The sequence below is a fragment of the Triturus cristatus genome, chromosome 7 (assembly GCF_964204655.1).
Source record: "Triturus cristatus chromosome 7, aTriCri1.1, whole genome shotgun sequence".
Classification (NCBI taxonomy): Eukaryota; Metazoa; Chordata; class Amphibia; order Caudata; family Salamandridae; genus Triturus; species Triturus cristatus.
The window spans coordinates 1248383760-1248527938 of NC_140590.1; the positions used below are offsets into that span (position 1 = coordinate 1248383760).

The 144179-nt window shown below is 43.4% G+C and overlaps 1 protein-coding gene across 1 annotated transcript; it reads left to right on the plus strand.

Moving 5' to 3' along the window:
• Positions 1 to 12068: 12068 nt before the first annotated feature.
• Positions 12069 to 96107, plus strand: LOC146811721 (perforin-1-like). Its single transcript, XM_085614526.1, has 3 exons — positions 12069 to 12185; positions 29343 to 29936; positions 94351 to 96107. The coding sequence occupies exons 2-3, from the start codon at positions 29374 to 29376 to the stop codon at positions 95432 to 95434; spliced, it is 1647 nt and encodes a 548-aa protein (XP_085470652.1). The 5' UTR covers positions 12069 to 12185; positions 29343 to 29373; the 3' UTR covers positions 95435 to 96107.
• The last annotated feature ends 48072 nt before the right edge of the window (positions 96108 to 144179 follow it).

Below are 144179 nucleotides of genomic sequence, written 5' to 3' on the forward strand. Positions count from 1 at the left end.
AATGGATATAGATTGCTGCCCACCTCGCTTTGGAGTAAAATGTCTGCCTACTTTTCTGTAGATTGCCTGCTCCAGTAGAGTGCAACCTGAACTACCAGTCCCGGTCCACTCCACAAGCAACCCCTGTCCTGTGTCCACCTACTTGGGCGTTATCAGTGACAGTCTGTGACACAGTTAACATGGTACCCCATCTGGGAATATCTGTTGCATTTAAGGTGTCTACAGCAGCAAACACAAAGTGATGGAAAGAATGTTTGTATTAATCTCAACACTGGTGATGCTTGGGACACATTCCATTACACTGTGACCTCTGATTTGACCTTGCATCTCATTACCATCTCTCCTTTCATTTAGTTGTCAAACTTCTGATCCTCTACTCAAATGATTCAGTTACATCCTTTTGGCCTTTTTCTTTGTTAATTTTTATTATGGGCCCACTTAATAAGTTGCCCATTGCTGTGCAAAAATGTCACCACTGTTCCTAAAATGTGATTTTCAGCTTGGCCTTGCTTTTTGCTGTTGCTGTCATGCTTTTTGCAATTTTTTTTTCAGATTGTTGGAGACCCGACAGCTTCCCTAACAGAAAAGTTTGGCAAAAATCATAACAAAACAAAACAGGTATTGGCAAAGCAAAAAGGCTGGCAACAAGTCCCAGACCTGTTGCCTTTTTTCCCCCTTATCGCTAAGCTTCCTTGTATGTTTTGGTCTGGCATTAGCCCAAACCCACTGATTTTAGTTAACTTTTATATAATATAGGAGCTTTCAACCAGCCATCTTCATCTGTTACTCTGTTGTTGTGCCCTTAACAATTTTCTTCCACTCATTGCATCAAACTGCATAGGGCAATTGGTCAGCCCACTTCAGCCATTGGCTAACTTCATGTTGAGTGTAGATATTCTGTACTTGCACAATGTGTGCTTACATAGAAAAAGTAATTCCCTTTAGTGCCAAGGACTATTGGCCCATAGTGTGCTTTTGGATGAAATACAAATGGCCAAGACTATTTGATGGGACAAGTATGCTGTGCTTGCGGAATCTCTTGTATGTAAAAAAACACAATCTTAAAAGGGGCTTAGAGCCCACGGATTACCTACCTTTACTTACTGTTGGTTGGCTCCCACATTGCTCTCATTTCCTTTCTTCTTATTGGACAGCGCCTCCTATTCTCCTCCAGCTTCCTCCTGGCGCTTCATGTGTGCTCATGCCGTGGAGCATGGACCAAGTACTGCTTCCAGTCTATGCTTGGGCACATAGAGAGGTCGTTTTTTTATTTTATAGTGTACCTCTTCATAAGAGTGCATCGTTTTGCAGGCTGTCTCTGTAACGACCCAGACATCGGCAACATGGCCTTAGTTTCTGTCCTATATTTAGGCTGTTCTCATACTCCACAACAACAACGTGCCCATCACAGTGACCGCAGTGTACAACATGGTGGAGCACGTTGAGGATCGTTCAGTTTTCAGTGCAGAATTATAAATCTAAAGATAAAATTAAATGTTCGGAGTGGTTTTCACTGGGATTGATACTATGGAGAGTCGCAAATGCGCAATCTGTCTGGGCTTCTCTTAATATGCTAGCAGTTCTTTTTTTCCACTTTCGAGCTGGGCGCTGTAGTGTTGTCTTGTGTTTCAGAAATGCTTAATGATAAACCCACCCGAAGATCCCATAAATTATTTACAAATTTGGTCCCCTTAAGTCCAGACATGAGTAGCTCCTCTAGTCATATAGCACCAACTCAACCCGGAGGTAGTGGAGCGCTTTAACAGGAGCACCAGTTGTCAGTAGCTCTGACTGTAAACCACATCCTCCTGTCCTGACCTTGTGTTGTATCCCCATCCAACCTCACCTGTTCGGCACAAAAAGAAATATACAAAGCCAAATAGTTCCCACATATGCGAGAGCTATTTGGTTTTGTTTTTGTGTTTTTTTAGACTTCCGGCTATGTGCAACATGGGTTAAATTAAAAAGAAAAAAAGCACTACGCCTCGGTGAATACTGGCCACGTCTTGGCGCTTTGTTTTTGTTTAAGCCATGTTATACAGCAGCCCGCGCTGCTGTGCAACAAGTCTAAAAACCATTGCTATTAAATATCGAGCTGCAGACAGGGTGCAGTCATGTCTTTTTCAAAAGTTTATTGGTGCAGAGTGGATATTAAACAGCCCTCGTCCTCTGTGCCACTGCACCTGCTGCACCAATGACAGCAATGCCCTCGAGCATTTACAAAATCAAAAATGTGCCAAACGGAAATTGTCTAGTTTATTCAAGCGCTCGCAACAGACCTGTGGAATGTTCAGTGGTTTGAATTTCAGCAGGGCCTACCTAACGCATCCAACTCCAGAGGTCGATAAACTGAGTGACAGTTCATTGGGTAATGGCATCAGTTGTTCTTTAAAGCACCTGAAAACGACAATGTGTAAAAAGAGCAATTTAAACAAAATTGTAATAAAAAAAAAACATAGCACATATAAATCGGTTGCTTGGCTGAATGTATAGTACATGCACACAGGATAGTTTGATGCCTTTCTGACTTAAGCCATTGTCAGTCTTTGTATTTGAAAAGTCCTGTGGATAAAACACCTTAAGAATGGTTACTGGAGGTTGGAGAGAGGTGACATGCGGAAAAATACTGAATGCACCAAACGAATGGAGACGTGAATGAAAGTGCACACGCCCCATTAACACAAATTGTCAAATAGGAGAGAGAATGAAATTGTACGCACTGATGGGTACACTGGCCAGGAAGTTCACAGGTATGTGGAGGAAGGTGGGATGCTTCCAGGCGCTGCATGGGCTGTGCAGGCTTCAGCCTTAAAAGCTGCCCAATGGGGTGGAACAGAATATTTGTAAGATGCATGAATGATTTACTGCCGTGGAGAAACAGTGCTCCTACGCAGGGCTTTAAGACCCAGTAGTATTTTAGAACGGACATGGAAATGTGCACATTTTGAACTCTATTTTCATGTCCTTAACTTTATTTGGAAAAACCCTGAGGATTTCTGAACAATTAACGCAATAAATGTTGAGGTAATCTAGGCCGGTAATTTTCTTCCCGTTAATATTTCACGTTTTACTGAATTTTGCGCAGCATTAGAGTTTTCGGTATTCCCAGGACGCGGTGTTTTTGTAGTTATTTTTGTGATGCACATTACTCTCCTATAGCGCATACTTTAAACCGAGTCGTCTCGAGGTGTTTATAACAGGCCACATTGCGGGTTCTGGAGTAGAGGCTGAAGGCAGTGCAAGTTTGTCACAGTGCCTGTCAGAGGTTCATACAGGTGGTAAGAGTAGATGCTCATCCAGTCCTTGGCTCCTCTGCAGAGCACACACAGGCAACCAGTGACAAAGCTAATAGTTGGGGCTGGTTTTAGGTGTATGTTAATTGTTGTGTTATTTATTTGGATGCAATAACAGAAAGCTCGGAGAGGCACCAAAATACTGGTCAGATGGCATAATATGGGAGTCACAGATATGTAGTTTTCATGTTTAAGCCATGCCTATAACTATACAGGCCACAGCCTTTTTAGGGACCCCCCACCCCCCCCCTTCTTTCCATCTCACTTTAAAGCGCTGCTCTGGGGTCGTGTTCAGGACCTGGAAATAAGGGAATATTTCAGATACTCCTTAAATGCCTAAAAACTTATTAAGGTTGCTCTAATTTTTAAACATATTACTTGGGGGAACAACCTTTACAACGCAACTTTTACAACGCACTACCATTACAACGAAACTGTTACAACGCGAGTGCATTGACAACGCAGGACATTACAACGCAAGTCTTTACATCGACTTGCACTAGATGGCGTGCTAACATTAAAAATAGTGTAGTTTACTATCCCAACACCTTCCCTACTGTTACGTGGACTGGAGTTGGAATAGTAAATTACACTTTTTAATGTTAGCACGCCATCTAGTGCAAGTCGATGTAAAGACTTGCGTTGTAATGTCCTGCGTTGTCAATGCACTCGCGTTGTAAAACTTTCGTTGTAACAGCATGCGTTGTAACAGCATGCGTTGTAACGTCAAACATCCTATTACTTGGAGGTTGCACACTCAAGCACTCCTGTTGGGATGCAGGGGGTGCAAAAGGTAAGTTATGTTAAAACATTTCCACGGCTCCTTTCAAATCCCAGCTCAGCCATTGCTTGTGTACTTGAAGCTTCGTACCATTTTTATAGCATAAATAATGTGTAACATATAGCCTTACCTGAACTGATTAGAGGTGCAAACATATAACTCGTCAATATTGAAATCAGGTGAATAGAAGACTCTGGTCCCCATCCATTAAGAAAGTCAGGAGATATTTTGAAATATTAAACATTTACAGGAGTACACCTGGAAATGTGGAAAATAGTTTTCTTTTTGGGGAAAGCCCTTAGCCTACAGCCCCACCAAATCTCGGGGTTGCGTTCCCCTTCCCATTGTAGAACGTGATTCACACCAGCCCTGTGCTCAGGTATAATTCTGATCCCTTGATGGAAAGGGAAGGGATTGGAGTTTGAGAATGCCCTCCAAAGAACAAGTTTGTGAGTGTTCCCCAACTTCCAAAGTAAACCCCACTTTTTATTTTCGTTGAAAGTTTTCTGAATATTTATAATTTGAAATAAAGTATTCCTTTATTGATCTAATAAACTATTTTTGACTAACTTGCAACAATCAAATAAACTATTTCTTGACTGAATTGCTATATTCTAATAAATGATTTCCATACATGGCATAATTTAATACATTTCTTGAATTGCTGTAATCTCGTGAAACACACCTTTATGTACCCCTACTAGAATATTTAGGTCCTCTGCTGGAGAGCTTTGAAATGGTAAAGTAGTTTCTTCAAAGAGTCTTGTTCACTGCTCACTAGTGAACATTTATAAAGCTACTTTGTACTCTCTGGAGATAGCGTGATTACCAGCTTGCTTGATAAAGAATGTATAGCAGACACTGCAAATGTTGCGAGCTACTTGCCCATCCCAGGGTTTGCACAAAACTTTAGAGTATATTGTAGGGGTGGGCGTAATTTGTGAAATTCACTTTCGCAAATTATCGCGAAAATGTTAAAAATCTCCGCAAACACGCGGAAATATCGCAAAGATGCAGAAGTTTTTTTCCCGCCCGTTCGCGGTATTTCCTGCATGGTCGCGGCTCGCCAACTTACCCATGTGGTTGCTCGCGGGCGCGGCCATCTTGTTTTCAGTTGTCTCGCGGTACATGATCGCGAGAAGAAAGACGTGATCGCGTGACAAATTACGTCACTGCGGGCGCGAACTGTCGCGAGACAGCGCAAATGGCTACCAACAATCCAACATCTAATGGAGAACGCGACCGGATCGGGAAAACTTGTCGGCGAACGCGGGGATTCAGGTAAGGCGATCGCGCGCACGCGAGAATGTATTATTTTATAGCGCGAGCAAGAAACAAATTATCGCTAAGCTGCGGAATGTGGAAATTTTGACATTTTCGCGCTTTCCGCGGACCGCGAAAATGTCAAATTATCGCAATTTCCGCGACCGGAACAAAATTTTTGCCCAGGAATAGTATATTGTAGCTTCTGCAAGATAGTTGTTGAAACAGAGTTTAGATATGACTCACATGTCTGATATAGATGCTCAGCTTTTGTATTAGAATTTTAAATTAGTCTGTCTCCCAATTAGGTGTTCTGTTCGACTTCATTTGGTATAGATTGACCCACTTCTAGGCGCTATACCTTGCTGTCCTTTACGTTAAAACTTTCTGTATTTGGACATACAGAGGCAGGAGACAACTGATGCAGCTGTAAAAAGATTGTTTTTGCCTTTTTAAGTTTAGAGATTTTATTGTTCAATGTATACATGTGGTTAATGTGTATTTAATTAGCAGTTATTTTGACGTCAATTCATCATCAAATGTATATGTTAGCAGCTTTTTGGTGGTGCTTGAGAGGCTGTGTGTTGGAACGTAGGTATTTCCAGAGAGTGAGGAGTGAGGACTACTCGGGTAGTTCCTGACTGGTTACTATCTGTCTCGGAGCCCCGTCCTGCCCCTTTTTCCGATTTTGCCTGCACAGCACTTGCATAAAACAGGCTTGGAGCCTGCCCATAACTTACCTTTACTTACTATTGATTGACTCCCACCTCTCTCCTATGTCCTTGCTTCCTATTGGTCAGCGCTGGGTCCTTGCCTCCGGCTTCCTCCTGCAAGTACTCTTTTAAAAAAATTACTTTTCTGCATGCACTGCGCAGTCTCTGTCCTTCATCCCTGCTGACCCCCTCTGTGGTGGCAAGCCTCCTGCCGTCTGACTTTTAAACCTACCGGCCATTCTTTTTGAAACATCCCTCTTGCCGTTCTCGTAAAACCACCCCACAGCTTTTGAGAGGCCTACAGTATATTATGTGAGGCACATGAGAGGTATAGGAACCTTTTTTAGGTCTCGCCTGACCCAGCGCATGCGCTGGTCTGGCGAGACATTTTGTAAGGGCTCAAAAAAGTGCTACCAGGCCAGCCTAGACCTACAGTGCATGTGCGAGGGCGCGCGTGTTGCGCTTTACCGCGATTACTTTCACTTTCGCGGCCGCACGGCCGCCTTGATGTTTGATCGCGATCACTTTCGTGGCCGCACGGCCGCTTTGATGTTCTCCGTGAGGCTTCAATAGATTGCAGCAGTTAAAACAAGCATTGGCATAGCCAATAGGTCTTGCTTTTGGGACCTTATAAGTGTTTAGTTATACAACTGTTGCATGGTTAAACACTTATAAGGTCCCACAGGCGAGACCTATTGGCTATGCCAATGCTTGTTTTATATTGCTTCACATTGGAAAAATCCCACTTTATAAGAACTAAGATGTCTTCAAGACTTTGGCTTGGTATAATGTAACATTTGTCTCCTCGCTCTATACCATTGATTTAGGCATTGGCTACTGGTTTTTTTTTACAAGATTTGACTTCAAGTCTGCTGAATCCTGCTCTGCCTCATGTGTGCTCTGAACACATCATTAATCTTTGGATGGCTTTTGGTTCTCCCACCCGGGTTGTACCGTCTTTATGCACACATGGTCACTTCATGTGACACTCAGGCGGACTCTGTTGCCTTTACACACGCACACACAGTCACTTAATATGACACCCAGTGGGCTCTGCCACCGTTATACACACACACACGTACATGGGCAGTTCATGTGGAGCCCTGCCGCTTTTACACACTGCTGTCTTTACACATACTCTTTCTCTCTCTCTCCCTCTCACTTCATGTGACACCCAGGCAAGCACCACCACGTTTACGCACACAGCCACTTCATGTGGCACCCTGGCTGAAAGTGATGGGAAAAAAGCGCTATGACGCCGCCAGCATTGACAAAGTTCAGGCGTTCTATTTTTTTTTTTTTTTTTTTTTACTTTAAGCTCTCTCTGCTGTGCAATATGTCTGAAAAACGTTGACAAAGCCAATACAACTCGCCAGGGCACAAGTCGGGGGTACACGCGGGTACACGGCGTCTACCTACTATTTTCACAGGGTGGACACCATCCACCCTGCTAAGAAGTTGGGCCCCACAGAAATATGTTGAACTTGTCCCAGTGTAATTTTGAGACACCAGACAGGTTTAGTAGCTTTTGCACATTGTCTGCTTTCCATTCCCAGCAGCAATGTGTAGGCAGAGAGGGGGCTTTTTTATCCACCTCCAGCAGGGCAACGATAAAGACAGAAGTTAAGGGGCCATTAGGCCTCCTTTTGATCGAGTATGGGACTGGAGGCGTCCTGGAACCTCAAAAATGCAAATGCACTGGCGAGAAAACAAAAGCACACAGCTTGTTATCTCTTCACAGGTACTTAAGAGATGCATGCTTTTTACTTTGCTGTATATAAGTGCATGCACTGTAAGAATGTCAGATGGGTTGGTTTGTCCCAGTATGTACACAAATAATTTAAATAACAATATTTTATTTCTTTTATAGCGCTACTCATCCCAATGTAGAATGTTAGAGCACTTTACATAATATACACGTTATCCAATCCAAATAAATCATGTAAGTGTATAAATCAATGTACAAGATGTTTTTACATGAGACCAGTGGTCGAAGTGGGCGGGATCGGCAGGGCATGACGTGCCCCTACTTACTTAATTCCAAAGATTCCGTTCCCCTACATTTCTATTTTGAAAATGCGCCCCAGGATGCAATAAATCACTATAGCCTATAGATAAAGCTCGTGGTTCGTAAGGGGCGGGGCGGCAGAGAAGTAACAGGACTCAAGGTCTTTTCCTTCTTTCCCAGAAAAGATAAAGACAGTGTCCACTTCTGCTCTGCTGCTTCAGCTGCCCCCCCCTCCACTCTTTGCTTCTTCCCGCTCTTTCTGTCTAGCAGTTCTTCTCTTACTGAAAACTGTGACTTCAAGAAAAAGCTTTCACTCTCTTTATCTCCTTTCGTTTATTTGCTCCCCTGTGAAATGGATCCAAAAAAGAAAAACACTTGCTGGAAATGTCCTAGCTTTCTGAAATTTTAATCCAAAGTGCAGCATCGGGAATAAAAGGTTAAAATGTTAAAAATAAAGAAATAACTAAATAAAGTAAGACAGTGGTAGCAAACTGGCCAGATTGATTTTATTCACACCCAAACACATTAGCCCCACTTTTACAGAGTTTGCCAGTGAAGCGCTATTTTTGTTTTCTGGTCTTTGTTTTCCCTGGGCTTGCAACTAGTGCTCCAATCCTGGAGGTATTGCAATGCGTGGATTGGAAAACAAAATGTGTACTGCGGCTCTGTGTTCAGGGATGTGGTCTTTTTACCATACTGCTTACGTTTTGTAAGGACATAAGCAATGGACATTGAAACGGGTCCCTTCCGGGCCCTGTAGTCATGCCCTTAACTTTTCAGGCAAAAGCGCTCACTGATTTCTGAATAGTGAGTGTAAAAGCGTTAAGGTAACCATGTTGTTCCTCCTTACATTTCACATGGTTTGCTAAATTTTGCATTACCTATGAGTGTTTGCTTTTTGCAGGATGTTGTTACTTTTTATTTGTAGGCCGCATATTGCTCTTGTCTAGTGCCTAATTTAAATTGAGCCGCATCCAGTTGGTTATAGCTGGCAACAATTGGGTTGTATTTGAAGGCAGTGTGAGTTTTTCTCAGTGGGGCAGTATGATGTTCAGTGGGGGAGAGGATGTGGCACTATGGCCAGAGCTGCTGAATTTGGAACTGTGGAACCAGGTTCTGCCTTAATAATCAGTCCACTAGAACACTCTCCGAGGGAGCACAATCCCATGCTAGACCTTAGAAGGCTTCGCAAGACCTTAGAAGCCCTGGTGTCTGATCACCAGCAGGTGGACCATAGCATGACAAGTGTAGTTTAACCTTCAAGGCTTGTCCACCACAATCCATACTGAAGTTCACCTCGTCTTGCGGGCAGGCCTATGAAGCAACACACCCTAGAACAACAGTGACTCTGTCACTGAGGTCACAGGACCCTTGATAAGAGCCATCTCTAGGGCGGTACAACCGGTGTGACCGCACAAGGTGCTGACTTTGGGTGGAGGCATTATGTTTGCAAGTATATTATGGTTTTAAAAGCGCTTGCTGCCCCCTTCCTGGCCTCCAGCAATTTTCGGCAACAATAAAAATGCCATGAGGACTCTGGTAATTAATGTTCTTCCTAGAGATAGATTGGAGTTTTGTCTAGTGGAAGTTTTGACTCGTGGAAAGGTAGCTCAGAGGGTTAATGTGCCTGCTGCAAAGAACATGTACCATGCAGATCACAAAGTGCACATAATGTAAATAGGTCAGTGGGCTACTGCTTTTGTCAGAGATCCTTTTGTTACTTGCAGTTTATATAAGTTAAAATTCGAACATAGAATGGTGAGCAATTAACTGTCATCTAAGAGCTGCATACAAACTGCATGGTATAAATTAGACCGTTATGTTTTTTTCCCAGTCTTTGAATAGTCTAATGTTGCAAAAAGTGTTCTTTTGGATAGAAATCAATTCTGATTATTAAAGAGAACCCCCAACCAAGGTATTACTTTTTAAATTCTGAGTTTGTGTTTCTCCAGACCAATCACCCTTAAACTATACGGCCTACTAGAACGGTTGTCATGTGACTCCTACACTTTGGAGTCCTTAGTCTTACGTAACATTTTCTATACAGTGATTTACACACATATTGATTGTCTCTGTGTTATGTGTGTGATGTAAAGTGCTCTGACACCCTACAATGGTATGAGTGGAGCTGTAAATCAAATTAAATGCATCTGAGAGAGAGTGTGGGTATAGAGACTTGAGGGTACTGTTAAAGGGTGGTAGTGAGGGAATCCATGGCAGAGGTGGTCATTGGGGGGGCACTAACAAACATTAATGCACCGGACGCCACCATTGCTAAGGCCGGCTCTGCCCTTGAGGCCAGTCTGCCTCACCCATAGGTACCTCCATTGGCCTTGTTTCAGCAGTAGAAGCTGCAACTCACCAGGGATTGGCAATGCAGGATTTTCACGCGCACCAAACTAAGCTCACAAACTTCACAGTGTCTCTGCTTCATGCACAAGCACTTTTAACATGTGCTGCTTGCTGTGGGGACACTGGAATTAATTATGCAGAAAAGGAGGACAAAATGATGCCGCAGTATTGACTACATTTTGCATTAAAAAAAGGCTGCAGCGTAATGCAGTATATTTTCTGATATTTTATTATTTTGAAATGTGTACACATGTTAACAGTCTCTGGAAAGATTTTGCCTTATTAGTACCAGTGTAACATACAAATGCGGCAGTGAGAAAGGTGATCAGTCCACCTTTGCAATAGGCTGTCCACTCCGCAGCAACACAAGTCACATTTTTTATTAACTTTTGATACTTTGAGCTACAAACAATTTATTAGTTTAAATGGTCAGATCATGCAGCAGATTTTGCATTATGAGGCAAATATTGCACAGCCATAATTATATAGAAAACATTTGCAAACTATGATATTTTGCCATTCATATTTGAACTGCTCTTGTGGAAAAAAGGTAGAAGTGCTGAGGACAGAAACTCCATGGCTCGGAGACAAATGGCTTGTGCTGCCACATTTTATCGTATTTGGGACAGTCTGGGATTAGAAGCACATTCCAATATGTGAATGTATTTTAATGTCAATAAGTCATTATAACCTTAAATAATCATGTGTATCCAGTGGTTGATTAAACTGGGCAGTGAAATGCCAAAGAAATACTAAAAATTGGGATGTTTGCACATTCTGGCCACACCTCTGGCTCCGCCCACTGATCCAATCCTTGGGTTATTCCTGCCCTCTGATTCCCCGCCCACAGTTCCCCAACTTTTTTTCCCCCACTTCGACCACAGCATGAGACAGTCAGGGTTACAAGGTGAAGGAGCCAAATACCCTTCATAGCTCACTGTGGTCTACTAGTAGGATTACAATTTATTAACTGCAAGTAACAAAAGGATCTCTGTGTTAAAAGCAGCAATCCACTTACCTATCTGAATAAAATACAAATTTCTGATCTACATGTTATATGATATGCTTTGCAGAAGCCAACTTTAAAAAAAAAACATGTTCACATATTTTATTGCATTTTCAGTTGGTACATGTTATAACATACACATCTCAGAGCATTTCTTCCAGTGAGGTCAGTTCCTGTGACACGTGAGGTCACGTGCTTTAATGGCACGCGTCATGATGTCACTTGCATACTGCCTAACTTGTCAGTCCCCTCACTTTTTTACGACTTGTGCCCTTCATCTAGCATAGGCGAAATCAATTGGCTTTGCCAATGCTTGTTTTCGCAAGGTGAACAATGAGCGTGAGAATAAATAAGTAGCCCTCGGAGCATCTTGCCGGGTCTTGGGTGGTTTTCCGGAAGCGTCTTGTGGTGAACAGTGCGTCCTTTAGTCACAGGTTAGTCAGACGAGTGTGAAACATCCCTCCTCCCACCAAGAACTGCCGCTCGGTGCCAAAGCGAGGCCTAGTCATCGGCGCCCACCACCAAAGGAAAGCCGAAGGCACGACCACGACCACAGGCAGTGACACGGACCAGAAGTGACGCAGCCCGTCACCAGGGCGACGGCGAGACCCGTGCAATGTGTGAACCACGCGCCCTCCTAGGCTCGTGGGCTATAGGCCAGGACAGGTGTCTGGTAGAACAAGCGGGTCCTGCTCAATGACGCGTACTGCGGCCTGGGTTGAACTGCATGCAGAGGGTAGCAGCATTCCTTCTAACTTGAGTCTCCAAGGTGAGTGAGTTGGAGTGGGTTTGGAGGGTTAGACTTTTGAAAATCGATGGAGCTGTACCCCCCCACACACACACACACGGGAAGAGAGACCACTGATGGGGAAGGGGGGGCAATGTTTTTAAGTTGAGCGTTCTTCTTGAAGTTTATGGAAAGCATTTACTTGTGTGTGTGTGGGGGGGGGGGGGTGAAGAGATGTCCATGGATGGTGAGTTAAGTAAGAGGTACGTTTGTCGTTTGACTTAGTTTTTTATTGGCTGTCAGCCGGATATGTGTGTGTTAATTTGTGACAAGGGCGTGCTGTACCGGAAATGAGCGTGGTGCATGCCAAAGACTGAGGAGTGGGGCCAGACAGTGCCGGACTGGCCTTTCATTCCATCCTGCATTTTCCTGGAGGGCTGAAGCCATTGGGCCGGCTGTGAAAGCCCGGTGCCGTTGCTGGCGCCCCCTTCTATCCCCAGCTCTAGGAGATTAAATGCATCAGTCAGAGAGAAAGAGAGGGGCAAGGGGTCGACAGCGAATGAGAGAGAAAGAACAGGTGGCACGCGATAGAGGGAGGAGAAGAAAGAAGCGGGGCTGGTTTGAGCTGCTTATGGTCCCCGGTCCAATCCTGCTGCCTGAGCAGTGTGTGCATAAAGGGCCACTAGTGAGTACGGTGCTGACACCCATGATTGAATTTGGTGAGACTGAGTGCAAAGAAGGAGAAACGAGCGCACCGATTCGAGAGGATCCCCCTAGCACAGGAGCGAGGAGAACAGGAAGAACTGAGGCGCGGAGGGCAGTATAGGGCACGTTGGGGAATCACGCATTACCTTTAACAGAAGAGTACTGGCACTTCTCAGGACAAACGGGTACATTAAATAGACAGTACCAGCACCTCTGTATTTCCATTTAAAGTGCTGCCTGTACGGTGCTGTAATGTTAGAGCTCCATCTTTGAGGATGAGGATGATGATGGTAGCCTTTCTGTGAGAGGACTGCACTCAGTGGCGTCACATGGATGCCATAGGCCCTCGAGCAAGCAAGGAGAATGCCCCCTTTGATGGCTTTTGGTATAGTAAAATACAGCAATGTACAGGGTTCAGTAGGCCCTGGTGCCACTGCCCCTGCTGCATTATTGACAGCTACATCCATGACTGCACTCAGCTTCCTGCATGAGGGTGGAAGAATCCAGTAGTGGTCTGATGATCAAGTTCCATGTTCGAGGTGAGATGTTTGCGCTGTATGCGAGAGCGAGATGCTAAGTGTGTGAGGGTGAGACGATGGAACTCCCTTAATGCTTATTTTGGTGCGTGTGGTGACACGTGGTAGGCACTCAGTTTTGAGGACCGGGACTCATTTTTCATCATCTGAGTGACCAGCAGCAAGGGAGAGAAAGGCAGGTTGAAATGGGAGAAGAAAAGAGGAAGATAAAGATGAAAAACAGTGACAATGAGAGAAAGAAGGGCTGAACAATAACCTTTAAAAGTGAGATAGAGAGAAAGGAAGTGTCGCCGGTGGAAAAAAGAAGCATAACTTGGCATTCAACTGGCCCTTAAGGAAGCATTGGGCCCCTGAACATCTATCTATCTATCTATCTATCTATCTATCTATCTATCTATCTATCTATCTATCTATCTATCTATCTATCTATCTATCTATCTATCTATCTATCTATCTATCTATCTATCTATCTATCTATCTATCTATCTATCTATCTATCTATCTATCTATCTATCTATCTATCTATCTAATCTATCTGTTTTTTTAAACAAAGGAATCAAAGAGCTTTCTGTGTCAAGCTGAGGTGGTCAGCTCTGCAGTAGAAGGTACTGTGGTACTTGAACTCCAGGTGAGAGAGTGATATGATTGGTTATCGGAGCAACAGGGCAGCATCCAAGCAGTCTGTGGGGTGAGATGATCAGGGTTTCTCTGTATGGTTTTACTGCTTCAGTGTGTATGGGTGTAATCAATGCTTAATTTGTAAAAAATAAAAAAAACATAAATGCTCTGTGTGGGTGCATCGATTGAGGGCTCAGGGTGCAAGGATGAGTTGCTTTCACCACCTTTGTGAGGTTGAAGTGCTGGCTCCCTGTGAGGTGAAGGACTAGACTTCCTGTGTGAGGTGGGAGACTGGGGGTTCATACTCTTAGGTTCAATGCCCAGGATTCTTGTGGGAGGCATGAAGCTCAGGAGCCCCTGTGGGACGTTTGCGCTTTTGGTGTAAGGGATTTGGGCTCCCTGTGCAAGAGTGCAGAACTCTGCTCCATGTTTATGAATGCTGTTGCTTGGGTCACCTGTGTGATCAGATACACAGGTTTCATGTGTGTGGTTTAAATGCTCGGCTTCCCTGTGGCTGTTGGGGTGCTCTTGCTGCTTGTGTGGGGTAGGGGAAGGGAGGAGATGTATTGGTGTTTCATGACACGATATTCTCAGCACCCCTGTGTGAGCTCAGGTGACATCTCCTTGCATGAGTAAGGCATTTATGAGAGGTGAGACAACATAAATCCATGTGTATTTTGAAATACTGAGTCTCTTTGGGTGATGTGAGATGCCTTGATTTCCTTTGTAAGAAATATTTGATATTTATTTGCCAGTAATAAAATTTTTATTGTGTATAGTTAGTTAAAACCATTACAATAATCAATTTGACAAACATTCCTATTTACTTTTTCAATATAAAAAAAATCTAAAAATCCAAGAGAAATGTAAGCTATGTACTGGTTGGTGCTGGATACTAATCATTCTCAATTTCATAATTAGAGTTCATGTACAAAAGTGCAAAAATGCGTATCGCTGTAAATGTGTAATTGTCCAATGTCAATTTAGCACTAACGGCATTTAGGTGTGGAGAAAAGTGTGCAGCGTGCCTATTAATACCAGATAAAGGCTGTACTTCTAAGCTGAGCCCTTTATAACGACCACCAAGATAAAAGTTCCGCAAATTTTACTGATATGATGTGGCGGCCATATAATAACACACACTAAAATCAGTGTTATATGTTTGATTTTTGTAATAATGTGCTGATTTGTTGCAATAATTTAGTTGCCCTACGTGAAGTCTGGCTGTTTAATAATGCCATTATGGCTGGTCAGCATGACGTAACTTGAAGAGAACGGAAAGCATGGAATAGAAAATACCATCTCAAATTGTTCACAGCTGGTCAAAAACACAAAAGGTCTATGAGTGTCTCTTCCGCCTGTTCGCATAGTCTGCACTGGGTGGTCGACCATGTTTGTTTCCATGTTGGGACCAGGTCTTTTGAGCAAAAGGCTCCCATTCGAATCAAAAGTAAAAAATGCTGAACAGATGGAGTTGTGTGTTGGACAAGGTACCGCTGTGGTGTCCGGATCTCGTATAAAGATAAAACCATCCAGCCATGTTTTTTCATTGTTAGGGCAGCTTTATCCATTAGCCAGACGTTTTTTTGTTTTGCAGCATTGTTTGGTATTTTTCTGAATGCTGAAAAGCTATAGTTTGTTTCCCAAGCTTCGTGCAGATTTATTATAGTTAGCGCGTGTTCCAGTGCTGTTGGCTAGTCTTTCTTCCCTTTTGGCAGGTTCTTCAGTTCCGTCCAGCAATGCCTAAGCTAGGACTCTTCTAGGGCTGTGCTTAGTTTCCAGCACAATTTTATTATTGCTGCTTGCCTTACCTGGATTTGGTTTGATAACCCAAATTCCAGACACACTTATGCTTGAGATATAAATTGCGGAATCCGAAAGACTAGTTTAAAGAGGCTTGATTGATGTAGATTTTGCATCTTGGCCCTTAAGTAATTAGGAGCCGTAAGTAAGAGTTGGAAGGAACTTGGCAGCCATAACTTTTAATAAATGGGAGTTTGATGGACACTTTTGTTTCTGCTTTAGAGTATTTAGTGCGAAACGTAATTTGTTTGCCTGTGCTCTTCTTTTAATTAGATGTTTTTTGAGTGTGAATCTTAAATCAACCACTACTCTCAGGTATTTGTAGGAACCACTTTGCTCTATGCTGTTCCCTGCTGCGTACCACTTGTACGTATTCCTATTGGGCCCATTATTTGATGAGAAACAGATGACCTTGGTCTTGTTGTAATTTAGTGATAGACCGAGCTCCTCTGTGTATTCCAACAGCTTCATGATCAGGCGCTTTAAGCCTACTGGAGTCTGGATACAAAGGACAATATCATCTGCGTACTGCAAGCTTCTAACTTTGCGGTTAGCTAGCTTCGGTGGGTCGCTTTGAACTTCTGTAAGCCTTTTGTCTAGATCTGTGGTAAATATATTGAAAAGGCTGGGAGCTAGCACTCATCCTTGTTTTAAACCGATGTGCGTTGGTATCCTTGCTGTAGTTCTTGCACCGTTTCCTAGTTTCATCTGGAACCAAGTCGGAGAGTACAGGTTGACTATGGCCCGTAGTAGTCGTGGTGGGATGCCCCATTTTGCCATCTTTTGCCACAGGAGTTCTCTGGGTACCGCGTCAAACACTGCTTTCAGATCAACAAAACATGTGTACAGTTTGATGGACTTTCACTGTGCTTTTTCGACAAGGAGGTTCAGGGCTAGAAGGTTACACATTGTACTCGTGCCAGGTCTAAAACCTGTTTGGGAAATTGGAAGAATCTTGCTAGAGGGGACCCAATCTTCAAGTTTAATCAGAAGATTTGACGCATATATTTTGGCTTCTACAACAATAAGCACGATTAATCTCTAGTTCGAAGGGTCAGATCTGGTTTCAGTTTTAAATATCGGGTGGAGAATGCTGCCTCTCCATGATGCGGGTATGATGTTTGATTGGAAAGCGTAATTTAACAGTGGTGTGAAGCATTCCGCCCAGTAAGTTTTATCTTGTTTGAAGAGCTCGTTTAGCAGGCCGTTTGGGCCTGGTGCTCCACTAGATCTAAGTTTTTTTTAGGACAGTTTCAACTTGTTTGATTCGAATCCAATTAACCCTCGGACACTGTTTCTGCATAGGCGTTTTCCGATTGGTGCAAGGTGAGCTGGTGTTTGTCCATGGCTACATGTTTAATACCCTTGCAATCTATTTTAGCAGGGTTATTTGTCGAGACGAGCTTGGCTTGCTGATAGGTTTCCATAACTGCATGCTTGTTGTTTTGCCTTAAACAGGCTATCCAATCTGCCTCTAGGATATTTGCATTATGATGGCAGAAGGAGCCATTTGCTATATTGTTTATTTCTGCCCAGAACTTCTTCTTGTTATTTGATTTGCTTGTCTGCAGCAGCTTTAGCCAAGTTTTTGTTTGTTGTGATCTCTTTGCAGTCCATACTTCCTGTTTGTATTTCTGCCTTAACTGATGGATTTGGTGATTTGCACCTTCGCTCTGTATTGTAGCATTTCCGTGTAGTTTCCTTATTTCCCGATTTAGTGCCCTTTTTTATTTCCTGCGAATGAGCTGACAGACTCTGGGGTTGTTATCCTGGGTTTATTTTCGTTATGCTTATTATGTGCTGAAAATTTGGAGATGAGCATCATAATCATGTTTTCCCAGTTTGTCCATGGTTGGTTCATAGTTTGTGCTTTTGTGTTCGCTGCTAGATTTTTGATGTAATTCAATAATTTACTGGCATTTTTGCCATTCCATGCAAGCCTTTTTAGATTGTACGGGCTAGGGACTTCCAGCAAGTCATTACTTTCCGTCGCTCTTGCGGTGTGGATGCGCAAGTCAATTGCCCGGGGGCTTTGATCGCTCTCCAATCAATGAATAATCTGGTAACTGAAGATCATTTGTAGTAGCTCTATTTGCCAGTAAACATTTCTAACAGAAACACTATACACTATACTTAAAACCATGACAGCATATACAATCGTAAGCAGAAAAAGGGTTGCCTCGCTCGGTGGTTGTGTTGTGAATGAGACAGTTATATGTGTATAACAAACAAAGGGGAGGGACTGGGGCGCTTATAGGTCCAGCATACATGCCCCTGGGTATATATCTAACATCTAGTATCTGCATACCTTTCTTCTTAGATAGTTATATGTATAATCAATCAGTTGGAGACCCGTGCTATAATCCTGTGGTGTGGTTTGGGGCGGTTGTTATCACAGACAAAGTCTGGAGTCAGAACGCACCTGTTAACAAACAATTACGTCACTAGTCACTTGTGATAGTTTATTATTAGAGCTTGTTCCAATAAAGAGGTTTTATCAATTCAGAGAACCTCACCTTACACCGGGGCTTAAGAATTGAGAGGTTGTTTGTAGGACCGGGGGTCACCAGTCCCTCTGAGGGTAACGTGACTCGAGCAGGTAGGCACCCAAAGGCTTACATGTAAAGTGACCATACAGCACACACACCCACTGAGACAAGGAACGCACGCAATAATTGACACCACGCCAGTAGGTTGATTAAAACCAAATAGCTTTATCTAGGTCCCCACTCTAACTATAGGACAAAAAAGGCGGGCTGGTGTTGCAACAATGTTGTAGGGTCCCAGCCAGCTCCTGGCAGCTAGGGTGCTACTAGAAAGGCCACTCCGCAGTAGTAGGGGCCTGTGGCAGCCATCTTGGGGGAAGAGAGCACCTGCACCTTAACATTGATTATTTGCATCTAACATGCATTCACATAACATGTGGTTTCCCATAAAAAAACGAAAAACATTCAGGGAAAAGGGCCAAGTCCAACACAACCCCCTTCCAGCCAAAAGCCAGGGTAGACCGATCAATGCCTTGATGGGCTTCCCTGCTTGGGGCGACAAAAGGTGGACGCAGGCCCGCAACTGCAGGAGCACCCGCAGGTTCTCCTCCACTCTGTAACACGATGGTTCCCTCTCAAACCTCCCTGGACCAACAAAACCACCCCACTGGGGCTCCCCAGCTGGTTGTGGCCAGGACCGGCCCATAGGCCATCCAGATGACCCTCACCCTTGTGGTCTCACAGAGTGGGGGGCAGTAGCCCCAGGCCCGCAGCACCCGTTGACCACTCTCCTCCTCCTCCTTGCAGTCCCAAACTGCCACTGGTCCTCCCACCTGGGGTCTGCACCCTCAGGCTGACCAGCCATCAGGGGCGAGGCTCTCCTCCCCCTACCTCTCCTTCTGGGGTTCCTCACCCTCCTCCCATGCGAGGCACCCTCAGACCACCACTCTCTCCCCAGTCCAGGGCCTTGACCCTGCAACTGGTTCCCCAACCTAGGGTCTAAACCCTTAGGCTGCACCGGTGCCAGGGGCAAGTCTTCCCTCCCCCTGCACCCCGTCCCAGAGTTCCGCACCCTCCCAACGGGAGTAGTACCCCTGGAAGATACTTCTGGGGGGACCCTGCTAATAGATGTCCCGCCCGCCAGGTCAGGCAGTACCTGTCCCTGGCCTCCCAACCCAGGATCTAAGCCCTGCGACTTGGCCGACCCCAGAACCTCAGGAGCTCTGATGACAGTCGCCCTGGGTTCTCCTGACACTAGGGGATCCCCTCCACTGGGTGGTACATCAGGACAGCCTAGGCTCCCAACCTGGGGCTCCCTTATGGAACTCTCCAGGCCCTGAGATTGCGGTTGGGGCACCTCGGGACACCTCCCCGTCTCACTCCTTCCTTTAGATAGGACGTGAGGCCCTACAACCCTCTCCCTTCCCTGGGACCTAGCTGGGCTATTCGCCACCTCGCTGGGTTGGAAGATCCCTGCACCACCCCCTTCAGGGTCACCCCCCAATGCCTCCTCAGACACCCTGGCGATATCATCCTTGGGTAGATAAACTTTTGGCTCCTGTTGAGCCTTTGGTACGCTGCCACCATTATCTTTACTGGACGCATTCAACTGTAGAGCTCGCAACTCCAATTCTTTAAGCTGAAGCTCGTGCGCCAGCTTCTTCTCTTCCATCGCTAATCTTTTATTTTCCCTTTCTTGTCCTAGTTTGGCCAGCTCCCACTTCAACTGCCTTTCCTCCCTCCTGTCCACATATTCTTCTGGAGACACCCTCCTCCTAGACCCTGCACTACTGCTTGCCCCGGAACGTCTCCCTGGTGGCAAGTTTTCAGACACATCAATGTTGAGCAGGTCTAGCTCCTCCGGCGCGCTCTCCTCCTGAGGTGCACCCGGCCCCTCCTGTCCCCCATCCCCTCTACCCTCTGGGTGGGCCTCTACCCATGCCCTCAAGGCTGCACGGAGTTCCGGTCCTTTGACTCTCCGTACCCCCGGCACCCCCATCCCCTGCCCGAATTCTCTCAGCTGCCTTACTGTATACCCCTCAAGGTCGGCTAACTGGAACTCCATTGTGACAGGTGGAGACCCAGACATCAAGGCAGAAAAAAAATACTAGGATGTGAGTAACAGCGTTAGGCTTACCAGGACTCTACACACTCAGTCTAGACAGTGGGGGTCAATTAATGCAGTAATAAAAGATGCAGAGCTAAAATACACCATAGGCGTCTAATTGCGGCGCCCTCCGTCTCACTGGAGGGTGCTGTATAGTCACAGGCCCTTATCCCACCGCTCGCCAACAATGTAGGACCGGGGGTCACCAGGCCCTCTGAGGGTAACGTGACTCGAGCAGGTAGGCACCCAAAGGCTTACGTGTAAAGTGACCATACAGCACACACACCCACTGAGACAAGAAACGCACGCAATAATTGACACCACGCCAGTAGGTTGATTAAAACCAAATAGCTTTATCTAGGTCAACCTTGGAATCAAAAGCATTTCATTAAGAGTACATTGGCATTTCATTAAGACATCAAAACCTGGCATTCAATCAAAGCGCGACACCTGGTGATCCTGGGGAGCATCAAACACAGCAGAGCATTTCAACATAGCGCTGCACATAGCAAATTATTAGCGCTTCAAAAAGAGCATTTCAACATAGCGCTGCACATAGCAAATTATTAGCGCTTCAAATAGAGCATTTCAACATAGCGCTGCACCTAGCAAAACAATAGCGCTTCAGAACTGGGCATTACAATGTAGCCTGAAACATGGCATTACCATGGCCCATTAAACATTGCAGGTTATGGCAGCACTAGCCTGGTAAATCACTGAAGCGCTAGCCAACTTAACACTGAGGCGCTAAACAGACGAGATCACCACAGTGCTAATCATTCTATGTTTGGAGCGCTAGACATCACAGTCACTGAGGCACCCACCGGGTAATCTCATTAGAGCTTTCAGCATGACAGCGCTCCACTTGCATGGGATTCAAGCGCTTCACCTGGTAGGAAGTCACAGCGCTACTCCTTCTACTAGGTAATCCCTTACCCCGTCATAGGGCGGGGGTTGAGGCTCCTCTGCCCGGGATGATAGGGGGCCAAAGACGTGACGGTGGGTCCCCCCTGGGGGAGGGGCGTGCTTCGGGCTCCACATGGGCCTCCCGCCCTCTTCCCCGGGTGGTTACCTTGGTCTACGATCCCTTGCGGGTCCCGGTGAAGGGCTCCTTCTGCTCGGGGCAGGGGAAGCGGGCACTCCTGGAATCCTCCCGGCGATGTCCGGGTCGAGGGGGATGGCGCGGGGCTCCCGGACGGGCCAGACGTGGCCGGGGAGCTCCGCGGGGACTTCCTGCAGGCTTCAGAGGCCCGCGCCCGCAGCCGCCAATGACAGCGCGGTCTGCGGGGGCGCGGCCCAACGAACGAATAGCACAGCGGCGGGGGCGGCGTTTAGCAGTCCGCCCCCGTCAGGTGACCGGAGTCCTTGGCTTCGGCTTCCAGGCCTAGCGAGGCCTTCTTTACCCTACGGCGGCACTCTTCTCGTTACGGGCGGCACTGCACGGACATCTGGGGTAGCGGCGGGGCCCCGGTCTTCCCCGCGGGCCCCTTGGAGGTCAGGGGTTAATCTACACGGCCAGGGCCGCAGCGGTGTGCTCTTCGTTTTGGTAACCCCGACGGGGGGGGCTAAAATTAAGGGGTGGCGTGTAGCTGGGGGAAAAGCGATTCGTCCAGCGCCCAGCGCCCCCTTTCTCTCACAGGGATGCCCCAGCTCAGGGCAGGACGGTGGAGAGGCGGCAGGCCACACGCCTGTGGCAGAACAAGCTAGGAAGGGGGGCCCCAGTTACGGCAGGGAGCGCATTAGTGACACAGCGCAGGTACCTGGTCGATCCCCCCGCAGTTCTGTGGTAAGTTCTTTGGTAAGTTCAGTGGTAAATTCTTTGGTAAGTTTCTTCGTCCTTTTGGCGCTTGTTGTATCTGGCGCCCTTAGTAGGTATGTTCCTTGGGGGGGGGGGGGTAGTAGGTTGAGTTGGTGACTAGATAGTTCCTAGTCAGGCTTGGTAGGTTGCCCCTGGGTTCCCTCCCGCTGGGCCAGATCAGTGGGCTAGTTCAGGATCCCTCACTCTACTTAAAAGGCAGCACCTAAGCCCTGTCACTTTCAGTGGCATAGGTCCCTGATTAGGCCCTACCGCCTAAAACTCCTGCGTAGGTTCCCCCAGGTCTGCGTCGCCCCAACTGACTAAAAAATGTTCCCTCCTTCCCTTAAGTAGCCCTAGGTCAGGTGACCACTCTCTAAGGCGGCAAAAGTAAAACCCCACCTTTCTTCAGGAAGGTTCCAGCAAGTTCCAGGAGCTTCCCCACTCTAACTATAGGACAAAAAAGGCGGGCTGGTGTCGCAACAATGTTGTAGGGTCCCAGCCAGCTCTGGCAGCTAGGGTGCTACTAGAAAGACCACTCCGCAGTAGCAGGGGCCTGTGGCAGCCATCTTGGGGGAAGAGAGCTCCTGCACCTTAACATTGATTATTTGCATCTAACATGCATTCACATAACATGTGGTTTCCCATAAAAAAATGAAAAAAATTCAGGGAAAAGGGCCAAGTCCAACATTGTTGATTCAAACTTACTCAGGATCATCTGGGCGTTCATCAGGGATTTTAGAGTTGAGGAAATAAAGATCTTTGTAAATCTTAAACATATTGGTCACTGGTGGCAGATGCACGTCGAGATACCTTGCTGACGGGGAGAGTCTGAGTTTGTCAAGATGGAAATATATCATGGAGTGTTAAATTAAGGTCAACAACATTGATTTACAAAACATTGCATCTGCTACAACACCACGATAAGTATATATGTACTATTAAGTCCACAGCTACTTATCTTGAAGCCGTAGTGGTAGTTGCTATGATATTTTTGTCATTCGGTGTATTGCATGAGACATATGGACCCCCAAGCTCCCAGCGTCATGGAGGTCAGAGTAGTTAGTGTGGAGGATGATGGTAAACAGATTACCTCAGCATTTTCAGTGTTAAATATCATGGGGGTGGAGGGCCATCCAGTGTCTGCTGGCCTCGAACTAGACGGACATTGGGAGGTGAAAGAATTGGAGGAAGAAGACCTTTGTTGTCTGAGATAAAGTGACATCCAATAGGCATCGGCGGCTCCTCCCATGCAGCAGAGAAACGTCACCGTCCTACTGAAAAAGCAGGAAAAATAAAATGATAATAAAACCAATTTATTATCATTTTATTTTTCTTTCCCCACTAGAGCCCACTAAGTTTGGACAGGGCTGGGCCATGATGACAGCAGGGGAGGAGTAGTGCAACACTGTAAGTGCGCATTATGGTTTGGCTGGCTGTCTTAGGTTTCTCCAAACTAGCTGTGTTGCACAGCCGGGCACGAGAAACAGCACAGCCTGCCAGGCACTGACTGAGCGGCAAACCGCTCAGACCTACTGTTAGAAATTGCCTTTTTTTGCAGGGTTATCCCCAGTTACTAGTGGGCTTGCAGCACTGATTGTGCCACCCACATGAGTAGCCCTAAAAGAAGTCTCAGGCCTGCCACCGCAGTGCCTGTGCACAGTTTGATAACTGACATGTTGACCTGGCCAGTGCACCCACTTGAAAAACAATTTAGGGCGACATACGCCCCAACCAAAGGCACAGTCCTCAATTTATGTTTCTCAATTTCTAATGCCATTGATGTGCCCATTAGAAATTTGGAAAATTTGCATGACACTGCGCTTGTGGATCAAACGGGAGTTAAGAGAGAAAAATGAGCAAGCAAATGATTACATGTCTTAAAAAATGATCAATTGGTCTAAACATAAATTGAGGATTCAAGGACTTCGTCGCTGTGCCTTTGGTTGGGGCGTATGTCGCCCTAAATTGTTTTTCATGTTATTTCAAGTGCCAATGGGCAAGGCACTTTTTCCCAAGGAGCACGCTACATTGCAACATGAGGATTACTAAAGGATTACTGTTTGAATAGGTGTGCATTCCCTTTTTTGAACAGTGCACCCACTTGCCAGGCCTTACCCTTCCCTTTTCTTACACATTGGACACCCCTATAGTAGGCCCAAGGTACCCCCCTGTGCAGGGTGCAGTGTATGTGAAAGGTAGGACATGTACTAGTGTGGGTAACATGTCCTGATAGTGAAATACTGCCAATTTCGTTTTTCACTATTGAAAGACTATCTTGCCCATAGGACAGAATGTGGAATGCTGTATAACATGTTTACCTGCATACCTTCCCATAGAAGCAGGATAGAAAATTGGAGTCTGGTATCCCTGAACTCAGAATTTAATAACACATCTTTTAGTAAGGATGGTTTTTAAATTCTGTGTTTGAAAATAGCCCTTTTAGAAAGTGGCTATTTTCTTGTTCAACCTGTCTGTGTGCCTCTGCCCGTTTGTGAATTGACTGTCTGGTTTGAGAGTGACAGGGGGTGGGGTGGATCCAGGAGTCTGGGTGAGTCAGCACTAGGCTGAATAGACCTATCTGCATTTGAAGTGGTGAAAGGAGTAGCACCTGGGCCTGAATAGGGCTGTGCCTGCCTTCCACAATGCTGGCTCCACCTCCAGCGGTGTGTCTGATGGCCCTGGCCCACACTCACAAAGGAAGAAGATGTGCACTGGTAGAGTACCCCCAGCACTGGTTTAAACTAGGTCCAGGACCCCTCACACATAGAAAACAAAGACTTTTGGGGTATAAATACTAGAGCTGAAACCCCTGAAAGTTAGACTACTTTGGAATTAAGGAGGAACCTTTGCTGAGGAGAAAATCTGAAGAGCTGAAGGAGAAGTACTGCCCTAGTGTGTCTGGGGTTGGCCTCAGTTGCTATTTCTGCCAAAGGAAGGAGAAGGACTTTGCTGTATGCTGTGTCCCCCCTGCTTGAAGAAAGTACTTTGCTGTGTGCGGTGTCCTGAAAAGAAAGTCTCCAAGGGCCTGAGAGGAGTTGGCCTCCTGTTGTGGAAACACAGGGATATAAAAGTTTCCAAGACTACTTCCTGGTCAAGAGGAATCCCTGCCAACGAAGATCAGCTGAAGAGAATGAGGAGAAGTACTGCCCAAGTGTGGTTAGGGCTGGCCTGCAGTTTGTTGTTTCTACTGAGGAGAGGACCAAGGGACTTTGCTGTGTGCTGTGTCCCCCTGCTTGAAGAAGGACTTTGCCGAGTGCTGTGTCCAGCTGAAGAGAAGTCTCCAAGGGCCTGAGAAGAGCTGACCTCCTGTTTCTGAAGTCCCAGGCACAAAAGGACTTCATACCCAACTCCTTGAACTCCCTTGTTGGGAGTTCCAGTCAGCCAGGAGGGCCTGTAACTGTGTGTGAGGCCTTTTTTCTGTTGGGAGCTGGAAGCGCGACGCAACGAGAGAGAAGCGCAATGCCACCCCAGCAGGCGCTGTCGCATCATCGAGGAAGCGTGTCACCGCTTCCGCTGTTCGCCGTTGCATCACCGAAGAAGCATGCCGCTTCCACAGTAGGTGCCGTCGCATCACCGGAGAAGCGTGTCTCAGGGCCGTCGCATTGCTGAGCAAGCGCACCGTCGCTGACTGAAGAGGGCTGTTAGTCTTAAACTGGTCCCAGGATGCTTGTTTCCAGTCCAGGGAAGACATGGCTTGGCAGTTCGGGCTGCACTGTTCCCATGAGGCACTGGGTCAATACTGATTTGCATATAGTTGTGTCTGAACTGGGGTGGCAAAGTGAGCTAAAGAATGATGATGGATTCAACCCAGATCTGTGACTGAGGGTCAGTGTTTGAAAAGTTTCAGCACTCCGTCCATCATCTCCTTGTGTTTGCTTTGTTCACCCTAAGTTGGCAGGGTATGCCCAGACGTGGGTCCCTTTCTCACTTTGCCACTGGATTTAAGCTAGCCTGGCTGAAGAGGGCTGTTAGCCCAAACCTGGTCCCAGGATGCTTGTCTCCGGTCCAGGGAAGATATGGCTTGGCAGTTCGGGCTGGACTGTTCCCATGAGGCACAGGGTCAAGACTGATTTGCATATAGCTGTGTCTGAACTGGGGTGGCAAAGTGAGCTAAAGAATGATGATAGATTCAACCCAGATCTGTGACTTGGGGTGAGTGTTTAAAAAGTTTCAGCTCTCCGTCCATCATCTCCTTGTGTTTGCTGTGTAACATGTTTACCTTCATACCTTCCCATAGGAGCAAGATGGAAAATTGGAGAATGGTATCCCTGAACTCAGAATTTAATAACACATCTTTTAGTAAGGGTAGTTTTTAAACTCTGTGTTTGAAAATAGCACCTTTAGAAAGTAGCTATTTTCTTGTTCAACCTGTTTGTGTGCCTCTGCCTGTTTGTGGATTGACTGTCTGGTTTGAGAGTGACAGGGGCTGGGGTGGCTCCAGGAGTCTAGGTGAGTCAGCGCTAGGCTGAAGAGACCTATCTGCATTTGGAGTGGTGGGAGGAGTAGCACCTGGGCCTGAATCGCATCGTAACTGGAGCGCAGGAAGAATCGACACATCGCCTTCTCTGCGACCCTTTTGTGTGTTTTGCGTTACGCATCCCAGGTACTTTGAGACTAAAGTGTTGCATTTATCATCCAAAGTTTATTTTTGCAACAACCCTTTTTAACCCCTTCCATGCTGCGCAGATTCCGCCGCTGTGCTGACGGAATCTTGCGCGGGCGTGGTCATGACGGAACGGTTCCGTCATGAGCACAGCTCAACCGTGGCTCATGACGGAACCGTTCCGTCATGAGCACCGAAGGGGTTAAAGACATTCTACTGAGTTTCTGTATGTTGGATTTTTGTCGTTTTGGTCTTGTTTAGTTTAGATAAAGATATTTTATTTTTCTAAACTGGTGTGGTGTCCATTTGTGGTGTTTTCACTGTGTTACTGTGAGTGTTGGTAGAAATACTTTACACATTGCCTTTGGGATAAGCCTGTCTGCTCGTGTCAAGTTACCAAGGGGGTGAGCAGTGGTTATCTAAAGTGTGTATCCCCCTTACCCTGACTAGAAGCAAGGGTCCCTATTTGGTCAAAGGTATCAACCTCTGCCAACTAGAGAACCCCATTTCTAAAACCAACTCTGGCGCTGCTCTCATGCTATTGAGAGTAGCTTTAGGATTGGGTGAGGAGACTGTGTTGATGTTCCAGGGACTGGTGGGTCACCATCAGGAGAGAAGAGGAGCACCAAAGTGGATGACAGCGTCTGAACAGGCAATTAAAAAAAAGTGTATTTCCCTAATTCCCCGCCATCCCCTCCCCCGCCACCCACTTGAGTTTTGTGGTAGCGGCCACCGTCCAAAGGAGAAGATGATGTCAGAAGGAAGTGGTGCATGAAGTAGAAAAGGAAAGGGCTCACAACCTAGGGACTTTTTTTTTGCTTCGGTGGATGTCCTATCCGATCTGCCAAACTCTATATAAGGCCTTTAGTCTTGAGTCATCTACTAGTAGTAGAGTGGACAGGCACTGCACGGATAGCTAAAACAAAAAAATAGTGATTGTAGCAGCAGAAGGAGAAGAATTCAGTCACTGGTTTAGTAAAAGATCGGCAGCCGAGAGCAACCAGTGTAATGAGATGGATGACCGGGCTGACTCTTGCCTAGCTGTCAATGCGAATAAAAATCAACACAATGTGTGAATGATGACCTGTAGTGAGGAAGCTGGCCGGTGGTCTATCACAATATAGCAGTGGAAATATCAGTCTACAAAAGTATTGCATTCACAATTATGTAAACATAGTACAATCTATATATTTACCTTGATGATGTACTTACTAATAATGCAACTTCATAGTGGGATTGCAGTGTAGTGACATACAACCAGTGGAATACTTGTGTGAGAGTGGTCCTGAGGGAGGCAGGTGATCGAAACGCAGAATCCAGATTGGAGAGTGTTGAATATGTTAAGGAAGATGAGATAAAGGATGAGTCTGTGTGGCAGGAGTGGAAGGGGGTCATTTAGAGAATGATGCAAAATACTGGTGCAAACACTTCCAGTGCAAACAACGTTTGCATTACGTGTTTATGAGTTTTGAAAAGCAGTCTCTCTTAAAACTCTGTGAAATGTACACAAACTGCAGTTCCACTCCTTTTCTGGGCATTCGTTCCCTCTTTCTCATAATGTGGGCTCACAGTTACAGTACCACCGAGTCCTGGCGCAAACTAAGAGCAAGTGTAATTTGCTGTTAGCTCTAAATTGGTGATACTGCTAACATGGACACATATATCTGTGCCTCCTTTACCACTCTTGCTGTGGTCTCAATTTCCCTATAATGGCTATAGGATTCTAGATAAGCAATGTAGAGGGTCACTAGGATGTTAGTTGGAGGTAAAAGAGGGTCATTGGAAAATTGCACAAGAGGACTGTGCAAGGGCCTAAATAACCTGTGTGCCAAAGGAGCCATAGTGGAGACAGAAGGAAGGGTTAGTGGACAGGAGTGTGGAAAGAACCTTGGCTGGCAAAGAAGATGGAAGGAGGCAAAAGGAACAGAGTGGGACCAACTGGTAGAGCAGGAGACTGGATGAGAAGCTGAAAGGTAAGATCTTAAAGTAACCATACCAGGGCAGGTTTGGGAAGACAAATGTGGGCAAAGTCGCTTACTGATGTGTTGGACTGGGTTAATGTGATGTGAATAGAGAGAAAGGAGGGCGACTGAGTTTGAAATAAAGTGCAGTGATAGGTTTTGGTAGTAAGTGCAAGGTTCCTATTCTTGTAGATGAGATGATCCCACTACCAACGAAAGGGTAAAACAATCCAACTACTTGTGAGAAGATGAAATGCATGAGCTCCTTGTTTGAGGTGAGGCCTTGGCATTTCATGCGAGGTGAGATGTTTTGGGTCCATGTACAAGGTGTAATGCTCAGCTCCCTGTTTGAGAGTGAGTGATGCTGGCCTTTCCGTCAGACAAGATGGTGTGGGTGCATGTCTGTTGACTGTCCTGGCCAGGTCCATGCTGGAGGCCAAGTTGGGCTGAGAGGGTCATCCCTACTCCCTGGAACAAGAAGTCTGGGCTTCTTAGCTGGGACAAGAGTCTTAAGGGACAGACATGTTACTAATGAAGCTTTGGGATGTGCTTAACCCATGTACTTACTTTCTTTTGTTTTAGGTCATTTTGCGGCTTTGTGTCTTGCTTAAGGATGGATAGTGACAAACGCGTCCCTTTCAAGACACTCACGACTCTTACACTTCACTGCGCCCTGCTCGCTTTCTATTCCACCAAGGTATGTGCCAGTTGCAGGACAGGCACTGCTTATGAATGCAAGAAACTAGGCTTCATCCCGGGCCACAACCTGGTGGGTGAGGGCATTGACATAGTTACATTGCGGAGGAAAGGGTCCTACCTGGTAAACACAGATAGATATAAGAGGGCAGATGGCACCTGCACCATCTGTGACAACTCCATGCTGGAGGGACAGCTACAGAAGCTGCCCCTCTCTGTGGTAGACTGGCGGGTTCACAATAAGTGCAGCCGCCACGTATCCAGCTCTGTCATGCACTCCAGCTTCCAGGTGATGGAGTCGGCAGCGTCCAGCGTGATGAACGACTGGAAAGTGGAGCTGGACATTGACGCCAACCCACAAGCCAGCATGAAGGCCGTTATGGCTGGATCACACTCCAGCCTCGCTGAGTTTGCCGGGGGCAAATCCAAGACTGACCGCTACAGCTATACAAGCCATGAGATCTCCTGCACCTATTACAGGTAACCAGTTTTTGTATTCTTCAGTGCCACCAGAATGTGGAATTTGATTGCAGAATTTATTGATCATGCCTCCCTGTTGTCCCAATTTCCCCAGTGTGCTTGACACTGCAGTCCTTCCTCAGTCTCTAGCTTTCACCTCTACCGCTCTCTGACTGTCGTAGACCTTTATAAATGTATTCCTTCTGTTGAACCACTTGTTCTAGAGCAGCAGCACTGGCAAAGTGAGCCCAGGGACTAAGCCTAGCATAATAACAGGCCTGTTTGTAGCGTCCCTACTCACCCTGTGCAGGTCTTTTGGCGCTGACAGATATCAGCAGTGTTAAGTGGCCATCCAGTGTAGATTTAAAAAACAGTTGTTTTTCCCCAATAATGCATCTCTAACAATCACCAACAATGCACATTTTCTGTGGGGCTGGAGCACTTTTCAAAGGGTGGGTGCTGGCATCAATATTGCATTCCTTAAGCCCTAGGGATTGTAAAAAATCCAAGCGGCACGCAAAGGACAAGGATAGCAAATGAATCACGCGCATTCAGGAGGAGAGTGGTAAGGGTGTCGTATGTAGCCTGCGATGCATTTTGGAGCACTCTGTTGCAAATGGTGTTGTAGCGTACTGTCATTTACAGACAACACAATTTCCATTAAAATGCCTCAAATTTTGCAGTGACATGCAATTTTTGCGATAAAACTATATAGCAAACAAACAAGAATACACAGAGTTCTTTTTTTCGACAGTATTTACCATATGCACATCACCAAGTAAAGTGACTTGTTTTGTTGTGATCCTACTAAAAAATCTTTGTTTCCGCTGCGCTTCAGAATCAGAAAAAAATGTACTTCTGATATATTTTGAATCATTTGTACAGTTATTTTACAGCTATTTAAATTTTCTCCTGTTAGAAAAAAAAGTGACATCCTACAGTCATTCTTTTCACGCTTCCTGTACCCCAGCAAGTTTGTCAGATAGTTCACTTTACAGAATCATCTAACTTTGCAGTCAGAGAAAGAAAAGGAAACACCAGTCTCCATGTTAAAAGAATAAGCAGTCATTTGTTAGAAGACATAGCCTGACATTTGACCTGTCTTTGAACCACAGCAAATATGACAAGATGGAAATAAAATTTAAAGACATCTTAGCAACTGAACTCCAGCATAGTTATTTTGGGGGTGCTGCAGCACACCCCACACCTTTAATTCCAGTGCCTATAGGCATTCTAATCTAGTATGATTATGACTGCTGGGGTATTGATGTGTGCTGTGACGTCATTCACCAGACTGATCCTTTAGCCTAGTGCTCTCCTAAAACAATCAGTGTGTGAGAAAAGCCTGCCTGGTACCCAGCAGGCCGGTCTACTTCCGAGTTTGAGGGGGCATATTTTAAGGAGGTGGTTGAAGACGGCGCAATTTCCAAAACTATCTTTCTTGTAGCATAACGTATTGTCAAATTCAGTTTGTTTGTCAGTAGAAAAGCCTAACAATAGTTGCTTGGAAAAAAATGAATACACACGAATACGCAATAAAAAGAAGATATTCTGGGTATTTCTCACACCTCTTTTTCCCCATTCTAACCCACCATGGCTCATGGGGCCGCACAGATAATTCCATTGATTCGGCGGAAATCAAATTGATATGTTCTTTAACCACGTCTTTTGTGCTCCAATATGTCTAGCAGTCTGATTCTGAGCACAGCATGAGAATCGTAAACAAAGACCGGCCATTTTAATCCCAGGTTGGATGACGTCACCTGAGAACGCGCTGGAGCGGGTTTGCTGCATTAGGCAATGTGCAAAAAGCACAGCTCCCTCGTCTGTTTTCACAGCATAAGGTATTCGAACACCAACCACTGTCTTCAGTAGGTCCAGATAAACAGCTTTGAAGCCAAACCTTTTAAAATATTTCTTATGCAGCTTGGAGGACACTTTTCAAAGTCCAGCAGTAAACCGAACAACCATCCTTTTCAAGCGAACCACGGCCACAGCTTTTAGTCACTACACTGTGCTTGGAAGCCCACCTTTTCATTGCTATAAATAGAGAATAAATCAGCAAGAACACAGGAACAGCATATTTCAGAACCTGTGGTAAGATTGATTACACAAAGTTAGCTTCTGGTTTTTGCTGGAAAGTTTTGGTTCCATGCCGTAGTAGTCTTGCAGGAATTGGACAGCACTGCAGAATAACTGACTGGAACATGCAAAATGCATGTAGTTCACAGAATGGTAGCGAGCATCGCATCGAGTAAAATGTATTGAGGTGGTAGAAACAAAGTCATCACTAAATGAAATAACATGAATGGTTGTGTATTTTATTGTTTGATTAAAATAAAATCATTACAATAACATTAATGTAATATTTCATGCTCCGCTGCTTGGTCGCAATCAAGAAAGATGTAACAATTGAGTGTTGGCATTTACAAGAGATAAAATTGTCCTTCTAAAAAGAGGTAACTGTCATTGTGCTACAGCATGTGCAAAGTGGCGCAAAAGTGCATAGGTGTTTGCAGTTCGGTACAAGATCAAGAAGCTGGTATGTTACGATAGTTGGTGCAGTAATAAATATTGGCATTAAATTCATCAATGAATACAGTCAATGGTAGCATGTTAGGCTGCGGGTTTGCCTGTCCCACGCTGTATTGTACTGTTTTATGTGGGATTCGGTGATACAGAAAGTCTGTAGCGGTCTGTTGACGTTGGTTATTTCCACTCGACCCGCACAGTTTGTTACTTCATATTCCGTGAAAAGAATTCCACAGTTCTTAAAGTTTGGCCAGTTTTGCCGAATGAGACTGGTGCTCGTCGTTACTTGTAAAGTAGCACTGAGATGATGTAAGGTCCGCCCTAAGATTAGCTGTAGGGTTTGTAAGAGTGCTGTCGAGACTTAGAAGTGTAATGAGGCATAGCGTTGCTCCAGGGTGGTATGGGTCATTTGCTGGTAGCATCTAGGGCAGATTTGACCGTGCACCTGTCTGTATTGTCTGCATTATCCTGGCTTTATCTCAATTCACTCTTCAGTTGTTTTTCAGTGCGTCTCATCAGTATGAGTTCCTTCATTTACCAACTGACCTGGGGTGTGGATCTTGTTGTATTTCTCTGTTTGCGGGGGGACTGGGAGTCAGCACAGGAGATGATCCAATTGTTAAAATTCTTGATGGGTTTGGGGAGGCTGTTTTGCTTTGTTTGGGTGGGTGTTGAGAGCGGTGTTCCAGTACTTGCATTGATGCTGTTTCAGTTTCAGCGGGCTGGTATGTCGGGGATGCTTTTGCATTGGACCTTGACAGAGTTGCTGAAGTTGATAAGGGTGTAGTCTGACCAGGGCACTGGTGTGAGCTAATCACCTTAAATATTATCTAAGTTGGTTAAAATAGGATCCAGGAGGTGTCTGGCAACGTACGCAGGTCCCTTCACTTGTTAGGTGAAGCCCAGGCATTCCAAGGTCTTCAATGAGTGCTCATGAGTTGGGGTCGGCAATGTCTTCCAAGTGGAAAGTCAGATCTCCAGTACGGTGTAATTGCTAGCATGGAGGGTGGGTGGTGGGATGTAGTCTTTAATGGTGCCTGTGAAGTTGATGTGCAGTCCAAGTGGTCTGTGGATGAGAGAGTCACTTAGGGTGAAGTGGGCTCTGAATTGGAGCTTAAACGACAGCTGTTCCATATTGGAGGATGACGTGTCCAAGGATGTGGTGCAGCTGATAGTGTTCTTGTGGATGATAGTGGATCTGCCTCTGGGCTTGTGAAGTCTGCCATGTCTGGCAAACAAGTAGCCAGAGGGAAGACTGTGGCGATGTCAGGTGTCAATGCAGTGTTTAGCAAAACACGCGAGATGATGGATGGAATGTTGCACATTGGCAAAACATTCACCCCCAGTCACAGATCTGGGTTTAATCCATTGTTATTTTGCTCACCACGCCACCCTAGTTCAGACATGGCCATATGCAAATCAGTCATGACCCTGTGCCTCATGAGAACAGTCCAGCCCGAACTGCCAAGCCATGTCTTCCCTGTACCGGAATCAAGCATCCTAGTACCGGTTTCGGGGTTTCACCCCTCTTCAGCCAGGATAGCTTGACTCCAGTGGTGTAGTGAGCACATGACCCACGTCTGGGTATACCCTTCCCACATAGGGCGAACAGCAAAACACACAAGATGATGGACGGAATGTTGCACACTGGCAAAACATTCACCCCCAGTCACAGATCTGGGTTTAATCCATCGTTATTTTGCTCACCACGCCACCCCAGTTCAGACACGGCCATAAGCAAATCAGTCTTGATCCTGTGCCTCATGGGAACAGTCCAGCCCGAACTGCCAAGCCATGTCTTCCCTGGACTGGAATCAAATGCAGTGTTTAACCTGTTCTTTTATGAGAAATGTAGGTTAGGGGCATTTTTGTGCAGCAGGTCCCAGATCTTTTTTCCGTGTTTGGTAAGTGAGCGGGTGTTGAGGAGTAGGCATTTAAGTGTGGATTGCTGTTTGGGTGGTTGCAGGACTTGTGAGTGTGAGAGAGTGGGGTGTTGGGTGCTGTTTGTGAGGTGAGTGTTGGGTGTAGGTAAGTGCATAAAAACTTGCAGGGAATGCTGGAGAATGCTGCATCATTGTGTAGTGCGGCGAGGCAGAAGTGTGTGAATATGGAGGGTCACAGAGTGAAATCGGCTGTAGGAGGAGGACCAGCGTTCCTGGCGCTATGCACGGTCACAATAACCCCATCACATTCCAAGTATGCAAGAGAGTTGAAGCAAAGCAGGGGCACAGCAAGGGTGCTATGGCTTGGGCCAAGTGCAAACAAGTTACCTGGGCTGCCCTACCTGTTGGGACATAGCATTGGCGGCTCTAAATATCATGCAGTGGTAAAAAAAAGCCCAGAGTCGGGAGCCACGGCACCTGCTGCACAAATGACACCTACATCCCTCATCAGAGATCCATCTACTCAATTAAATCATTCACTTTCTTTTGTTATTTTTTTTAATTTTTATTTGGAGAGAATATACAGAGTAGAAAAATATAAATTCACGAACAATTTTCTCATATAAATACAGCTAAAGTCTGATCAAGCAAGAGCATGTTATTCGATATTTCATATATATTTCCTATGCAAAAACAGACAAATTGAAAAATATTCAATCCCAAATCAATTGTTCCCTGTCACAAAATCTAAAATCCATGGTTCAACCGATCTCCTTACATAGCAGCTTGCCTTATAATCCATTTCTTCATGGGAACTCAAATTCCCCTACCTCTCCTGCTTGCATCATGGCCTTTACGTTTATATAATGATTTCTCAAGATGATATCTAGCCAGCAAGAGACCAAGCCAGGCTTGAAAGTGAGGAGGGTCCGCATATTTCCAGTGAGTAGCAATAAGAAGTCGGCTATTGCGATGAAGACAAATTTGCTCTTACGATGATCACATTGTACCTTCTCATCACATCCTAGCAGCATTAGGGTTGGGGTTATATTAATTATACTCTCTACAGCTGCTGTCAGAAATATCTCTATTTGTTTTATCAGAGGATCCAATTTATCACAGCCATAGAACATATGGATTATATCGGCTGGCCCTTGATCACACCTGGGACCTTTATCAACCTCTCTTTTCCCCCAGCGATGTAATTTTGCGGGAGTAAAGTAGAGGTCGTATATCGTATAATAGTGTTGGGCTTTTAGATTAGCTTCGAGAAATGTGCCTTTAGCTAAAGCTAAAGAGCTATACAAATCAATGCCAGGGTCTCCAATTTTTGTAGCCCATTTAGATTCTACTACCTTGAGGTCATCAGGGAGTGCATCTATTAAAATTTTATATATGTTTTTAATTTTTGTCCGGGGCTGACAGATAGTCTCTATTAAGGAATTCCTATGCACAGAGAGTCCCTTCCCCTTAATTTTATTTAAAAAACTGGTAAGCTGTCTTTATTTAAAATATGTTCCAGCAGCTATACCGTATCTTTTCTGTAGCTCAAGGACTTTGTTCAATTAACTAGAGGTCCCCCAGCCTCAAGATTCCCTTTTCCTCCCATTGCCTAGCCAATTTCTCAAACATTGATATAGGAAAGAGGGGAGATCGCCACAGTGGCTTGTATCTGTTATATATAGGTATTTTCACAAGGCCTACCATTCTTCTCCATATTTTCCAGATTGCAATTACCATCTTAAATTTAGTTTTTTGTAATAACTGGCCTCTATCTGTCGGAGAAGTACTCTCGTGCATGTATTCCTATTGCTAGCTCGTATATCGAGGTGAGGTCCCCATCTACATTGTGTTGTCTATTTCCCGTACCGGGTGAAATCACGAAAGCCATTTGCTGTAAGAAGATTGCATATTAATAGTATCTGAGATTAGGGGAGGACCATCCTCCTCGATCTTGTGGCAATGTTAAAAATTCAAGAGAGTGTCGAATTTTAGAATATTTCCAAACAAAATTTCTAAAAATACTATCTATTTTAAAAAAAAGTAAATCTTCAATTTCTAATGGGATGGACCTAAACATATATAGAATTTTGGGAAGCATAACCATTTTCAGTATACGCAAATCCGTACTGATCTTACTAATTTTGGGTAACAAATTTATTTTCCAAATGGTCTCGATATTACTACTGATCTTGATGCCCAAATTGATTACCTCAGTTAACCTTCGAGGGTCACTACAAGGGGTTTTAGAATTGCATAAAATCTGAGTTTTCCCTGCATTCAACAGGTAGCCAGATTTTCGACCATATTCACTGGCTAATTGTTGAATTTGAGAGATTGCTTTTTCTGGGTCCACAGTTACCACCTCCAAATCATCGGCATAGGCCATTATTTTTGTATCATGCCCATTGCATTTAACTGGGACAATGATCCGATCTTGAAGGATTTGCTCTATAAAGATACCAATATACAAAGCAAATAATATTGGAGAACAGGGACAATCCTGTCTCGTCCCCCTTGCAATGCCAATAGAGATTGATTCTTGACCCATTATATTTAGTCTCGCGTATAGCCTGTATAGCTGTCAAGAAACCTGGCCCAAATCCTCTCTGTATCATAGTTGTTCAAAGATACTGCCATGACACGCGATCAAACGCCTTCTCGGCGTCCAGGAGGATCATAGCCATCCTCTCACCGGTTGTCTCAGTAATATCAAACAGGGCTATAGCACGTCTGATGTGGTCTGTTGTGCCTCTCGTTGGTATAAAGCCATGTTGCCATGGTGAGACTAGATGGACTATGATCCCCCCTAACCGAGTCACTAAAATGTTTGAGTATAGCTTGGTGTCCACATTCATGAGGGATATGGGTCTGTATGATGCAGGATTCTGTGCGGGTTTCCCTTTTTTTTAAAAGACCACAATATCTGCTCCTTGCCAAAACTGTATTCCAAGAAACAGATCTAAAAGTATCAGAGCTATTTCCTCTTGAATTGCCTAATATAGCTCCAGTGGGATTCTATCAGGACCTGCCGCTTTTCCTGAAGCCATAGATTGCAAGGCTGATAGCACCTCTTCCATAGTGATTTCTTTATCCATCTTTTGCTGCATATCTTCACTAAGGCTACGCTGATTACCGAGGATTAGATCAGTTTCTTTGGAAGGCATAGGTTCGATGTTGTCCTGTTGATACAGTTCCTGATAAAATTTCTCAAAGGTCTTGATGATGTCCTTCATTTCTGTATAAAGCACTCCATCCTGACCCCTGATTTCAATTATATTATTTCTGGCTATTCTTTGTTTGGTCCGTAAGGCAAGAAACTTACTTACGGTCTCACTGTATTCATATCCCTCACATTTATGTGCCTGATAGATAGCTGCCCCCTTCTTGGTATAGTAGTTATTTATTTCAGCTTTTGTGATCATTATCTTTTGTCGTAATATTAATTCTTCTCTCTTGGTTTTGCCTAATTACTTTGGTGTGTTCTTTTTCTAATTCTCCCAATTTGGCTATCAATGTATTAATTTAACTCTTCTCTTGTTTTATAGCTTTCCCCACAAAACTGATTGTTTCTCCCCGGAGGCCTGCTTTGAAACTATCCCAAACTATATTTCGTGAGGAGCTATATCGGTTAATTTCGTAGTATTCTTTGGCCCATCGTTTGATGTGTTTAAGATATTTATCATTAAATAATAGTGATCTATCAAACGTCCACTTTGCCTGTAGATAATCAACAGTCTGAAGTACTAAATCCATGACTAAGGGATTGTGATCTGACAATAGTTTGGGGAGTTTCTTTATTCCTGCGGTTGAAATCAAGGGGGATGACACCAAAAAGTAATCAAGCCTGACAAACTTTCTTATGGCGATTTGAGAAATATGTATAGCCAGGGTCGGTAGGATGTTTCGCCCCCCACACATCTCTCAAGTCACAACTAGTCTGCAGGGCCGAGAGGGCTTGATGGACATGGGGTTTCCTCCCTTGGTATTTCTGGGTTCTACCGCAGCCCTTCTCATAATGAATATTCAGATCTCCACAGATTATGAATGGACCCGGCCATGATGCTAACTCGACTTCTAGGTCATTAAAATCTGTGGATCATCCTCATTTGATCCATAAATTGTGCATACGGTGAGACCCATGGGCAAATGTACAATGGCCCACCTCTCCCATTTATCCTCCAGGACCCGTGTAACTGGTCCAAAACAATTTCTTACATGAATCGCAACCCCTCTAATAGTTGATGTTTGTGTAAAACAGGCTACGAGATTGTATCCCCATATAGCTAAAATATCTTGCTTCCCCCAGGGGATATGTGTTTCTTGCTGACATATCCTTTTAGTCAAATGACAGCTGAAGCTAGTCTGGTTGAAATAACACACTGGCTCTCTTTTAATGTGGTTTGAAAGATAAAATGTAGGAAAAATTCACCTTTTGGAACCATTGTACTGCATTTTCTGAACTTATTGATAAGGTATTGTTTATTGAACATAGATTACAAGAGTGACGCAAGTAAAGAAGAGGTTTCTGTGGACCCAGGCTCTCAAGAAGAGCCTATGCAAGTAGGAGCTGTTGGGGGTCCTTTGACTGAAAATGAAAAGGAGCACCTGCCTAAGGCTGGGCTGTGTCTACATTGTGGTTTTCTGAACATGCAATTCAGGGCTGTGTTAAACAATCTCAAAGAATTGCTGGAAGAAGCCAATTATCTCCTGAGAAGTCTTCAGGTTTGCTTTGGCACCCATATATTGGATCATCTACGAATAATGCAGATAACAATTTGTTCCTTTGACAGATTGTCATGAGAATAGAAGAAGCAGATGTTAATACCGTTGCATTTCTGTAAAAGGGCACCTATGCAATGTTCGTTGATCAGCTCTGAGCTACAAAAAATGACATTCCTAGAAGTTAAGAAGGCTACTGAGGAGATTCTGTTGATGACTCACTATTCACCACAGGCCTCATGTGAGAGGGCTCTTCTCCATTGCAAGTCTCATTTTGGGTTGAGATAGAAGAGTTATATTTTGATATTATTGCCTCTTCAAATTATACTGTCATTTTTGGAATTCCTTGGTGAGGCATAATCCAGATGTCAATTAGTCTACTCGAACAATCTTTATCAGTTTTATCATGATTATTGTTAGGTTTCTGGAAGTTCTTTTTCTTCTTCAGTGCCACTGCAATGCCATGCTTTTCTTCAATTTGTGCTAAGTCTAAAGTTTGCTCACTCTCTCCTCACAGGGAATATGATTGTGCGATACCATTTGTACCTGGTCACTGTTTTTCCTTTAGAATGCATTTATTCCTTACCTTAGCAAGAGAAGGAGGGTATACAAGTTTATTTACAGGAGAATTTGAAAAATCATTTAATTGTGACATCTTCATTCCCTTCTGGGGCACCTTTGTTCTTTGTACCCAAGAAAGATAAAGATCTTCAGCCTGGTTTTGATTATAGAGGCTTAAATGAAATCCTAACCAAGGATAGATATTCTTTGGCTCTTATGAAAGACATTGTGAAGTCAGTAAACTAAGCTTGAGTTTTTACTATCATCGATTTATGAGGAGCTTACCGTCTGTTGTGCACAAAGGAATGCAATGAATTGAAAACTGCTTTCGGTTCTTCATTTGGGAATTTCAATATATTGTGAAATGCCATTTGGACTGTGCAATGCTCTTGCCATCTTTCAGTGCTATATGAATTCAATATTCTCTGATGTATTAAATACGTTTGCGTTGCTCATGTGGATGATAATTTTGTGTTTTCAAAGACCGTTGTTGTACATCAAGTACATGTGAGTATGGTGTTGTGAAGACTTCAGAAACAATATTTGTCATATAGTCATGGAAAGTGTGATTTTGAGAAGGAAGAAGTTGAGTATCTTGCATTCTGATGGAATGCCTCTATCCTTTCTGTGAAACCCAAGAAATTTTTAAATATTCTAGATTGGCCTAAGCTTCTAATGTTAAAGAGTCTCAGGTTCCCCAGACTTATGCACTTTCCCATCAATTCATTAAGAGATTTGCAGAGACAATTACGTAATATCTCTAGTGTTTTGAAAAAGGAAAATATGAAGAGAGGTTTTTGCTGGGACTATCAAGCTTAAAGAGTCTGCAGCACAATCTTTTTTTTTATTGGGTAGTTGTCAGAAAGTCATACAAAATTACAAATAGAAAAAGTACATGTATAATTATAACAATACATAGATAAATCATCCATAACACATGATTGATCTCCTACATAGAAAAGTTTATTCATAAAACAACAAATGTTGGCCATAAAAATATGTATAAGTACAAGTACTAAGTCTGTGGGACCTCATCTTGGGTGTTAAGTAAAGTGACTATGTGTAACCATAAAAATACATCTCTAATTGTGCCATATTCCATGATACATGTTTAATTGATTGTTCTTTTTTTGCATAAACATATTCGAATATTCCAACTTGATTCGTTCCTGTGTTCCAAACATAGAATGTACATTGATCTCCAACGGTGTACTATCAAAGAACGAGCTATAGATATAGAAATAAAGATAAACTTACATTCTTCACCAGAAAGCATAATCTAATTCCTAATATAACAAGACAAAATAGAGCGAACATTAGGAGAAAGAATAATATTCAGTCTACCACTCAAAGAGCAGAAAAGCTGATTCCAGAAAACCTTAAGATATGGACACGTAACTATAATGTGTCGCCAAGCAGCGACCTCACATTGCTGATGCCTGAAACAGGAATCAGAGGTAGATGGAAAATACTAGTTTATGAATTTTGAAGTGTATACAGTAACCATCTTGAGAAAACTACGATCTCCTTAGGTTTAGTACTCTAATCAGCTGATAACTATTTTGTGAGATCTCACTCCATTTAGATAAAGTCAGTCTCAGCCCTGTCTCCTCTCCACTTTGTCCGGATGACACGAGAGGAGAGCTGTTTGCCTAATAATACCAAGTAAGCATCCTATACCCGCACCCTCCGCCTCTCAAGTTATGTTTAAACAACCTTCTCAAGATGGCCTAAGACAGATTTTTTTTTATCTTTGCAGAGTGCTGGTAGACCATATGAATGATTTGGATGAAACTGAACCATAAACACCTCTCCTTTTCTCAGCAGTCAGCAGTAGTTGATCCCAGGTTTTCCAAGCGAACTTAACTTTGCAGTCATCAATCATTTTAAATTCCAAACGATTCTACTTCCTAATCTCTAGTCTGGAAGCCACCAGACCAAAACTTCTGCAGTATTTGAGACTGAATTTATCTTGGAAATCTGGTAATGTATATACTCCACAAACAATTAATTTTTTACTAAAGGAGAGATTGAAAATCAACTTATATTTTTAATTTTGGTAAGCTTAAGAAATGATGCAAATACGATCCTAAATTTAAAATTATTGGTTCAAGGAGAGATGAGTTCCAAAAATTGGAGAAATTGAGTGGTTATTGAATTGGAATATCATGTCTACAAGAGCTGCCTGATAATACACCCTTAAGTGCGGCAAAACCAGTCCACTATGTTCTTTATATAATAGTAGACAATCAAGATTTAGATGGTAATGCTGGTCATTCCAAACAAAGATAGCTCAAAATTATCCATCTGACAAAAAAAATATTCGGGACTCTAATTGGAACATTGGAAAATAGAAAATTAAATAGTGGCAATACTTACATTTTAACTAATGCTACTTTTCTAATAATTGAGAATTGCAAAGACTTCCATCTATTGAAAAGATTTTTCACTTTCTCTGAGGTGCCCACGTAGATTAATCTGAACAGATCAGACTAGTTAGTGGAGACATATATTCCTAGATACCTTATTACCAAACAAGGATTATATATACTTCTAAGTCCTAAAGAAAGGATATCAACAGAAACATTAAATAAAAGGATCCCTGGTATGCCCTGATTGATTTTATTGCCACTGATCTAAAAGCTTTAATCCTGTCCAAAAGATTTTGTAGATTGGATTCCTCAGCTTTTAGATACAGTATTAGATCATCAGCATATAATTTCCAGTTTGCAATTCCAGGTGTGACAGAACAAATCTTGGTGTCATTACGAATGGATATTGCAAGGGGCTTTATAAACAGAGCAAAAAAGTTGGGGAATAAGGCACCCATGGCACGTCCCCGGATTAACTGTAACCTTAGTTGCTTTGACAGAATGTATTAAAATTGTTGCTATGGAGTCTTCATAGAAAACTTTTAAGACTTTAATCAAAAGTTCTGAAAATGTATATCCTTCAAGGATTTGAAACACAGCCACCAAATTGACCAGATTAAATGCTTTTTCAGCATTGAACATAATTATTGTAGAATCAAGCGTATGTTGGGAAAAAAATTAAATGCCTGAATTAAATAATTATCGGGCTGCATGAAGTGGGATCTTGGGGTGGCTTTCCAGTTTTCAGTATGTTGACAACTATTGCTTTGGAAAAAGAGGCTGGAGCTGTCTCCCCTGTTCTTAAAAAGTGCCACTAATACAATTTCGAGTTCAGAGAAAAGTGTTTTAAAGACCTCTATGGGTATTCCATTGCTACCAGTTGCTTTTATGCTGGGTAAGCTATCCAACACCACTTTAACTTCCCCGGGCAGAATAGGTTAACACCCTCAATTTCTGATCCTCCTTAAGTTTTGGAAGCTGCACTTGGCCTGGATACTGGAAAAATGACAGTATATTGCTTTGAAAGAAATCTGTATTAGTCTTTGATCTGAGTTGGTTTCTAGGTCAAAAACCTTACTGATTACGTTTTTTTTTATTTTTTATTTTAGATTTTGCTGCCTGTGACAAAGGTTCCTGATATTCTCATTCTCCTCATAGTACATTTGCTAAATGTGGTTTTGGTTTAGGAACTCTGCCATAATGTAATCCTTTCCCAATTTTTGTTTAGCCCGGGCTAAGCTACATTCATGTGTTTGTGAATGAAAAGTCTGCTGTGTATTCAACTGCCATTTAAAGAGTGGAACAAATAGTTTTAGTTTCTCCTTAAAGCTTGGCAGAATGTGCAAGGGCAGGGAAACAACCTTTACAACGCAGTCATTACATCGCACTACCTTTGCAAAGCAGTCATTACATCGTAACATCCTTTACATCGCATGTCATTACAACGCATGTCACTACAACACAGGCATTACATCGCAAGTCATTACAATGGATACCATTACAATGCATACCCTACTGTTGCACTCACTGAAGTTAGAATAGTAATTTTTACCCCTACACTATCCAACACTTACCCTACTGTTGCACTCACTGGAGTTAGAATAGTAATTATTAACCCTATACTATCCAACACTTGCCTTAAATGTGATGTAATGGTATGCATTGTAATGGTATGCGTTGTAAAGGTATAATGCGATGTAATGGAATGCGTTGTAAATGTAGTTTCTGAAAATGCTATGTAATGGCATGCGATGTAAAAGAATGCATTGTAAAGGATGTTGCGATGTAAAAACTGCGTTATAAAGGCTTGCGTTGTAAATGTATTCGTTGTAACGTCATACATTCACAATGACATGATCCTCAAAAGCGGCCTTGAAAGTATCCCATACAATATGGAGTAATGTGGTTTCCTGATTGATTTAAATAAATCCGAATTAAAACACAGAGTATTAGACACCTATTCTTTCTCCGATATTAAAGATCTATTATAAATCAATGTACAATTCCAAAGAAGGCTAATATTGATATTAAACCAAAAAGAAATAAGTTCATGACCATAAAAACTATTAGCAGCATTCAAGGATCTTATTATATCTATGGGACTGATTTAGATCTTGGTGGACAGTTTACTCCATCACAACGGTGACGGATATCCCATCAGCCAAAATATAAATACCATAGGATATAATGGGATTTATATTTCGGCAGACTGGATATCCGTCACGGTTGTGACATTTGTATTTCTTGCTAGTCAGAAACTCTTCCTGCCAAGGGACGAGAAACCCATAATCGGATTTAAGGTTCAAGATGAAAGCTGCTGTTCTTGACCTGGTATGCTTTTTAGCCCTCTTAGAGCCATATGTCTGCCTAACCATGCCATATAGGGAGACCACGCCCCTCCCTCAACAGCACGGCGTCAGTGGCCTTTGACTGGGTCAATGGAGATGTTCTGAACTCTGTGAGATTTCAGCTGAGGATTGACTGCAGCTCACACTGCTGTTGACCAGCACCCCTAGTGATTTGTTTCGGGGAGTGGGCGGCAGGGGTGTTCAAGATTCCTGAACACCACTGACATTAAAGCATTTCGAGTAGATGATGTTGTGGCGGTACCACGCCTAGACACTACGCCACCGCTGTGGCAGGTTATGCAGTGCCGCATAGACACAAGCATCTGAGGAGGCAGGAGGGCCTACATTTAAATGTATTCAGCAGACATCGTCTGATAAGTTGATGGAGAAGCCATAAAAAGACCGCAGCATGGATATTGCTTTGGGTGTCTCTCTTGCTCCAGGATAGTGAGTGCTCTTTTCCCTTCAATATCTGCTGTGCCTCTCAAGTCAGTGTAGGTCCCAATTTGAGCAGCACAGGGAGCTAAGAAGCCATATTGGAGCCTCGCAGGCAAGATTTATCATAGTCAAGGAGGAGGTGTTTTGGCATCATTACTGTAGAGAGCACCTCGGAGGACAATGCAAGTTCTGGCTGTCACAATTCTGTAGCTTTGAACAAAGCCTGAACAAAGATTCTCTTGAGACCCTCTATACAATCTAAATTTTAGGGGTAACAATTTGTATCTAAGAATTTGTTGTCTTTCCATTTACATTTTTCTTTAATACACAAATACTCAAAGCAAGTACGTCCATAGCATGCCTCAGGTAAGGTCCAGGGTATCCTTCAAAGCCCCAAGGGGGTCAAAATGGCTACTTCATCAAAAAAGGGCACTGATTGAGTCTTGAAGTCAAATTTGCACTACGCAAACTTCCAGTCAAAGCCAGCTGGTGGCGCTCAGGAAGTCATGCTCACTGAGACTAATGGGTCGCCAGCCGAGCCTCCCAGGGCATGCATAACCATAGCAAGGCCCCTATTGGTTGACTTGGTAGAGGATCCAAACATAAGGGGAGGGCAGAAAGGCTTACATTTCAGTAACTAGGCTCCCCCACTGAAGCTGCCTTAGCAACTTGGCTCATCAAGGAAAGACCAAAGCAACAGGACTTGGTAGAGAATCCACACAAAAAGGGAGATGGTGGAATGCTTACATTTCAGCAACTATGCTCTGCTACTGCCCCGCCTTAGCAACTTGACCTGTCAATAAAACACCAAAGCAACAGGAAAGTTCTTATGAGTGTCAGGCTCTAAGTAAGCATCCGGGACCTGTATCTCAGCCAATGGTGAAATTAGGCCAATGGAATAGTGATTTACAAATTCAGAATCAAGATGAATTGGAAGTCCTGCTGAGTAAAGAAAGAGTGAAATCAATCTATACTGTGTTTATGCAACGACCTTCAACACATCTTATGGAAATTAAAGGACAGCAGAGTAAGGCTTAGCTTGTGTTGGAAGCAGAACTCGAAGTTGGAGAAAAAGAACTGCACTCACCGTCCTTTTCAAGTGAACTTTCTTTCTGCACTCCTCCTTTCTCCCAAGACCATGTTATAAGATGGTGGCGTTGGAATCAGAATAGTGCACTTTTCTGCAAAGGAACTTTCAAGCTAATCCATCCCACACTTCACAAGAGCCAAATGATATGAAAGACCAAGCTGTAGGAGCAGACATTTTCTCACATCCGCTCACTAAAGTGAATGGGCAAATCTAAAGTATTGAACAAGTCATTTTCTAAATCCTTTACATTGTTAAATCTATAAAATATAACTAAGATGCAATGACTCTGTCCTTGCAAGCACAGGTTAGTGAAATTGATAAGAAATTGGTTGGATTCTCTGCCCAAATTGAAGAACTTCAGAAAAGAGTATCTAGCTGTGGTAAATGCAATCAGTTTTCACAGCACAGCTCTGGGTTGCTTCCCCTGACACAATAGCAGTTATATAGTGTAATATGAGGTACTTGGCTCTATTATAGCAGATCTGATAAATGGAAGAATTGTATGTCATACCAACTCAGTTCACACATATGAATGGAGAGGTTTCACATCTCTTTGGAGCCGTATGCAAACTATATGATAGCTCTTCACTAAAAAGTGAACAAAAGCAACACTCAGTAAACGAGGGGTGAGGCTGATCTAGGCTTCTTATCTTAACATTTGTTAGTGCCTTTTGCTATTCTCGCCTAGTTCATTTCAAGAAGTGGCTCCAGCCGAGGGATACTCACTGCAGTGTGTCATAAATACCACCATAGCAGCAAAAGGTGGGTTGGAGTACCTGGTAAATCTTTAGGAAAGCCCGGTGGAGGGAACTATTCTATGCACTGAAGCTTATAGTTCTGACCCCCCCCCCACACTTATTGTTTACCTTGAAGACAGTGGCTAGAGCTCTAACACAGAATCTGGCCCGACCAGATAATATTCCCTTATATCTTTACAAACATAATGTTGAAGATTGAATGAAGTATTTATAAAGCGCAACAAATGCCTAAGACAATGGGCGTCCTGGTGCTAGAAGACCTGCCCCTGCACTGTAAACTGCAAAGCTGAGTAATAAAAGTGCTTAGGAAGATTTGAAGATCCTTGTTTTAAGAGCTTTTATGAAGGAGGTTTCTGAGTTAATGTCTTTTAGTAGCAGTGGCAAGCCTTTCCAGCAGGAGGCAGCGAGCAAAGAGAAAGATCTTATGTGTGGGGACTGAATTCTATTTGTTGCTCATGTCCCTTTCAATTTTCAGCTATCAGTCCCATCGTCAAGCAGCAGCAAAGATCAGACACTTATCGTTTATAGGCTTTATTTGTTCCTCGGCCAAGCTGATGGAGAGAATATTTTGTGGTGCCTCCAGATCTGGACAAAGCAAAGGCATTATTATGTTGGGTGTCATGTATAACTTTCGGAAGGGTTTGGGGACAAATGACCAGCACCTAAATCTGTATTTGAATACACTGAAATATACCACTAAGGGGTGATCTATCAGGGTTTTAGGGATGTGTCCCCAGCTTGTCCCCAGACCCAAGTTGTGAAACATTCTGAAAAGGAGGAGTGAGCAGGATGATTTGATGCCTCTCCATCAAAGCACAGTCAGTGGAGGACTACTGTCAGGAATGGGTTCCAATATCCGTTCAAGTTCTTAAAAGGGATGAGACAGGATGGCAGTGCCCCCTTCCCACTGTACTGTAAAGATCACTAGGAGAGGTCCAGAAGAAGGACCCAGGACATTTCGGGCCTGATTCACAGAACTAACTTGAGACAAAATACTAATCCTTTATAGGTTCCTGAGTAGCATGCTACTCGCCGAAAGAGAGCTTCAACACCTCATCAGGGGTAGCAAGCGCTATATACATGCAAACCTTTTCCTTCTTCTATCCCTCCGCTACCCTTCTGAATCCAAATAACCGACTAACATATTCACCACTCAAATTACTTTCATATTTCACTATACTAACTCCCCTCTAATCCTTTATGAGTTCCAGAGTAGCGTGCTACTTGCCAAAAAAACACTTCATAACCCCATCAGAGATACCAAACACTATATAAAGGCAAACTTTTTTCCCTCTTCTGATCCCTCCGCTATCCTTCTCAATCCAAATAACTGACTAATATCCACCACTCAAATTACTTTCATATTTCAATATACTTATTCAATACTAATCCTTTATGGGTTCCGGAGTAGCGTGCTACTCGCCAAAAAAGCACTTCAACACCCCATCAGGGGTAACAAGCGCTATGTAAATGCAAACCTTTAACCCTCTTCTATTCCTCCGCTATCCTTCTCAGTCCAAATAACTGATTAATTTCCATCACTCAAATTACTTTCATATTTCACTATACTAATTCACCACTAATCCTTTATGGGTTCCGGAGTAGCGTGCTACTTGCCAAAAAAGCACTTCAACACCCCATCAGGGGTAACAAGCACTATATAAATGCAAACCTTTAACCCTCTCCTATCCCTCCGCTATACTTCTCAATCCAAATAACTGACTAATATCCACCACTCAAATTACTTTCATATTTCACAATACTAGATGAACCACCTCAGCTTAACACATTGCAAATCCTGCTAACAGCACCTACACGCCAACGATTGGTAACACGCCTGTATAATGGATCACAGGGGGAACACAGTCAAGCCCAGAATAGATCACTTCAGAGATGGGAAGAGGCAGTTGGTAACCCTATAGACAAGAAAGACTGGGATTATAGTTGTACACAAATGCAGCTGCTAACATCAAATTGCAATCTGCACATTATTCATTTAAAATTCCTACATCAAACATATTATACTCCCGCAAAATTACATAAATATGGACTTAGACCGGACGATAAGTGCCACAGATGTGGCGCTCCGAATGCGAACTTTCTCACATGGCATGGGAATGTTCCCAGCTCCAATCCAACTGGCAGGAAGTCACCAGCACTCTTACAGCTATGCTATCTGAGCAGATACCAAATGCTCCACTTGTCTGTTTGTTGGGACTGTATAAGATTCGGCTGGCTAGAAGACGAAAGCTTCTGGCAGTGACATTATTACAAGCTAAACGCCGAGTTGCACTACGATGGGGAACCGAGCGCCCACCACGATACAAAGACTGGATAACAGATATGACCTACTGCAAAGAGACACTGGAAACATATGCAGAAGAAAATACCACAGGCCTTTAGACCACCTAGAGATTTCTGGGAACCTTTTGTACAATACCTGAGGTCCACACAAGATGTTGATTGAACTGATGCAACAGTGTATAGATAATGCTTGACTAGTGCAGGGGGTGTTTTGTGGCAAAGTTAAGGTTGGTAAGAAATATGTACAGGCGACAAGCACCGAACCTAGTAATGGGTGAACACCGTATGAATATTATACTGTATAATCTATGTATAGATATGAATATAAGACCTCTGTGATATGCAATTGTATGTATCAAATAACGTCCCGCTGTGTAACTAAGTTTTTTTCCTTCTTTGCTGACCAGAATAAATAAATAAATTAAAAAATATTTCACAAAACGAATTCAACAATGATCCTTTATGGGTTCCGGAGTAGCATGCTACCCGCCGAAAAAAGTGATTTGACGCCTCGTTAGGGGTAGTAAGCGCTATTTAAATGCAATTACAATACAATATAATACAATCTATGCCCGTCGGAAGCCAGGTATGTTTCCCAGATGCTCCCTTGGGTTAGTTCCAGAATATCAGAATAATTGGTGTGGGTCTCGATGATGACTAGTAATAATAACTAAACATAAAGGGTAATGTACCCGATCATGGTCGTATATATACATTTTTCCAATTTTTATAAAAGTTTTAGTAAATATCTCTTTTTGGATTTTAGTTTTTTAAATATTTAAATTATTTGGTAATTTGCTATTGATTTCATATTTGTTGTTTTATATATATATGTGTGTGTGTGTGCGTATATATGTTTTTTTTATAGTAGTACATTTTAAAAAATAACCAACAAATTTAATGTAATGTAAAATATATATTTTTAATAATAGTGTTACATTAAATATATGTATATATAAACATACACACATATGTATATGTGTGTGCATTTATATAAGTATATATTTATATAAAGTATTAAATATTATTTAAACGTATTTAGTTTATATTACATTAATGGTATATATTTAAAAAGTATGATTTACCATTTAAAAACTACATACATAAAGATTAAAAAACTGATATTTGCGTATGTTTTTAACAATATTGTTGTAAGCAATATTTTTGACACAATATTTTTATAACACAATGTTGTTTTCGATATTCTGTCAGTGACCCCCCCCAGGAGACCCTGATTGACTGTGTAGTGAGGGTACTCCCTCTTTCACAAACCTTGGGCCCCAAAAGTTTGATAAACGGCTGCATATGGGAAAGCAACAGCTGAGTTGAATCTGATCTACTCAAATCATACCCCAGCCCCTAGGACCAGAAACACACATTTTTCAAACACCACAACACGAATTGCCGAGGAATTGGATATTCCTAACTTTACAAAGCTCATGCTGACCCAGCACTCCACGCCATCAGGAACAATCAAATGGGATAAGACTGATTCGCTATCAATAGTTTCCTGGAATGTGGCAGGTCTGAAGTCACAACTCGACCTTCCAGGAAACATAGTGCACTGAGCTGGTGTTTAGGGCAGGGTATGCCAATTACTGGATTCCAGCCAAAACAAATTCTTGTGGTCGGCCTTACTAAGGAATGCTAATATGGGTGAGAGTCTCTCTAAACTGCACAATAAAACCTCTGACAGTCGAATCACCAGATATAATGGCATCTAATTATGGAAGAAAAGTGGCAGTGATGCTGACACACATAATATTTATGCAAGAGGGGAAAAGGGAGAGAAATTGTTTGAAACACTTCAAACACTAGAGAGATACTTGGAGACTAGAAAACAACTAGCGCATATCATTCTAGCTGGAGATTTCAATACTACATTTGAGCCTGAAGGAAGTGACCAGATTAGGGTCACCCGGGTCACTCTCGACCTCCTCTAGCCTTCCAAGAATGAAGAGTCGATGACGCAGGAGAGAATACAAGCAAACTAGTTTATTCGTAAAATATACTGCAGTTGAGTCCAATCTGACCAGCCGCCTATGATGGCTGACGAGGGACTAATTGACAAGTATAAAGTTACATTATGTATGTTGCGTAGTCCACTAAGACCCTCCTATCATGGAAAAACACTGGTAGATGTCATAATACAATGGGGTTACTGAACCGAGTCTCGATTCTGCAGCCTTGTACAAGCTATCTACATTTCAAAGTCATCTGGCCTATTCTTCCCTCTAGACAGGTGGGGAAAGGCCTTGATCTAAGAGAAAAGGTATGCACTAACAAGCTATTTTTTCATTTTTATTTTACAGATTTTTATATAGCGCAAACTTGACCCGAACCGGTTATCAGAGCGCTTACATAGCACCAGTTGCATTACATGAGGAAACATTCATTTTTATTTTAGGCACGGGGAGATTAAGTGATTTGCCCAGAATCACAGGATGTTCAGCATCATTGCCGAGACTCAATACCCAGTTCCCCAGATTCGAGGTCGACCGCCCTAGCCATTAGGCCAACTCCTGTCCCCAACATGAGCATTGAAGAAACAAAACTTACCAAGGACTATTTCCCGTAAATCAGCAAACAACTGTTTCAAATGTGCGAGTAACAGAACATGGCATCTTCTCCAACTAAAATGGTGGTTGCAGATGTCAACCCACCTAACTTGACATCCGTATCAACTGATTGTGTCTTACACACAATATATAAATATGATGTATTAGCCATATAAGTGCTAACATAATATAGGGTAAAACACGAGTAAAATAGTAAAACTACGTTTCAATTCTATCAAACCCTGGAGAGGGATGACAACAATCTAACTAAAGAGGAAGATGAGAGATGGGGTATTTCCCACCTTGATATAGCCCCAGTCAAAAAGTGGACTCAGGCAGTGCTCCAATTGAAGGCCTTCTCACTAGGGCAAGGCCTTAGAGCAGTTAATGGTAGATCTAAATCAGATAATATTTTTTTTTTTACTTTTAATAAACCCAATTGTGAGAGCCGTACAGACTATATTTTGATTGATCTTAGACTATGGTAACAACGTCAGGGACATGATAGTTAATATGAGGATTGAGAGTGACCATGTCCCTCTATGCCTTTACATGCCATCAATTCAGGAAAAACGTACTACTGACTCCCACTCTCGTACAGTTGACTAATAAGCGTTCACTCAATTGGGAAAAGATATAAGAAAGGCCCAACAGTTTGTTGTCCATTTGCTTAGATCTATTAGGTGTCACTTCGCACTTATATGATATGCTGGCCAATAATCATAATGACAAACTAAAACAAGCCACTTGCATCCATTCATTTTTCCTTGATCAGATAGCCTCCTATTTTAGATTCAACAGCACCCAAACTGGGAAATATACTAAAAATAATAAAAACTGGTTCAACAAAGAATGCAGACAGACCAGAAAACAGTTACATTGGCCATCAGGCAGAAAGCCCCGGCAAAGATAACAGCCTTGAGTAAGTTGTACAAACAAACTCAACACAAAGCAAAGAGGGAATGGGATGAGAAGAGATGGCATGATTTACTTCAAACATGCACTAGTAAAGATCCGTGGAAATTCTGGTCCATTGAGGCGACTGGAGATAGAATGCCCATACCGAAGATCATAAAGCACATTCAACCGCATGTTTGGTTTAACCACTTCTCAGCCTTATACTCTGTTGAACAACAGACCCTCCACTCTGATGGCCAACCATTGCGCAATGCTCATACTGAATTTGAGAGCCACCTGACATTTAACATGAGCAACATAAAAGCTGCCCTTAATGCCGTCATATATGGTAAAAAATGAAGCTATACCAAAGGGGCTGATGGACGGAGCGTTTGAGCAAATCAAACACTCAACCCCAGTCAACTGATCTGGGTTTAATCCATCATCATTCTTTATCTCACTCCACCAACCCAGTTCAGACATGGCCATATGCAAATCAGTCTGACCCTGTGCCTCATGGGAACAGTCCAGCCCAAACTGCCAAGCCATGTCTTCCCTGGACCGGAAACAAGCATCCTGAGACCGGTTTCGGGTTTATAACCCTCATCAGCCAGACTATCTTGAAACCAGTGGCAAAATGAGCAAAGGACCCACGTCTGGGCATACCCTGCCAACTTAGGGCGAACAAAGCGATATCATATATGGTAAAGCATCTAGACCGGATGGCATACTGCGTGATATCCTCCTTCATGACAAAGATAATGGGGCCAAGTATATCTTGGCATTGGCAAATGCAATCGCAAGGGAAGCATCAATTCTTTGGGGGATAGGGATCTGCCTATAAATTATAGGCCCATATGTTTAGTTAACGCCCTCCAAAAGGTGTTCTGCTGTGCAGTGCTGGGGGAAATCCAAGAGTGGATAGACGACAATAATATACTTTACAGGCGGGTTTAGAAGGAAAACTAGCACAATAGGCCAGGTTTTTCTGTTCCTGGCTTTGTATTGTAAGACTGTACATATCGGCAGAGGACACGTATATGTGGCCTTTGCCAATTTTAAAATCTCCTTCAATCTGGTGCCTTATCAACAGTTGTGGCCGTTTTTACGGGATATGGGGATTTCCATTAAACAGTCTTTCCACCTCAGTCCTGCTCCACGAGGGAAACTTTGCTAGAGTGATGGGGGGTGAACAGGGTAAACTTACAAACCCTACCTCCATCAAAAAGGGCATCTGACAGGGTTGCATCATAGTACCTCCCGTGTTCTCTCTATACTTGAATGACATAGTATAGCACCTGTTACTGTACACTAACAATGCCCCTTCCCTGTCGAGAGTGAAAATCTCCACCTTACTATTTGCAGATGACACCTTATTAGTGTCCCAAACACCTAGTGGGTTACAGTGCTTGTTGAATCATTTTGAGGATGTGTGCACCATGTGAGGGCTAGTTGTCAATACATCAAAAGCGAAGGGGGTCATTACGATGGTGGTATGTATCAGAATTGGGACCGCCCGACAAGTACTCGGAGGTCTCATCCTTCAGATTATGATGCAACCGACGTGTAGGTGTTCGGAAACATCCCTTTTTCTATTGTGGCTTGTGCTTCGGCCCGGAAAAGGGCCACAGCACAAGTCACAATTGAAAAAGGGATGCTTTTAAACATCCATGCACCGTGTGCCAGCCACCATGTGGTGCATGGCTGTTTGGGGGGGGCTTCATAGCTGAGCTCATGGGGGATGGGGACCCTGCTAGAGGCCCCCAAAGTCCCTGGTCTTTGTCTTTACATGGTGATGGGGCCGCCATGTAAAGGCTGAGGGAAAGGGACATCCTAATCCCTACGGTGGTGGCTCCACAAGCACCGCTTCCATTGAAGGGAGTATGCTACGACTGCCACCCCGATGGGCTCCTTGAGGTTGACTGAGGCGGCAGCCTTTTCCCCCACCTAAAACGCTCTGATCGCCGGTATTGTAATTTGGCAGTCGGACCGATACACTGGATGTCGGGCGGGCTGCCACCGGCCTGTTGGTGGCAGTCCACCGACATCAAAATCGGGCCCTTAAAATCTGACATTAAACCAACATAAATTGTACAAGGGGAAGATGATAATAGGAGAGATTGAGCTAGAAAATGTAGATGCATTTGAGTATTTAGGGGTCAAGTTATCGTCCAAAATGTGATGGAAATCACATGTTGATAGAATCTCCTTAAAACACAAACAAGTCGTGGGTTTCCTATTGAAAGATCATAGTACATCCTATAGCAAACCCATCACTCCAGTCTTACTACTTTATGACTCGAAGGCCGCTGCACTGCTCTTTTTGTTGCAAGCTCGCAGGCTTTCACAACTTCTCTGACATGGCCAGAACTGAAAGTAAATTTCTGAAGTCTCTAGTGTCCGTCCCCTCCACTACTCCACTGTACTTGTTAAAACTAGATATGGGGAGGAAACTGATCATGGATAATGCAAAAATCAGACCAGTACTTTTTTGGAGGAGGCTAAAAGCCACACATGCCTATGCAGAAGACCTCCAAGAGATAGTAAAGCTAGACAGATTCTGTAAAATAGGCTGGGATGATAACATCAAGAAACTTCTGAGTTCTCTGGGCCTACAAGACCATTAGGAATTCTCGCCAATGTGTGCTTTCCACAAAAGGAGACAATTAAAGAGCTATATTGGTCCTGGAGAGTGCAGAATGATGCCCAGAACTTGAGCATGGGTTCCTCGTCAATAGAATTTACTAAATGTAAGCTCACAAGCAGTTATGAACAATATTTAGACCTCATTACAGACCTGCTAGACAGAAATATAAATATCCAATTTAGATTTGGCTCTCTAGCTCTCAATGCTTTCTTGGCTAAATGATCAGTCACAACTACTTCATCTACTTCCTGCCCTGTTTGCAACACACTTACTGATACCCCAGCTCATGTCCTGTTTGCTTGTGTAGCCTGTACATGACCCAGGCTCATTTGGATCAAACCAGTAGGTAGTCATCTGGGAACTTCAAAGCATGCAGTAGCACAAGGAATATTAAGAACAGACCCCAGACCAGTTTTCACCTGTGCAATAGCCAAATTTCTGGCAAGAATTTGGTCCATAAGCCTTACAGTTATGTTAACCGAAACACACATATAACAGCTGAGGCACCAATGCTTTTGCTTGTAAGGAAATAATCAACACTACCTAATTGCACCCCTCAGGGTGACTCAAAATAGTGGTGAATGAACCTTATTGTTTATATAGTAGACAAGAGGTTTTTGTTTAACGATTAGGTTCTGCCCCATTTATTTTTTCAGGAGTTGCTCTTTGGTCTTCGATAAAGCTGATGCAAACCGCTGCCTGATAAATAAATGCAAGAAATTAGCACTTGAGTTCTGCTAATATGAAATGTAAACTGGTCGGCGTTTTGATTATCAATGCCTGATAACCACGCTAGCTCCACTCTTGGAATTTTTAACTATTGTATATAGGATTAGCCTAAAACAATTTTAATGTTAGTTCAATTTTATTGAATGGAATATATTGTAACATCGCACTTTGTATGGGTTGTCATGGTATATAGATGTGTATATATATATATATATATATATATATATAATATATATATATATTCACTGAAAAAAACATTGGTTTTTACAGACGCTATAGTTAGGAATTAGCATTTAAAAAACCTTTGAAATTCACTAAAAAACCATAGGTTTCAGGGACGTTATAGTTAGTTGGACATTTGACTCATATAAAACCAGAGAAATTTGCCCGTTATAGTTAGTTGAGCTAACTATATCTCGCGCACCCGCAATGCACTGGTGATGACGTCACATATTACATCACTCATGACATGGTCAGTGATCAAGGCTGCGGCGACGCGGCCGAAACGCGTCATGCTGATTGATTGACTGGGCGAAATAAAGCTAAAATAATACAATTTGCACTGCTGTGGTCCGTACCTGTGTTCAAGTTACCGAGCATCGTGGTAATCCAGGAGTGTTTTGTTCTATATATATATATATATTCTCTGTCAGCTCACAGCCTCCTTTATCTCCTGTAAGCACGAGCCGCACGAATCCAGTTGAATTACAATATTTTTATTTCACGGGCAAACAAAATGACGCGTTTCGAGCAAACAAGCTGTTGGTCACATGACCATAGGTTCCGGGTTCAGTGTATTTAAAGTCATACAAAACGTAAACAACAGACTCGTAGGTTCTTTAGATTTAAAGAAAAATAATGATAATACTGGCTAGTAATCTATCTAAATGCTGTGCAATGGTATTTACAAACATAAAGACATAATTAAAGAATTCAAAGGACCACCATTCATTTTCTAGTGCGTCTCCGTGAAAATCACATGTATATAAAAGACATGCAGAATTACCATACTTCATTTCTGTTGTGTTTATATAGGTACATTATCAAACTTATAGTAAGTCAACCGATACATAGGCTTACCACTGAAGAGATATTCAAATAAGATAAACAATCCTTTGTTTATAAGTCCCATCAGAAATCAGGGTATAGTACCCCATCTCATTCAAGAAAAGCGAGTTTAAGACTATATTTTTTTAAATATTTTGTACTAAGTCAATGTTTCCACTTTATGTTATTTCACCCATCTTCAAGGAACAAAATGTATAATAAAAAAATATAATATAATAAGTATAAGGATGACCCTTAAGGAGATGGTACTAAGCAATAGTCACCAAATACTCCGTGCTCGTATCAGATAACGGTAACGGTGGTGTCTGAAAGCTTCCAGGTCTCATCTAGATGTAGGAAACAAAAGTGGGATATATTTTAAAACAGACAGTACAGTATCACATAAAACTCACATTTCTAAATATATAGGGACTTCACCTACCAATAGATCAAAGTTATATCTAAATATACATCAACAACAGGGGCCATAAAAAAATCATATAAATAGATTCTGCAGTCTTTGTAGGTGGCCTATTTCACAGAAATGAATTAATTTTCTGGTACAATTAACATTAATAGGTCATAACTATCACAGTACACAGCAGCTAAAATTGCAACCTAAACTGAACTCATGTAACACGGAACAGGAGTAACTGGACGTCTTGAGGCTGAGACCACATGTATCAACCACATACAATTTACAGATGCACATGCATCTCTTCATCATTGTTCATCACGAAAGGGGCTACACTTCCTGCTTGTAAGATGAACTTGGATTCTGCTCTACGCAGGGCCTGAATTCTGTTCCCTCCTCTGGGGTCTTTGGTGATAGTATCTAGGGCAAAAAATTTCGCCTTTGTCCAATCTCCATTATGTTCATTATGGAAGTGTCTGGCTGTACTGTAACTGAGGTCTTTATTGGTTATGGCACGCCAATGTTCCAGTTTTCTCTTCTTCACTGGAAAAGTAGTGGAACCTATGTACCACTTGCCACAAGGGCAAGTGATCACATAGATTACGAAGTCTGTGCTGCATTGTATATTCTTTCGAATATACCACTTTCTCTTAGTTCTCTCAAGGACTACCTCTTTAACATTAACGCTGTGGCTGCACGCTTTACATTTGCCACAATGATGAAACCCTCCTATTTTGTCTAGCCATGTAGATTTGGTGTTACTGAAGTGGCTTCTTACAATCATATCTTTAATCGAGGTGCCCTTTCTGTAGGTGATCGCTGGATATGGGCCTAGCTTTTGTTTTAGTATCTTATCCTGAGTTAGGATATCCCATCTTTTCTTAACAATCTGCTGGAAGAGATTAGATTGTGAATTAAAGGTGGTAATCAATCTGATAGGTGCCTCTGTTTCAGTTTGTTTACTCCTAGGTGCTTTGTACAATGCCTCACTTCTTGTAATAGCATCTGCTCTTTTCTCACCTCTCTTCAGCATCATGTAGGGATACCCTCTGGCAAGGAATCTCTCTGACATCTCTTTTTTGTTTCTTACATATGATTCCTCCGTGCTACAGTTTCTTTTCGCACAAAGGAACTCACCGAAGGGTATGCTCCACCTAAAATTGTGAGGATGGCAGCTCGTTGCGTGGAGAACTGAGTTACCCGCCGTGCTTTTTCTGAATAAATCAGTCTCTAGTTTGTTATCTCGCACTGTCACCCTAATGTCTAGGAAGTCAACAGTTTTTTGGCTATACTGCATCGTGAATTTTAAGTTCAGGGCATTCTCATTGAGTTCTGACAAAAACAACACTAGTTCGTCTTCTCCACCCTCCCATACAAAAAATATGTCATCGATAAATCTAAGCCAGATACTGACCCTGTTTGTCCAATGTTCCATTCCTTCACCCCAGAGCACCTGCTTCTCCCACCAGCCAACCAAAAGATTGGCATAGCTCGGAGCGAAGCAGGTGCCCATGGAAGTCCCTTGTATTTGTTTATATAATGAGCCATTAAAGGTAAACACATTTTCCACAAGGCAAAATTCGATCATCTGAAGTAACATCATAGTATGTTTAGTCAAATGTATACTCCTGAAGTCAAGAAAGTGTTTGCATGCTTTTAGTCCATCAGTATGCCTGATACTGGTATATAGGCTTTCTACGTCTAAACAGACAAGCCAATAGTTTACGTCCCAATGTATGTTTTCAATCTTCTGCAAAAAATCTTTCGTATCTCTGATATACGATGTTAAATCTCTCACATATTCAGATAGAAAAAAATCTACATACATAGAAACATTTTCCAATAAACTGTTTTTTGAGGAAACTATAGGTCTGCCTGGGGGTTGCATAGGATTTTTATGGACTTTGGGGAGGAGGTATATATATATATTGACTGAAAAAACCATAGGTTTCACACACGTTAGAGTTAGGAATTAGCATTTAAAAAACCTTGCAAATTCACTTAAAAAACCATAGGTTTCACACATGTTATAGTTAGCTGGACATTTCACTCGTGAAAAACCATTGAAATTCCCCCGTTAAAGTTAGTGCAGGCAACTATAACTCACGCGACCGCAATCCTCTGCTGATGACATCAGATATTACATCACTGTATTTAGACACTTATTTACCCATGTCATCTTCCATTTATTTTTAGCTATTCATATATTACAAATATTTTTTTTTCAGAAAGACACATATGTCATCAGTGATGTAATATCTGACATCATCAGCAGAGGATTGCGGTCGCGTGAGTTATAGTTGCCTGCACTAACTATAACGGGGGAATTTCAATGGTTTTTCACGAGTGAAATGTCCAGCTAACTATAACATGTGTGAAACCTATGGTTTTTTAAGTGAATTTGCAAGGTTTTTTAAATGCTAATTCCTAACTATAACGTGTGTGAAACCTATGGTTTTTTCAGTGAATTTGTACGTTTTTTAAATGCTAAGTTATGTATTTTTTTTTTTTTAAGGTTTTTCACCGCTTCGTGCACCGTGCGCGCGCTGTGGGCACGCGGTGCGCTTCGCGCACCGCGCACCCACGTTACGCAGTTCACGGAAGTTTTCCGTTTCTACTGTACGCTACGCGTACTCCGCGATTTTTCGCAAAAAAATTAAAGGAAATTTTGGCCGTCCCCCTGACAAAGGCTAGGGGGTCAGGAACAGTCCACCCTGTCCCCTTTTCACGTTCTCCACCTTTGTTTTTCACCCCCTCAGACTGCGAGAGACAAAATGGCGGCCGACACTTCCTGGTTTCGACCGATTCGAATGTTTACTAAGATCTAACAACCAATCAGAATCGCGCTCGTGCACGGCAGCGTGCGCCTACGGTAAGTTTTACCGTACGCGCACGGTGCGCGCCTATAGATATATATATGCTTTTAAATGCTATTTTCTCAGGAAATACTGAACAGATTTACACCAGACCTGCAAAAGGCACATCCCTGACCTGAGGACTACCTCTCTGGCAAATTTCAAGTAATTCTGTTCAGCCGTTCGGGCTGTAGCTTGGACTAAAGGTCCTATGGAAAAATGCATGGGGAAAACGCGTTTTGGGACCCCCCCTTTTTCTCAGCCCCCGCTTGACGAATCCCCCGAGACTTTCAGGGAAGGAGCGGAGCGGAGCGCCCCACCTATTTTGAAAATTTCGCGAGGATTCGTCAATCGGCGCCAAAGTTATTCCAAATAGAATGTTGCGGATTTCCTATGGAAACACGATCCTAACTATAACTATCTACTGGCGACCGCCAGTAGATAATATATATATATATATATATATATATATATACACACTGAAAAAAACATCGGTTTTACAGACATTATAGTTAGGGATTAGCATTTAATAAACCTTTGAAATTCACTAAAAAAAACATAGGTTTCAGGGACGTTATAGTTAGTTGGACATTTGACTCATATAAAACCAGAGAAATTTGCCCGTTATAGTTAGCTGAGCTAACTATATCTTGCGCGCCCGCAATGCACTGATGATGACGTCACATATTACATCACTCATGACATGGTCAGTGACATCACTGATGACATCTCAAATGACATCACTGATGACATCACTGATGACATCATCCACGTGATAATCTGATGCACATGCAGATGCCCTAATATAAACTTTGATACACGCACTCTAAAATACAGACTATTTTTTAAACCATACACACAACAATGCCAGATACTACATACCACTACATACCATACGCGCGCGAGTTATAGTTAGCTCAACTAACTATAATGGGCGAATTTCTCTGGTTTTATATGAATCAAATGTCCAACTAACTATAACGTCCCTGAAACCTATGGTTTTTTAGTGAATTTCAAAGGTTTTTTAAATGCTAATTCCTAACTATAATGTCTGTAAAACCTATGTTTTTTTCAGTGAATTTAGAAAGTTTTTTCATCATGTACGTATGGGGTCGCGCCCGCTGCCTTTTGCTTATGCGACGAGTGTATGCTGCCAGGCCCTGTGTTACATCATAGACGTATGGTGTCGCGCCGGGTACGCCATTTCCTCATTTTGTTTAATGTCTCAAAACCATATCTAAATAAGTTTAAAGTGTATATTAGAACAAGCGATAATCTAAAATATTTTAAACATTTATGTATTTCTAACTGTAATAAACTTATATTATGGTAAATATATTTTCTCAAAATCGCGTTGGGTGCGCGATTGCCATGTGACCTTAAAAAAAAGCATTTGATTGGTTCATAACATTTCCCATTGTAACAGTTGGAGGACCCCACCCATTTTAGTCATTCTCTCTACAGCGTTTGGTGAGAGACTCCTCTTCTGCTTAGAGAGCTTTTTTTTTAAACGTTTTGCTATGTACACATATCTGACACTACACACAACATGCAACCATCATCTTCATCAATATTCATGCTCTGTAAAGTAGCCTTCCACCAGTGATAGCCATGCACCTAAAAGTTACATACCCAAAGTTTTCCCCACTGCCAGAGGTAACATGGTTGCATACACTGTCCACAGCACAAGGTAATGTGGTACCACCCAGGGGCAGTATCATGCATAGATAATGAACACACGGACACAGATAGATAGTGGGAGTGCGTACGGGCACGTGTGCTCGAGTCCTCTTTATTATCAGGGTCACATATCCAGTGACGTCTGTGCTGGATGCGTGTGGGGTGAGTGTAAACCAGCCCTCAGGGAATGGTTGCTGCTAGCACCAACTACAACAGTAATCATTGGATCACACACAGAGATTCAATAATAAAAGGGTCAATAGTTTGTGCTGCAGTAAGGTAGGGACAGTAGATGTGAAATAATACACAAAAAATTCTATCGTAAAAGAACCATAACTTGTGGTATACTGAGATACAGGCAGTAGATTTGAAATAATACACAAAAAGATTGTATCATAAAGGGTCCATAAGTTCTAGTGCACTCAGATAGCCACATCAAAAGTATTCAGCATGTGCACAGCCAGCGATGATGCGTGCTGCGTGCGGGCCGTACTAGGAACAATGTCTGTTGCCTACAGGACTGCATCATCTGCAATAGCGACTTAATCTGAATTGTAAACACTGCTGTCTGCAGTGTAGGCCAGAGGGAGCAGTCAGCAAGGGCCCACAGCCATGTGGCATTGACTTGAGCTGCCCAGTTTGTCATACGCGAAGCAAAACAAAAGTGTGCGGAGCCTGCGATGATGCATATTCTTGGTGCGGACAGAGCGCACTGGAGCAATGTCTTTTGCCTACAAGACTGCGTCATCTACAATAGCGACTCGATCTGAATTGTGAACACTGCTATCTGCAGTGTAAATTGAAGGCAGTAGTCAGCACAGTCATCCATGAATACTTTTTCTCAGTTCCTCTTCACAAAATACAACATAAATTACAAAAAACTCAATAAATAAATCAAAACAATTCGAATTGCGATCTCTGCTGTCTACAGTGTAGACTGTTATTCAGTGTTCTTTTCCACTACCAAGAAGAATTTGGTCATTGTACTAAACCTATAAATCATCTAAAAAAAGTTCTTCAAGCAAGTATACTAAAAGGATATTCTGTATATTTCAATAGACGTTGTAGTTAGTTGCCTACTGGATTCTATAATTAAACAATCACCACTCGATCTGAATTGTGAGCCCTGCTGACCGCAGTGTAGGCCAGAGGCAGTGGCCATTAACGCCTAACAGCCACGTGCCGTTGGATTCGGAAGCACAGAGTTGGTTGCACCTGATCGGAGGGAGTACACACAAATCATCACAGACTTTAACTTCTGACATCCTCAATCAGTTCTAACATTGTCCATTGTGGGATCAAGACCCCGTTTCACCGTTCGGACCTTCTGTACGGCGGTGTAGTCCACCGACTGCAGTCAGCCAAGCCCAATAATCATGTGCAGCAGTTAGCTACGGAAGCACAGAGTGTGATGTACCTCAACGGAGGGAGTTGTGTGAAAACCAAGCAGCAGGTAATATCGAACATCGTCCATTCTGGGATCAAGGCACCGTTCCACTCTTGGGACCTAGAGTTGGTTGCACCTGGTCGAAGGGAGTACCTTCAGCTCCCCTCTCAGATGCAGTACTAACATCATCCATTGTGGGATCAAGACCCCGTTTCACTGTTCGGACCTGTTGTACTGCGGTGTACTCCAGCGACTGCAGTCAGTCAAGCCCAATCATCATGTGCAGCAATTAGCTACGGAAGCACAGAGTCTGATGCATCTCAATGGAGGCAGTTCTGTGAAAACCAAGCAGCAAGTAATATCGGACATCGTCCATTCTGGGATCAAGACACCGTTCCACTGTTGGGACCTAGAGTTGGTTGCACCTGGTCGAAGGGAGTACCTTCATCTCCACTTTCAGATGCAGTTCTAACATTGTCCATTGTGGGATCAAGACACCGTTCCACTGTTGGGACCTAGAGTTGGTTGCACCTGGTCGAAGGGAGTACCTTCATCTCCATTCTCAGATGCAGTTCTAACATCGTCCATTGTGGGATCAAGATGCCGTTCCACTGTTGGTACCTGTTGGACTACTGTGTTAGTAGTATACAGAGCACTCCACGGTGCTGGGCCTCAGGCTGGGTGCTGTGTGCCTGTGTCACTGTAGCCAGTGTTGATCTCAGGAGCCTTTTGAGCTCGCAGACCTCAGCCCAAAATCTTCCACCGGCACGTGGTGGGCCCTTTTTCACATAAGGCGGTTTTGAAAGGTGAACTGTGGGGTATATGTGCGTCCCAGCGGCCATGACAGTTTCTGGGTACCAGCAGGCTTAGAGCATTATTCACGCAGCCACCTTCGCTCACAGCATCAACCTCGTGGCGGTGTAAGCTGCGCAGACCTGGCAGACATGTTCACCATTCTGGAAGAGAACCACACCCAGAGAAACTTGCTTTTTATTCATACCCCTATGCTAGCCTTGGGTACGCCGAGCCAGCCCACTACGCTAAAGATGTGGGGGGGAGGGGGCACGTACGCGCTATGTTTTTGTAATCTTGCCTACTGACTGTACTATCATGGTTGCGTCCACTGTCCACTTCACTCAATAGACCATCAGTGTATGTTGACATGTACATGTCTGTGCTCTGCATACTCAAGTCTGTCCGGCACATCCCCTCAACACTTTGCATTGTATACGTTTATAAACGAGAATCACTTGCTACCTTCGCACATACTTTGCTCCCATCTCTCCCCGCATTCTGCATTGTGTGGCAGAGGTGCTATGCCATGTTTGGTTTGTGTACATGGCTAACCACGGTTCCCACAGTACGTAGTGTCGTTGTGTCTGCTAGGTGTACATGTTGTTTGTGATTATATAAGGTAGCGCGTTTATTTACGAGCAGTGGTTTCTCCCATTTACATATCGCTGTCTTAAAGAGGATACAGAAGTTTTTCTCACAGGTGAAAAGAGCGACCACAATGGCCGTCATTCATTACTATGCAAGAATGTCCAACTGCACGACGCTTCTAAGCTAACAGCCCCCAATCTTGCGTGCTTTCTTAAAAGCACGTCAACTCCCACAATCAGACCAACATTCACACAGCTTTCTAACGGCAGTTATCTGGTTCTTAATAACATGGACTGCTACGGATTGTGAGCTGGCATACCGTTATGTCCTTACTGTTTCAAACCGAGTAACTTCCTGTGGCAATGTCTATTCCCACCCACACAAAGTAACTCCCACAGTTCAACTTTGCTTTCAATATCTACTTTGAAAACAGATTTTATTAAACTGAGCAAAGTGAAAGCGCTTTTGTTTCAAACAGAAGTGTCCCTCACTTCTGCAAAAGTAATTTATCGACTGCAGATAGCACGAACTTCAAGTAAAATACAGTCCCTTTTAAATATGAACCTCCCATTATACTTTGTGAATTTTTACACAATTTTCAACACATCTGACATTTAAGCTCTGGCCTTGTCACAGGCTTTCAAACTGGTTTTGGTATAATACCAGACTTCATTCATTTGATCATCTCTGGAATAACAGGAACAGTGCCCATAATTCTCTCTCTGTTTACGGCCATTCTACTATTATTTTTGCTTGTAAAAAATGGCTGCGCTCCCTGTGGTAACAAGCATGTCCGACAGAATACGCCTCTACACGAAGCTACATCAATACCGTGAAAAAATGGAACAACTTTTCGGCTGCCTGCCTCAATCTATTATCGGAGCCAGCTACAACATGACATTTATTTACACATATGCAATCTGCGTGCAACCATCTTTTTATTGCAAAACTTGGCCATTTGACTGGCGAAGGGATCTATGCCGTGCCAACATCCCAACGATCGCTCCCGATATCCAGCAGGTAATGGAGTATCTTGAAAACCATGAACTTGATTGTTCGGGCAGTGGAGCAATGGCGGATGCAACGCAAAAAGGTATCCTGGCGGAATGGGATTTCTGCACAGCCGCGAAAGATCTCCTGCAACGTGCGACCTTTGACAACATCACAGATTGCCTGCCAATTCAAATTGCCGCTCCAACATTCGAGGAACATTACTGTCCCTTCAAGGATATGAATTGGATCGCTTCGCTTTTCTCACACGATGGCAACAATTGCCTCCAGGAACATTATGGATCTCAAGCCGCTGAAGAACTTCCGGACTGCAATCTCCAAGACTTGTAAGAAATTCACTTTATTCTTGGATTGATCTTTTCCAACTTTTCTGACTTTTTCCTATAAAATTTTTTCATACACTTCAATTTAACTATTTTCATAAAATACATTTCTAAGTATGCTTAGGCATTTGAACTCTGTTTTCATTATTGCCCCTTATGTCTCCAGCCTAACCAGGGATGGGTGATCTATGGCCTATGCAAATACGCTATTTGCTTGCTAAATTAGCCTAAACCCAACATCCATTTTGAAACCATGTCTATTCTTTGTGTACACGTCTCTCTGCCTGACGGTTATCCACGAAGCCCTTTCACACAAATTAGCTCATCCTCAGCCTCTGCTCACGAGCTGGCGATCAAGAGTAAAAAACACGGCATTGTTTAGGAACTGGTTGGCACAATGTGGTAATCGTATCCTACCTTTATTTTCATTATACAATTTACAGTTATTCATGTCTAATAGGTATTGTTTATGTCACATGGAACTGTACCATGTAATGTGGAATTGACTGATGCAGGAGCTTAGGTTTAAATACAGCACAAGCAGTTGGAATTTGCCTCATCTGGATGCCTTAGCTCTTGCACCAGTGGATCCATTTATGGCACTTAAATAAAGACACTTTTTATATAACTTGCAGATTCCATCGCTTTATTACACACAGCCACTTTCTTAAACACACCTGATTTCACCATTTGTCTTCTGTGGCATTGCAACATTCTGCATTATATTCTTCACGATTATTTTTTTATTCCTGCTTGCTAAAACACTCCATTTGAGTCTTCAGACCGGTAGGGGTGAGTAGTTTGCTTCCCACTCCCACTATAGTCAAAATGCATACTAACACCACTTGCACAGCTATGCTACAGCAGCCAGTATGCTACAGCGCTCAGAGCACATCAGTTTACAGCAATCAGCTCACGGTTTCATCCCCGAGTGTACCGGCACCTCACCTCAGCACCATCTCACTCTGGGCAAAACAGCACTTTCACCCGCTAGGGGTGAATACTTCGCTTCACACTCCCTGTATAGCACACCCTAACCACCCCACAGAGCTCACAGCGCTATAGTCTAAACGCATACTAACACCACTTGCACAGCTATGCTACAGCGGCCAGTATGCTACAGCGCCCAGAGCACATCAGTTTACAGCAATCAGCTCACGGTTTCATCCCCGAGTGTACCGGACCTCACCTCAGCATCATCTCAGTCTGGGCAAAGCAGCACTTTCACACCGGTAAGGGTGAATACTTCGATTCACACTCCCTGTATAGCACACCCTAACCACCCCACAGAGCTCCCAGTGCTCCTACCCTCCTCTTTCCTACTTTTTCCACCCTTTTTTCCCCTTACTCGCTTCAACAGAATCACAAAATTGCTGCCAACACTTCCTAGTTGCAACCGTTCGCAGCCAATAACCAGCAAGCTCGTGCTCGTAACGCCTCAGCCAATCAGATGGCAGAATTCCCAAATATCGATATCTGTAAATTTCAATATTTCTCCAAAACTACTGAACAGATTCACACCACATAAACAAAAGCGTGCTTTCTAGACCAAGACCCTTCTCCCTACCAAATGTGGGTTAATTCCGTTCACCCGTTCGACCTGTAGCCTTGTCTAAAAGTTTCCTATGGAAATTGCATGGAGAAAACACGTTTTGGGACCCCTCTTTTTTCTTTGCCCCCCCTTAATGAATCACCCCCAAACTTTAAACATAGGAGCTGATATGGACAAAGAATTAGTTTGGAAAATTTCATGAAGATTCATCAAATGACGCCAAAGTTATAAGCAAAACAAAAAATGTTCTTCCTATGGAAACTTGGTCCTAACTATAACTACCTACTGGCGACCGCCAGTAGGAGATATATATATATATATATATATATATATATATCTATATATCTATATCTATATATATATATATTATTGAAAAAAACTAAGCATCACGGCAATGATAGTCTGCTGTTTATGTCTATTGAGGAGCTAATCATGTGACCTTGTATTTTTTGCTTAAAATGGAAACGTTTGGTCCACATTAGATTGTGTGAGCAAGGGATACGTCCCGAAACGCGTTACGAAAGGAAATAAATACCCAAGCCGGATGGCTGAAAGCATCCCGAGTGTCGGTGTCTGATTTGGAGAAAGTCGGATTTGGTTGGAAATACTGTGCCGTTGAATTGCTGGAACAGCGGCGAACCGACGCGACCTCGTTCAGGAGCATCCTCGATTTTCTGGCAATTTGGAACGGAGTGTTGTGAACACTACGAGGAAGCCCCCCCAGAGCCGCCTACCTGTATATTCGATCGTTGTTTCCGAGAGACGTCTTCTGTAAGCAGCGAGCATCCACGGAAGCAGCTTGCCGAACGAAGGCGCCAAAGAAAATAACGGTCAGTGATTCAAGGCAACGGGGAGAGGAGCTGGGTCTTAGAAAACCCGGCGGGATATGCTCAGCAGGCAAAGGGTATTTCCAGCGTAAATTGCATCTAATAACGAACGTTTTTTGCAACTTGATTTGAGAATGGATACCATTATTGAACAACGTGAGGCAGCCGCTGACTCCGTGTTTAGTGAAAGGAGCAGCACAGAAGTAACTTCAAAACCAGGAGTGGACTCGGCAGTGAAGGAGTCTAATGATAACATTCTAGCGCTAAAGAAAAAGATTGAGAAACTTTATCGAAATTAAATTTCTAAGTGGTGGGAGGTCAAGTCGCTAAGCAGATACTTGGATGTGGGGAGGGTTCCCCGAGGACTGCGAGTACTGACAGCCCCCACGTATGAAAACCCTGATCCTGAAATGTTAAAGGAGTGGGCGGCCAACAACGCGCATGCTTCTGAATGCATGATGAAAATCTTGGTGAAATATGCTGTGAGGGACCGAGAGAAAATTCTAGTTGAAATTAATATGTTGGAAGCGGAATTACTAAAATGTCTGGGAGAGGACGACACAACAAAATTCAAAGTTGACGTTAAAATCCGCTTAACCAAATATGAGCAATCAATAACGGCGCGAAAAGCTACTAAGTTTCATCGAGACAGGCAGGATTATCTACTCGGTCAAATCTACACTTTTGCACGACGCTTCGATACAATTCGAAAGCAACGTCTCTCACAGGTGCACACGTCAGCAAACAAAGAAGCAACGACTAAACCCTCACCCAACATCCCAGGAGAAATGTCGGATCTGAGTTCAGTAGCAAGCTCAGATGTTGAGTCACTTTCTGAAGATGGAGGATTACAACCACTGGCTATGACAAACCCCCCATCTGTAATTGAGGAATTTGGTTTTTTATACAAGGACCGGACTCAAAACCAACGTCCTTCGTTCCAAAATCAAAGTCAAAGAAAAGAAAGCTACGTAAGCGAAAAAACCGACGGAGTAGCCATGGAACTACGATCAGGGAAGAAGAAGCAATTTCAACGCAAGGGTTGGAAGAAATAGAGTCAACGGTTATAAATCTAACGGATCTTGTTTTAACGGATGAAGAAACAAGAATCCTTTCACTTGGCCTTTCCTTCTGCAAACGAACTAACTTTAATTACACTCAAACGCGCATTGACTTCTTCAAGTTTGTAAGGAAACTAAAACTAAAAAAATTCTTTGATATGAAAATTACTAATCGAAAGGAAATGAGACAACTGGTCAGTGAGGAACCAGGCAATCTCGATGTTGGGGACATGCAGGTACTTTTTGAATGTCAGCAACTCATAAGAGAAGGGGAAGGTATGACTGTGGTAAATCAAGTTAGTCAAGCAGATGAACTTTTTTGTCTAGATGTTTTTGATAGTACTACCACTAATTTTAGACCAAAATCGAGTTTCACACCTAACACCCCTAGAGATACTTTGGATATATACTCTGACCTGGTAATTAAAGATTTAAAGGAAATATCCTTAAATTCTAGCAAAGAATTTTTAAAGAAAGCTTCAGGTTTTGATAAAAAATACCAATCTGTGATGGCTAAAATACAAAGCAGACAGGACATAGTAGTAAGGCAAGCTGACAAGGGCGGCAACTTGGTACTGTGGTCCCTTGAAGCATATAACTGTGAGGCAGCCTTACAATTGAGAGATAGAGAATGTTATTCAGTAGTCCCCCACAGTAATCTAATTGAAATCAAACTTAAATACCAAAAAGACCTTGCGAGATGGCGAGGAATTGGGTTGATTAATCAACTAGAATATTTGTTCTTGAGGGTGGATAACCCAGTGGTGCCCATATTATACCTAATACCAAAAATCCATAAACACAAGGATAAACCACCAGGGCGTCCTATCATCTCAGCCATCGGTAGTCTCTTTGAACCAACCTCCAGATATTTAGACTCATTTCTACAACAGTATGTGAGGGCATTACCCGCTTATATTCAAGATTCAAGGGATTTCTTGAATCAATTAGAAAATATAAGATGGGAAGATTCTTATCTCCTCATAACATTGGACGTCGTGAGTCTGTATACTAGTATTGCCCATGAAGATGGACTAAGGGCAATGAGGCATTTTTTAAACTCAAGACCTATTAATCTCTACCAGCATACTAATATGCTGTTGGAGATGTGTAGGCTGTGTCTCACCAATAATCACTTCCTTTTCGGAGGTGATACTTACAGACAGCTTAAGGGCACGGCGATGGGCACCTGCTTCGCCCCCAGCTATGCCAATCTACACATGGGCTGGTGGGAGGAGCAGGTGCTCAAAGTTGACTACATTAATGAGTGGAGAGAAAATGTCATTAAATGGATCCGCTTCATTGATGATTTATTTATCATATGGAACGGATCTAGAGAATCAGCACAAAAGTTTATTGAAAGCATAAACATAAACAAATTGAACTTAAAATTTACTGAGCAAATAAGTACAGAGAAAGTGACTTATTTAGATTTAGAGGTGTACATTGCACAGAATTCAATCCAAACGTGCACTTTCAGAAAACCAACTGCAGGAAATTCAATCCTGCATGCGGCTAGTTTCCACCCTACTAAACTTAAGATGAGTATCCCTTATGCAGAGAATCTGAGAATGAAACGCAACTGCAGCGAAGCTACTACTTTGGGGCAGGCCCAGGAAGCCTTGAGCCACAGATTCCTCCAGAGAGGATACAAAATGGAAACGCTAAGACAGGCAAAATCGAAAGTAGCAAATATGGAGAGAAGTGTATTATTGAAACCAGACATTAAAAAAGCTGAAGAAAAGCGGAAGAATACTGAAAGTCAGATCCGCATGATCACTGGTTTCAGTACATACCAGGCTAGAGTGAGAGATAGCCTGAGTAGACACTGGCACCTCGTCAAGCAGGACCCTATTCTAAAAGGGAAGGTCACACGAATCCCTTTGGTGACTTTTAACCGTGCTAAATCTATGAGAGATGACCTATTTAAAACTGATTTGGAAGCCAAGAAAGGTGGTGGTTGGCTTAAAGTAAGCCCAGGCTTCCACAAATGTTTTAAATGCAAGGCCTGTAGACACGGTAAAAATACACATCAAATAATGTCTCCCCTTTTGAATAGTCCTTGGAAAATAAGAAAGCCCCTTAATTGTAAAAGCGAATTTGTTGTTTATGTCTTGAAATGCTCTTGCCCTAAGATGTATATAGGAAGCACTATCCACATGGTCCACGTGCGCATCCTGCAGCATCTTAGGGCAATCGCTAATAATGATAAAAACTATGTTGTTGCTCGTCACATAAATGAATTCCACAAAGGCAATACTAATGAACTAATATACTTTGCCATTGATCAAGTCCCTAAAGAACAAAGAGGTGGCGATAGGGAAAGGAAATTAAGAAAACTGGAGTCTAAATACATACTTATGTTCAACACAAAAAGTCCTCATGGTATGATTGTTGAAGAAGATCTACGCATACATTTAAAATAGAGGTATCGTTCCTAATCATGTTGATTTTAAACTTGGTTTTAAATTTTGATTTTAACTATAACTATCCAGTGATGGATTGATTGCTCCTTTTTTCCATACTCTTCAACATGATCGTTTTAAGGACAACCGTTGTTTAATAATAATCATAGGACGCAATTTATAAATTCCTTTAGGATTCCCTGATAGATAGAATACTGTTGCACTAGCACTTTATTGTGACAATATTGCGATTTTTTGCACAAAGAAAGGCACTAGCACTTTATTTAAGCATTGAATTGCACATATGTTGTACAAAGCACTAGCACTTTATTGACACGGAGTTGAATCCTATTGTTAAATAATTCTATAATTGTATGTCCTAATATGACATTATTATGTGTATTCTTTTTTCCCTTGTCTCCCCTCTTGGTTCCTGGAAGTAAAGGTTACCATAATGGATTGCAAACGAATTATTCATTGGAAACTTCGTTGATTATAAATTATGAAAGATGGACAATTCAATTATGACAAGGAATCTAAATTTATATGACTAAACTATGACTTGTGTAATAACGTTATAAATGATTTGGAGTATGGAATTATAAGAATGATGCACTATTGAAATGAGACTTAGAGTACTCTATTTATGTGTCAGATAATGTTACTCTCTTTGAATTTTCTCCCCTTCTTATAATGGATGCTTTGATTTGAATGTAAATATATGAATTATTTGTAACTTTTAAATCCAATCCATTTTTTTGACTCACTTGAATGAGATAAATGTTGATATAAGAGAGATTTCTGGCACTATGTCAAGACAACGTTGTATTGAAAAAAACTAAGCATCACGGCAATGATAGTCTGCTGTTTATGTCTATTGAGGAGCTAATCATGTGACCTTGTATTTTTTAATTAAAATGGAAACGTTTGGTCCACATTAGATTGTGTGAGCAAGGGATACGTCCCGAAACGCGTTACGAAAGGAAATAAATACCCAAGCCGGATGGCTGAAAGCATCCCGAGTGTCGGTGTCTGATTTGGAGAAAGTCGGATTTGGTTGGAAATACTGTGCCGTTGAATTGCTGGAACAGCGGCGAACCGACGCGACCTCGTTCAGGAGCATCCTCGATTTTCTGGCAATTTGGAACGGAGTGTTGTGAACACTACGAGGAAGCCCCCCCAGAGCCGCCTACCTGTATATTCGATCGTTGTTTCCGAGAGACGTCTTCTGTAAGCAGCGAGCATCCACGGAAGCAGCTTGCCGAACGAAGGCGCCAAAGAAAATAACGGTCAGTGATTCAAGGCAACGGGGAGAGGAGCTGGGTCTTAGAAAACCCGGCGGGATATGCTCAGCAGGCAAAGGGTATTTCCAGCGTAAATTGCATCTAATAACGAACGTTTTTTGCAACTTGATTTGAGAATGGATACCATTATTGAACAACGTGAGGCAGCCGCTGACTCCGTGTTTAGTGAAAGGAGCAGCACAGAAGTAACTTCAAAACCAGGAGTGGACTCGGCAGTGAAGGAGTCTAATGATAACATTCTAGCGCTAAAGAAAAAGATTGAGAAACTTTATCGAAATGAAATTTCTAAGTGGTGGGAGGTCAAGTCGCTAAGCAGATACTTGGATGTGGGGAGGGTTCCCCGAGGACTGCGAGTACTGACAGCCCCCACGTATGAAAACCCTGATCCTGAAATGTTAAAGGAGTGGGCGGCCAACAACGCGCATGCTTCTGAATGCATGATGAAAATCTTGGTGAAATATGCTGTGAGGGACCGAGAGAAAATTCTAGTTGAAATTAATATGTTGGAAGCGGAATTACTAAAATGTCTGGGAGAGGACGACACAACAAAATTCAAAGTTGACGTTAAAATCCGCTTAACCAAATATGAGCAATCAATAACGGCGCGAAAAGCTACTAAGTTTCATCGAGACAGGCAGGGTTATCTACTCGGTCAAATCTACACTTTTGCACGACGCTTCGATACAATTCGAAAGCAACGTCTCTCACAGGTGCACACGTCAGCAAACAAAGAAGCAACGACTAAACCCTCACCCAACATCCCAGGAGAAATGTCGGATCTGAGTTCAGTAGCAAGCTCAGATGTTGAGTCACTTTCTGAAGATGGAGGATTACAACCACTGGCTATGACAAACCCCCCATCTGTAATTGAGGAATTTGTTTTTTTATACAAGGACCGGACTCAAAACCAACGTCCTTCGTTCCAAAATCAAAGTCAAAGAAAAGAAAGCTACGTAAGCGAAAAAACCGACGGAGTAGCCATGGAACTACGATCAGGGAAGAAGAAGCAATTTCAACGCAAGGGTTGGAAGAAATAGAGTCAACGGTTATAAATCTAACGGATCTTGTTTTAACGGATGAAGAAACAAGAATCCTTTCACTTGGCCTTTCCTTCTGCAAACGAACTAACTTTAATTACACTCAAACGCGCATTGACTTCTTCAAGTTTGTAAGGAAACTAAAACTAAAAAAATTCTTTGATATGAAAATTACTAATCGAAAGGAAATGAGACAACTGGTCAGTGAGGAACCAGGCAATCTCGATGTTGGGGACATGCAGGTACTTTTTGAATGTCAGCAACTCATAAGAGAAGGGGAAGGTATGACTGTGGTAAATCAAGTTAGTCAAGCAGATGAACTTTTTTGTCTAGATGTTTTTGATAGTACTACCACTAATTTTAGACCAAAATCGAGTTTCACACCTAACACCCCTAGAGATACTTTGGATATATACTCTGACCTGGTAATTAAAGATTTAAAGGAAATATCCTTAAATTCTAGCAAAGAATTTTTAAAGAAAGCTTCAGGTTTTGATAAAAAATACCAATCTGTGATGGCTAAAATACAAAGCAGACAGGACATAGTAGTAAGGCAAGCTGACAAGGGCGGCAACTTGGTACTGTGGTCCCTTGAAGCATATAACTGTGAGGCAGCCTTACAATTGAGAGATAGAGAATGTTATTCAGTAGTCCCCCACAGTAATCTAATTGAAATCAAACTTAAATACCAAAAAGACCTTGCGAGATGGCGAGGAATTGGGTTGATTAATCAACTAGAATATTTGTTCTTGAGGGTGGATAACCCAGTGGTGCCCATATTATACCTAATACCAAAAATCCATAAACACAAGGATAAACCACCAGGGCGTCCTATCATCTCAGCCATCGGTAGTCTCTTTGAACCAACCTCCAGATATTTAGACTCATTCCTACAACAGTATGTGAGGGCATTACCCGCTTATATTCAAGATTCAAGGGATTTCTTGAATCAATTAGAAAATATAAGATGGGAAGATTCTTATCTCCTCATAACATTGGACGTCGTGAGTCTGTATACTAGTATTGCCCATGAAGATGGACTAAGGGCAATGAGGCATTTTTTAAACTCAAGACCTATTAATCTCTACCAGCATACTAATATGCTGTTGGAGATGTGTAGGCTGTGTCTCACCAATAATCACTTCCTTTTCGGAGGTGATACTTACAGACAGCTTAAGGGCACGGCGATGGGCACCTGCTTCGCCCCCAGCTATGCCAATCTACACATGGGCTGGTGGGAGGAGCAGGTGCTCAAAGTTGACTACATTAATGAGTGGAGAGAAAATGTCATTAAATGGATCCGCTTCATTGATGATTTATTTATCATATGGAACGGATCTAGAGAATCAGCACAAAAGTTTATTGAAAGCATAAACATAAACAAATTGAACTTAAAATTTACTGAGCAAATAAGTACAGAGAAAGTGACTTATTTAGATTTAGAGGTGTACATTGCACAGAATTCAATCCAAACGTGCACTTTCAGAAAACCAACTGCAGGAAATTCAATCCTGCATGCGGCTAGTTTCCACCCTACTAAACTTAAGATGAGTATCCCTTATGCAGAGAATCTGAGAATGAAACGCAACTGCAGCGAAGCTACTACTTTGGGGCAGGCCCAGGAAGCCTTGAGCCACAGATTCCTCCAGAGAGGATACAAAATGGAAACGCTAAGACAGGCAAAATCGAAAGTAGCAAATATGGAGAGAAGTGTATTATTGAAACCAGACATTAAAAAAGCTGAAGAAAAGCGGAAGAATACTGAAAGTCAGATCCGCATGATCACTGGTTTCAGTACATACCAGGCTAGAGTGAGAGATAGCCTGAGTAGACACTGGCACCTCGTCAAGCAGGATCCTATTCTAAAAGGGAAGGTCACACGAATCCCTTTGGTGACTTTTAACCGTGCTAAATCTATGAGAGATGACCTATTTAAAACTGATTTGGAAGCCAAGAAAGGTGGTGGTTGGCTTAAAGTAAGCCCAGGCTTCCACAAATGTTTTAAATGCAAGGCCTGTAGACACGGTAAAAATACACATCAAATAATGTCTCCCCTTTTGAATAGTCCTTGGAAAATAAGAAAGCCCCTAAATTGTAAAAGCGAATTTGTTGTTTATGTCTTGAAATGCTCTTGCCCTAAGATGTATATAGGAAGCACTATCCACATGGTCCACGTGCGCATCCTGCAGCATCTTAGGGCAATCGCTAATAATGATAAAAACTATGTTGTTGCTCGTCACATAAATGAATTCCACAAAGGCAATACTAATGAACTAATATACTTTGCCATTGATCAAGTCCCTAAAGAACAAAGAGGTGGCGATAGGGAAAGGAAATTAAGAAAACTGGAGTCTAAATACATACTTATGTTCAACACAAAAAGTCCTCATGGTATGATTGTTGAAGAAGATCTACGCATACATTTAAAATAGAGGTATCGTTCCTAATCATGTTGATTTTAAACTTGGTTTTAAATTTTGATTTTAACTATAACTATCCAGTGATGGATTGATTGCTCCTTTTTTCCATACTCTTCAACATGATCGTTTTAAGGACAACCGTTGTTTAATAATAATCATAGGACGCAATTTATAAATTCCTTTAGGATTCCCTGATAGATAGAATACTGTTGCACTAGCACTTTATTGTGACAATATTGCGATTTTTTGCACAAAGAAAGGCACTAGCACTTTATTTAAGCATTGAATTGCACATATGTTGTACAAAGCACTAGCACTTTATTGACACGGAGTTGAATCCTATTGTTAAATAATTCTATAATTGTATGTCCTAATATGACATTATTATGTGTATTCTTTTTTCCCTTGTCTCCCCTCTTGGTTCCTGGAAGTAAAGGTTACCATAATGGATTGCAAACGAATTATTCATTGGAAACTTCGTTGATTATAAATTATGAAAGATGGACAATTCAATTATGACAAGGAATCTAAATTTATATGACTAAACTATGACTTGTGTAATAACGTTATAAATGATTTGGAGTATGGAATTATAAGAATGATGCACTATTGAAATGAGACTTAGAGTACTCTATTTATGTGTCAGATAATGTTACTCTCTTTGAATTTTCTCCCCTTCTTATAATGGATGCTTTGATTTGAATGTAAATATATGAATTATTTGTAACTTTTAAATCCAATCCATTTTTTTGACTCACTTGAATGAGATAAATGTTGATATAAGAGAGATTTCTGGCACTATGTCAAGACAACGTTGTATTGAAAAAAACTAAGCATCACGGCAATGATAGTCTGCTGTTTATGTCTATTGAGGAGCTAATCATGTGACCTTGTATTTTTTAATTAAAATGGAAACGTTTGGTCCACATTAGATTGTGTGAGCAAGGGATACGTCCCGAAACGCGTTACGAAAGGAAATAAATACCCAAGCCGGATGGCTGAAAGCATCCCGAGTGTCGGTGTCTGATTTGGAGAAAGTCGGATTTGGTTGGAAATACTGTGCCGTTGAATTGCTGGAACAGCGGCGAACCGACGCGACCTCGTTCAGGAGCATCCTCGATTTTCTGGCAATTTGGAACGGAGTGTTGTGAACACTACGAGGAAGCCCCCCCAGAGCCGCCTACCTGTATATTCGATCGTTGTTTCCGAGAGACGTCTTCTGTAAGCAGCGAGCATCCACGGAAGCAGCTTGCCGAACGAAGGCGCCAAAGAAAATAACGGTCAGTGATTCAAGGCAACGGGGAGAGGAGCTGGGTCTTAGAAAACCCGGCGGGATATGCTCAGCAGGCAAAGGGTATTTCCAGCGTAAATTGCATCTAATAACGAACGTTTTTTGCAACTTGATTTGAGAATGGATACCATTATTGAACAACGTGAGGCAGCCGCTGACTCCGTGTTTAGTGAAAGGAGCAGCACAGAAGTAACTTCAAAACCAGGAGTGGACTCGGCAGTGAAGGAGTCTAATGATAACATTCTAGCGCTAAAGAAAAAGATTGAGAAACTTTATCGAAATGAAATTTCTAAGTGGTGGGAGGTCAAGTCGCTAAGCAGATACTTGGATGTGGGGAGGGTTCCCCGAGGACTGCGAGTACTGACAGCCCCCACGTATGAAAACCCTGATCCTGAAATGTTAAAGGAGTGGGCGGCCAACAACGCGCATGCTTCTGAATGCATGATGAAAATCTTGGTGAAATATGCTGTGAGGGACCGAGAGAAAATTCTAGTTGAAATTAATATGTTGGAAGCGGAATTACTAAAATGTCTGGGAGAGGACGACACAACAAAATTCAAAGTTGACGTTAAAATCCGCTTAACCAAATATGAGCAATCAATAACGGCGCGAAAAGCTACTAAGTTTCATCGAGACAGGCAGGGTTATCTACTCGGTCAAATCTACACTTTTGCACGACGCTTCGATACAATTCGAAAGCAACGTCTCTCACAGGTGCACACGTCAGCAAACAAAGAAGCAACGACTAAACCCTCACCCAACATCCCAGGAGAAATGTCGGATCTGAGTTCAGTAGCAAGCTCAGATGTTGAGTCACTTTCTGAAGATGGAGGATTACAACCACTGGCTATGACAAACCCCCCATCTGTAATTGAGGAATTTGTTTTTTTATACAAGGACCGGACTCAAAACCAACGTCCTTCGTTCCAAAATCAAAGTCAAAGAAAAGAAAGCTACGTAAGCGAAAAAACCGACGGAGTAGCCATGGAACTACGATCAGGGAAGAAGAAGCAATTTCAACGCAAGGGTTGGAAGAAATAGAGTCAACGGTTATAAATCTAACGGATCTTGTTTTAACGGATGAAGAAACAAGAATCCTTTCACTTGGCCTTTCCTTCTGCAAACGAACTAACTTTAATTACACTCAAACGCGCATTGACTTCTTCAAGTTTGTAAGGAAACTAAAACTAAAAAAATTCTTTGATATGAAAATTACTAATCGAAAGGAAATGAGACAACTGGTCAGTGAGGAACCAGGCAATCTCGATGTTGGGGACATGCAGGTACTTTTTGAATGTCAGCAACTCATAAGAGAAGGGGAAGGTATGACTGTGGTAAATCAAGTTAGTCAAGCAGATGAACTTTTTTGTCTAGATGTTTTTGATAGTACTACCACTAATTTTAGACCAAAATCGAGTTTCACACCTAACACCCCTAGAGATACTTTGGATATATACTCTGACCTGGTAATTAAAGATTTAAAGGAAATATCCTTAAATTCTAGCAAAGAATTTTTAAAGAAAGCTTCAGGTTTTGATAAAAAATACCAATCTGTGATGGCTAAAATACAAAGCAGACAGGACATAGTAGTAAGGCAAGCTGACAAGGGCGGCAACTTGGTACTGTGGTCCCTTGAAGCATATAACTGTGAGGCAGCCTTACAATTGAGAGATAGAGAATGTTATTCAGTAGTCCCCCACAGTAATCTAATTGAAATCAAACTTAAATACCAAAAAGACCTTGCGAGATGGCGAGGAATTGGGTTGATTAATCAACTAGAATATTTGTTCTTGAGGGTGGATAACCCAGTGGTGCCCATATTATACCTAATACCAAAAATCCATAAACACAAGGATAAACCACCAGGGCGTCCTATCATCTCAGCCATCGGTAGTCTCTTTGAACCAACCTCCAGATATTTAGACTCATTCCTACAACAGTATGTGAGGGCATTACCCGCTTATATTCAAGATTCAAGGGATTTCTTGAATCAATTAGAAAATATAAGATGGGAAGATTCTTATCTCCTCATAACATTGGACGTCGTGAGTCTGTATACTAGTATTGCCCATGAAGATGGACTAAGGGCAATGAGGCATTTTTTAAACTCAAGACCTATTAATCTCTACCAGCATACTAATATGCTGTTGGAGATGTGTAGGCTGTGTCTCACCAATAATCACTTCCTTTTCGGAGGTGATACTTACAGACAGCTTAAGGGCACGGCGATGGGCACCTGCTTCGCCCCCAGCTATGCCAATCTACACATGGGCTGGTGGGAGGAGCAGGTGCTCAAAGTTGACTACATTAATGAGTGGAGAGAAAATGTCATTAAATGGATCCGCTTCATTGATGATTTATTTATCATATGGAACGGATCTAGAGAATCAGCACAAAAGTTTATTGAAAGCATAAACATAAACAAATTGAACTTAAAATTTACTGAGCAAATAAGTACAGAGAAAGTGACTTATTTAGATTTAGAGGTGTACATTGCACAGAATTCAATCCAAACGTGCACTTTCAGAAAACCAACTGCAGGAAATTCAATCCTGCATGCGGCTAGTTTCCACCCTACTAAACTTAAGATGAGTATCCCTTATGCAGAGAATCTGAGAATGAAACGCAACTGCAGCGAAGCTACTACTTTGGGGCAGGCCCAGGAAGCCTTGAGCCACAGATTCCTCCAGAGAGGATACAAAATGGAAACGCTAAGACAGGCAAAATCGAAAGTAGCAAATATGGAGAGAAGTGTATTATTGAAACCAGACATTAAAAAAGCTGAAGAAAAGCGGAAGAATACTGAAAGTCAGATCCGCATGATCACTGGTTTCAGTACATACCAGGCTAGAGTGAGAGATAGCCTGAGTAGACACTGGCACCTCGTCAAGCAGGATCCTATTCTAAAAGGGAAGGTCACACGAATCCCTTTGGTGACTTTTAACCGTGCTAAATCTATGAGAGATGACCTATTTAAAACTGATTTGGAAGCCAAGAAAGGTGGTGGTTGGCTTAAAGTAAGCCCAGGCTTCCACAAATGTTTTAAATGCAAGGCCTGTAGACACGGTAAAAATACACATCAAATAATGTCTCCCCTTTTGAATAGTCCTTGGAAAATAAGAAAGCCCCTAAATTGTAAAAGCGAATTTGTTGTTTATGTCTTGAAATGCTCTTGCCCTAAGATGTATATAGGAAGCACTATCCACATGGTCCACGTGCGCATCCTGCAGCATCTTAGGGCAATCGCTAATAATGATAAAAACTATGTTGTTGCTCGTCACATAAATGAATTCCACAAAGGCAATACTAATGAACTAATATACTTTGCCATTGATCAAGTCCCTAAAGAACAAAGAGGTGGCGATAGGGAAAGGAAATTAAGAAAACTGGAGTCTAAATACATACTTATGTTCAACACAAAAAGTCCTCATGGTATGATTGTTGAAGAAGATCTACGCATACATTTAAAATAGAGGTATCGTTCCTAATCATGTTGATTTTAAACTTGGTTTTAAATTTTGATTTTAACTATAACTATCCAGTGATGGATTGATTGCTCCTTTTTTCCATACTCTTCAACATGATCGTTTTAAGGACAACCGTTGTTTAATAATAATCATAGGACGCAATTTATAAATTCCTTTAGGATTCCCTGATAGATAGAATACTGTTGCACTAGCACTTTATTGTGACAATATTGCGATTTTTTGCACAAAGAAAGGCACTAGCACTTTATTTAAGCATTGAATTGCACATATGTTGTACAAAGCACTAGCACTTTATTGACACGGAGTTGAATCCTATTGTTAAATAATTCTATAATTGTATGTCCTAATATGACATTATTATGTGTATTCTTTTTTCCCTTGTCTCCCCTCTTGGTTCCTGGAAGTAAAGGTTACCATAATGGATTGCAAACGAATTATTCATTGGAAACTTCGTTGATTATAAATTATGAAAGATGGACAATTCAATTATGACAAGGAATCTAAATTTATATGACTAAACTATGACTTGTGTAATAACGTTATAAATGATTTGGAGTATGGAATTATAAGAATGATGCACTATTGAAATGAGACTTAGAGTACTCTATTTATGTGTCAGATAATGTTACTCTCTTTGAATTTTCTCCCCTTCTTATAATGGATGCTTTGATTTGAATGTAAATATATGAATTATTTGTAACTTTTAAATCCAATCCATTTTTTTGACTCACTTGAATGAGATAAATGTTGATATAAGAGAGATTTCTGGCACTATGTCAAGACAACGTTGTATTGAAAAAAACTAAGCATCACGGCAATGATAGTCTGCTGTTTATGTCTATTGAGGAGCTAATCATGTGACCTTGTATTTTTTGCTTAAAATGGAAACGTTTGGTCCACATTAGATTGTGTGAGCAAGGGATACGTCCCGAAACGCGTTACGAAAGGAAATAAATACCCAAGCCGGATGGCTGAAAGCATCCCGAGTGTCGGTGTCTGATTTGGAGAAAGTCGGATTTGGTTGGAAATACTGTGCCGTTGAATTGCTGGAACAGCGGCGAACCGACGCGACCTCGTTCAGGAGCATCCTCGATTTTCTGGCAATTTGGAACGGAGTGTTGTGAACACTACGAGGAAGCCCCCCCAGAGCCGCCTACCTGTATATTCGATCGTTGTTTCCGAGAGACGTCTTCTGTAAGCAGCGAGCATCCATGGAAGCAGCTTGCCGAACGAAGGCGCCAAAGAAAATAACGGTCAGTGATTCAAGGCAACGGGGAGAGGAGCTGGGTCTTAGAAAACCCGGCGGGATATGCTCAGCAGGCAAAGGGTATTTCCAGCGTAAATTGCATCTAATAACGAACGTTTTTTGCAACTTGATTTGAGAATGGATACCATTATTGAACAACGTGAGGCAGCCGCTGACTCCGTGTTTAGTGAAAGGAGCAGCACAGAAGTAACTTCAAAACCAGGAGTGGACTCGGCAGTGAAGGAGTCTAATGATAACATTCTAGCGCTAAAGAAAAAGATTGAGAAACTTTATCGAAATGAAATTTCTAAGTGGTGGGAGGTCAAGTCGCTAAGCAGATACTTGGATGTGGGGAGGGTTCCCCGAGGACTGCGAGTACTGACAGCCCCCACGTATGAAAACCCTGATCCTGAAATGTTAAAGGAGTGGGCGGCCAACAACGCGCATGCTTCTGAATGCATGATGAAAATCTTGGTGAAATATGCTGTGAGGCACCGAGAGAAAATTCTAGTTGAAATTAATATGTTGGAAGCGGAATTACTAAAATGTCTGGGAGAGGACGACACAACAAAATTCAAAGTTGACGTTAAAATCCGCTTAACCAAATATGAGCAATCAATAACGGCGCGAAAAGCTACTAAGTTTCATCGAGACAGGCAGGATTATCTACTCGGTCAAATCTACACTTTTGCACGACGCTTCGATACAATTCGAAAGCAACGTCTCTCACAGGTGCACACGTCAGCAACGACTAAACCCTCACCCAACATCCCAGGAGAAATGTCGGATCTGAGTTCAGTAGCAAGCTCAGATGTTGAGTCACTTTCTGAAGATGGAGGATTACAACCACTGGCTATGACAAACCCCCCATCTGTAATTGAGGAATTTGGTTTTTTATACAAGGACCGGACTCAAAACCAACGTCCTTCGTTCCAAAATCAAAGTCAAAGAAAAGAAAGCTACGTAAGCGAAAAAACCGACGGAGTAGCCATGGAACTACGATCAGGGAAGAAGAAGCAATTTCAACGCAAGGGTTGGAAGAAATAGAGTCAACGGTTATAAATCTAACGGATCTTGTTTTAACGGATGAAGAAACAAGAATCCTTTCACTTGGCCTTTCCTTCTGCAAACGAACTAACTTTAATTACACTCAAACGCGCATTGACTTCTTCAAGTTTGTAAGGAAACTAAAACTAAAAAAATTCTTTGATATGAAAATTACTAATTGAAAGGAAATGAGACAACTGGTCAGTGAGGAACCAGGCAATCTCGATGTTGGGGACATGCAGGTACTTTTTGAATGTCAGCAACTCATAAGAGAAGGGGAAGGTATGACTGTGGTAAATCAAGTTAGTCAAGCAGATGAACTTTTTTGTCTAGATGTTTTTGATAGTACTACCACTAATTTTAGACCAAAATCGAGTTTCACACCTAACACCCCTAGAGATACTTTGGATATATACTCTGACCTGGTAATTAAAGATTTAAAGGAAATATCCTTAAATTCTAGCAAAGAATTTTTAAAGAAAGCTTCAGGTTTTGATAAAAAATACCAATCTGTGATGGCTAAAATACAAAGCAGACAGGACATAGTAGTAAGGCAAGCTGACAAGGGCGGCAACTTGGTACTGTGGTCCCTTGAAGCATATAACTGTGAGGCAGCCTTACAATTGAGAGATAGAGAATGTTATTCAGTAGTCCCCCACAGTAATCTAATTGAAATCAAACTTAAATACCAAAAAGACCTTGCGAGATGGCGAGGAATTGGGTTGATTAATCAACTAGAATATTTGTTCTTGAGGGTGGATAACCCAGTGGTGCCCATATTATACCTAATACCAAAAATCCATAAACACAAGGATAAACCACCAGGGCGTCCTATCATCTCAGCCATCGGTAGTCTCTTTGAACCAACCTCCAGATATTTAGACTCATTCCTACAACAGTATGTGAGGGCATTACCCGCTTATATTCAAGATTCAAGGGATTTCTTGAATCAATTAGAAAATATAAGATGGGAAGATTCTTATCTCCTCATAACATTGGACGTCGTGAGTCTGTATACTAGTATTGCCCATGAAGATGGACTAAGGGCAATGAGGCATTTTTTAAACTCAAGACCTATTAATCTCTACCAGCATACTAATATGCTGTTGGAGATGTGTAGGCTGTGTCTCACCAATAATCACTTCTTTTTCGGAGGTGATACTTACAGACAGCTTAAGGGCACGGCGATGGGCACCTGCTTCGCCCCCAGCTATGCCAATCTACACATGGGCTGGTGGGAGGAGCAGGTGCTCAAAGTTGACTACATTAATGAGTGGAGAGAAAATGTCATTAAATGGATCCGCTTCATTGATGATTTATTTATCATATGGAACGGATCTAGAGAATCAGCACAAAAGTTTATTGAAAGCATAAACATAAACAAATTGAACTTAAAATTTACTGAGCAAATAAGTACAGAGAAAGTGACTTATTTAGATTTAGAGGTGTACATTGCACAGAATTCAATCCAAACGTGCACTTTCAGAAAACCAACTGCAGGAAATTCAATCCTGCATGCGGCTAGTTTCCACCCTACTAAACTTAAGATGAGTATCCCTTATGCAGAGAATCTGAGAATGAAACGCAACTGCAGCGAAGCTACTACTTTGGGGCAGGCCCAGGAAGCCTTGAGCCACAGATTCCTCCAGAGAGGATACAAAATGGAAACGCTAAGACAGGCAAAATCGAAAGTAGCAAATATGGAGAGAAGTGTATTATTGAAACCAGACATTAAAAAAGCTGAAGAAAAGCGGAAGAATACTGAAAGTCAGATCCGCATGATCACTGGTTTCAGTACATACCAGGCTAGAGTGAGAGATAGCCTGAGTAGACACTGGCACCTCGTCAAGCAGGACCCTATTCTAAAAGGGAAGGTCACACGAATCCCTTTGGTGACTTTTAACCGTGCTAAATCTATGAGAGATGACCTATTTAAAACTGATTTGGAAGCCAAGAAAGGTGGTGGTTGGCTTAAAGTAAGCCCAGGCTTCCACAAATGTTTTAAATGCAAGGCCTGTAGACACGGTAAAAATACACATCAAATAATGTCTCCCCTTTTGAATAGTCCTTGGAAAATAAGAAAGCCCCTAAATTGTAAAAGCGAATTTGTTGTTTATGTCTTGAAATGCTCTTGCCCTAAGATGTATATAGGAAGCACTATCCACATGGTCCACGTGCGCATCCTGCAGCATCTTAGGGCAATCGCTAATAATGATAAAAACTATGTTGTTGCTCGTCACATAAATGAATTCCACAAAGGCAATACCAATGAACTAATATACTTTGCCATTGATCAAGTCCCTAAAGAACAAAGAGGTGGCGATAGGGAAAGGAAATTAAGAAAACTGGAGTCTAAATACATACTTATGTTCAACACAAAAAGTCCTCATGGTATGATTGTTGAAGAAGATCTACGCATACATTTAAAATAGAGGTATCGTTCCTAATCATGTTGATTTTAAACTTGGTTTTAAATTTTGATTTTAACTATAACTATCCAGTGATGGATTGATTGCTCCTTTTTTCCATACTCTTCAACATGATCGTTTTAAGGACAACCGTTGTTTAATAATAATCATAGGACGCAATTTATAAATTCCTTTAGGATTCCCTGATAGATAGAATACTGTTGCACTAGCACTTTATTGTGACAATATTGCGATTTTTTGCACAAAGAAAGGCACTAGCACTTTATTTAAGCATTGAATTGCACATATGTTGTACAAAGCACTAGCACTTTATTGACACGGAGTTGAATCCTATTGTTAAATAATTCTATAATTGTATGTCCTAATATGACATTATTATGTGTATTCTTTTTTCCCTTGTCTCCCCTCTTGGTTCCTGGAAGTAAAGGTTACCATAATGGATTGCAAACGAATTATTCATTGGAAACTTCGTTGATTATAAATTATGAAAGATGGACAATTCAATTATGACAAGGAATCTAAATTTATATGACTAAACTATGACTTGTGTAATAACGTTATAAATGATTTGGAGTATGGAATTATAAGAATGATGCACTATTGAAATGAGACTTAGAGTACTCTATTTATGTGTCAGATAATGTTACTCTCTTTGAATTTTCTCCCCTTCTTATAATGGATGCTTTGATTTGAATGTAAATATATGAATTATTTGTAACTTTTAAATCCAATCCATTTTTTTGACTCACTTGAATGAGATAAATGTTGATATAAGAGAGATTTCTGGCACTATGTCAAGACAACGTTGTATTGAAAAAAACTAAGCATCACGGCAATGATAGTCTGCTGTTTATGTCTATTGAGGAGCTAATCATGTGACCTTGTATTTTTTGCTTAAAATGGAAACGTTTGGTCCACATTAGATTGTGTGAGCAAGGGATACGTCCCGAAACGCGTTACGAAAGGAAATAAATACCCAAGCCGGATGGCTGAAAGCATCCCGAGTGTCGGTGTCTGATTTGGAGAAAGTCGGATTTGGTTGGAAATATATATATATATATATATATATATATATATATATATATATATATATATATATATATATATATACACACCAAACACAGTTCTCTCATTCTGGAGCCCCCGACCCTACAGGGCGGCCTCCGGACAATGGGTACGGAGCAGCCCATCAAACACCACCGTGTAAAACAACAAACTGAGACCCAATACTGGCAACGTAGTTTAATTCAGTGTTCAGCAGCGTCAGCTTTCATATCCCAACGTTTCGGCACAATAGCCTTGCTCACGGGTGAAAGACAAACACAGAAGTGCGCTTGTGCGTGCTTTAAAAAGGCAAAGTCACATGACTGAAAGTAAAAACTTCAATTCCCACAGTGCATTGTATAGTCTTTTCAAAATAACATGCTGAAAGTTCTCAAGTACAGTACCAGTGTGCGTGATTCTTACTCAGTACAAACACTGAAGACAGTGTGGAATCTCCTTTTGGAAAACAGTCAGGTGAGTTGCCAAACTGCCGCGATATTCCCACTCTCAATGTGACCTGAACAAACACGGTTATCAGCACGATCGAAGCAGAATGTCAATCTGCCCGAATCCCTTCCTCACGCATGTCCATTTTCGCTTCATTAGCTCTCCTTAGTAGGCTGGACGCGGAGTGGGTCATGCTCCTCGTTTTAAACACCAAACACAGTTCTCTCGTTCTGGAGCCCCCGACCCTACAGGGCGGCCTCAGGACAATGGGCACGGAGCAGCCCATTAAACACCACCGTGTAAAACAACAAACTGAGGCCCAATACTGGCAACGTAGTTTAATTCAGTGTTCAGCAGCGTCAGCTTTCATATCCCAACGTTTCGGCACAATAGCCTTGCTCACGGGTGAAAGACAAACACAGAAGTGCGCTTGTGCGTGCTTTAAAAAGGCAAAGTCACATGACTGAAAGTAAAAACTTCAATTCCCATAGTGCATTGTATAGTCTTTTCAAAATAACATGCTGAAAGTTCTCAAGTACAGTACCAGTGTGCGTGATTCTTACTCAGTACAAGCACTGAAGACAGTGTGGAATCTCCTTTTGGAAAACAGTCAGGTGAGTTGCCATACTGCCGCGATATTCCCACTCTCAATGTGACCTGAACAAACACGGTTATCAGCACGATCGAAGCAGAATGTCAATCTGCCCGAATCCCTTCCTCACGCATGTCCATTTTCGCTTCATTAGCTCTCCTTAGTAGGCTGGACGCGGAGTGGGTCATGCTCCTCGTTTTAAACACCAAACACATTACATCCGTGTACGGGCAATCTGGCTGCTAATTTACGATCCCAATCTAGTAATGTATTTTACCCTTGTATAATTCAATTTATTGCTCAGCTCTTTGATGAATTGTTTGAAAATGTTATATGGTTTTCAGTTTACAAATTGTTTGATGAGCTACTCCTCACACGAGAATTATTAGTTATTCTACAAGCATAGATGCATTTATAACATTCTCGACAGCAATCAATCAATCAATCAAGGGTTTGTAAAGTGCACTACTCACCCGTAAGGGTCTCAAGGTGCTAGGGGTGGGGGCAGCTACGGATCAGTCGCAGCTTCGGGTCAGTCGAAAATCCAGGTCTTGAGGTCCTTCCTTAAGGTTTGCAGGGTTGGGGAGCACCTGATGTTCACGGGGAGCTCGTTCCAGGTCTTGGCTGTGATGTAGGAGAAGGCTCTCCCACCTGTTCTGTTGCTGTGGATGCGGGGGACCTCTGCCAGGGCGAGGTCGGCGGGGCGGAGGTTCCTCTTGGGTACGTGGAAGCAAACTCTCTTGTTAAGGTATTTGATGTTGTTGAGGGATTTGTAAGCATGGGTGAGGATTTTGAAGGTGATTCTCTTCTCGACGGGGAGCCAGTGGAGGTCTTGCAGGTGTTGGGTTATGTGTTTGTGACGCTGGGTCCCGAGGACGAGTCTGGCCACGGCATTCTGGATGGTCTGGAGTCTGTGTAGTAGAGCTCTGTTGATTCCGGCATATACGGCGTTGCCATAGTCCAGTATGCTGGTTATGAGTGCGTGGGTGACGGTCTTTCTGCCGTCAGGGGGGATCCATTTGAGTGTCTTAAGGAGGATGCGCAGGCAGTTGAAGCTGGTGGAAGTGACGGCGTTGATCTGGCAATTCATGGAGAGGGAGGAGTCGAGGATGATGCCGAGGTTTTGTGCGTGGTCCGTAGGAGTGGGTGGATTTTTGAGGGCGGAGGGCCACCAGGTGTTGTCCCAGGCAGACGTGCACGGTCCGAGAATGAGGACCTCGGTCTTCTGTGAGTTGAGCTTCAAACAGCTGTCCTTCATCCAGGCTGCCACATTCTTCATTCCTTCCTGGAAGCAGAGTCGGGTGTCTTTGGGATTCTTAGTGAGTGAGAGAATGAGCTGGGTGTTGCCGGCGTAGGATGCAATGCTGAGTCCATGCTGTCTCAAGATGGCGGCGAGGGGGGTCATGTAAATGTTGAAGAGCGTGGGATGAGCGTTGGTCCCTAGGGAATCCGCTGTCGATATTGGTGGGTTTGGAGATGAAGGGAGGGAGTCTGATCCTCTGGGTTCTGCCAGAGAGGAAGGATCGGATCCAGTCACGAGCGATTCCTTGTATCCCTGGCGGCGAGGAGGGTGGTCCGGTGCTGTGGTTGCTGCGGATTCCAGGCTGGGAGGCATCTAGGATGGAGTGCTCTTCAATGAAGGTGGTCAGCTGGACGTTCACGAGTCTCTCCGTGACTTTGGCCGTGAAAGGGAGGAGTGAGATGGGCCAGTAGTTTTTCAGGTCAGTAGGGTCTGCCGTCGGTTTCTTGAGGAGGAGTTTGGCCTCTGCCCACTTCCAGTCCTCTGGGAAGATGGCGGACATGAAGGATGCGTTGATGGTCAGACCGAGTTCGGGTGTGATGGTGGCGGTGGCCCTGTAGAATATGTGCGGTGGGCATGGGTCCGCTGGGGCTCCTGAGTGGGTTTACTTCATGGTAGATGTAATGTGTTCGACGGTGGCGGGATTCCAGGTTGTGATGGTTGGCTTGTCGGTGGCGTAGGTGGGGGGGCTGTAGTGTCCTGCGTCTGTTTGCTGAAAATGTCATTGAGGGCCTTTATCTTCTGATGGAAGTATGAGCTGAGCTTGTCGCAGAGTTCCTGGGAGGGTGTGATGTCAGAGGCTTAGCTGAGGGGTTTGGTGAACTGCTGTATAACGTTCAACAGTTCCTTGGAGTTAGTAGCGTTGGTCTGGACTTTGTCTCTTATGAAGGTCCGTTTGGTGTCTCTTATGTGCTGGTGGTATTCCTTCTGGGCGCTCCTATGTTTGTTCCGTGCTTCCGTGGTTTTCTGGTTTTGCCAGGTTTTCTTAAGGCATCTGGCTTCATGTAGTTCTGTGGTGAACCAGGCGGCCTTCAGAGGGCGTTGCTTGTCAGGGTGACCGAGGGGTGCGAGTTTGTCGGCACAGTGGGAGATCCAGTGGTGAAGTTCTGTTGCTGTGGAGTTTGTATTGGTCGTGGTGCTGGGGGGTCTTGGAGGAGGGTGGCAATGAGGAGTTCCTCTGTGACCTTGCTCCAGCTCCTACGTGGTGGTCGAGGGGTGGGCTTGGGTGCGGTGGTTGTCTTGAAGGTGAAGTGGACACAGTGGTGGTCCGTCCAGAGGGGCTGGGTGATGTGGCTGAAATGGATGTTTGTGGCTCCCGCGAAGATAGGGTCTAGGGTATGTCCAGCTCTGTGTGTGGGCGTGTTGACCAGCTGCTTCAGTCCGAGGTTGGCGAGGTTGTCGAGTAGCATGATGGAGTCAGGGTCGTTGCGGTTGTCGAGGTGGAAGTTAAGGTCCCCGAGTAGAATGCAGTCCGTGGAGAGGATTAAGTGGGGTGCGGCTAGCTTAACGATGGTGGTTGCGGACTGGGTGCGGGGTCCCGACAGTCTGTAGATGAGGGTGCTGTGTAGAGTGGTCCTGGGGCTGGTCTGGATCAGGAATTTGAGGTGTTAAGTGTTGGAGCGCGGGTCGCTTGTACTGGACGTGGAGAGTCGGAGGGGTCTTGTGTGCAATGGTGAGTCCCCCTCCTGGGCGGTGGGGGCGGTCCTTTCTCTGGATCTTGTAGCCGTCAGGGATGGCCGTGGCGATGTCGGGGCCAGAGGTGGCATTGGTCCAGGTTTCCGTGAAGAAGGCGACGTCGGGCGAGAGGGTGTTGACCAGGTCCGAGATCTCTACGGCGTGTCGGTGCAGGGAGCGCACGTTGAGGATGATGCATGTCAGGGTTTCGGCTGTGCGTGTACCAGGCGGGCCTTCGGCGGTCGTGGGGGTGTTGTTGATGGTGAACGCTATGCGGCAGGTTCTGCACGAGAACTATCCATGGGTGGTGTAGGGGGAGGATCTTTCGCAGTCAGTGTGTCTTCCGAGATTGAGTGTATGGAGGGTGGTAGAGTCATAGCGGTGGGGCCTAGAAGAGCCAGGTTTCCTGGTGCTGGTCGCTGTCGGGTCGCGGACGGGCGCAGACGGGCTTGCCTTAGGTGCGACCTCGCTGTGGCCGCCATTAAGTAGGGGAGGGAGCGGGACTGGAGCAAGGGAGGTGGGAGCGGGGCTGTGTCAGTGGGCGGGGCCGCACGGGTGGGAAAAGGCTGCCTGTAATCATACAGGGGAGTCAAATACAAAGAATAGCTTTATACTATGCCTAAAAATAAGCCTGAGGATTCCCTTAAAATAACAGAAAACGAGTCTCCTAGCAGTCAGGAGAAGACCAGGAGGTGCTGGGTACAAAGCACGGGGGTGGCGGACTGCCGGCATGAACTCAGAAGACAGGGGAGCTCAGGCGCTGAGGCAGAGAGGTGCTGCAAGCGGAGCTGCTGGGCAGAGTGCTTGCCTGGACCGGAGGTCTAGGTGTCACAGGCGCTCCCCAGCAGGGGCCGCCATTAAGTAGGGGAGGGGGCGGGACTGGAGGAGTTGAGGGGAGGCGCTAGCGGGGCTGTGTCGGTGGGCGGGGCCGCAGGGGCCGCAGCAGTGGGAAAAGGCTGCCTGTAATCGTACGGGGGGAGTCAAATACAAAGAATAGCTTTATACTAAGCCCAAAAATAAACCTGAGGGTTACTGAGGATTCCCTTAAAATAACAGAAAACGAGTCTCCTAGCAGCCAGGAGAAGACCAGGAGGCGCTGGGTACAAAGTGGGGGCTGGGGGGCAGCAGACTACCTGCGTGAACTCAGAAGGCAGGAGAGCTCAGGCGCTGAGGAAGAGAGGCGCTGCAAGCGGAGCTGCTGGGGAGAGTGCTTTACCTGGACCGTACACAACTTTACTGAGTGTTTTACTGGAATTTTATCTCTCACTCTTATGGCTTCTTTCCCAATAAAGTTTGAATAATAGAAGTAACTCCCAATTCAAGCAAATGAACAACTACAATATTTCCTCTTGCAGCTAAAAAACCTGACTTCAATTGTTTCCTACTGTTGGCATGTTTAGCACGCCTGAAATAGATATGGTGTAAAATGTTATGTTTGAAAATTATGTGATATGTAAAACTACAACAGTTACAATATACTTCATATACTGCGTAGGTGATTGAGCGAGATGAAAATGTAAGTTTCTTTTCAGAATTCAGACATTCTTCCATCACTAAAATCTACAATGAAATAGAATGTATTTTCCAAGTTCTTCAATCAAAAACAACAGGGTAAATATAAATACCACATATAAATGCATTTCTTTAGATCCTTCCAAAATCAAAAACAATACTGTACAAGAAAATCAGATACCTTTTTGAAGTTTATTGTTTGTGTCAGTAATTTTAAATTCAAGACTGGTACTGAGCTGTGAAATTATTTTCAATGGATTTTGCCAACGGAAATACATCCGAGGTGTTTTTATCATGTCAACATGCAATGCTCGACACGGGGAAAACAATAATAAAATGGAGTTCTTTAAAATTATTTGTAAGTTAGAGGGGTGACAGTTTATGATGCTTAATGTAGGCCATTTTATAAAGGATTACATTTTGCTAACATTTGAGCAAACCAGTGAAATATATTGAATTCACCTAAAATAATTGTTAGATTAATTTAGCCATATAGGCATCTCAGACATTCATACCTCATGGAGAATGTCTGACCTCCTATTTAACAATGAACAAAGCAATGCAGTTTCACAAAATAGATATGAAACATCATAACATTTCAAATAACAAATAACAACAGTTCAAATCCATCTGCATTTTAATAGTTTCTGCAGAATATTCTATAAAAAATAAATTGTAAAGCAAATTTCACACAATGCTAATCACTGTAATATATGTTCTATAAAATGTGTCATATTGAATAATTATGTGTCCTGTTTCACACACGACCACTCATAAATGACTTCTCATCTGCTAGCTGTTAACCAAGTGGTGGAAAGCGAAGCAACGAGTAGCACTTATAGAAATAGTTTGTTGCAGTATCGTGTTCGTCTATGCATGTATTACTGACATTTTTCTGTTCATTATTTCATTAAAGTTCATATTCATTTTATTCTGTGTTATACTCACTTCCGTGAGGTTTCTATTCCACTCACTGTAGCATATTGTGCTCAGTGTGTTCATGTTCATGACACTGACTTCTGCCTATTGGGGACTGCTTGAAGATAGGTGACATTTTCTCCAATGCAAGAATGTTGTCAACCGTATGGGCCAACCAGTGCTTTTTCAAGGGGCACCCAACTTGCCAAAGAACCTCCTCTGATATGGTTGTCTGCAGAGCAACCATTCTCCTTCAAGCCATCCATTATACATTTCCGAATGGTCCAAATCTATGAAAGACAAAATCTCCCTTACCACCCCACGGTCTTATCATTCTAGCCGATCACCCATATTTTTGTGATTTCACATTTTCTAAAGTGAGTAAATGGGGTTTCATGCACCATTTGTCTCTTCATACAACTGTAAAGGCAATTGGTGTCTCCCCTTTTCGGATAATACAGGTATTTTCCTTAGAGGTGTCGCTGGTTGTATTTACAAATACAAAAAAAGGTTTGGTGCATTAAGAAATTACAAAAAGTCCAGAAAAGGGTCGATTCAAGCAATTTATTCCAACATCCCACAAGGACAGCACAATATCCCAGTGAGGATAAAGAGATCCCTTAGATTATGCAAAGTTACAACCATACCCATGAAGCCTAAAGTGTATTATATTCATAGCATGTTATATATCTGTCACCTTGCTCACCTTATGTTATATGTTTGTAACCAGGCTCCTTGTAGCACAATGAATAATCTATGTGATGCTGCTTCTCATTGCAACCAATGTACTCGCACTCTGCAGAAGACTTAGGGCATTATATTGTGTCCTAGAAATCAGAAAGTAAGGCACCTTAATAAACTATAATTTGTTTCACTAATATTTTGTTTTTTTTCCTGGCAGTTTCCGGACCACAGACAGACCTCCTCTTACACACCAATTCTACTTGACACTTCGGGGCCTCCCAGCTACCTATGACAGGAAGACCAAGGCTCTATATCGGCAGGTGATAGACACCTACGGAACCCATTACATCACCCAGGTGAACCTGGGGGGCAAGATCCGAGATGTGACAGCGATCAAGACCTGCGAGTCCAGTTTGGATGGATCATCTGTGGACGAAGTGAAAGACTGCCTGAACCTGGAAGCCTCAGCCAATGTAGGAGGAAAAGGAAACGCTGAAGCAGTCATGAGTGCCTGTGAAGAGCTGAAGAAGAGTAAAAACTTCAAGGGCAGCTTTCATGAGACCTACAACGAGCGGCAGACAGAAATTGTGGGTGGCCACCTTAGCGCTGACCTACTTTTTTCCGATGGGCAGGATCCAGGACCCTTCAATGACTGGATCGAAAGTCTCAAGGTCACCCCAGGAATCCTTTCCTACTCTCTACAGCCCATTCACCAACTTATCAGGAGATGTGGCCCCAGGAAAGAGAACCTGAAGTTGGCCATCAGGGACTATGTGCTGGAGAAGACCTTCTGGAAGAACTGTTCCAACACCTGTCCCTCGGGGGCCCAACCTAGCAAGAGAGACTCATGTTCATGTTTTTGCCCGGGTGGACATGGGGTCAACAGCATGTGCTGCTCTACCAGTAGGGGACTCGCCAAAATGACGGTGACAATTCTATACGCCACTGGACTCTGGGGAGATTATGTCACAAAGACCGATGCCTATGTAAAGTTAAAATTCGAAGCCAAAGAGTTGAGAACAAGCACAGTGTGGAACAATGACAACCCCTCCTGGAAAAGTCACTTTGATTTTGGCATGGTGCACTTAAACGAGGCCAGCACCCTTCTCTTAGAAGTGTGGGACGAGGACAATCGATATGATGACGACCTCCTGGGTTCGTGCAGCAAGCAGTTGGCATCTGGGACCCACGAGGATATCTGCTACCTGAACCACGGCAGCCTGACTTTCAAGTACAGCCTGGTCTGTGGCCCATCCTTAGGGGGTCCAAAGTGCCTGGATTATATACCATCTCCAGAGTGAACACTCCACAAGCTGACATCTTTAGTGAAAGGGACCTACTGGTTGGAATACAGTGACCTACTGGTTGGAGTTCAGAATTATGAACTGGCCACGGAGCCATAGAAATGAACCAAAGTGGAAAACAGAGGATATTAGGGTGTGCTGGAGAAAATGTGCACAAAGAGTATCTAAAGGCAAATTTTACCAGGCCCTATTTATTGACATACCCTAATAGGCTTGCTCCCCCTCTGGCTCCATATAGCACTCTACTTTTATTAAAATACTTCTGTTGTTTCCAGCTGGAAGTAGGTGCTTTCTAGAACTCTCTTACAGAACGGTGGCAACTGAATGTAGCTTCTTAAATATCATTCCTACGTGGACCAACACATTTTAACTATAGGAAAATGCGTTCATCTCTTCTCTCCCCACTATGTAATCTGTTTTGGGGCGGCTGTGTGTATTTTTTGTTCATTTCATGGAAATTTGCTGAGGTAACTATGTGTTTGTTTAACAGATTTGAGTTAAACCATAGAAACTTTAGTTTTGTACATGGAACACTTTTCCTAATTCTTCAGAGGAGTTTGTTTCAGTCCTTTTCAGTTGTGTCCCAAGTACAGTCGCAACCTTTTTGAGACTGACCCCCTACATCAAATACTGTAATAAAATTGCGTAGCCTTGCTGTGTGAACTTAAAACTCTTTTAAATTTGTTATTTCTCGAAGTCTCGCTGTCTGTTGGTCTGATCCATTTTCCTTTGTGCAAACATGCCTCCAGGGCAGACGGCAAGCTTAAAAATACAAGTTACCACATTCATTCCAATGTTTCTGAGATTTTCCGCCTGATCATGCAAAGAGACCTTGTGACGTGATATTGTAATGCATAGTCTGTAGTGCCGTGAAAAGTTGAAGAAGTGTAGCAGCGGTTTGTTACCACCTTTCCAATGGTAAATGTTTGTTTTAAATTGATAATTTATTGTATTGTATTGTATTGTATTGTAATTGCATTTCTATAGCGCTTACTACCCCGACGAGGTGTCGAAGCGCTTTTTCGGTGAGTAGTACGCTACTCTGGGACCCATAGAGGATTAGTGTTGAATTAGAATAGTGAAACATGCAAGTACATTTTAAGTGGTGGATAGGTTAGTCAGTTATTTGGATTCGGAAGGGTAGCAGAAGGATAGAAGAGGAAAAAAAGGTTTGTATTTATATAGTGCTGGTTACCCCTGATGGGGTGTTGAAGCACACTACTCCGGAAACCCGTAAAGGATTAGTGGTGAATTAGTATGGTGAAATATGAAAATAATTTGAGTGGTGGATATTAGTCAGTTATTTGGAGTGAGAAGGATAGCGGAGGGATAGAAGGGTAAGAAAGGTTTACATTCATATAGCACCTGTTACCCCTGATGGGTGTTGAAGCGCTTTTCTGGCGAGTAGCACGCTACTCCAGAACCCATAAAGGATTATTGTTGGAAATTAGTATAGTGCAATATGAAGTAATTTGAGTGGTGGATATGTTATTCAGTTATTTGGATAGAGAAGGGTAGGTGGCGGGGTAGAAGAGGGAAAGAGGTTTGTATTTATAAAGCGCTTGCTACCCCTGATGGGGTTTTGAAGTGCTTTCTGGCGAGTAGCAAGGTACTCCGGAACCCATAAGGATTAGTGTTCAATTAGTATGGTGAACATGAAAGTAATTTGAGTGGTGGACATGTTAGTCAGTCATAATCTTTATTTCGGTTGTAAAACCATAAAAAATACACACATATTCTTCCTTAGCAATGGAGCCAATGATACAGTTAACACAAATAAAAGTAGATATTTAATACACCAGGTTCAAATGGTCAAGTATCACGTAATGAGAATTGTAAACACCGGGGAAATCGCTAAGATGCAACATTTCTATGTGCGTACTCAATTAAAAGTCAAGTAAAAAGAATAAAACAGGAATAAAGTGCGAGTGCAATAATGACTAACAATAGCCACAATTTAAGAAGATTTTGATAAAAACTTTTAGAAGGAACTTAAAAATAGGATCCTGGGGATTAAAGCACCCTCGAGTCGTAAGATTTTTACTACAGCTGGTCCCTGGCACAAGGAAAAGTGGACAGGAGCCTTCGCCTAATGGCCCAGAACCAGCCAAGAAATTTTGAAATGGCACTTACCAAGGATGGTCTTGTATCCGATCTAATAATCCATCGTGCGTCAAGATGGCTATGGGTTCCCAACTGTCTGCATAGTGGGACCAACCAATTCCTTCTTGGACTGTCGTAGGCTGGACATGCAAAGAAAACATGGCCCACAGTCTTGTTTGGATCATTACAGGATGGGCATCCCTTGGGCTGGCTAGTGTTGTTTAGCCAAAGGTTGGTAAAGGCATTGATGGGTAAGCAGCCAAACCTATACTGGGTATACATTTTCCTGTCCCCAGGCACTTTGATGATATCAAGATATTTCTCAAGGTATTTTGAGGATTTTATGTCTAAAAAAGCATCGGTTAAACAACCATGACGAATCCTCGAATAGGTGGTCTGTTCTACCCATAGCCAATATTGACGCTTTAGTTGGTCCTTTGAGTACCGTGGTGGAGAGCCAGCAGGCAAATTGAGGAGGCCAATTGCTGCCCGAACAGTATTAACATATTTTATCCACCCAATTTTTTTGTTCCTGTCTAGGACGGACGCTTCGTTAAAAGCAGCAACATAAGGGGCTAGGTCGGGGGTAGTGACCAACCTATACCAAAAAAGCAAGGGCACAAACTCGCTTGGTCATGTATAGACCTAACTCTCAGGTCCAGTTTCAAAGGAAGGAGGGGGGTGCTTTGGGGCAGGGCTACAAGACTCCTAAGAAACCTGTTTTCAACTGTTGTTAATTTCCTTGCGTCCACCAGACCCCACAGTTCTGCCCCATAGAGTACACTACTCACAACCTTTGAGCTATAGAGTTTAAGAGCTGGGGCTACGGGCTTCGTATTTAATAAACAAATCTTGCGCCGCAATGCCCCTGCTAGCTGAGAGAATTTTAGGGACGTCTTGTTCAACTGATTATTCCAGGTCATGCTATCGGAGACCACTATGCCCAAATATTCAAAGGAGCTAACCCTCTCCAAAGGGACATTATCTAGGACCAGGTTCCGATTAAAGGATTTACGAGGGTTCATTATCATCAACTTGGTTTTGAGGGTATTAATAACCAAACCCCTCGCATCACAGAAAGCCTTAAATTGGTCCAGGAGCTTCTGGAGACCCATATGAGTTTTAGATACCAAAAGGGTATCATCAGCGAACAGCAAAGTAGCTATCTTCTGGTTCGCCAACGAAGGGGCATCAGCTGGAGTTGAACATAAAAGGTCGACAATCTGGTTGGCATAAAGGGAAAAAAGGGTAGGGGCCAAAACGCACCCTTGGCGTACCCCGCGCCGGATCTTAATTGGGTCGGCAAGTTGCCCCTGGTTGCCCCACCTCACACGTGCAAAGTTATCATCATGCAACCTGACCAAAAGTTCTAAAATTTCGAGGGGCATACGCATAATCATGAGGGTTTGCCAGAGTTGGTCTCTAGGGACAAGGTTGAAGGCGGTTTTGAGGTCTATAAAGGCAAGATATAAGCTGCCTTTGCCCAACACAACCACCTTCCAATATAGCAAGAGAAGGCGAAAAGCCTGGTCAATAGTGCTGGTCTTCCATCGAAAGCCTGCCTGTAAGGGAGAGAAGATGTTCTTCTCATCCATCCAGGTTTGGATTTTTGTTAAAAGCGAGCGACAGAAGACCTTTTGAGTGTAATCTATCAAGCTAATTGGGCGGTAGTTGAAGGGCTTAGACCTGTCTCCTTTTTTGAAGATTGGAATCACTTCCGCTCCCTTCCACGAGTCCGGAATCTTTCCTCCTCCAGGAATGTCATTGGCCAGGTTCATAAATAAGTTGCCCAGTTCTCCCTGTCAGCGCGGAAGAGATTGCCTGGGATGCCATCTGGGCCCGGGGCTTTAGCAGGTATAATGGCATCTAAGGAGCTCATCATCTCTTTCCTGGTGAATACAATTATGCTGCGTTGGGCGTCCAAGCTGGGGGGCTTCTGAAAACTATTGGTAGTATTACCTAAATAATATAGCTCATTAAAATGATTATACCATTCTAATGATGTAATGTTGTTGGCCAGGGGAGGGCTGCGTTCAAAATTTGTCTTGGCCACTAACAGCCAGAATTGTCGATGGTCAGGATGAGCAATAGCCTCCTCTAGCTCTTCCCATCTCCCTAAATCCCATAACTTTTTGGCTATGCCCTGTACTTGTTTATAGGCCCTTCTGCAGTCACGGATGCTTACTTGGTCCCTATTTTTAATAGCTGTGGTCAATCTTGCTCTCGCAAGCCTACAGTCTCTATTGTGCCACGGATTTGCTCCAAGGCGGCAACCCCGGAAGGATCTGGTCTTGGAAAAGGGAATGTAAAAGAAGGTAGCCAATTGCTCGAAGAATGCTCCGTGAAGGGCACTACTTGCTGGTTCTAATATCGCTAAATGCTCGGCTAGAACTTCATTGATCTTTTGCATTTTAAGTTTGTCAGCCAAGACCATGGGCCATTTAAGCAGACGCTTATCAATTGTGGCACTCAACTCTCTTGTGCATAGTGGGGCAGTAGAGTCCTGCCAAATACTCCCCCATAGATGGCTAATAGATAAGTGTAGGGAGTTGTGATCACTGTCGCAGGCCTGGTGTATAAACATGTCCTGGACTTGAGGCCACAGGGTCAGATCCACTAATATATAGTCGATCCTACTTGACCCCTTTGTTCCTATGAAGGTCATCCCACCATTTCTGTCGGAATTGGTTCGTCCATTGGTAGCCTTTAGCCTGTATTCCAGGGAGATTGCGTTCAGTTGGAGGGCAGCATGGGACCATTTTTTGATTGGGGGTAATTCCAAAGGGAGTACCTTCCAAACTTTGTCCTCTTCGGACACGTCAAGGGACTCGACCGAATCAAGGGGTTCAAATGTAACATTAAAGTCACCACCAATTATCAGCGGATAGCTGACATTCCTGTCTCCCAATAGGTTATCCAAAGCAAGGAGAGTCGGTGAGCTACCACCTCTAGTGCTCCTGGCATATACATTGTACATATCGACAGTTAACCCATTCCCCTGGGCTAGCCTAATCCCCAAAATGACCGGGTTATTGGTAGCCAGCTCATTTATTTAGCAATTCAGGGAAAGATTTACCAAGATAAGTAGGCCCCCTGAAGCCCGACCCACTTTAGCAGATACTGCTGGTTTAAAAAAGGACTTAAACCCAGGAATATGTATGGGAGTCTGGGACCAGGTTTCCTGAAATAGACATATTTCCTGTTGAGAAACCAGATCCAACCAATGTGGGCAGTTACACTTTCGACTAATACCTGCCAGGTTCCATGAGAGGATATTCATTGTGTCCCCATTAACTGATTCTACCCGGACCTGGAGAGATGGTAACACTTGTAAAATAGGCACAACTCCACTGTCAGTCCTTCTATCTAGATCGCTGACCTGAGAGCGAGTATTCGCTGATAATGATAAGTTGAAACGGTCAGGCTCTACTGGGGAACAACTCCTCCGCTCTTGCTCAACTGGACAACCCTCAGGTTGTAGGTGGAAAGGGGCTATGGAGATCATCGGGACCGTACTAAAACTATTCAGTACTGGCTTGGGAGGCGAAGGAATGAGTCAATCAATCTGTGAGAGTGATGAGGTCGGGGAAGCCAGGGGTGCTTTGCTCACACTTGCATTTGGGTCGGTGGGGACAGTCAGCCTCAGCCTAATCTTTGTTGGTGCGTAGTAATGAGATCTTGCTTCTAAGGCAATTAGATCGTGCACTAGTTGGTTGGAAGTTAATGTTAGTTCAATTACATCCACTGGGCTGTGAGCCACAATACACCTATGTTAGTCAGATATTTGGATTGAGAAGGGTTGGGAAGGGGTAGAAAGGGGAAAAAGGTTTGCATTTATATAGCGCTTGTAACCCTGATGGGGTGTTGAAACGCTTTATTGGCGAGTAGCATGCTACTCTGGAACCCATTAAGGGTTAGTGGTGAATTAGTATATATACTGTTTTTGTAGTAGTTGTTTTAAAGTTCGCTACTCTACACAAAGAACGTGTATTCAATGCCATGGCAGTACTTTTACAATTTAAATTAGGAGTGTTCAAAATTCTTAGAATTAGCTTTTGTGCATTATACAAAATTTCTGAGAAAGTGCATGAAATCACACATAATTACTTGAAAAGCCAAACCGGGATTTGGTGCTAAATTTGGGCGCAAAATGCTCCCTCTCTCCCAATCTGGACGAGGAAATACATTCCGCGGTAAAACATTAGCACAAAAAACACAAGCACTGCTAAAGGCAGTCATTCTGGGGCATATTTACAACAAATTGGCGGAGCACGGGGTTAGCCTCCTTGGCTTAACACCGCACTCCACCACTTTTGATCCGTAGGGCTGCACCATATTTACAAGAATATGGTGCAGCCTTGCGCTTCCCCTTGCGCGGCTGCTATTTTCAGCTGCCTAGCGCCAACGCAGGATGGTGCAAGGGTTCCTGCGTTGAGGGGAATTATTGTTTATGCGCAACAATCTGAAATGGTGTTTTGAAACTTCTATGTGTGCTGCTGTAAACAGCAAAAATTATGAAAAATTAAACATTTCTCCTTGTTGCGCCAGGTTAAGACCAGGTTTTCCCTGGTCGTAATGTTGGCGCTGCCCCATATTTATGCCACCTTTGTAAATATGGGGTAGCATCAAAATCAATGGGTGTTGCGGTGGAACGTCCACTGCAACTCCCATTGCCCGCCCCTTTCACACTAAGTATTGCATGAAAGGGTGCCTTATTCACATGGCGTGTTAAGCCATGTTAAGTGGCTTAACGCTGCCTCTGAATAAGGGGAAGCCCCTATCGCCACCACAACGTCGAGAAAAGTGACATTATGGTGGCGATAGGGGCTTGTAAAAATGCCCCTCAGTTCTGTCATTAATGTTACCCTGCTTTTGCACTAAATTGTTGCCTCTGCGTGGCATAATAGCATATTTTTGGGGATTTTGTGTCACAAGCCTAATTCAAAATCATCAAAATTACACAAAATGACATTCCATAGCTGAAATTTCACCCCAGCCTAATTTAAATTTTTCAATCAAAATAAACATTCAAGCCACAAATCAATTATTCCCTGGGCTTCTACTGAGCATTCATTGGCAGTCACAATATGAGTAACTGCTACTGGGCCTATTTTAGGATGCTGAAAGGGCATTTTAGTTACAGATGGCCGCTCGCCTAAAGGACATTTCACTGCGATGCATTTAGTGTCTGCTGCAACCAGTATTCTCAATAACTACTTCTCAGCCAGAAGAGAGGTGGACTGGGTCGGACCGACCTAAAGTAATAAAACAGTGCCCAAGAAATTGGTCTGAAAGGTCAGTGTGTTGGTCGTTTTTTGGCTGTTTGTGGGCCTGTTTTATGGTCTGCTGGGACGATTTTTACTGTTGATTTTCCTGATATTAAAACAAATCTTACCTGCAGCAAGCTCAAATCTATGCAGTGTTCCGTACCTTGCTAAAGGCCTATACAATATGTCTTTACAAGTTCAAAACTGACCCAATTTGCAAACATGGCCTGCTTTTTTAGCTATCACTAATGGGGGCCACTTTTATTTAGGTTCCTGGCCTTATCCTAGTCCGACTCAGGTGGTAGATGCTTATTCTTCATCAGAAGACAGACCTAGAATCGACAGAGACATATTCAGTCCTGCCCAAGGGCTCTATGTCACCTCCTCCTCAACTCAGCAAGTATTCAAAGCCTGTATCATCCCTGCCACATCTACCCTAGCAATTCCAAGTAGCTTATATTCTTTCACCTAAAGGTCACACCCACTCCTGCCATAGAGTGACACATCATTGGGGCTCCAAGGGGCCTTCCTCTCCTCCAAGAAAAGCACTGCCAGTCAGGGGTGTAGCTTGGTCAGTAAGATTGGGGTGGGGGGGGGGGGGGCGGTGGGCTGCAGATTTCCTAATAATCATGCTGGTTAAAATACATTATATGACAAGCAGGGCAGGAGGGGGGCTTGAGGAGAAGTAGGAAAGGAGTGGGGTGCGGATTGTGAGGGGTACTTAAAACTCAATCATTTGTAAAATAACAATGTTTTTAGACCTTTAAAGCAAAGACGAGTGTGTGTGTGTGTTTGTCTGCTTGTGTATGTAAAAATCCAAAGTGAAATCCGAGAAACACCTCACCGAACCCGACTTAAAGCACATGTACCCAATTCTTTACTACAGAATTAATTTATTAGGGGGGAGTAACACCCCAAACACTCCTCTGAAACTATGCCCCTGCTGCCAGTGGTTGCAGGCAGTGAGCAGCGGCACTCTTTTTTTGCCAGTAGAATTTTTTTATCATCATGCAGAGAAGAGAGACAGAGTGAGGAAGAGAAAGAGAGGAAAACATGGCCAATGGGAGATAGCAGGGACTAAAAGTAAACCGCAAGAGTTGGATTAAGAAACAGGAATTGTAGCATGGGGGATGAAAGAGGAGTGGAGGGAGATAAAAGTGAGGCAGTCTTGGTATTCGGCAAGCACAGCATTCTGCCGCAGCAGCATTCTGCTCCTAAGAAAAATGTTTAACCTCTGTGTTTTTTTAATTTATTTTCTACAAATGAAGCAGTGCTGTCACAGCGAGGCCTTGTGAAGCGTTCCATAGTCAAAGTAACATGCTGAGCACACCGAACAGGGCGCGTTTGTCAACCCTAATCATGTGTCAGATGTGACACATTCATGGTGAGGTGTCCAAGCAACAGACCAATTGCCAGTTTTGAGCAGTTGTTCCATATGCATTTCTCACATTTGGGTTTGAAGGTCTAGCACATTTGAGTTTAATTTAGGAGGTTTCTGCTTTTTGTGCTATGCGCTTCTTATGGGGGTGCTCCTAGTTCTTCATAAGGCAACAAGAAAATTTGCACTGGCAATACATTTTAGGTTCTGTAGAGTGCAACGATTTTACCAAGCTTCACTAGTGTGAAGTGCAAGCATCCCTGGCACAAATAACTAGCTCAGGAGAGGTGGCAGCAACTAGAATGCAAGGTTTCCTTACACAGAAAAGGTGCCAGGCAAACACACATGCACACACACCCATGCTGGGTGTAGCATGCTATACATGTAGGCAAGTGTTTCAGTGACCCACAGAGCAGTAATAAGTGCCATATAAATCTTACAATGCAATATAGTAGGTGCAGTATGTGATTCTCTCACATTCAACACAAAATATGGGGCACCCAATATTCCAAGGGACTCGGGAAATGAAATCATCAAGAACAATGTTCCCCTAGGAATCACTTAAAAAATATTGTATTTGTCTTAATGAAGTCCACAATAAATGCAAATAATATAAATTCATCAGTAGTCTGTCTTATTTTATCTTTCAAAAACTGAATTTAAAAAAAGGACAATATAAACAATGCAAGTTCTCCAAGCGACGGTGCAGTGCAAGTGGAAAAAAGTGAGACAAACAGTATATAACACACAAAGTGTAGACAATATTTACAATGTATACAACCGAGGGGTAACCCAAATAGGACAAAGATTTTATACAATCCAACAATATCAACATTCAGATTTGGCTGGCCCAACAATACATGAGTGTAACCTTCCTTAGTTGACATTTCGACCCCTTACAAAGAATCACACGGGGTCTTCATCAGGACAAAAGGAAACTGGTAGCAACCTGCAAGTAATGACATAATTACTTGTCCAAACTCTATTCACTATGCAATGAAGCAAACTGCAAATAACGAACTGGTCAAGAAAATTCTCAGATCAGCAAAGGTCATGGATCCTTTCTTTTTTTAAAAACGTTATTTATCATTTTGGCAATAGAGAAAGCTGATGCAGGCATATATGAACATTGACAAATTATTGGCATGTGAACAATGTTCAGGTACAACGAAAATACTGAGAATGCTTGTCACATTATAATCATAGACTCAACATATCTCAAACTGATAATATCCTGTTGAATAATACAAAATGGTAATGAAAAGATAGTCCTCTAGGCCAACCCACATTTGCACGCTCCATGAATTGGCAATAAATGCCCACGATTTGGTCACAGTTAAATAGCCACAGATACTGTAAAACATAAAAACAACCAGATAGACAGTTTTAGGGATTGGAGTAGGGCAAACCCTGCTAAGGATACAGTAGTTAGGTACCTCACCCCACTCCTTCTGGGACTATGCCGTTTTGTGGCTGAGAGCAGGCGTCTTGCTGCAGACCGTCTATGTACAGCCTGTAGGGCCTCCTGATGTCTTTAGGCCGCGAGGTCCCGGGTATGAGACCACGGTAAACCTCACAATTTGTATTGCAATAAGCCAGGCTGCGTAGCCATCCTGCCAGAGTGGGAGCAGTTCTGCGACCCCACAGTAGGGCAATTTAGCGTTTGGCTAACAATAAACTGAGGGATGCAAAACGTCTGATATTTTTGGGAAAGTTCACGGTATACCATAGTAGTGCTACTTCTGGAATGAGGATAAGGGTCAACTTTGTGATGGCACCTAATGTGCTATGCACTTCCTCCCAATATGCGTGAAACTTGGGGCAAGTCCATGTGAGGTGAGCAAAATCGGCGTGTGGTGCTGCGCATTTGCGGCATGTGTGCGGTCTAGAGGGGTCGAGTCTGTGTGCCTTAGCTGGGGTGAAATAGATTTGCCGCAGGAACTTGTAATGTAATAGCTTATGTCGACTGTTTAATGAGACGTCGTGTGTCACTGCGCAGCATTCAGCCCACTGGTCGTTCGTGATAGGGTGCCCAAGGTCTGTCTCCCAGTCTGCGCGGACTTTATCGTCACGCACGGGTCATAGGGACTCGCAGGATTTGTGCAGTTTGGAGATGAGATGCGCCCCAGCAGGGTTTTCTATCATAAGTGTTAAGGGCGAGAAAGATTCCGGCTCAAGGGGAAAGCCAGACATCGCTGCACGCAGGGCAGACCGGTATACGGCTCAGTACGAAACTGTCCATGAAACTGACTGTCTGAAAACGGGCATCTTCCGACGAGGAATAAATATGCACCTCTGGATATAAGTCCCGAAATGTAGTAATGTCAAACTTAGTTAAGGTGCACTGGATCAATGTTTCGCCGGTGATTGCAAACCAATGAGCATTTGGGACAGGCAGAGCGGAGGAGTATAGCAAGGGAGCCACGGTGATCCATCGCAGCTTCTCCCACGCAGTGCTAGTAGTGGATACTGTCTGTATGTCAGAGGTATCTTGGGGCACTCCCTTGGGCACCAATGTAGATAACCGTTCAGGGAGGACAAAATCCGCCTCTGGCCGAAGATAGGGTATCCACGCGTCTGGGTGGTACCATGCATAGGCATAGCAGCACTGAGCGACTAAATAATACAATTGGAAATCTGGTACGCCATAGCCACCTCTTTCGTACAGTAAGGTAAGGATTTGCCAGCGAACACGAGCTTGCTTACCTTCCCATATTAGTCGAATAAGGAGTTTGTGCAATTGTAAAAAAAACTGTTGGTAAGGGGGATAGGAATATTGTTGAAGAAATACAACAATTTGGGCAATACTATCATTTTAAGAATTGCGACCTGACCAGCCATGGACAAAGGTAAGTGTAACCACCTCTCAATCTGAGATTCGAGTGTGGTGATAGCTTGGCCGTAATTGAGTCGGAGGATCTGAGCGGTATCAAGGTGTACATGAATGCCCAGGTATTTGACGGAGTCGGTGCACCATTTCAAAGGGAATTCACATTCCCAAGGGGTCGTGCTGGGCGTAAGCGGGAAGATCGCCGACTTATGCCAGTTTATACCAAGTATTTCCCTGATGAGGGCTCCAAGTTTGCCCGGGGGTCTCTGACGTAGAGGATGATGTCATCCACATATAGGGAAACTAGGAGAGGGCCAGTGTTAAATTGTAAGCCCCTTTGGAGATGTTTTTCCTGAAAGTGCCGTATCAGGGGATCCTTGGCCAATATAAATAACAAGGGTGAGAGGGGACGGCCCTGTAGCGTACCGCGTAAAAAGGGAGAAAGGACAAGACAAAGTTCCGTTTATGCAAAGCCGAAGGTCATGGATACTTCACCTGTCCTTGGCCATCATTTAACCCTAATATTGGAGGACCACAAAGCAGCACTAGCATAGGGCTCTAGTGGAAGCAAAGAAATATAGTGGTGGAGGGGAGTGATAATAAAAACAGGAGAAAAGGGCTTTGGGTTACCACTGTGTACACGTCATTGATTAAGCCTCATCACATATATTGCGTGCAGATCTGATCTAATTAAGAATTCCCAATATTATTTGTATTTGTAACCCAGATTCATCCTACAGATTGGCTTGGTGTACATTTGTAAGCTGAAGCTGAAATGCACCATTTAATATACAATAAAATGCAACAAAACCTCTTGTGTAGGGATAAGAAAGGTGATGTGTATGGATAGAGTGTCTGCGAATGTCTGTATTTGCGTGTGTGTGCGTGTGTGTGTGTGTGTGTGTGTGGAGTGACTTAATCAAAATAAGCTCTTGCTCATGTGAAGCCTGACACAAATAAGTTTCCTCCACCTGACACAAATAAGTTTCCTCCATAGATCCTCCTATATTAAATAATCCCTTCTGTGGGAGGTGGCCAGGTTGAAGACAGTTGATCAACAATACCTCATTTGTGGGGATGGTGGACACCAACCCTCATTTTAATTTTTGGTCTTTGCACTTACTTTTTACTCAGACCACCTTAATGACCCCTAAGACGCAACTCTGCCAACCTCCTGGAAAGCTTGAGCAACATCGGCTGCACTCAACTTGTCACTAATCCCACACACAGCGCAGGACACACGTTTGACCCGATCTTCTCTGCCAAGTACAGCCATGTCACTGAACTCACCTGGACCGGACACAGCCGGCCACACCTTCATGCGCATTTACACAGTGCCCACCACTCCTCCCCCTGCAATGCTCTGCGGTCATGGAGCTCAGCCCCTCCCGCACATAAGGAACTGAGCCACTGCAGTAGGAAAATTAAAATGATAATAACGCAACGTTATCATTTCACTTTTCTTTTTTGAACTGCTCAGAGAGCAGTGGGGTGGCGCTCCTCCGCCTTAGCGGAGGAGCCGCAGCTGGATGCAGAGCTGACAGGACTCTTGGTACTGGGGCACTTAGTTTCCCCACTTAGTTTCCCATAATACTCTTCGTTTCATGGAGTGCTCCTTTTAAAGTGCTACACCACAAGCAACTGGGCTGGAACAAGTCTGACAAAAGACGCTGGATCCACATGAGGCTGTGTCTGAGGCCTGTTAGTCTATGTTTCTTTTTGTGTGTAAAGCTGAATCCATGTGGTGTTGAGTGCCACTTTGGGGCAACAGTTTGATTGTTTTAGTGAAAGCAAAAGGTATAAGTATTAAACTTAGCTGGGACCCAGGACGTCACTAGCATCACCTGGTCATAGTTGCTTAGGAAGCAGCGCACAGCAAGAACCTGGCTGTTTCCTTGTTAATTATACCTCACAGAGTCAGCCGCCTGCAGTGCGTCAGCACCCTGGTAGGAGCTTGCTTAATATGTGTTACTAGGCATTTAAGGCGGTGTTGCCGACACCAGCATTTAATTGCGTTACTCTTACCATTGATGTGTGGTACTTGGGAGGATGTTTATTATTTTTTTTTTTTAGAGAATTCTTAATGTGCATTAATTTAATACATTTACATTTGTAATCTATTCTACTTTATGTCCCTTTGATTCTTATTCTTATGATTATGACTCAAAATTAATTTCATTGATTGTGATAGCACACTTGGAAGTTCATTATAAACTTTTGTCTTAATTATTGTCTTATACATATGATTCACAGGGCAGTATGTGAAGTAGCTTCCAGGAGGAAAACTATCCAACCAACATCATTGCTAAATGTTTCATTTCATAACCAACGCTTCAATAGATCAAAACATGTTCTAATAACAACAGACACAATTGAGGCTCTTTTGGTAGAAACATTTTAAAAGAAAAGTACAAAAAGAATGTTTACAAAATGGCATAAAAACCTAATAACATTTAATTACTCTATATAGCTTTTATAATCCAAGGGTAAAAGCAATCCAGTATAAGGAGTTCGCTCAAAACATAAGAATTGCATAAGAATTGCATATTATGGCTTCAGGAGCAAATTGCAAAGAGCATTGTTGATTTACCCGATATCACTTTATTCAATCATATAGGAGCAAGATATTCAAAAAGAAGTAACATTGTATTCTACTTCCCTGCTGCATTTATATCCTTTGCACATCCAGGAGCCAGTGGCGGCTCCTCCGCTATGGTAGAGGAGTGTCGTCCCACTGCTTACAAGCAGTGAGAGAAGAGGAAACATAACATGATAATAACTTATAGTTATAGGGCTGCTCTGCTCACAAAGAAGGGCAGAGGTAGAGTGGTTTTGCCCACTCATGTGCGCAATGACTGTTTGGTCAGCCTTCTCGGGCCGCCAAAAGCAGTCATGCACACTTTCCTGCTCTCCACGGCCAATCACAATGTGCATTGCAGAGTTGTGATTGGCTTACGGGAGGAAGCCTGGCTGCCTGCTTCCTTGCAGACTCAGGAGAGCAAGAGCAGAGAAGATGCGGGACCCGGCCTCGAGGTAAGTTTTTTTTTTTTTACATTTCTAAACCCCACTTCCCCCCACGCGAAGCCCCCCGTGACCCCTACGCCAACCCCCTTGTGACCCCCGCGAGCCATGCCGGCCGCCCCTGTCAGGAGCATGTGAATGTGAGTTCGTCAGAACAAAGTCACACAAGGTGTCCCAAAATATGGTTCATACATTGAGACAGAAACAAGATGTATCTCGCCCTAATGCTGCTCCATCTGAGCAGACAGAGTGGGACTCATTTCCTATTGTCATGAAACCAAGCTAAAAATGAATAGAGCAACATATACCGCAGTTTTTACATAGAAATAAAGAGCACATGTAAAACTTTATACCAATTGAAATGGCTGTCAGACCCAATGTAGTTGACGATTGTCGGTAAATATCTTGCCCATGGCATTACACAATTCAGTCTCTGTCTCATCTTGAAATTGTGTTTAATTGATTAAATTTCCATATCTTTTTGTACCACCTCCCTCACTTGCACCAACATTTCTCCAAAGCACACCTTTTTAAATTCTTGTCATTCCATGTATGATTAATATCATTTAAATCACCCAACTCAGAACTATGCCCTATTTGCCTCTAGAGGTGGACACAATACCTGCAATGTGGCCCCCGCAACTGCACACAGTGGGGCATATGTACAATCCTCTATCACCACCACAATGTCACTTTTTACGACATTGTTATGTTTGTTATGTTATATTATTAGGATTTATAGAGCACATTGCTACCCAAAGGCTTTCCAGTGCTAGGATTAAGACATGATGTAGCGAGGGAAGATAGAGGTTAGTCGCATTTGTTAAGCAGATAAGTTTTCAGTTTTTTTCTGAAGGTTGCTTCTGGGGCTTCCATAGTTTGGGCGCCAGGTGGGAAAAGGTTCTTACTCTCCATCTGGCCATTTTTATTCTGATGGTTTTTAACAGGCGCCCAGTGCCTGACCTCAGACATCTCTTGGGAAGGTATAAGCACACCAAATTTCTGATCTTACTGGGCCCTTTGTTTTTTATGGCTCTGTGGTTTAGGCAGAGTGCTTTGAACTTGATTCTTGCCTCGATCGGGAGCCAGTGTAAGTTTCTGCGATGTGTACTCACTGATTCCTTCATTGGGATTTGACACACAAGTCTGGCCGCTGAGTTCTGGACTACCTGTAACTTGTTAATAACATATTTGGGTGCGCCCAGAATTAGCGAGTTACTGTCGTCCAAACGTGACGTGACCAAGGAATGAATGTTCATTTTCCTTAGCTGTATGGGGATTACCTCAATGATCTTGTGGAGCATTCTTAAAAGCCCAAAGCATGTGTCTGCCACCTTCCGTGCTTGGGTCTCCATAGTCAGATCTTTGTCCATCCAAAATCCAAGATTCTTAATGGCAGTGCTCGGGACTGGGTAGATCCATAGGCAGCGAGGCCAACTGTCTAGAGGCCTGGGTATCCCTGCATTACCCAGGACCATCATTTCAGTTTTGACTCCATTTAATTTCAAACAGCTCCCTGTCATCCATTTCACCACTCGTTCGAGACAAGGCGCCAGCTGATCTGACTTCCCATTGGTCCTGGAATCAAGTGACACCACCAACTGGGTGTCGTCAGTGTAAGAGATCACGGAAATGCCATATTTCTGAACTATGTCAGGCTGCATGTAAATGTTAAATATTGTAGGGCTTAACGACGAACCCTACGGAACACCACAGGTCAGTGGCTTTATGTCAGAGAAAAAGTTGGACTCCACAACTTGGAAGGATCTCTCCTCCAGAAAGTATCCCAACAATTCTGGTCCTTTGCCCTGCATGCCTATGTCCTGGAGTCTGTTGGCCAGTAAGACATAGTCCACCGTATTGAAAGCTGCGCTTAGGTCTAGGAGAAGAATCGCAGCTGATCCCCTTTGTCAAGTGTTATTTTAAGTTCTTCGGATACTGCTAATCTGGCGGTTTCAATGCTGTGCTGTGGGCGAAACCCCATCTGTGTAGGGTGTAGCCGAAGGTAATCTCCCAGAAATTGTGACAGGATTTTGTTGACATACTTTTCCAAGGTTTTGCTAAGGAATGGGAGAAGTGATATCGGTTGGAAGTTCTCAGGCAGAGCTGCATCCAGATTTGTGTTTTTTTTAGCAAAGGTTTTATTATTGCCTGTTTCCATGCAGCAGGGACTCTGCCTGTCTGTAGGGAGAGGTTTAGAATGTCAACTATTGACAGTAGCAGAGCCTCGATGGCCTTTCCCAGAATATGTGGGTGGCGGGGTCTAAAGGGGAGCCTGATCTGATCTCCCCCAGGAGTGATTGGGCCATATCCTTATCCAGATCTGGAAAATGGGTTAGTGCCGGAGTTACGGCCGCCTGATGGACTCTTTCATAACTTGAAGAGTTGTTCAACTTCTCATGAAGGGAACTGTAAATGTCTACAACCTTTTTTTGGGAAATAGTTGGTTAGTGCATTACATTTCTCCTTTGAGGCTTGGTGGTGGGAGGTATCTGATATAATGGTGGTTAAAGATTTTACCACTCTGAAAAGCTCTTTAGAAGAATTCTGAGCTTGTATGATAATTTTTTCGATGAACCCAGCTTGAGCCTCTTTGATTTTGGTATGATAGGTTCCAATTGCCAATCTGTACTCTGCTTTGAGTTGGGGGTCAAAAGTCTTTCTCCATTGACTTTCCAGTTTTTTGCAGCCTTTCTTCAATGATGCTAGCTGAGCGTTAAACCATGGAGGCTTTTTGATGATGTTGGTTGTGTTGGGATTGATTGTGGGGACAGCTTTATCAAGTGACTGAAGGACCCACCTTTCCCAATTGGTATACACTTCATCAATGCTACCGCATGTATTAGGGCACGAGGCCAGCAGGGATTCCTTGTTGTGGCGTTAGGGGCATTGCCTTATTTCCAAGGCAGAGTTAAGCCACTTGACATGGCTTAACGCTGCCTTGTAAATAAGGCCCCCTTTCACGCTATGCTTAGCGTGAAAGGGGTGGGCAGTGGGTGTTGCAGTGGACGTTCCACCTCAACACCCATTGATTTTGATGCTGCCGCCTATTTACAATGGCAGGCTTGGATTGTTTATGTATAGGAAGGCCCCCCTTCCTGTACATAAACAATCTTTCCCCTGCACGCAGACACTCTTGCACTATGGTGCAAAGGTGCCTGCGTTGGCTCCACACTTCTAAGTGTAGCGCCAACGCAGGGGGAAACGCAAGGCTGCGTCATAGCGCTGTAAATATGGTGCAGGGGAGACATCCTTTACAATGCAGGCATTAAAACGCAATGCCTTTACAACACATCTATTACAACGCAGGTACACTTACATCTCATGATTTTACAACGCATGCCATTACAACGCATATATAAGTGCAACGCATGCTTTTACAACGCATTGGTAAGTATTGTATGGTAAGTGTTTGTTATCTTTTTTGATAATGGATGTTAAATAATTTAAGTAATATTTATTTATAAAAAATAATTATGTATTTACAGTTTATTTTTTTGTTATTAATATTGTTATTAAAGAGTTAATATGTTTGTTAATAATAATAAATATTTTATGGAATAGTTATACATTTTGAGTGAATTAATACTCAGGCATGAATATTAATACTACTGTTTAATTTATTATGGGAACATTTATAGAAGATATATTTTTTATTTTACGGTTAAAAAAATTAATACTCGGGTATTACTTTCGTAATAAATATTTAATATTGATGATAATAATTATTAACTTTATTTTAAGGTTTAGGTTAAATGTTATATAAATTAATACTCAGGTATTAATAATGTTTAGAAGTATTTATTTGCTATCTAAAAAGTTATTGAAAATATTATTATAAACTAATAAAATATATTTAAACATTTTATATATAAAAATATAGGTAATGTTATATATAAATATTATTATTAAGAATAAATGGTGAACAATAATATATATATATATATATTTCAATGTAAAATATATGTAAATTATTATTAATAAATGTTTTTTTTTTTTTTTTTTTTTCTGTCCTCATCTCACCAATAAACACTTGTGGGTCTTATGAAGCCGCTTAAACGATTTATGGGGGAGGAGGCCCACGGCTTACCACATATGTTTCCGTTGGTTGGCCAGTCCCTTGTTTGTGTGGGTAACTGGTGTAATCATTGGACAAAGGTGTTAAGTCGTAGATTATGACCCCAGTTCATAAACGGATGCCAAAGATTAGTAGACGCATCCCCTATTCCATCATATTCCAGATGGGCCATGGCGAAGGAAGCCTTAAGCCACTCCTCTCTGGTGGGTGGATGGTGGTCTTTCCATCTCTTGCATATTTCCCTTCTTGCAAGCAAAATCAAGTATAACAATAGACCTCGCTGCTGTTGTGACGCCTTGATGCAAAACAGGCCATTCTATGAAATGACAAGAACGGCAGAAGAGGGAGGAAGAGTAGAGGCATTTTTGCACAAGTTTGGTGCTACAAAGTACTTCAAAAAAGTACGCTTGAAGGTTCTAAGGGCAGCTCTAGTTCTCTGGTTTAAAGTAAGAACTATATGGGGGATAGGGTATTATTCGCCCCATGCCCCTATTTGGGACTCCTCGGGGACACCTCATTGTCTAAAGGACGGGCTGGCCTTACCTATAAAAAGGGCTGGAATTACAACCTGGTCGGAATTGGTGGACACAGAGGGGGTCCTTCTGTGGGAGGTTTTGAGGGCCAGGATCGGCACAGGTTTCTCCAGGTTTAAATACTTACAGCTTGCCTCGTGGTACGAAGCAGAGAAAGAGCAAGTAAAAGGAAACTGGGAGGTAGGAAGGCTGTGCCACTCTGCCCAGGCTTTAAAAAAAGAGGTATCAGTGTGGTACAACCTAGCCCTTGAAGCGGTAGACTCGGAAACACCCTCATCGATCAAAATATGGGAGCAGTCCCCCTTTGAGCCAACAATAGAAGCATTGTTTGAACCATCACTGAAGCTGCTGTATAAATTCATCAAACCTGCAGCTTTAAAAAAGAACCACTTTTTTGTAGTCAATAGACAATACTACACACCAGCGAGAATCGCGAAATTCGCCCCAGCTCCAACCCCGAAATGCTATAGGTGCAAGATCCCCCTAGCAAATGATCTTCATATATTCTTTGAGTGCCCTGAAATTAAGACCTTCTGGAAAGAAATCGGTGACATTCTCAACGATCTGTTTAACTCTATCATAGAGGTTAGTAAGTCACTGATTTTCTTTGGGGATTATTAATAAATGTTAAAAAAATAATACAAAGATAGATTTAAATGTCTAAATTAACAAATAATTAATTAGCATTTTTAAATTTTTTATAAATATAATAAACATGTATAAAGAAATACAAAACAGGTAATTTATTTTAAGAATTTTTTATTTATAATTTTACACATTTAGAATCATTGTAATAAATTCAGAAAACATTATACAAAAATAGAGTATACATCAAGATATTATATAAAAATATTTTTGTATTTTATTATGTAGAGTAACACTTTATAATACATTTTTTAATAAGTTTCTCACGCTTTTCCATTGTTTTCAATGAGAGAAAATGTCCTTTTTTCATTTTTACCAAAACATATAACGTCGACGCGTAGACATAAGTTTCATCATTATGGAGATCATCGCTGGAGAGAACAGAAGCAAGAGAGAGCTGCGTTAAGGTAAGATACATTTACATTATTAAAATACATAGTGTAGTGGTAATGTTTATTGTAAGGAGAGATGAGGGAGGTATCTATATTTAGTAAATGTGTTTTACGTATCTGTGATGTGTTTTCACCAACTAATTTCCGCCATTACATGTTGCAGTAGTAGTCCCACGTCGGGTCTCTTTTTTCACACACTACTTTTGTTTTGTTAAGTGGTTAATGGTATATATATTAAACACATAGGGGCATATTCTCAAGGAGCTATCGCCCAGTTAATAGCACTTTATCGCAGCCAAAGTTGCGATAAATGTATCGCCCCATTCACAAGCTGGTGTTAACAGCCCACAGCACCAGTTTATCTGCGACAGCAGCCTCAAAAAACATCACCACAGATGACCCCCGCAACTATCGCTAATGAGATGCAGAGTAGGCGTTCCCATGCGAAAAGCTGCGACAACACCACTCTTCAACATTCTCAACGACCAGACAGATCGGCGATAAAAACACAAAACAGGCAATAAGATGCGTTAGCACCAGGAAACTAACACCTGCTCAGACCTGGTGCAAAGTCGGACTACAGCCTGCACCACAAAAGGGAGTCCAGCCCAGAGTAACACCTGAAGGGCAATAGATGCTCTCCATTGTCCCGGCCCCGCGTTCCTCAAATCTTTAATCATTCCTCATCACCCAACACGCAACCTTCGATCTGCTTATCGCCACCTACTTGTCACCCCTAAAATTAAAACAAAGAAATTCGGTGGCCGCCGCTTTTCTCACTTGGCTCCCAGTCTCTGGAACCCTTTTCCTCTCTTCATCAAATCCACTCCCTCCCTCTTGAACTTCAGGAAGTTACTAAAAACTCACCTCTTCACTCTTTGAGTCTAACCTAAGTGACTCTCGCCCTACTCGTCTCTCGCTCTTTCTGTCTTAACAGCGCCAGGAAGCCTTTGGTGTCAGCGCGCTTTACAAGTTGCATTTAAGATAAGATAAGATAAGATAAGAGATGCCATGGAGCCACTGATCATGCGGCCCGGACATCCAAGAGGGCCACAACACTGCCACCACCCCCAGGACCCCAACCCCAAGCCGGAACGCCCCCCGGGCCACCACAGAGGCAGCGCAGACAAAGACAGTGGACCCCCAGGAAACGCACCAGTCTCACAGATCCAACACCTGACAATGTCATTGCCCACTACAGGCTCAAAGGGACAACCATCCTATGCATCTTGACCATCATCGCCCAACAGGCCGACAGCACCAACACAGCGGACATCCAACATCCCACCCCGCACAAAGCTGCTGGCTGTGCTGCACCTGTTGGCCTCTGGTACCCCCCAACCAACACCTGCCAGAGTCAGAGGAGTCTCACAGCCAGCCACATCCAAGTCCCTCACACCTGTCCTGGATGCCATCACCAGCCTGGTACCCCAGTACCTATACGTCCACCACAATGCGCAGAATCCGCTGGAGACCAAGCAAGGACCGTTTGCCATAGCTGGATGCACGGACGTTTTGGGGGCAATCCACAGCACACATGTCCTACCTGTGCCCTCTGGTGACACAGCACACAATAACCGCAACAGAAAGCACACATCTCACATCAATGTGCAGGCAACATCTGAACACCGTGGAATCTCCACCAATGTTGTCTCCAAACACCCAGCCAGTATGCATGATTCCTTCATCCTCCGACAGTCCATCATCAACCAGCGTTCCCAGGATGGCACCAAGGGAAATGCAAAGCCCCTTTGCAAGTTCTAAATGAACACCCCACGCACCTCAACTCCACAACCATGCAACTTACAACTCTGGCAATTAACACGTCACAAAATCACAAACAACATGCAAAACAACATGCCCACCCACCAGACACGACAGAACAACTTACAATGGTAACCTGGGCAAGCCGTGAACATGAACCATCAACGGCATGACAACTCAGCCACACAATAGCGGAATGTGGGGAGAGGTGGGAACCAGGCATGTGTGAAGGAGGCAGGAGAACCATGATTGGGAAAGTACACAATGCCCAGAGTGGCGGAGATGTGCTTGACAGACCGCAGTATGCAGAACACACCAATATCCATGGCGACATACACCGCTGGTGTATGGAGTGTAGTGGACAGTGGACGTAACCATGTCACCCCAGCTAGTGTTGGAGTTCACGGAAATGTTTCCTGTTACGTCCCCCCATAAGCGTGAGCGGAGTGGGATGGCCCGGCATATCACAGGCCAGCGTAGGGGTGTGAATTAAAAGCACATAGTCCTGGGTGTGGTCCTCTTTCGGGATGCCCAACGTCTCAGCTAGGGTGGCGCCTCCCACCCCGCCACGAGGCCGACGCCGTCCTCATGAGTGAAGTTGCCTTCGATCCTGTGCGCCTGCCGTACCCCGGCCCGCTGGACCCCGAACCAGTCAGGCCCGCCCTTGCGCAGCCAGACCACACTGATCACCTGCGGACACCGGCGTGTGTCAAGGAGGGCCCTCCATGTGCCGGCACAAGCTCCAAGCCCAAGGCCCGCGGCCTTGGCAGCCTCCTCAGACCATCATGGCCTCCACGACACAGGTCCACTTTAGTCCTTTCTCGTTGACGTACTCTACTGCTGCCTCCAGGCTACACTACTGTCAAGTCGGTCACACATTTGGAACTGAGTCTTATTTTTTTTTGTCCTCATTTTGCCAAATATCTTGATGGTTTATACTCTAGTCCCTCTAGGTCTTACAAAAGGAAACCAGACCATAGACCATAAGAGGAAAGAGGAAGAGTAGCAGCCCTCAAGTATACTACTGTTTCCAGTTCCATCTCCTTTACAAACTGAGACTGCCCAAGGGTAGGAGATAATATGCCCAACAGTGTAGGTGGCATAATCATAGAACTCACGTTTCCATCTCTCTCCACCTTACCAACGGAGCCCAAATTTTATCTCTGCTTTTTGACTCGCATGCCATATCCGATTCGCTTATGTAAATAATGGTCCTAAGCCACTCGGAGAAGGTAGGAGGATTTTCAAATTTCCATAACCTGCAGATCTCCCGCCTTGCCAACAGAACTGCATAGAACAAAAACTTTGATGCAACCGTCGTAATTTGCACTTTTTGATCCGAAGTTAATCCAAAGAAAATTACACTCAGGCTTACTTTAATTTGTGTCCCAATGATTTCTCCCAGAAAGTCACATATCGAGTTCCAGAATGGAACTATTTTTGGACATGACATAAACAAATGCATATCATCTACTGCTACCTGCGCACACCTGGGGCAAATATAGATATTATCTATAATTTTGGAAAGTTTTGCAGGGGACCAATAAACTCTATGAGTGGTAAATACATGATTCTGTTTAAGTGGTGCCAGTTTTACTACTTGTCGTAATATACTATAAGAGTCGCTCCACATTTGCATCAAATCTTCATTAAACTCTTCACCCCACAATTTAAAGGTTTTAGTCACGATCTTCCCACTTATCTCCACAAAGGCTCAATACTAAAACGATGTTTCCTTTTCCCACTGACCAGTTCTCATCACTTGGTCAAATTTGGAATCCTCCTCCTCCGCTCAATCTTGCGTTACCCACCAGGAACTCAGTTGATGATCTTTAAACCTTGTCAACAAACCATTAGTGCAATTGCTCAATGCTTCCCAACTCATCAAATTTATGCCAACCTTAAGGTCTGCCCAATAACAAATACCCCCCGATTTCAGAGGCTGACTTAGTTGATCTCTCAAGCACTCCGGGGTACCTGGGGAGTCCCAAATTGGTGCCCATGATGAAAAATATGGGACTCTCAGAGTTTTTCGCACCTACATCCACGTATGTTGTGCAGACTTCAAAATCTTGTGCTTCAATTTTTACAAAAAACGTAGGGTTTCCGTATTTAAAAAGGAAATTAATTTGACCTTGTGGGACATCGATCAGCAGTGCATCAAAAAGTAAGCCTATCATTGATTTGTCAGTTCTGTTAGCCAGCATGTGGACATTCTTAAACTGGAAAGCGTAGCGTAATTGTTGCGGGTGGGGGCATTGACATGCCCGTTTTGGGCAGCCTTCACCTTAATCAAAATTTGACCAAAAAAATCCCGGGCGTCTAGTGGGCTTTTTATCCCCCCGGGGGGCAGATTGGGGGCTACTGCCCCATCTGCCCCCCAGGGGGGCAGGAAGGCTGTAATTTTGGTGGGGAAGGGGTGGGGGCATGGGCATGCCCGTTTTGGGCAGCCCCCACCTTAATTCAAATTTGCCCCCAAAAAATCCCTGGCGTCTAGTGGGCTTTTTGCCCCCCGGCGGGGCAGATTGGGGCTAATGCCACCATCTGCAGAAAGTCCATTAGATGCCAGGGAGTTTCTTTGGCAAATTTTAATTAGGGTGGGGGGCTGCCCAAAACGGGCATATCAATGCCCCCACCCTAATTAAAATTTGCGCAAAAGAATCCCTGGCGTCTAGTGGGCTTTTTGCCCCCCCTGGGGGGGCAGATTGGGGGCTACTGCCCCATCTGCCCCCCAGGGGGACAGGAAGGCTGTCATTTTTGCGGGTAGGGGGTGGGGGCATGGGCATGCCGTTTTGGCAACCCCCACCCTAATTCAAATTGGTCCCAAAAAAATCCCTGGTGACTAGTGGGCTTTTTGCCCCCGTGGGTGCAGTTTGGGGGCTAATGCCCCGTCTGCCCCCTGAGGGGGGGGGGGCAGAAAGCCTACTAGATGCCAGGGAGTTTTTGGGCAAATTTTAATTAGGATGGGTGCTGCACAAAAAGGGCATGCCAATGCCCCCACCTTAATTAAAATTTGCCCAAAAAAATCCCTGGTGTCTAGTGAGCTTTTTGCCCCCCCGGGGGGGCAGATTGGGGGCTACTGCCCCATCTTCCCCCCAGGGGGGTAGAAAGGCTGTAATTGTTGCGGGTGGGTGGTGGGGGCATTGACATGCCTGTTTTGGGCAGTCCCCACCCTAATTCAAATTTGACCCAAAAAAATCCCTGTCGTCTAGTGGGCTTTTTGCCCCCCCCGGTGTGGCAGATTGGGGGCTAATGCCCCCATCTGCCCCCCAGGGGGAGCAGGAAGGCTGGTATTTTTGTGGGGGAGGGGGTGGGGGCAAAGGCATGCCCATTTTGGGAGCCCCAACCTTAATTCAAAGTTTCCCCCAAAAAATCCCTGGCGTCTAGTTAGCTTTTTGCCCCCCCGGCGGGGCAGATTGGGGGCTGATGCCCCCATCTGCCCCCCAGGGGCAGATGGGGGCATCGCCCTCCTGGGATCACGCTCCTGGGGCGATCCCCAAGCAGGGATCCACTGGGGAGGGGTACCTTTGAAAAGGAGAGATTCTCCCCTTTCCAATGATACCTCTCCCCCATCTTTCTACGTGCCCGGGGGGCTGAGATAGCCCCCTGAGCACATAGAAAGTGAAACTGAAATGAGCCTAAAGGCTCATTTCAGTTTTGGTTTCTGTGCAATGACGACAGCGCGACGTGCGCGCTGATCGTCATTGCACAGAAACCAGGGAGTGGGCCTGGGGAGAAGGCGAAGCTCTTCCCCAGCTCCCGAGGCTTTTGGGGAGAGAAGGAAATCCCTCTGCTGTCTGCAGCAGAGGGATTTCCTGCCCCTGTCCTCATGGCGGAATGGTTCCGTCATGAGCACAGGGGCACCGATGCTCATGACGGAACCATTCCGTCATGAGCATCGAAGTGGTTAAACAAGAGTCACTACAGTGGCGCATCTAAGGGAGGGGCATCCAGGATAAAAAGCAATAAAAACAAGACCTTCCCCTCATTTGAGGAGTAGACATTGTCTTTCAGTGGATTCTCTGATTGCTTCGCTTCTATTCACTCAGGCAAGTGGAGAACTGGGTGAATATGGAGTAAGAAATGGGTTTCCTAACAATTTTTTCAAAGGAGGAGAATGCTGTGGTTTCCATTGAATGCTCTTATTGCTTCTCTTTTACTCCTTCAGGATCCTTAGGGAAACCAACTTTGAAAGGAATAAAGAGGCCAACTATGAGGAACTGCATGCTCATCGGAAAGGAAAATATTTTTTTACACTTAAGGGGACAAGAGAGACTGTGAAAGGGCATGGAGTAATGACTCTGTATTGCATCTTTGGTCCCAACATAAAAACTTAGTATCTGCTAATGTGGTTCATGTTGTCAATCTTCTGCCACAAATTGGTCAGAAGTGGGCTAGATCAGTCACGTCAGTCCATGGATAATGAACTGCAACAGCTGGTGGAATGCCAAATCGTGTGACTCAGAAATATACTATTGGAGAAGATCCCGGTTACTTCTTTACCATCTTTGAATGAATGGCACACAATGCAGTATGGCTCCAGGAAAGATGAGCTCATTACATGGCTCGTTCCTCACTGGGGAGCTGAAAAATGCCCATCAGGTGGCCAACCCAGGCACAAGAGGATACAATGAAATCAATAAGTTGTTTTTGTGAGACTGCATTTTGATGAAAATGAATATTGGAAACAATTCTGGTACATTAGGCTGAAAGCCAGCAAGTCACTGAACTTTAATTTTTGCCATACCCTTAGTTGAAAATAGTTAGAGACTTTCAGCAGCACCAAAGAAGACCTAATGCATAAGGTGATAGTTGAACAGTTCATTAAACTTTGGCCTCCCTCCATGCAAAGTGGACCCTCAAGTACCCTCACCCCTAGTTGGCAGGTGTTGTGGACAGTAGCGGCTGGTAGGGAACAGTGGTGGGGATAAGGGGAGGTGGGGGGTTGGGTAGAATATAAAAAATTTACAAAAATAAAAAAACGTACTTGCTGTTCGCGCCACCAGCTGCTGTGCCTCTGCAGCTTCTCCAGTTTCCTCGTCGCAGGGGATGCACCCGGATTCTCAGGGTCCCTAAGCCAATCACAACGTTGCATTGCACCGTTGTGATTGGTTCCCCTAAGTTCCCCTAAGCCAATCACAACACTGCATTGCAACGCTGTAATTGGTCTGAGCGCCGTGGTTTGGCGCACAGAAGGGGACAGGGAGCCTGTGCATGTTCCTCACCAGGCTGTGTAATGCAGCCTGGTGGGGAACATGCAAAGTGCGCATGAATGCTTGGCCGGCCCAAGACGGGTGGTCAAACATTAATGAGCACTTTGAGAGGTCAAACCACTCCTTCCCTGACCCCTGCTCTGGCCAGCCCCACCCCTCCCCGCACCTAAAAATGGGAAAAGAAAATGATAATAACGCGTTTTGTTATTAACATTTTCTTTTTCCTCTGCCCTGCCGTAAACCAGTTGGGCGGCACTCCTCCGCCTTAGCAGAGGAGCCGCCCCTGGATGTGGACCTCTCTCTGGCATATCTGCAGGCATATACCCAGAAACCTGTTTGTGTTCCTTTCACAAGTAAACTGTAATTCCCAGTTCAAGCGCGCATATTTGTGTCTCTGGGGTGATCTTTTGAAAAAAGTAAACAAACACTGTTAGAGAAGCCTATGGGTAGGGGTATAATACCCTACATTGGGCTACAATGCTGAGTGACGACATATAGCCAGAAATTATCATCACAGGCCCCAAACTGAACCTAAGGGCAAAGATATGGTTGGGGTCCATTATGGACACACTCATCAATAATGTCATCCATAATATTAGAAAAGTAAGTATTAACGGAAAATCTACTCAAAGCTTGGTAGACACTGGTTGTCTCCAAACTGTCATCAGCCCCATATTTGTTCCTGGACCCTTCCGGAAAGGGAACTAATATTTCTCAAATGCATTCATAGAGACTCAGGGCTGTTTTTGTCCTTAGCCTCAGGGGTTCTTCCTAAACTATGAGAGCCCATAGTACCAGTGGCAAACATAACCATATTGGATTTCTATTCTATTTCCTTTCTATTGGTTAGAACAAGCACTGTTTTCTGCACAATAACTCAATGATTTTTAGATGCTATTGAAAAAATAGAAGACAAAACCCCGGAAATGAGAAGAAAAAGAACTTGGAAAAGAGGTAATGTTAACTTCACAAGGCAAAAGAATTATTGATAGGTGACTGGAGGATCATTCTAACTTTAGAGTAGGTCAAAACTAAGACCATCTCTTACAGTACGCTGAACTGAAAGCAAAAAAGGAGGGTTCCTCTGATACCGTCTAGACCTGTCCTTTTTTCCAGTACAAAAAGGGGGTTGCCTTTCTTTTGGTACCACAAATGCAGCAGATACAATTACTTGTGATCTAACAGTATTGAGATGCTATGCTACAAATGGCCCATAGTCACCTCACCGGGAGCCAACAAGGGGCAGGAAAGAGTCAATAAATAATTTTGCAGAGGCTCTATTGGTCTGTTTTTGTTTTACAAAGAGACTGAGAAACATTGCCATCAATGTCGTACATGTCAACTCAAGAATCCACCACAACTTCCTAGAAAAGTTTTGTGTCCATTACCCATCATCAAGGTATCATTCCAGAGGATAGGAATGGATATTGTTGGTTTTGGAAGAGGCCACTGATAAATTCTAGCCCTAGTTTACTATGCGGCTTGAGACCCAGAGATCTTTCTGCCACCCATGCTACTGGCACTCACCTTCCATACTTCTCAAGGGTATGTTTAAATTTCAAAATTATTACAGAGCAAGACATCAATGCCATGTCTTCTGTGTTCCAACAACCTTGGAAAACACTCAACATAAAGCATATAAAGCTGGATTCAACCACCCACAAACCAACAAGTTTGTTGAGCATTACAACAAAACCATCAAACCCATGTCCCTGAAACCATCACACCAGATGGGAAAATTAGGATGAGGTTTTCCTTCTAATTTGATTTCCCTTAAGAGTGGCAGAACCCTTTATGAGCATCACTCAATTTGACCTGTTGTTTAGTTGGCAACTCTGTAACTTCTTGAATATACCCAAAGAATGGGAAGAGACAGTAAAAGAGGAACCTACCAACCTTGTGAAAAACTTGTTGATTCTCAAGTATAAGTTGGATTTCATCTGTAGAGTGGATGCAGCCAGCTTAAAAAGCGCAACAATACAACAACAGATGCAAGAAGTCCACCTCAATCAAGAAATGTGTCTCCTTGTTTTTCAACTGGGTGATAAGATGTTTGCCATATTTCAGAACACAACCTACAGTCGCACTCTATGGGGTCGATTAGGATGTAGGGCGGATCGCCACTGCCCGCATGGCGGTGGCGATCCGCCCTACATCCTTCCACGCCTACCACCCATTTCCCCCCGCCATATTAGTATGGCGGGGGAGACCCCAGCGGAATGAAAGACCGTCTGTCGGTTTTCCGCTGGTCACACAGGTGACCGGGCGGAAAAGGGGCTATATATGGTGGCAGTGTCTGCTAGACATCGCCATCCATATTAGCATGGGCAGTGGTGCATGGCTTTCCATAGCGGAGACCCCGCCATGGAAAGCCATGCGGAGTCTGCTTTCGGGGGCCCGTTGCGGGCCCCCAGGGTATTGGGGGTGCACATGGGGGGTACCTATGGTACCCCCCTGCATTGTCATGGACATGGTGGCAGGCACCTTGCGGTGCCTGTCACTTTGTGCATGACAATGCACACAGTGCATTCCCAGCATTGTGGCGGCGGTGCTGTGGGCAGCGCCTGCCACAATGCTGGGAATAGAGGATGTCGCTGCCACGGTGGTGGTGGCATCCTAATTGCAGGTGCGGGACAGCCGCACCACTGGCGGCCGGTCCCTGCACCGCTAGGGTGGCGGGTGGACTAAAGTCCGCCTGCCATCCTAATCGGCCCCTATGTGTGAGATCTTGGATAAATTATGGCGTGTAGCATATGGAGTGTTCCAACTTGATCTGTAACCAAATGTCCACATATACTTTGATTACCTGCTTAAAAAGTGGAAAGATTCTGAATACATCTGTTTAATTGAAATTAGAGATTCACTCCATTTGACCTGTTGTATAGTTGGCAACTCTGTAACTTCTTGAATATACCCAAAGAATGGGAAGAGACAGTAAAAGAGGAACCTACCAACCTTGTGAAAAACTTGTTGATTCTCAAGTATAAGTTGGATGTCCTGTAGAGTGGATGCAGCCAGCTTAAAAAGCGCAAAATCAACAACAGATGCAAGAAGTCCACCTCAATCAAGAAATTTGGCTCCTTGTTTTTCAATTGGGTGATAAGAGGTTTGCCATATTTCAGAACACAACATACAGTCGCACTCTATGGGGTCGATTAGGATGTAGGGTGGATCGCCACTGCCCGCATGGCGGTGGCGATCCGCCCAACATCCTTCCCCGCCCGCCACCCATTTCCCCCCGCCATATTAGTATGGCGGGGAGACCCCGGTGGACGGAAAGACCGTCTGTCGGTTTTCCGCTGGTCAAACAGGTGACCGTGCGGAAAAGGGGCGATATATGGTGGCGGTCATATTAGCATGGGCAGCGGTGCATGGCTTTCCATGGCGGAGACCCCACCATGGAAAGCCATGCGGAGTCTGCTTTCGGGGGCCCTTTGCGGGCCTCCAGGGTATTGGGGGTGAACATGGGGGGTACCTATGGTACCCCCCTGAATTGTCATGGACATGATGGCAGGCACCTCGCGGCGCCTGTCACTTTGTGCATGACAATGCACACAGTGCATTCCCAGCATTGTGGCGGGCGGTGCTGTGAGCAGCGCCTACCACAATGCTGGGAATAGAGGATGCCGCTGCCACGGTGGCATCTTAATTGCAGGTGCGGGACAGCCGCACCACTGGTGGCCGGTCCCTGCACCGCTAGGGTGGCGGCGGACTAAAGTCCGCCTGCCATCCTAATCGGCCCTTATGTGTGAGATCTTGGATAAATTAGGGCGTGTAGCATATGGAGTGCTCCAACTTGATCTGTAACCAAATGTCCACATATACTTTGATTACCTGCTTAAATAGTGGAAAGAACCTGAAAACATCTGTTTGATTGAAATTAGAGATTCTGAAACCTCTTAGGAGGACACAATGCTTTCCATAAGAGTCATGCAAAATCTAAGAGTTGCTTCACTACCAATGCCAATCAAAAGATAGAACTGCCTTGTCTAATACAAAAAGTAGGGAAAGTCTTTTACAGTAAACCTGGTAGAACAAACTTGATCAAACCCCAGATCCGTACACCGTAATGGATAAAAGCATTAGTAAAGCCTTGAGAATATCCGAAGTCAGATTGTAGTCACCCAAGAAATTGAGAAATGTTAGAACTTGACTGTTGGGGTGGGAAAATTCCCTCCATGTTAAACAAACACCTCTGCCCTGAGTTACCTGACTGCATTGAAACAGGTATCCTTACTTTTTGTTGGCCCTGCTGCCATGATAATCTACCATGTATGCTAAGGCATAGGCCTGTCCATGGCGAATCCAAGGTGCAGAGCTTGGTCTGTGGCCTGGAGGGGAGCATAACACCTGCCTCTTTTGCTGATATTGGACTATTGCCCATGTCTTGAGTTGATGACATGAAGTCCAAGACGGAGTGCTGCTCATTAGTCAACACATGTAAAAGTTCTGCTTAGTTGTAGCACCCACACCTTTATGCTGACATTTTTTGTGCGTTTTAAGTGTGTGTATGTGCGGTGTAAATGGTAACAAGAGTATGACTGCTGGCACCAGTGGGATCCATTTTGGGATCTTGGTTTAGCATAGCACAAGAAGGAACATGAGATATAGCTCCCCAGACAGTACAAGTGCATTTCCTACATTTCTGAAGATGGAGGTTGCAGAACCAGACACTTAAGTGAGGGCAGATGGAGACATGACTAAAGTTAGAAATGCAATGAAGACTTTTTAGCAGAGGATTGCTAAATGGCCCTTCGTGAGCACTACCATTTGGTGGATGGTGCGTAAGATAGGCCACGTCAGAAGATTCTGCTGTTAAAGGTCAGGCAGTTTCCAACCTGGGTCTATCCTTTTGTCTTTCCAAGATTACTTCTTCAGGGAGGCCTATGACACCCAGATGCCAGTCTTAGCACTTAATTGTGCCTCTGTTCTCAGATAGTTCTGCTACCAGCCAGCATCCTTAATACCTGCTGGACTAGAGCCTTCACCTTGCACAAAGACTTTGTCTGCACTACATCCAGAAAATGTCATTTGAAAAAAGAACCTCCTTAAACCAGTTCTCTCACATGAGATCCCCTGGTCTCCTTGTGCATGTGGTGAAGTAAGTGGCACCCCTGCAGAACTACTGGAGGGACTTGTACTGCCACTGCCTCAACATGTGGTGCAGCACTGTGAGGGTCAGTGTCGCTGCTATGGTGGAGGACAAGCCCCACAGCCCAGAGGCTGCAACTACTGAAGAAGGGCACCTACCAACCAGGCCTACTGTGCTCCGCATTTCTTGCAGCTCGAGTGAGGAGTGAGGCCACCTTCTGTGGGCTGAGGCCGCTAAAATGCTGATCCTTTGACATTGTCGAACTCACCAACCTGTACCTCACCAAGCCTCATCTCTGCTGTACAAGTGACCTGTGAGTGAAACTCTTTGGGGCCTATTCACAGACTGCACTTTGTAGTAAGTTTAGTAGTACTAGGATCATCTTATTAATGTATTATGAAATGCTATTCACAAACTTATCTGCAGAGGTCTAGGCCTCCACCTCTCCTATCTTTTCTATATGGAGGCCTTTGACCCAACTGCGGAGATCTCCACACAAATAGGGCTGGAAAATTTTAAATATTTACTAGTTAATACATGGGGTTTTAGGGAAGACTGAGGAGGAGTTTAGGGAGGAACATCTACCCACCCACAAAACGGTCAGGCCACTCCTATTCACAAACTGCACTTCCAAAACTACTACAATAAGCTCCAAAACAGTTGTAAATGTACTCCTGTGTGCGTCCAGCACCACAGAGGACCAAGCACTGGTACTGCAACACCTTCACAAACAAAATAATGGAGGCAGAAACTTAAAGAAGAACCCCAAAGGACATAATGTTAAAATAAATACATTTATTTTAACTTTTTAAACATTAATAAATGTAATTTATTGTTAAAAAATATTATACTAAAATAAAACATAAATATTATTTTATTATAAAATATTTGAATACATTTTTGTATTTAAAAATATATGTGCCACTTTGCGATATGAGAGGAACCTGCTCCACCCCCTGGCGCGTCTGCGGCGGGATGTTGAGGGCTGGCGAAGGTTGCCGCTCTCCCTCGTTGGGCGGGCCGCCTTGTTCAAAATGATGTCTCTTCCCCGGTTCCTCTACGCATTGCAGAATACTCTAGATTGGGTACCGGCCAGTTACTTTCGGGAGGTCGAAAGCCTCCAACGATCGTTGTTGTGGGATGGGCGGCCGCGAATAGCGATTGCTAAGTTGACGCTTCCATGGTACGACGGGGGTATTGCGCTTCCCGACATTCGACGCTATTATTGGGCCACCCAGTTGAGCGCGATTAATCATGGATTCTATGGCCCGGCCCTCAGCCCCGGTTACGCCATGGACAGATGGTTGCTGCGCGGCGGTAATTATCATAGAGCGTTGTACTCGCGGTCCCTGGACTCGTCCCTCACGGGCCCACTGTGGTGGCGGTGCGTGTGTGGAAGTTGGCGACTGACTCGCTGGGCTGGAAGGATAGGCTCACCCTTGCTACCCCGTTGTTTGAATCTGAAAAATTGGGTAGGCTTTGGCATACGAAAGGTTTTGATAAATGGGACTTGATCGGTATTTCCAGGGTTGGAGATGTGCTGATTAAGGGGAGGGTGAAGTCCTTTGAAGAGTTGCAGAAGGAGTATGAGTTGGGGCCAACCGAATTCTTTCGCTACGCTCAGCTGCGTCATGCCCTGCGGTCAGTCCTCGTAGAGGGTGAGAAGGTGCCTGAGTCCTCTCCTTTGGAGGACCGGATCCTCGATGGCCATATGCCAGAGAGCACGATCTCTCTCATCTACAAGAAATTGATAAATGTTCGGGCGGATATGCTGTTGGGGCTGCGGAACCAGTGGACTAGGGACGGACTCGAGCTGGATGACGAGGATTGGCAGTCTGCTGTTTCCTCTCCTAAGGAGGTCGCGATCCCATCACGTCTGAGGCTGGTGCAGCTCAAAATACTCCATCGAGTTTATGTGACGGGGCCAAGGCTGGTTCATATGGGATTCTCTGAGGAAGGCTTATGTAGGAGGGGCTGTGGTATGGTGGGTACTTTCCTGCATATCATGTGGGAATGTGGTGTCATCATGGAATTTTGGAGGAGAGTCCATGCAGTGATGGGGGAGGTGACGGGCATTGTTATGCAGCCGGAGGCGCGGTGTTGTCTCCTGAATGTTTGGGGGCCCACTGATCACGATGAGGCACAGACCCAGTGGGTGACTCTGGGTAACATGGTGGCTAAGAGAGACATCCCGCGCTTGTGGGGCTCCATGGGGCCCCCCACATTGACTGCGTGGAAGGAAAATATGGACTGGAGTATGCTCAGGGAAAAGACAGTATATTGCGCTAGAGGGCGCCCTCGGAAGTGGCATGCCATCTGGGGGCGGTGGAACCAATACAGAGGGGGCATATGTCTTGCCCCTGATCTGGATCCCCCCGAGGAACAGCTTTCTCCTTAACATTCTTTCCAGCTCTGTATATAGATGTGACTGTTAGTTGACTTCTTGGGCCTCTGCTTTTCCCCTTTTTCCTCTTATCATAGTACTGTGACTGTTAGACGACGGGGGTCCGGTCTCCCCTGAGGGGCAATCACCATGGGCACTCAGTGTTTCCGCCTTGCTGGGGTTTGTTGTGTGTTTGTGTTTATTTAAAAATGAAACCTTTTCGCTGCCCCTTTACTGCACTGTGGACGCTTCTTTGATCTGCTCTCCTAAAGCTGCCGAACCTCCGGGTTGTCGGCTGAATAGCTGTGTCCATGTTTTTGAAGAAATAAAGGTTTTTAAAAAAAATAAATAAAAAAAAAATATATGTGGCTTTTATTTTTTAATGAAAAATGTAAATTAATTCTACACATAACTTTTAGTAATTGCTACTGAATAGTATATAAAGATAAACATTTTAAGTTTGGTGGGATTTCTCAAAATAAATCTTTAAAAAATAAATGTATTTTAATTTTATATTTTTAATTGAATTCAACCAATCAAACTGCATTTGTAAACCGCAACACTGTCACCTCTATGGGTATCTGGGCACTGTGTTTGTGTTGAAGAGCCAGGTCATGAGTCTCTTTCTGAGGTCTGGCAGCAAGGGAGCTGTACAGAATTGGAGGTCATTCCAGGTCTTGCACGATGTAGGAGAAGAAGCGGCCACTGCTGCGGTTGCGATGGATGCGGGTGTGTGTTTGAGGGCGAGTGAGGAGGACCACCGGTGTCTAGAGGGTTGGTGGAAGTTCAGTCGCTGGTTGAGGTGGGCAGGACCTATGTTGTGGCGGGCTTTGTAGGCATGTGTGAGGATCTTGAACTGGCATCTCTTCTGGATGGGGAGCCAGTGGAGGTCTCTCAGGTGGGGGGCAATGTGGGTTCATTTGGGGAGGTCCAGGATGAGTCTGTTAGTTAGGTTAAGTTAGTAGTGATGTAGCATTTATTGTATTTGTTTCTATATTTTAAACATATTTTAAATAAATATGCACAATTAAATGATATTAATATATGTAATATTCAATATTATTTATATATGTTTTAAAGTTACATAACCTTTTTACAATAGTTCCACACATTATCATAGGTATCTTCGCACTGGTGGTAGAGACCTACATCTACGTATGAAAAGATAATAGCAGTAACATTACATTTATAAATTTGGGCCCCCCGCTAGTATCAGATGATGAAGACATTTATGTCTAGACTTCGTAGTAACTACATTTGAGAATGATGATAGGCCAAAAGTAGTACATTTACAAAGTGCAAGAGTAAATTCACACTTTAGTCATGTGTAAAGTAACCTTTGTGACTGGGCCCTTTGAGACTGGGGGTCTATTTACAAATGCAAATGTGTACATATATATTTATGATGAGTCAATTTACTCTTACACTTTTGAGTAACTTTTCTACTATTAGCTATTCACCATTCCCAAGAGTAAAGTTGCTTAAAAATGTAGAATTCAATATTTATATAATCTCAATATTTTAAATTTCAATTATTTATTTAAAGGTTTATGAATAATTGAAGATTTATGACCTTATGTATAAAGTGTATATATTAATTTAGTATGTATTAAAAACTACTAAAAGTTCTCTTTAGTATTATTTTTATTTGTTTTAATTAATTTATTAAAAAATGAGTCACCTTTATTTTTTACTTAAAAAAATAATACATTGCTAGTTATTACTTATTGCTATATTATTTTTTAACATCAAATTAAATGTATACATATTTTAAGAAATCTAAATAAGCTAATTTAATGTAACATTATTTCCTAGGGGGCTATATTATAAGTCACTGTCGTCATTATTTTCTATAGGAGGACACTGAAGTACCAGTGATTGGCCATGTGTGAACCTAGATTTACTGCAAGCTGAGCTGGTTACAGTTACGACTGATTTGGGACCATTTTGGCTGTAGTAATTTTAGAAGTGCAGTTTGTGAAAAAGCAGTGACCTTTTTCTGTTGTGTGTGTGTCTGTAGGACTGCAACTCTCCCTAAACCCCTCCTTACTCCTCCCTAATCCCTTCCGATTTAGTAATAAGTGTTCCCCATTTTCCAGGTACTCATCTGACCCTAACCACATTTACCACTAAAACGTAGGTGTACATATGTTGAGATCAAAGCAGTCAATGCTGTGATATTCGCACATAAAACGTACTTGAGGCTGAGATCTCCGCATGTATTGAAATTGACACTGCATTTATATTATGCTTACTACCGCTAACAAGGCGCTGAATTGCTTCACGGTGAGTAGTATGCTAGGTGGGAGCCCAAAATATGTTATCAGTCCATTGGTTATTGGGGTTAGTCTTGCTTGATAAGGAAACCATTCCATGCATTTACTTTAGTTCTTTGCAATCCATTAGTGTCTTAGATGTGATCATTAAAGAGGGTATGTGAGAAGCAAATACTTGCTAAAATAGTATTATTATAGTTTTATGAATAACACTTTGGTCTTGCTCACAAAAAGATAAGCCTGCCATGGGTTACCTGATATGGTGAAGGCATAGTAAACTCCCATCCTTGCCTAATCATTGCCTATTACTGCTTGTCTCTGCTAAGTCACTGAAGGTAATGAGGATCGTAAATACCAGTAAGTGAACCACGATAAACAGATGTAGCATTTCGTCCTGCTGACATTAAAGTATTTTCTTTTTATTAAGATAACTACTAAGATAACCACTGGGATGGACAGTTAGTTATTGTGCACGCCACTTGAATGTTTTAGGGGCACATGCATCAAAGGTTTTTGTGAGCGCAAACGGTGCGATTCGCAAAAATAGGCCGTTTTCGATCGCAAAAGGCCATTTTGTGATACATGAAAGTGTTGGGGATGCGTAATTTAGGTAATCGCAATTTCTTGCGATTTCCTAGATTGTGATTCAATTAAGGAATCGCAATTTGCGATTCCTTAAAAGCAATGCAAGAAACACTTCGAAATAGCGATTTCGCTATTTGGGACCGCAAATTACTGAGAAATTAAACTGGTTGGTAATTTGCAAAAACTGTTACACACACACATGCCCTTGGGGCATGTGTGGGGCGCAATATGGGTGCACACCACAATTTCAGGGGTGCAACAGGGTGTCCTGTTGACACCCTTGTACCCTTGAAATTGCATGCGCAATTTGCGAGTACCAATTGGTACTCGCATATTGTGCATGCAATTTCCCATTCATTCCTATGGGCCTGTAGGCTCATAGGAATGAATGGGAAGCCATTCCTTAATTGCGACTCGCAATTTGCTAGCCGCAATTAAGGAATGTGTAGGAATCGCTATTTTTATAGCGATTCCTACATGCATAGGCTTTTGAGAGTCCTTAATTGCGATTCCTTAATAATCGCAATTAAGGACTCACAAATCATACTTTGATGCATTTGCCCCATAGTTCCGAATTTCTCCGCCCCTTACTACCATTCCCGAGAAGCCTTTGACTGCCCTCTCTAGCTACCCTGAGTAGTGTGTGAAGAGCCAGAGAAGGATGAACACCACAGGCAAGTGCCCCAACCATCACAGTTGTGGCCCAGTAACCCTGTCAGCCCTTTGTCCTCCCCAAATTGGGTCTGGCATAGACACCAAAGACCTATCCTGAAGCAGTTCGATATCTCTAGTTTTCCTAGTTTCAAAGCCTGGTGGTTTTGTTTGGTTCTGTATTGATTTCAGACATTTAAACACAGGGGAATATTTACAAGAAAATGCCGATCGCTGCATTATTTAAAAATTTGGCAACGCCGCACTCCAACATTTTCTAAACGCAAGGATGCGCCGTATTTGCCAGAATATGGCACACCATTGAGTTTCCCCTAGTGCTGGTGCTAAAAAGGCTGCCTAGCGCCAGCACAGGTACCCTTGCACACCTTCCTACACATAATCAATAATGGTGATTTGCTCTTTCTATGTGTGCTGCAGAATGCAGCACACATGGAAAGATCAGAAATCGAGGAGAAATTATCACCTGGCCTTAGTTTTTGGTGCTGCCCCAACGAGTGTTGCAGTGGAATGGCCACAGCAACACCCTTTGCTTGCCCCTTTGCCGCTGCAGACTGTGGCGGTACTGCTGCCACATGCCAAAGGGAAATGGAAATAGTACATAATCCCTATAATTTGCATGTGTCAGACTATTTAGAAAAAATTATTATCTTCAGTCCTTCTTGTAGGATCACCTGGTACGCTTAAGGTTCGATTATAAATTGTACAGACCAGAATTCCTATGTGGAATTCCATGATGCACAATTATCAATGGAACATCGTTCCCGCACTATGGCTTTTCTGGGTGTCGGAGCAATGGTCCTGTTTTTAGTGGCTGAGAAATATGGCCCGCATAATCACTGTGGGAAAGAGTCTCATTACAGCCCGAACCCTTGCCCAGGCCCTGCTGACTTGATGCAATGCATCAGAGAGAATATATAATACTCTTCTGCTAGGTAACATTCACCCCAACCCTCAAACCTCTCCCACACTCCCCACCATCATCTCTGCCCTACCCCACAAATGAGTCTTTAGAGACAATTAATGTCTCTGTTAAGCCACCGTAGTCTGGAATACCCTGCAGAGTTCTGCCTAATAAATCCCGATCTGCACTGGGATTCCCCATTTTGAAGGATCTAAATTATAATTGCAGGAATTAAATGCGGTAATTATAGCAAGTGTCAGTAAAACTGGAGGGACAGACTCTTTGCATTGAATGTCTCACAACTTATAATCAGGGCCCAAGTGTTGGCGTGTCCTTCTCTCCTCATTGATGGGCTCTGGGTAAACCCCTTCAAATATGTCCAGGTGGCCCAAAGGGTCAAATACCTCATGTATACACTCTGCGAGTTTTTCCTAATCACAAATTGGGGGTTTTGACCTATATCGAATTGCGAATTAGAAGGAGTATATTTTGGGCATTTCTTCCAATTTGCGATTCAATCAGCTATGTACCAGTGATTTGTGACAACCATTCTTCTTCTACTGACTCCCAAGTTGGGGTGCTAACTGATTGACAAAGGGGAAGGGGTCCCATTTGGACTCATTTCCCTTTCGAAATCAGGGTGGCAACTGAACTTTTTCAAGATCCAATTGGGCTGCTTTGAAAAACTAAGTTTTCAGTTTTGAAATGCACTCACAGGATCAAGGAGGGGCCTGCTATTCCTGAAGGCCATCATAACTTTGATTGTAGCGAGTCGCATGGGGGTCGCAAATTGTGACCTCCCTAATAAATATCAATTAAGCAAGTCATTCAGCGACCCCCTGCGATTCTCTATTTTGCAAATTGACTGATTAGTCCATAGGCCATTAACAAATTTAGATTTGATTTACCTAGAGTTGCAGTGCCGGCTTAACACTGGTGGCGCCCTATGCAACAATGTTTGTTGGCGCCCCCAATGGCCACCTCTACCACGGTTCCCTCACTAGCACGCTTTAACAGTGCCCCTCAAGTCTCCACAACCACTGTCTCTCAGATTCATTTAGTTTTAAAGCACTACTCAAACCAGTTTAAGGTGTCAGAGCATTTTAAATCACGCTCACAGTGACAATCATATGTGTGTAAATCAGTGTATAGGAAATGTTACATCAGACAGGAGAACAAGTTGTAGTGTAGGAGTGACATGTCATTGATACTGGTAGGCAATATAGTTTAAGAGTTCTTCTTCTAGAAAAACACATTTTCAGAATTTAAAATGTAACACCATTATTAGAGGATCTTTTAATATTAAGAATTGTTTTCTACCCAAATGAACCCTTTTGGGAAGATTAGGATAATGAAAGACTGTGCAAAAAAGAAATAGCTCCAACATATAACTTGCAGTTTGCGTGCAGCTCTTTGATGACAAGTAATCGCTCAATGTTCTGTATTAGGATTTTTACTTATAAACTACAAGTAACAAAAAGAGCTCTTTTACAGAAGCAGTAACCCACTGATCCATTTTACATTATATGTACGTTGTGATCTGCATGGTACATGTTCTTAACAGCAGGCATTTTAACCCTCTGCGCTACCTTAGGATGATTCAAATTTCCACTAGACAAACCCTCGGTCTCTTTCCAGGAAGACAATTAATCACAGGAGTTACCTTGACATTTTAATTGACGCATGAAATTTCTGGAGGCCAGGAACACAGCAGCAGGTGCTTTTAAAATGTTAATATACTATAAAAAAATGACGCTCCCACCCCAAGTCAGCGCCCGGTGCGGTGGCACCGATCGCACCGCCCTAGAGACGGCCCTGGTTGGTGTGCAATTCGTGACGGCTTTGAGTGAATCAAATCATAGTACATCTGGGCTATTTTACATATATTATGATTCTGCAAATATTTCACAGGAATTTGATTAAGAGTGAAGACTTAACCACACAGGATGTGGCAGCCAATTACTTTTGTGAGACAATTCAGCTGGTAGCTTCAGAAATGCATGACCAAAAATATTACTGAATATGTTCCACACGATGAACTGGAACACTTTGGGGCCTGTTTAAAAACTGCGGTTTGCACAACATTTTGTGGTACTACAATAGCACTACTCATGTACAACAAAATGGGAGGGGTTTAGAAAGAAGTAAGTAGTGGTTTAGAGAGGGCTAAGGAGGTGCTAAGTGAGGGATAGACACCCACCCACTAAACTGTAAGCCCACTTCTATTCACAAGCGGCACTTCTAAAACTACTACAGCAAAAGAGGATCCAAACAGTTGTAAATATAATACAGCTCAGCTCTGGAGTAGGTCTAGCACTGCACATGGCAAACCGGCAGTACTGCAGTACCCTCCCATAGAAAATAATAAAGGCAGGAACTTAAAATAACACACCAAAGGAAATAATGTTAATATAATTCCTTTTTTTGATTAACTTTGACTTTTTATAAAGAAAAAAAAATGTAATTTGATGTGAAAAATTATATATAAAAATATGAAATATTATTTTACTATACAATAAGTTGAAAACCTGTGGTAAATCTAAAAATAAATGAAACTTTAAAAATAATAATTACATTACTTTACATTCTATGCATATTTTTGAATCTTTTTACTACATAACAAATATAAACCTCCTTCTTTAGGTGGCATTTTGTAAAATAAATATTAAAAAACATACATTTAAAGTAATGTATTTAAATTAATTACATATTTTTTCAAAAGTAAATTTGCAGTGCAATAGCAATTTATTTTGTTCTACATTTAAAATATATATATGAAATTTTTATCCATCAATGTTTAACATAAAAATATTTTTTTTGAATTTTTTAAAGGTTAATAAACTTTTAAAATTGTCTCTATACTTTAGACCTAGGAGGTATGGTTCTTAGCTGACAGATCCTTTCAAGTCATCTCTCCTCCCTATGGCTCCCAGAAGCAGTCTGTCTGCCATGGAGTTCCCCAGGGCTCAGCTCTGAGTCTGACATTATTCAATATCTATGTCCAGCTCCTTGGCGGTAGTAGCCAAAAGCAGAGGCCTTTCTATGGTCTCATACCCTGATGACACTCAGCTTGTCATCTCAATATCGATGACCTCTGATCAACATGTCACCAAGTTCTGTGATGACATGGTGGCCATCGCAGAATGGATGACGATCAATTATTTGCAGCTTAACGCAAGTAAATCTGTGATCCTCCTGGTGGGCAGGGTTACTCACCTCTGGAGTGACCAATAGTGGCCCACGGCCTTGGGAATCCCTCCTGCTCCCAAGGATACAGTAAAAAATCTGGGTGTGTGGCAGGACAGCACTCATACCTTTCAGGCACCAACAAAACTAGTGGAGGGCAGCTGCTTTTGCCTCTTATGCGACCTGAGGCTGCAGCTCGGGTTCTTTGACCTCCATACTCGCCAACTCATCATCCAGTCTACTATCCTCTCCAGACTGGATTACTGCAGCTTTCTGTATTTGGGTGCTAGTAAGGCAGGCATCACTAGACTTCAGAGGGTTCAAAATGTTGCTGCCCATTCCATCTTTGCCCTTCTGCGGTCCTGCTCTACGGCCAAATACATACATAAATTACACTGGCTCCCGGTAAAAAGAGTTAAGTTTAAATCTCTGTGCATCGCTCACAGAATTTTTTATGTCCAGGCCCCTTCCATTCTAACCAATCTTCTCACGCCCTATTTACCTAAACGCGCTCTCGGCCCATCACACCAACTTTTAGTGTGCACCGCCCGTGTCAGAAGAGCCCAGGCAGGCGGTCGCTCCTTTCGGGCTCTGGCTGCATCTCTTTCAAACACTCTCCCAAGCCACATCAGGAACATACAAGACCATAGGGTGTTCAGGAAAGCAGTCAAGACCTGGCTCTTCCCTTGATTTCTCACAATATCTTGTCTCATCTTTCAGTCTCTATCTCTGCGGATCCAGCGCTGGGACGCCCCGTCGCTTGGGCAGCCATGCTCTCTACAAATCGGATAACATAACATAACTTTACCATAGCGAGATCTCGGTCCTGTTGGTATAGGTCTCCACCTAAGTGTGTAAAGATACAAGTAGTAACTTTACACTTGGAAATTTAGCTTGATCCCTGGTTTCAGGGGGTAGAGACATGTAACTTTACACTTTGCAGTAGATTTACTCTTGGAAATGGTGAATAGCCAATAGTGGTATATTTGCTGCAAAGTGTAAGATTAAAGTGTAAATTTATCTTTATGAATTGGCCCAGTTATGTCTGTGTTATTGATATGTTATGTTAATTAAACTTTTAGAGCGCACGGTTACCCTAGGATTTCCTGGCGCTAAGCACTGCCTGCTGGTTATCAAGATTGGAGGATGTTACTGGGTAAAAATGTGATGTTTTCAGCCCCTTTCCGAAGGAGAGGAGATCTGCTGAGTTCCTCAGATGGAACGGAAGATATGTGCATAGTCCTGTGTCTCTAACCCACACAAACTGTCATGTGATGCTAGGTGGCTACATACACATAGCAGGATTGCACAGGTCTGACTTATTGTTAGACTTGGCATCTTTTGCCATGTTTCCCCTGAGTTTTTGCTTTCTGACCTCCCGGTTTTAACTCTGTTTTTGCTGGCGTAGTGTGTCTGCGCACTTTTCTCACTGCTAATCAGTGGTAAAGTGCAAGTGCTCCTGTGGTAAATTGTGTTATGGATTGGTGTTTCCATGATTGGATATTTGATTTACTTGTTAGCCCCTAGTAAAGTGCACTGAGTGTGCCAGGGCCTGTCAATCAAATGCTACTAGTGAGCCTGCAGCACTGATTGTGCCACCCACGTGAGTAGCCCTGAAAAGGTAACTCAGACCCGCCATTGCAGATTCTGCGCGCAGTTTGTAACTGCCATGTCGACTTGGCCAGTTAACCCACTTGCCAGTCCCTCACCTTCCCTTTATTACATGTCAGCCACCCCTAAGGTAGGCCCAAGGTACCTCTGTGGGCCGGGTGCAGTGTATGTGAAAGGTAGGACATGCCCTGGTGTGTGCGGCATGTCCTGATAGCGAATTACGGTCAATCTCGTTTTTCGCCATTGCAAAATTACCTGTTCTATATAGGACAGAATGGGGAGTTTGTTTATAACATCTTATAAACATAACCGGCCCGGGGAATTAGGTAGGAAAATAAAGTTTAGTATGCCTGAACTCAGAATCTAAAGATGTATCTTTAAATGAAGGTGATTTTTACATTCTGTGTTTGAAAATACCACTTTTCGAAAGTAGGTATTTTCTTGCTCCATCATCCGTGTGCCTCTGCTGGAATGTGGATTGCCTGGCTGCGTTTTGGATGACAGAAGGCTGGGGAGCAGGAGTGGCTCCAGATAGTCTAGGTGGGTCAGGAAAGGGCTGAATAGGCCTGGGCTGCAATTGGGGAAGAGGGAGGAGATTTCCTTGCACCTCAAAGTAATTTAACGTGGTGGTGACACTCAAAGCTACAGAGCAAAACAAAATCAACCTCCAATAAATGAAACGTTTCATGTGCATTATAATACAAATTGTCCTGTCTTCTGTATGCATAGTGGATGTAATAATATTAACGACAAAGTCGAAATAGCGTACAATCGGCTATATACTAAGAGCAACATGATTTTTTTAAAGCATGAATTGACTTAACATGTCATTCTTGAACAAGCCCAAAATGTCCCAAGATTATAATGCTGCCTTCATTTAATGTTAATAGCCTCATACCTGTGTCATGATCCAGAGTTCCGTGACTATGTAAATATATTTTTATAAAAGCGGTCCTTCAATGAGCTCAAGTCATGGTTGACTCAACAATCTAATGTAAAATGGGAAAAAATATAAATAAACAGGCAAAATGTAAATAAGACACAAGGTCTTATGTTTTAAAACATATACCCTCTCCTGACTGATGCATCAGACCAAAGTTGGCTACAAAATTTAATGCCATAATCCCTATACGATGTTAAAAAGATAATGGCATAAAAGTATTTACTTGTTATTATATAGCGTGAGTATCTATATATATAAAGATGAAATTAGTAGGTCCCAACATCACAATCATACTAGCTGTATTTTAGACAGTATCCATGACATAGCCTCGTCTTGCAAGTGCAGCATATTAATCTCATATTCCTACATGATATAATTCTATCAGAGAAATCATAACATTCATTAAGAACGTTATGTACACGATAATTATGCTGATAATCGACATTGAATTTCAATGAAAGTTAAAAAAGGAACAACATATAGCCAAAGGTATCCCAGAATTCATGGCATTCATTAAAGCCATTACATACATGATAGTTATACTGACAATCAGCAATGAGCAATATTTATTAGATGGTGTTCTAGAGCCCATAATATATATAGAATGCATAGACAAAAAGCCTGTTATAGCGAGCACAGTTCTCCCGTCTTTATCGATCATGAATACTCGCATTAGAGCGTTAGCTAACGGATACTAATTCCGTTACAAATATAATTCCTATCAGAACAGACTTCAATTATTACATATGGCAAATAGTTACACATTACTTCTCAATCTGTTTGCCGTAGTAACATTTTTTAAGCCGTTCCCATAAAACTCTTTACCGTAAAGCTGTCTACCACTGTGCTGTGTGCTTTGATGTTTTGGCCTGCAGTGGCTGCTTCTGTCTTGGGCAGTGAAAGGACTGGACTGAACTTTCTGCAATCTACTTTGTGAGTTTCTCTAATGGCTTGAGGTAGAGCTTGCCCCCTGTTCAAGAAGTTTCAGGAACAGCAAAGACTTCAAGGTTTTCTGCCCTCAGCGCTGGGGACTGTGTGTTTTGTGCTGCAACATAAGAAAAGCAACCGGATGATGTCTACAACGCCGCTGCCGATCCATGTCCTGAAGGCACTGCAGAGGGCACCGCCGCAACGCTGCACCGCGACCCTGGTCACACGACAACGCCTGCTGACGCCTCCACTGAGCCGCTGCTTGCACCGCGACCTGTGGGCACCGCACTCCGCACCGCCTCGCTTCACGACGACGCCTTGGTATCCCCGACGCCATTCCACACCAAAATCTATGCCGCTGCTTGCACCGTAGTTTGAGGGCACCGCTTGTAAAGTTACGCGACACACCACCCTCATCCCGCACCGCAGCCTTGGCCTACCGACGCTGGCGCCATCGACTCCAGTTCGTCAGCCGACGACAGCACTTCAGCAACGATGACGACGCTGCGTGCACTACGACCTGCCATCACCGCGACGAGCACCGCATTCACTCCGCACTGCGAACCTGGTCTCACCGCCGATGCCATCTGATGCCGCCACCGAGCTACTGCTCGTACCGCGATTTGAGGGCACTGCACGTCGCACCGCTGCACTTCGCACCGCAGCACCCGATGCCTGCCAACGCCAGCGATCCTGACATCAACAGAGAGGAGCTCAATCCGCAACCCGTGTGACTTTGAGGGCCTCGACGACTCCTGCACCGACCTCCAGAACCGACGCCTGCTGACGCCGTGCTTTCAGAAGCTCAACGAGAGGTCGCCGACGCCCTGCATTTCTAAAAGGTACTGTTTGCGGGTCTTCCCGACACTGTAGCTGGCCCGCGACGCCGCGGACAGCCAGAACTGTTTGGATTTGTTTGCTCACGACGCCGTGATAGCCCCGGACGGAGCTATCGACATCAAGGAACTAATTTTCAAGCATATCTTGATAACCAAAGATTTTTAAGTACTGTATCGTGGATTTTTATCGTTTTTGGTCTTGTCTTAAGTATATAAAAATATTAGATATTTTTCTAAACTGGCGTGGTGTCCTTTTGTAGTGCTTACACTGTATTACTGCTAGTTATGTGCAAATGCTTTACACACTGCCTCTAAGATAAGCCTGACTGCTTGTGCAAGCTACCAAGGGGGCGAGCAGGGGTTATTTTAGGAGTTTAACTCCCTTATCCTGACTAGAGTGGTGGTTTCTGCCCGACTTTGGCACATGCCCCAGCCGACCCAAAATCCCATTTCTAACACTTATCAAAACTTTGCACTGGTGCAAAGTCAGCAAACGTGATGCAAACTCGCGCAAAGTGTTGATTGGGGGTTTACTTTCTGCTGGAAGTTGCATAAAAGGAAAGCAAAATAGCACTATGCGCTAATTAGCTTTACTTTGCCCAAGCAGGCGCCCAATGTGTGGTGCATGGGAATTCCCATGCAATCACCCATGGTTTTTGTTGCAAAGCTCAATCTACTAATATTTGTAGACAAGCCTTTGTACCAACATACTATGCCTCCTACGGCAGGCACAAAAAAATAGAAGAGTTTTATTTTCTCTAAACTTTTTTAACTTTGCATGTGTGCTGTGCTGTACAGAACACATAGAACGTGGAAAAAAAGGTTAAAAATAAATATACCCATAGTTTCTGAACTGAAAGGGCAGCTTCCCAGTTCAATATATATGTTAGAAAAACACTGACACCTTTGCACTATGGTGCAAAGGCTTGTGCATGGTTCATGACAGTTAAATGGTGCACTGGCGCTTGAGAAGAGAGCTGCAGCTCCATATCTTACTAAAGATGGTGTTGTCATATTCACCTTCTTTCACGCAAAGCAGCTCAGCAAATTAGGGCTTTGCACTGCATTGTGTGAAATATTAGTAAATCTATCTCACTAAGTAAATATTCACTCAAGCTATACATTTGAGACACTTTAGTGAGCCTTCTGCAAGACAAAGGATAGCAGGGTAGGCCTCCAGAGCTGCTAAAATGAAGGCATTTGTGCCTGAATATTAAAGAGCTTGTGGTGTGGATGACTAATTGGTTTAGGAGCCCCCTCTGGTATCTTGACTTCCCTTGGGGCCTGATGACCTTGGATGGATTTCTGAAATGTGGAGATGATGTGCCTAATGCGTGAAGCAGAGGACCCGGAAGTGCAATTGATAGAGAGGCTGTAATCCTTCTGGATAGGGTGAGGGATAGCCAAACGTAGATGAAATGGACGCGGGCCAGAAGGCAAAACAGAAGTTCAAGGCGAGTAGCAGGACTGAAGATTCTGGAGAAACTTTCCGGTTTGTACCAGTGATTTAAGAAAGCATGAATCAGAGAGTACGTGTGCCAGGGCTCCATGGAGTTCGGTCCGTATATCAAATACCTAACATATATATTTGTATACGTGGAATGGCAATGTAGATAGATCGTTGGAAGCAGGGACGAGGAAGTGGGCAGACAGGAGGTGTTAAGAAGTGTGAAAATAGTGGTGAATAAAGATAGAGCTCACGTGCTGGAAGGTGCGACAGCAGCTATGGAAAGAGGAAGGGGCAAGCAGAAGCAAGCTTGGAGGAGGGGTCTGTGAAGCGACAAAAAGGAGCTGTGGCTGGGTGCTGTAAGGAGAGCTGCTGAGACCCGCTGACCAGAGGAGAACAGGGGGTGAGTACTTCAGCCAGGTCTTTTCCGATACAGGGCTCCTGGAAGTGTTATCAGATCAGCAACATTGGAGAGAGGATGTGGCCTTAGGGCCAGAGCTGCCGACTTTGGAGCCGGAGAACCAGGTTCGAGCCTGGGCTCACTATCCTGTGATTCTAGACAAATCCCTTAATCTCCCCGTGCCTCCCAAAAATGAATGTGTCGTTGTGTGACAGTAACTGGTGCTCATGTAAAGCGCTCAAATACCGTCGGG

Coding starts and splice junctions, on each gene's coding strand:
- LOC146811721 (XM_085614526.1), top strand. CDS start 29,374: ATGGATAGTGACAAACGCGTCCCTTTCAAGACACTCACGACTCTTACA. Junction 29,937..94,350: donor ATCTCCTGCACCTATTACAG/GTAACCAGTTTT, acceptor TTTTCCTGGCAG/TTTCCGGACCACAGACAGAC.